At 38.9% G+C, this 144179-nt stretch overlaps 1 protein-coding gene across 7 annotated transcripts; it reads right to left on the reverse strand.

Annotated features, from left to right (window-relative positions):
• Positions 1-14029: 14029 nt before the first annotated feature.
• Positions 14030-111888, reverse strand: SAMSN1 (SAM domain, SH3 domain and nuclear localization signals 1). 7 transcript variants are annotated; one of them, XM_074901897.1, is made up of 18 exons: positions 111732-111888; positions 108921-109057; positions 94546-94683; positions 88173-88213; positions 85674-85711; positions 84114-84200; positions 79680-79747; positions 79527-79559; positions 74994-75062; positions 68715-68829; positions 67205-67581; positions 32486-32557; positions 31758-31913; positions 29483-29603; positions 27910-28061; positions 25359-25565; positions 24182-24332; positions 14031-15261 (listed from the first exon to the last, which is right to left on the reverse strand). In XM_074901897.1, the coding sequence occupies exons 2-18, from the start codon at positions 108942-108944 to the stop codon at positions 15056-15058; spliced, it is 2055 nt and encodes a 684-aa protein (XP_074757998.1). In that variant the 5' UTR covers positions 108945-109057; positions 111732-111888; the 3' UTR covers positions 14031-15055. The 7 variants fall into 7 exon arrangements, with proteins under 7 accessions (XP_074758044.1, XP_074757998.1, XP_074758006.1 ...); XM_074901905.1 differs by lacking the exon at positions 79527-79559 and having other exon boundaries at positions 111732-111883; XM_074901915.1 differs by lacking the exons at positions 88173-88213; positions 108921-109057; positions 111732-111888 and having other exon boundaries at positions 94546-94660.
• Between the last annotated feature and the right edge of the window lie 32291 nt (positions 111889-144179).

The following is a 144179-nucleotide window of genomic DNA, read 5'->3' on the forward strand; positions in this document are numbered from 1 at the left end:
TGAGAATAATTGGTCTACGTCCTCTCCATAACAGCCCTTTGCATATTTGTAGACAGTAATGCTTCCCCTCAGTCCTCTTTCCTCTAGACCGAGCAGGCCCTGCTCTCGTAACCTTTTCTCAGAGGTCTTATTTACTAACTCTTTAATCATTTTTGTTGCTCTCATCTGAACTCTCTCCAATTTCTCTGTCTGTTTTAAAATGCGGTGCCCCAAAATGAATGCTGTTCTTTAAACGAGGCCTAGCCGGTGCTAAGTAGAGCAGAATAATTACCTTGTTTGTTTAACATGAGGTATTCCTCAGCATGGCTCTCGCCTTGTCTGCCAGAGCTTGGCCCTCTGGCCTCTCCATCCATTTGCCATCCTTTATAACCCCACAGAAAACAAGAGCTTTCTAATGCAACGTTTTTAGGGCAAAGACAAATAAATTAAGTCCTGATGTCTTAATTATCCCCCTTTCCAAAGGAAAGACACTCCCTTTCCCATCTACTTACAACAGGGAGGAGCACCTGACAGCTGAGCTGTCAGGTCCTGGGAAAGTCCAGGAGGCTCTGAGGTCCCTCACCCCACCCCACAGCTGCTCCTCGTCATGAGCCGTCACACTATGGCCTTGTGCTCCCCTTCCCCACACCTGCCCAGAGGATGTGACCTCCCATGCCTTCCCCTCGCGTGTGCCCCACAGCGGGGACACTTTCCCCATGTGCCATTAATGGAAACTAGCGCTGCCGTGAGCTGGGGCTGTGAGAACCCCCAGCCCCCAGGGTGTTTTGCTTGGTGAGGTGGTTTTAGCTTGGCTGTCCTTCTCGTGCAGGCATGAGGCTGGCAGTTTCACCACTGTCTCCCCACATCGCCACGCAGTTCGATGTTACTTCTTAGGTAAAAGCAAGTACTGAGCCCAGCATGCCTGCTGTAAGCCCACCTCCCAAAGCGGTGTGTGGGCAGTGCTGCCAAGGGCCCACCTTCGGGTGAGTTGTGCCCCACCATTTTTAGTGAGGATTCACCATTGCCCTTTTGGCCTACTGGGAGTCAAGTCTTGTGACTTGGCCACTGGGTTTCCCTCATCCACTGCAGCTCTGAAGACCTGCCCAGGTACCCTTGCACGGGTGGGAAGGACAGGTCTGGGGAGGTGGGAATGGCTGCCACCACCACACTGGTGACAGAAATAGCAGGGTCAGAGAAAGAAGAGCACATTAAGTTTTTCAGTCACACCCAGATAGTGGAGGACATACTTATCTTAATTCAGAAACAGTTATCAAGACAAGGCGTTTTATTTTGGTTTTGCGCCCATACCATGAATGCAATTTCCCTGAGCATCATTCCTGGTACTTGTTTGGGCACTTGGTAAGGAAGATTTTGGGGGTGAGGCAGCTTTGCAAGGGCTGCCTGGCAGCATGGGAACTGCTCGTGCAGCATGGTCTCACAGCTGGTGGCTCACAGCCCATGGCAGGCAGGCGCTGGTTTGAAGCTCCCTCAGAGATGGTAGCTAAGAGGTTATTTCCAAATTTTGTGCCAGCTCACACCAGTGAGAGTGGAGGTGCTGATACCCTCAGGGGTATGTGATCCAGGGAGAACATAGAGAAACACAGGATATCACTTGTAATGGCAGGACCACCTTTTTACATAAAAGCCTTTAGCAAAAATTGCGTCTCTTTACATTACAGTTTATGCCCATAATAGAGGGTTGTCAGTACTTTCCAAGGAGTGCCATACTTGAAAAGTCTGACAGACTTTGGAGCTGAATCTAAAGCCATCTCTTTCAAACATCCCCTTTGACTGCAGAGCTTGGAGTCAGCCCTGGAGACCCTCCGACTGGAAGCACTGCTGAAGACGATTACTTCTTTCAGAGAGCAAGACAATACTTGCTGACACACTGTTTTGCCTGCAAAGAATTAAAAACTCAGCAAATGAATTCTGCATAAATGTTCCAGTCTCAGACTTTGAGGGAGAATGCAAGTGGTAAAAATACACCCTCATCCCAGGTTCCGTGTTCAGCAAAGGCACTGGGCCAGAGCTTCAGCTTTGCTGAGTCCACGTTTGTTGAAGCAGAGTGAGGAACTGGTTATGGCTTCCGAACTCCTTGCCTGGCTGCCAGCCCATAGCCAGGTTGGGGCAGCCAGGGAGCTGCTCTGACATGTAACATCTAGCAGCACCTCCATGGCCTTAAAGTCACAATGAATACAGATGGACAGTCATATAATCTGGGCGCATCCCCTGCACCCTTCTTTCTCATCTCTGCCTCCCCTGCTGACATGCCCCTTGGAGCAAAGGTGGCAAAGGAGCAGCAGTGCACTCTAAGGGAGTGTTTCAGTGCTGACAATCAATCATGCATGCAGGTAGCACAGCTTCTCTCTTTTATACCTCAGCACCTCTTAAGCGATGCAGAGAACGTGTCCACAATTTACGAGGCTCGTGCTGAATGCAGCCAGCATCATTGACTGCTACATTTTTCCAGATCGGTGCACCAGTATGCTGCTTAATAGACCTCTGGCATAATGTGCAACAGTACCGAGCTCTATACCTTAGAGCTAAAAATGAGGAGACAGGAAGAGATGAACAGCATAGCTGTTTTTCATGCCACACAAAGTGAAATTACACAGGAAGTAAGTCACGTCCTGAAAGGAGTAGACACAAGAGGAGTTATCTTTCTGAGTTAAATTAAAAAGAATGATTAAATGCCAGATAGTTAGAGCACGCGTGGCAGATACTGCACAAGCACCTTTTTTGCTAAGGAAGTGAACACATAAGTTACCAACTGACTTTAAAAAGATTGAGAAAGTGTAGTTGTAAAAATTGCTACTGCTTATTTACCTTCTGGCAGAAGTAGGAGAAACCAGCTTTGTCTGGGTGTATTACTTCATAAAGTATTAAAATACTGCAGCTTGTAAAGAGCACCTGAACATGTGAGGACATGGTGTCTGGGTTGTTCCATGCTTGATTGATGAACTTGCATGGCCCTCACAAAAGCTTCACATATTGAGAAAAGGACCGTGAAACGCAAACCCAGCTGACTGCATAGTCTGCTGTCTCTTTTGGCTTTGCACCTGTCAGAGGAAATCCTTTTTGCAGGGAATTTCTCTTGCTGTCCCAACACTAGCCCTGTTCTGCCCCAATTACAGTGGGTAAGCTAGACCAGAATGGTCCCTCCAAAGTGCTAGAGGGTTTTCAGCACAGCCTGCATAGCAAATATCTCTCTATCGGATCTTGTACTCAAGGAATTTTTCTCCACCTTTCCAATTTCTTCCCTTTCACTTCTCTACCATCTAGCACATTACTCATATTTAAAGGAAAAGTACAATTAATTTTAAAGACTGTCCCACTCTGTACCAAAACCTTTCCATTCATCTCATCAAATTTTGGCAAGTTGTAAACCTAACTACTAAAGAACAGTCCTACAGGGAGAAGGACTCATCCCATCTCTAAACACTCTGATTCTGGAGTTTAGCAATTTTGTCTTTGTGAAGATTTGCCTCCTCCAAGAAATAAGTGCATGAGTATTGTATTGTTTGGGTCTTAATTAAAATTGATCTACTGTACAAAACCTTCCCTCACAAGCCTAGGTTCTTCATTAAAAGGAAAGAATTACTGTATTACTGCAGAATAAAATTGCACAGAGATGTGGTGAGGTATTACTGCTCCACATGAACTACTTCATGCAATCAAGCCTTAAGTTAGGACCTGACACCTACGGGCCTTTCAGCTCCCCAGTCCGTGGGAAGTTTGGGGGAATTTCTTCATAGGCTCCTGCTCTTTCAAACTCCCAGCTTTACCACAAATTCTCTGACTCAGTGGAATAGTAGTTAAAAATAAAGTAGGGGGTGTGTGAACTCATCTTTTTGGTGTCCTAGGCCAGAGAGAGAAACAGAAAAACTGTTATTAAGATCAGCAGAGAATAAACTCAGTTCTTTCCTGCTTGTCTTTGGTTACTTCTCTGATTGCTGAGGGCAACAGGGGAAGGGGAACACCACAGCCTAACATTTTCAGTTCACATCAAAAGCTAGCCAAGCCATCTTAGCCTCTTTCTCCTCCACCCTTACAAATGATAGTGATAACTTTTATAGGGTAGGATAGGAAGGGATCAAACAGTTGTTATTATACTTTGCTCCTTTGAAACATACTCTTCCAGTTGGCCATGTCTGCTTTGCTACTCAGCAACTAACAATGTGATAGGCTATCTATAACCTTTCTTTAAAATAATCTTTAAAGGATGAGTGGGACATGAAGCCCCTATATCTTTTTGAGACCAACCCTAAAAGCAGATTCCTTCTAAATCCAGCTATTCCAATTAATAGGGCTTGGCACAGGCACTATGTCTGCTATTCCAGGCCTTAAAAGATAATTTATAACAGATCTTTGAATGTTTCCTGGCTCAATGCGTTTTTTAATATACTGGATCATTTGCATCAGTGTCTCTGTTCACCTTATATTTCATGAGTAAGTAAATTGTGGAAGGTTAACCTTTTCTATAAAAAAATAGGACTTTATGTGGAAGTCAATATTGGCACGGTGTGTAGAACTGAGTGTGGCTCAGCTGTCTGGGTGAATATTTTGTCTGGCCTTCCTTGCAATTCTTTTGGTTTTACTTGGTCTTTCTTTCTTCTTTCTCTCTCTTTTTTTTTTTTTTTTTTTTTTTCCCTTCCCCTAAAGCTAAAAAAATAAATTTCATAAACTAGCATTAGTTTAAAAGTCTTTAAATTGTCAAGTCATAATCTGCCTAGCTTTTCCCCCTCTATTGTGCTTTGGCCATGGTGAACATTTATGCATACAGCACATTCCTTCTTGGGTAATTTATAGCATTTAAAAGCTTAGATGATCTTGTGGCCTTCTTGGTTCCTTGGTGCTTAAGTGGAGTCTTGGCTCTGTAGCAGTGATTCCAGATCTAGCAAGCAGCAGTGTGCCACTGCAGTGCTTGATTGCTACTGTACTCATCCAAGGACATAACTAGCAGTATGAAAGATTTCTCCAAAGACTGATGCATGCAATTAACTGAATTACTTCAACAGGGTGTAGATAGGATAGATTTAAAGTGGAACCTGTTACTGTGCCAGTGGCTGGATGAGGATCCTGCTGTGCCAGTCGAGGGGGAAGAAAATCCTTCTCTGCCAGTTCTCAATGAAGAAGTTCTTGCTGTGACAGCAGATCTAGCTTGTACGCTTGATTTAATGCCCGCAATTACCATATCTTTGTAATTATCATCCATGTCTGATAAGTCTTGTGGAAACTATCAGGTCTTGAGTAGAGAATCTAGAAGTCTTATAAGAATATAATGTCTTGAATTGATCTCTCTGTTTAATGTTTCATCACTTTGCTACTGATTGATCATTCTTTGAATAAAATGATAGCATAGCTGTATGCCAACACTTGTGATTCATTTTCACTTAGCTAATCAAAATGTTGTTTCACAAGACCCTGATGATGTTCAGGATGCCTTTTAGGAGGTATTACCTTACTCCAAGCTGGCTGACTCAGATGGTCTATTTCTTATAACGCTACCAGACTAAACCCCATTATTTATGAGGCATGCTTTCCTCTAGCAAATAGTTCTTATGGGGGTACAGAACTTTCGCTGCAAAGTTTTTCAACTAGTGAGAAATCATAGTAAATATTTTTTTTTCAGTTGAAGGACCTCCAGCATCTCATCATATCCTGGATCAATAACTGCACATTTTCTTTTTTTACATGAAACTTAGGGATTAGCAGAGATTTCTAGCCTGGTTCATACAGATCAAACCATTCACTGTTAGGTAGCCAAGCCAAGCATCTTTTTTTTGCACTGTCTCATGCTGCAATCATAATGCTAAGATTCACACACTGTCTTGTTTTTAGGAGGGCTTCTTTTAGTGATGTGAACAAATTAAAGAAAGGTTTTCACTTCTTCTATAGTCATGAATCGTGTTTATGTTTGTAGCCGAATTTAGAAAGCACATACCCATCAGCCAGGGATGTGACTTATATTTTTTATGAATACTAGTTACAATTTTTACTCATGTAACTCTAGTAAGTTAAACAGTTTAATGGAGTTTGATGTTTGCAATAGCCATAAAGTGGTAAAGATCACCTTTAGGAAGACTTAAGCACTGAAGTAGAATGAAGCAGTGAGTCAGGATACTCTAATGCATTTAAGACACTCTAGTTCTCAGACTGCAATAGTAAGAAAGTGTTTCATAGGCCTTAGAGACACAGGTGAATTTTACCCAGAAAACTAAGCATTTTCCAACAGTTTTGTATGTGGTATAATTATGTTCTCAAGTTTTAGCATGTTTTTTTTATATTCCATGAGCCTCAGTAGTGGTAGCATTGGGAAAATTGCACTGTAGCACTGAACACTGTCTGCCTACAGCAAAGACAAAGATCATAAATGACACAGAGGCACAGAGCCCCTGTTAACCTTCGGTGAATTAAGGTTTGTCAGTACACTCTGTGAAAGCAAGCTTTTCTCCAGCTAGGTCTTTGTACAGCCATGTATGTTTTCTTTTCTACAGAGAGAAAATGACCACTGTAGTCATTTTATAACTATCATCAGCTTCAGAAAGACTCTAGAAGCATCTGGTAGGGCCAGAAATGTGATTCATGGTGTCAGCCACTACCTTTCACATTATTTTTCACTCAAGAAGTGAGTTTAAACAGCCTCACAAATACTAACAGTTTGGATATAAGCCTGACTTGGTGTGGTCAGCAGCTGCAATGGCCACTGGATGATGCCCTGAAAGGTGATCAATGATCCATATTGGTTTTTATGGTTTGGTTGGTTGGTTGATTTTAATTAGCAATATAATTATTAACATCTGAGAAAAGAAGCATTTCTCTAAGTTCAGTGATTCACCTGTATTTTCCTGATTTACAAATATTCTCATTTAAAGTGTCATGCATATGCCTCTTTCACAGACCACTATGTCAGACTTCTAACCACTTGCCTTTTCTTTCTACAACATTGATGGTCCTTTGAGTTAGTGATGCTTATGCAATTTCAGATGAGAGCTCCCAGTGCTCACGTGGTACCATTTCTTCCTGATTAAGCAGAACAAGTGAGCACCTGATTGACTTTTACCATAAATGCTGACATTCTGCAGCCAAAGGGGAGAAGGGAAAAAAAATCTTTGATAGTGTTTAAAGCACACAGGCCATTTTCAGCAAGGATTTCCATTTCAAGAGAGTTGTTAGTGTAGTCTTGGATTAGTGTATGCATCGAAAGCTTTACTTAGGAAGATTTTCATCCTTTGAGGCACACACATACTAAAACTCTTTGTTGTTCTGAATCTGTATGATTATATGCTGAATATTGAATATTTTTAAAAGCTTTATGCAGCCACACTGTGACATCTCACCAATTTTAGCCAACCTTACTCTTTCTTTTTTTTTTTTCTTTTCTATTTTTTTTTTTTTTTTACATTTTCTAAAATAAAACTTTTAGCAAAGACTTTTAGCAATTTAGAAGTTCTTTAGTGCCAGGCAACTGAATTGCTGAGATGCTGATTTAAAAAAACCCAACAGGTATCTTATGCTGATTTTGTTTTAGAACAAGCTGACTAGCTGCAATTGAGGTTAATTGACCTTTATAATGGATACACAGGACAGTACTAAAGCTGTATACATAAACTGCAAGTTTATTTGAAAGCAAATTGTGTTAATTGACATTCATTGTGCATCTTTCTGTTGTTTATTGCTAGTTGCTCATGTGAATAGTTTGTTGATATTATAGATAGGGCAAACATTTGTTTCAGATAAATAGGATTTTCAGTTGAATAGGTTTTAATTAAATGATCCCCTGTACTCTATTTTGAAACTGTGAAGTGCTTACCGTAGGTGGCTAATCCTGTTACCTAGAATCTTAAATTGTTGGATCACGTCTCACACAGATTTGTTTATTTTTGGCAAATAATGTCTAAATTCTCTGCCAGTTGTGCAAGATTTAGGTCTTTCTTCAGAGTAAAACATGAAATTATGATTCTGCACAGACTGAGTTTATGTGACAATTATAGGTCTGTCTCACAAAGCAAATCTGTGTTATAGTAAACACATATTCACTGCTGTATTAAAAGTATAAGTCAGACTATATGCAGCTTCTCTCGTATATGGGTCCTGTTCTGCTAGACACTCTGACATTGTTTTCCTTTCATAGATCTCACTAACCACCTGTAGAGCCTGGCCAATATAGCCGCAGTTTTAATGCTTTTTACAACATACTGTCTTTTTGATCCCTTAACTAAGTTCTACATATGTCCACAAATTCAGTCCAAGCCAGTCAGTGCTCCCATTTTTTTTCTTTAATGAAGGGAAGCCATAGCTGACAAAGTCACTGGTCACACAACCACTTCCAGTAACGAGGGCTTTCCCTTCACTCTGAAAGCAAAATGAGAAAGCAACCCCTCTAAAGCCCCAGATAGAAGCCTTTTCTAGGTTACAAAGCACATTTTGCTTAACCAAGTTAAAATGAGCTAAAATTGATAATATATTTTGTCTAAAAATAAAGCAGAACTAAGAAGACAGGTAGATGTCCTGTAGGCATATTCATAGCATTTACTGAGTGGTGCAGAGCTATCAGTTACTCTAACAATCTTCTACCTCCTTTTGATACTTCATCACTGTCTTTAAATAGTCATGTAGCTAGGCAGATAGGCAAGGAAATAAAATAAGTATTTACTGTGTATTTTTACCACAAAGGTATTTAAAGAGAAATAGCTGTTCTTCCAGTAAGTTATGTTTTATTTTAATATGTCAGTGTAAAGAATGGTACTAGTCATTCACCTCATGTTAAAGATGAGAGCAAACTTAGGAGGCAAAGTAGTTAGGTAATATACAGAGAGACTTCTCTGAAAGCATGCAAGTTCCTCAGTTATGCTGTATTCATTTTTCTCTAAAGCGTATTTTGCCCACATGAGTGGCTTTCTCTTTCCATTTGTTTTACATTTGCACTCTGTGAAGTGTAAGGTTATTGCTGACAGTATTTTAAGCAGCGCTTTCCCTGGAGGATGTTTTCTTGATAGCCAGCAAGGGACTGCTCTCTAACATGATGGTGAACATTTCAGAGAGATTTGTGATATAATGTGTGTCACAGGCACAACTTATAAGTACCTTGCTTTTTTTCACAGAAAAATGGTGAAAGGCTGAGACCTGATTTTCAGCTCTGACTGAGATAACCAGCTCCAGAAGCAGTCACTGAGACCTGCACTGAGTAGTGGGCATCCAAGCAAAGCACGTCAGTATTGTCCAGATGAGGGTCCTTCAAAAACTGAGAGAGTAGAAGCAGCAGAGGCTGTCTGTCATGGCAGTGGAGTATATAATGCTGTATTCAAACTCAATCCCAAATCACCAAGTACCTCTTAATGCTTGTATGTTGCTATGATTCACACAGTTTGCTCCTTCTGCAGGAAAGCTAAGGCTTAGGAATGATTCAAGTTGAAATCCTCCCATGTCTTCCCTTGGCCATGTGGACATGACTGGTAGCCAAAGAGTGTCAACCAGCTTGTCCACAGTCTGTCAAAACTGCCCTACGGCCCTGCACACTCGACCTGTCTCTGTGTCCCAGTGCTGAGTTGCACAACATGTCTGCACCTCTGATGTTCCACCCTAAAAAATCCATGTATGGCACACAACAGGAGGGCCCTTCCATATGTGGAGAGCACCTCCAGAAATCATGACTGAGGAAGGGAGACGGGTATGATGGAAAACCTGGTTTGATTGGCATCTATAATGGGGAAGTAATGGGACAGCAGTAAGGGTACATCTAACCCTTACTCACTGTGAGCACAGAGAAGCCATGGAGACTCACACTTTGAAATTTGAGATCTCTGAACATGGATCATTTGAGAAAGGCCAGGGTTTGCCACAGCCCCATGTCAGAGCACCAGTGAGTAGGGGGGCATTAATGTAGTTGGTTGGCATGGGGAATGGGCCTTAGGAGGTGAGGACATGTGGGCTCTGCCCAGGCAACACACACATTGTGGGACACTGGCCAGGTTTAAATTAAGCAGCCAAGGTATGAGAATTGTTAAGCAACACCACTTGCCCTCCAGCCCTCTTGTGCATGACTTCCCATTTGTGCCTGACTTCCTGACACAGGGAGATTTTCTATGCCTTTGCTGTCAGCAGACAGATCTTATGCCTAGCAAAGATTGCTAGGCAAGTCAGACCAAATTCTGCCTAGCCACAAAAAATGAAATTACTTTCTCAGATCCCCCTAGCCTAGCACGGACCTCTTCCCGCCTGTTTTTGTCCATCTAGGGAATACGTATTTCCCAAGAAATTCAGGTTCACTTCAGTTACTGCTGTTTATTATGTATACGTGATGTGACTGTAGATTTAACAGCTGTGTTTCACTGAATGTATTACTATCCCCCAGTCCCTTTTGTCATGTGCTTGTAGTGGCATTTCTTGGCCTTCTCTAGACAGGAGGAAATAGAAGATTTGACACCACTTTTGTTGCTCTTCCAGTGAACAGTCAAGCCCTTCTTCTAGGGCTAGGTAAAATATAGAGCTTGACAAAATCGATGGCTGGTTGTTAGTCTGTGGCAAGGCTGCTAGCTAGTGCCATCTCTCAGGACTTCAGAGGCAGCTGAGGAGCCACAGGCTGATGGGTTCATCAGGTAAGACAAACACTGTAGACATATAAACTGGATGCTCTACACAACCATATTATAGTCTCTTCCACATTCTCCTGAGCTGTAGAGAAAAATGTGCTCATTGCCTACCAAGAAGCAATAATCATGAATGCAAGTGACACCTCATGCAGGAACTCCTAGACGAAAAGAAGACACTTATACCATCCTACGTAACATATTCCGGGAACTGACCATAGAATGTCATTGCACAAAGCAGTAGTACAACATATGCAGCCAGCAGACATCAGAGCATGATGCAAATAACTTCTTCAGTGGCTAACATAACCCAAAACCCAGCTCTGAGCTGTGAAAAAGAAACAGAGGGTTTGCCATGCTGTTACTAGATGTGTTGGAACCACCCCTCTGACACAAAGGAAGTCTCAGCCATCAATGATGACATGTGACTAAGTTGCAAGGCTGCCACTGAGGCTGTCTTAGGACAACCACAAAGCTGCTAATGTGACCCAAGGCAATGAAAGAGTTTATAGAATGTTTTTCCTTAACTCTTGAAACCACAGATTTATGTGTGTACATATGTGTGTATCTGTGGGCAGAAAGAACTGTATTGACCTTGGCTTGATGGAACAGTTAATTTACAGGGAAAGGGGCTGGTTGTACTCATCCTGTGAACCTAATGACGTTTAGAAACTGGCCAATCTTGTTCACAACACCCAAGGTATCCTTTTTATTTGCAGTATTGCATTGTGCTCTCTGAATCATTCTTTTCTAATGGCTTCACCAGTGTGATGCAGATCACCTCACAATGCCAGAAATTTTTTTAATTGCCACTACCTGGGAGTAAGTGCTATGGTATAAAGGCCCCTCTTATATCATAACTAGTGGGCTGTGGGCTTCCTTGCATCACAGGAGACTGGCCACTCAGTGGTAGGATTGGTGAAGTATGGGACAGATAACGGGTCGATCAGGTGCAGGGAAAATTGTCTGGACTGCTGGCCTCAGAGGATTGTGCAAGTGCTGCAAAGCCCAGCTGGCAGCTGGTAATTAGTTGAGTCCCTTGGAGAGCAGTCTCCTTCAGAATTTCCACAGACATGCCCATGTTCTGCCTTATGCTTCATGTGCTCATTCACACCTCAGCAAAATGAATGCAAACCCCTCCTTGTTGCTAGACTCGTCACTGATGCATTTATGCCCTCTGACTTTCAGAAGTTTTGTTACAAAACCCAGAGAGAAGGATGCTGACTCCCGGGATCTGCAGGCTAGTCTGTGTGGATCACAGTGCTGTGATCTGGCACTCTGATACCCTCTTTTATGGTAGAGCAGCCCTCCTTTAACGTGATGCTAGCTGTTAATGGCAGTCAAACAGTGCTAAGCATGAGGCAGTGCCGCTAAAAGCAACATTAACTTTGACCAGAGGTGGTTCTTCCCTGGGGACAAGGGCCCCTGCCACCACCTGAATTTTTCTGTGGGTCACCTAAGTCTTTTCGAGTCCCCGGCTTTCTGCCGGGGCAGGTGGCAGCACACGTGCCAGCAGCCAGCCCAGCGCCACAGCCCTGGGGGGAAGTCTGCTGCACCTACACCAAGGAGGCCCTCTGCGTCAGGGGAAGTCCTCACCAGCTAAAGGTGAGTAGGGCTAGCCTTGTTAGCTTCTCCTCTACTATTACAGGCTGGTTTTGCATCTTTCTGTACGCTTTATAACTGCAGGAACACTGGACTCTCAGTTATCTCCAAACAAGAGACTTACAAACCTTATAGTCCTCCTTAATCGTAGAGGAAGGTTAAAAATAAAAAGAGACATGACACCATTGAGCAAGTGACAGAGAGGAACAAAACCTCTGCTGCTTGCTTCTGTTCCCTGTCTCTGGGACATTTTAAAGATTCCTCAAAAGTGGCTCAGATCTCCACCAGAATTTCTCCAAGAGTTCCTAGAGTTATCTTTTATTCAGAATACCCAGCACTAAAGCTGGTCGGAGAACTGTTTGTGCTATTACAGTTTAATTCATGATCAGTGTGATTAATGAGACCACTGAGAGATGAAAGAAGGTTGGTCATACTTCTTGTAGGAAACACACTTTTTTTTTTTCTTTGTGGTACAAAATTTCCGCATTTCTTTTCTCAGAATAGCTCAAGAGAACAGAAGCCTGCCAGTTTGAGATCTAATCTGCTCTGCCTTTGCAGGAAGTTACAAATGTCTTGAACAAGCTTTCAGTTGACACATTTCTCTAAACAAGAAGCCCTTTGGACAGAGCCTTGCTGATTGGAGACAGGAGTGGTTAAACTGCAGTTCATGCCCATGGTTACCAACTACTTAACCTTACCCCTTTATCCTCTTGCCATCAGCCCAAGTTAAGCAGGGTTTGATTTCTGTAAAATAATAGCAGCTGTTGGGTATTTTGCTCTGTTGAAAGCCTTGCCCATCTCACTGTAATTAGTTAGAGAGACCTATTTTTGTTTGCAAATCTATGCAAATAAACATTTCTCAGACTATTTATATCGCAATACACCTTTGGTCTCTGTGGTTGTTAGTACTTGCCCAGATAACTTAGCTGTTTCTTGACAGTCATATCCATATGTAAACTCACTTCAACATATGGTTATAAGTTCAGCAGTCTTGGTCTAGATAGAAGCAACCTGAAGATTAAGCTTCTCTGCTACAAAGGCCAAAAGGATAAGCTCCTCTTAGAGGAATTCAAGCTGACTTTAGTCCTTCTCTAGAATGAGGAGACAATAGAAGCCAATCCAAATACATTGTTTCAGAAGTTATTAAAGTCATATTAAATAAAGTCAGTACTGCATGTCATGACATACTACTGGTTAGAAAAGCATTAAGAAACAAATATAGCTGCTTGATACAAGTTCTCACATACTTCATCATGTCAAGGGATTCTGCATCCCCACCATACCTGGCAATACAGGGTCATTGCTGCTAAATAATGATGATTGTTGCCAGTGTAAAAAGTAAGTTAAAACCAGAAACAGCTCCCATTCCTATTTATTTTTTTTCTAAACAGAGTTTATTTACTTCAAATCTTTGAAATCTAGTTAATGCAATTTTCTAAAATTGCCATTTTTAAACTATAGCCTTCAAAGCAGATCTGTGTTTTAGGAGTGTGACAACAGTAGTCATTTGAGGGGTCATGAAAACTACAGAAAGCATTTCCATTGGAAAAAAGAAAAAGAAAGGGAGAAAAACTTTCCATTTGTTTATAGCTTCTTCAGAAATACTCTTCTTGGAACTTTCCATGTTTCATCTCTTCTAAAGCTCATTTTCTTTTAAGTTGTTAATAATATGTGGAAATTTTTTAACATAAATTTAAAATGCCTTAAATTATGAAAATTGTGTGACTAATTAGTGAGCAAAAAGTTTCTCTGTTGATTTGATACACAGATTATTATGCATGATAAAAATACTCAGTGGAGTTGCCATTTACTGTGTTAGTTTTAAAACAGATCAGTCTTTGAAATATAATGACCACATTAAAAATCAAGTAGTTTTTAAAGGGCTCAAACATGATTCTGTTTATTGTTGAAGGAAGTACTCTAAAAGAAGACAGGCAGTTAAAATGTGTATGCCAGTGCAAAATATATTGGAAAATGACAGTAAAATTTCATATGGAAGACAATAGTGCACAATAACCTTATTAGCTTCTGTTTTGTATACAAACAAATACTCTATTAACAAACCTCACAGCACGCACAAAAAACAAGACCTTCACAAAAAAATGATCATAAAAGCATACCACTGATACTGATTTTTTTTTCTCCAATCTTGCATTCTCTATATAGTGCTTGGGAAGAATGAGAACAGGTGTGAAAATAACAATAAAGAAATTGCCAGTGCTTAAGCCATTCAGATGGCTACATTCTCTCAAAGATAATGAACACAGAGAGCTTGATTCAGATTCACACTACAGTTCTTTCGTACCTCCAGGATAAAGTGTAGGAGATGATAGCCTACTTTAGAGCTCATTTTAGAGAAGAATGACATGAAACACCTTTAATATTAATGACAATTAGCTTGGTACTTTTCAAAGTAGGATGTGAATGTAACCACCTTTTCATTATGATGATATATCAGTGAAAATACTTTCTATACAAATATCAGCAAAACACACCTGAAAATAGAGACAGTGTGATTAATCCATATATATTTAAAATAATTATGTACAATATTTACATTTTGAACAGTTCCAGAAATTAACATGTCCAGATTATGTGCCACTACCTAAACCAATTCCCTAATATTATAGAAAATGCATTTGCTGTACAATTATTTATAAATAGTTATGTATAAACTTTTTCAGTGAAAAGAAAAGCATGAGATATTCTTATTATCAGCTAACATTTAGCTATCAAGTCTCCACATATTAAACAGTCTAGATCATCATACAGCACACAGAAGTAGATTTTTGATGTTGAGAATATTTTGTGTTCCGCTTCTGTGCCATGATCCTGGCAAATCTGATTGTTTTTTCTGAAAATCTACAGAAAGCAGCAAGACTGAATCAGTTTGGTTCAGTGATTGTTACTGACTGCACCATGTCAGACAGACTTTCTGGGTCTACTTCTTCTTTACCATTATCTGAATTTTCTGATGAGATGTAACAGCCAGAATCTCTTGGGCAGTCATTTAACTGTGATTTGTCAAGGCCGTGGTGGGGGCTTAAGCTCCGCATCTCCTGAGCACTTTCACTTTTCTGCTGTTGTTCAACTAGAAAGAACAGAAAAAAGAAAGAAAAATATTGTCAAAATAAGTATCCTGGGAAAGAGTTTGAGGTAGTAACATGATTGATCTTGAAGAGCTGGAGAAACAGAGCTGGTAATGTACACATGACTTGATCAATATCAGAAGCAGAAACCTCAGCATCAAAGAACTAAAAATACTATTACCTGAGTATAACAACTTCCAAGCTGATGTTGAGGTTGGCTTTGATCCTGCATTATGTTGCTCAGAGATGAATACTGGAGACTTTGGCCTCATCCTTTAGAGTGAGGTCCTTCAGGCTGTCCACAGGTGCAACAGTCCACCATGTGTGGTCATCATGCCCACAGGAGAGATGGCAGCTTTGCCCTTCCACATTTATGTATTCCAGACCCTGCTCATGCAACTAATCATGCAGCCTACTACATCTCGTTTGTAACACACTACATTATAGATGTTGGGTCTTTTGAATGTAAAACCCGTTTTACCTACTCTGTGTACTGTGTAATGATATATAATGCACTGTTCTTTAGAAGTGCTCAGCATAAAGATATGGCAATCAGGTTTTCTAAAGCACTGGACTTTTCAGTGGAAGTGGGTGGCTCATGGAAACTTCCTAAGCTTAGCTTGATATCCAAAAGGTTATTTTCTAAAATGCGCAGACCTCAGAGAAAGCTAAGATGCCTAACTCCTGCTGTATAGTCTTGAACACTGTTCCAAATTTAAGCAGAAAAAAATTATCTTGAAAATAATTTGTCCTTGTTTAGCTGCTGTATGACTAATCCATTGAAACTCAAGTTTGCACTCGGCGACGATACCGACAGACCTCTCAAAAAAAGCTCAGCAAGCTGGTGCCTTGCAGACAGGATATACCTGTACAACATGAATCTAATATATCTTGTGGTTGAAGTTTGTGTTCATATTTCCTGGTTGTGAAATACATGATGTTTACTCACAGTAAATTTCTTGAGAAAACAAGCTATAAAATACAAAATCTTTCCCTTTCTTACTTTATTTTTTTTGTTATCACCTCCTGTAATGGTATTTTTACTTCAAACTGTGGCTTGCTTTCCAAACAAAATATAAGGAACAAATCTCACAGGAAACAGATGGTTTTACCTCAGATTTTAGCCCTTCAGAAAAATAGTACCTTTTTGTTTTTGCAAAAAAAGTTTCCTTATTTCACTTGACTTGTTACTCCATGGTTAATTATCATAGAATCTTTAGTTAGATTTAAGCTGTCTCAGTTCAAGTCCAGGCAGAATGGAAATCCTAATACATGAAGGGTTTTATCCTTCTCCAAAATCTAAATCTGGTTTAGCTCCCAGAATTATAACATTTCTACAAGGCAAATTTGTACTGACATTTGTTTCAATTGTTCTAAGTTATAAGATCTGGTAAAATGGGAAACATGTCAAATTTAGATTATTAATTTTTTTAGTACTGTGTTGTATAACTAAGAATAAATTAAAAAAGAAAAATTGAAATGTTTCACTCTGAAAATATTGAAATCAAACAGCAGAAGGGTCAGTACCTTTCTTAATTGTGTGAGATTTCAATGAACTTATTTCCAAAGCATTTTGATACACTGAAAAACATTTTTAGGTGTTGAGGGAAGTCTAGATTTGTTTGGACAGATTAATACTATTTAATATTTTCTAACTTTCAATTGCCTAATTAAGTTAATAAATTAATCTGATTTTTGAAGACAAGAATCCAAAGTCTCAATTTAATAATTTTTGCTTTAAGCCTGAGGTTATAGGCATAACCTGATGTATTTAAAAAATAATAATAAAAATTACTTCAAATACTTTCCAAGGAATAGGAGTCCCACCTTGTTCCCAAATAAATAAATGGTTAATTGCACTTGTGTGAAAGAGTATAACTTTCAACAGATTTAATTGATATCTGTAACTGTTTGATCTCCTTCTCACCTTACAGAACATAGTTTGTCATGTCAAATGTTATCTCTCTTTGCAGGGAAAATATTTGATCACGTAGGGTCCAATTGATTTCTGATTTAAGTCAGGAAGGAATTACAAAAGGCATTACACCAGTGAAGGTGTTACTGCTGCTATTAGTAGCAACAGATGTAGTTTAGCACAAATAACAGCAGATGCCCCAGTAAAGCCTTATCTAAACTGTGTCCTTAGCTCCCTGCACCCATTCCACCAGCACCAAGATGACCCATGTCTTGGTCACTGTGGGCTGACAGAGCTCAGCCCGTGGATGGGTGAAATTGTCTTGTGTGGCTGCAGGCAGGGCTCCCCTGCCTTCTTCTGTAATCCTTCATCAGCCTAATGCTGCTTGCTGGTACTTTTATCAGCTTCTCTAGCATCATCTGCTGCCCTGGCAAGCAGTGACCTAAAAAAGTGTTAATCCTGTTTACATTTTCAAGGTCAGATAGGAACCTCCATCCACTTTGCTTTACAGTGGAAAGAAGACCAAGTATCTAGTGTATTAAATGGAAAATGCAGTTTCAGTCAGTGTATTAGTGCCCTGTAACTAGTTGTGCTAATCTGAGTATTTCCTATGTGAAAAACAGATCCTAAATTCTTTTGCAGTGATGTCTTTCTCTTGTACATTTCAGGGAAAAAGACAGAGACAAGCCTGGAACTGAGATTTTTTAAAAAAATCTGAATTTAGGTCAGTTAGGAGAATAAGAAATTTCTATTTAGAAAACAAACAGGAATGTAAAATTTCTGTCTCCTCCCATAACACTAGAAGACTTTTTTACATGAAAAACTGAAAACCAAAAATGTTCAGGTGTTTGAGACAGTAAAATTATTATATTTTCTACTTTTCATTCTGAGCATAAAAAGTTGAACCTCCTCCCTATTTATGATGAAAAGACTGAAAGCAAACTTTGGCACTTTCTTCTTTTCCTCTATTTAAAGCAGCTTTAAATATTATGCAGTAGCTACTAAACCGCTTGAAGGGGATATTGAGTATTATAAATATATGTAGCATACAACTTTAAACATTGCTTCACAAGAAAAGGAACTATGCTTCTTTTTTTTTTTTTTTTTTCCTTTTCCTTTTTCTATTTTAGCTTTTGTCTCTTACTTTCGGTTCTACTTCATTCCTTCCTCTAACATGTACATGTTCATGTTCCACATTAGTAAAGGTAAGTTTGCTGTCTTAATCTTTTAGACATCAGAAGATACAATGCACAGGAAACAGGAATTGATAAAATTAAGCTGCTGTTAGATGTTGCAGAATCATCAGAAATAACTATCTTATCAACAAATGGATATCCTTTCATATTTCTATAGTAAAGCAGTTTCATATAAGATAAATAGCTTTCAGTCACTGTTGTCTATGATATGGCCAGAAGAGTCCAAGATATGCATCATTTTGACACATATATTTTAATACTGCTTTAGAAGGTGGGATTATATTCAGACTTCTGAAAAAAATATGAGGCCTTTAGCTTTGGTAATAGATGTGTGATGCATACTTATCTTCCTTGATATTTAGATCTTTGAAATGAATATTTGTTATTCAGTGACATAGATGTGCATGACACATGCAGGGATAGATGCCTTTTTTCTTTCAACAGCTTTTTTTAAATGAGTTTGAAGTCCTGTTTAGGAAAGCACTTTAATCGTAGGTTTAAGAAAATTCAGCTCAAGAATGTACAGAGGTCACACTGACATAACTGTGTGGTTATGTCAGTTTAAACCAGATGAGGGGCAGGAAGATTGGATTTTGTCTTGGAAAGAAAGAAGGCCACCCAGCAGCAAGCCATAGTTCATAACTCTGAGAGTTTGCCTTCATGAGTTTTGTCCAGGAGAACTGGGGTAGGAGCATGATGCTTTAGGATGAGTCACTTGTGTGTCTTCCTGGAAGGTGCAGTGGTGACGTACTGAGCAGCACCATACAATAATTAAATACAAAAAAGTGTGTCTTCAAGGCTGAAGGTAGACCTCCTAAGTACGTATGAAGGCCATGTATCAACCTGTACTGTCTGTACCAGTTAGACCCTCTAAGTGTTAAAATGAAATGAAAACTCACAAAGCATCAAACTCAGAAAGGATCATTTTGAAGCACTAAATGGGGATACTTCTTGAAAAAGAAGCAGAGAAACCTGAAATGGTTCTGTACATACATGCAATACTCTGGGGACTCGAAGGAGTAAACTGTTGTGGATATTTACAGACATACAACTTAAAAAATTTCACTCACTGAAATCAGTGGCATAGCTTTTCAAGGAGGGATACTAAACTGATGTGAGAGGAGAGTCTATGGTGAAAACAGAAATGAGAAGCTTCTTTTTTCTCTAAAAATCTGGAAGCAAACAGATATGCTTAAAAAAAGGTGAAAAATACTAATAGTCATGCAACGATGTGTTTCCTTGTGAAATCTGGAAATATTATGTCCAGGTCAATGAGTTGTACCACAGTACAGAAGGGAAGATTGTCTTTGAGCACAATTTGACCTTGTCATGATATTGTGTAATCTCACGTATTTAAAGGGACTGCCTAGTGTAAAATCATACTCTTGATGAAAGGTCCTCATGTAAGGAATCCAACCAAGAAATGAAAGTTGGTGCCCTCAGCTATCTACTGTCTCACTGTCCAAGTACAATAAACCTGGAACAAACCTTATCTGGTACTGGCAGTAGGATTTAGACTATGATCTGGCATTTAAATATGAAAATTAAAATAAGGAAGTGGATTTGGGGAGATAAGTGCAAAATATTATCCCCCAAATTGCACATATGCAACTTTTTTTTTTTTTTTCTTTTCTATAAAACGAACTGTATGCACATATCCAGTGAAGTCTAATTCTTCTTTAACTCAGAATAGCTTTGGACTAATGTAACCCATTGGACATCAGGAATGAACCTCTTGACTTACATCATATAAGTGAGACAAGAATCAAGGCTATTATATACACACAAAAACATTTGTCTGGGAAGCGGTCAAGAAAAAAGTTCCAAACTTCTTGTATTACTTTATTCATTAACCATCCAGCAACTGTTTCACTTTAAAAATAGCATCCTACAAAAGCACAGACATCCATCTCCTGTCTAGAAGCCATCTGGGAGAAGAATGGATAGCTATTAAGAAATACGTTATGAAAAAGGGCTTTTTTTTTTTTTTCCTCCCCAGCCATGAATTCATGGAAACCAATCATTTTGTCCCAAATATATAGGTCTGATCAACTTATAGAAAATCTAAAAAGAGATCTGGGAAGGGAGGAGGATCATGAGGAGCTTACAAGACCTTGCAGTACTAGGATAGCCTTGCTACCTGAAGTATTTGAAAATGGTAAATTTGGGCCTGGACTCCCAGGAAATGCAGGAAGAAGATACTGCAGTACCAGAAAGCAAAATCTGCTTAAAGAACCACTATGTGGTAGCATTTGCTAAATAAAACTTACTTTTTAGTTCCTGGTATAAGAAGGATAATTTTTTTCCTTTCAAATTCATTCAGGTCTAAATCAAATGTAAGATGTAAAAATTCTCACTGCCAGAAATCCTACATTTTGGATGGCTTTAAGAAGCGTATAACATGGAAACTATTGCTGCTCATCTTTTGGTTAGAAAACTCAATAGCTGTTTATTCTGCAACATGAATTATATAGTCACAAATATGAGGCATGAAGAAATCACTTAGTATAACATACAATAAATGTAAAGAAAAAGCCAAGGAAAGAAAAAGAAATTAAAAGCCCTGTAAAAACATTTCACAATATCAGATATCACATTAAAGAAATAGTAAATCTTGTTTTACATCATTTGTAGTAGAATATAATAAATATAGCTATGTTCCAGTATGCTTGGCTGTTCTGAATAATAGCAGAGTCACAAGAACCCAGAAACCCTTGCGTTTCAGCTCTGGACCATACCTGAGGCTCCACCGTTAATCAAACATGTACTTCATGGAAGCACAAATGTAATGCAAAGACATGGAAGTCTTCCAAACTCTGTGAGAAAGATGGGCTTAGAACAGCAAATATGGTCTATGGCCTTAGTATATTTTCACATAAAGCTTATAAAATGAGTGAACTTTTACCTGGAAAAGTGCTGAACTTATATCTAGAATACTCTTGGCCAGTAAACAGATTACCTTGTAGCTGTGGGTAATTATGCTGCTCACTTCTAAGCAATGCAGAAAATCAATTTTAATTAAAAAATCATTTATGCTGGACTGAGTAATGCCCATTTAGGAAAAAAAATATTGACCTAGGAAAGTTGAGTTCAGATGCAGAATTCACTTTCACAGTAGCACCCAGCTCTTTCAACCTAATTTTCCAATCCGATTGACAGAAGGACAAAAAGGTCAAATGATTTGGATGAAGTCAGACTCATGCTGAGCTTATCCTCAAGATCATCTTGACTCCCCGTCTTTCGTTATAACGACTTAACAGATAGCTTCTATCAATTTTAGTCTTTAGTATCTTCCTTTTTAGAGCAGGTTGTTAAATTCTGTTCTGTCCCTACCAGTCACATGACAAATGCTATGAACCTTTGGCAACAAGACAAGGCAAATATTTGATTCAGTCCTGATTCAAGACAGTAACCCAAACCAGGAAAGTATTTATGCATGGCTCATCTTAAAATATACATGAGTCTTATGAAACATAACTAGACTTAAATGAACGCTTGCAGAAGATGTGGTATATAAAGATGTCTTGGTTCTGGTCCCTGTGAGTATTCATAAATTCTGGGAATATTATTCTATGTAATTTGAATACTAGAAAGATTGGTTATACCTGTCTATGTGGATGAGAGGAAATATTCATTTATTCTCTTGATCTAAGATTACAGTGTCATCACTGGTTTTGAAGCATAGGCCACTTTATAAGATTTAATAATATTATTTCCAGAACTATTACAAGAATTTAAACTATTAGACTACCATACAGATAACATCACTGTTTTGCCTGGAGAACTGACTTGATGCCATGCTGCCAGTTAAGAAGAATCCTATTTGGATAATTAAAGTAAATTTATTAATTTTCAGTGTATAGGATATGTAAGGGCCTTGTTAGATTTGGTCCTTGCACAGGTGTATATAGAATATTAGGTGTTTAGACACCTTCAGAAAAAGAAAAACTCAGTGTCATCTTCTAAAAAGGTTAGGTGTCTAAGGCTGCTTGCTATGCTTTTTGTTACACGAGAAATATAAATAGTAAACCTATCCTCACTACTCCAGAATAGTTTGATGCTCGTGTGGTCTCTTAAAAACCATTATGTTTTGGTTTTGTTTTTCACACTGATGCAAAGCTGAAAAATTACAATCTAGCATTTTTGTGTGTGTATGTGTGTTAAATTTTGTTATGGAAAAAGACACACAGTAAAAGGTGCAGAAAGGCTAGTTACCAAGAAGTATACACAAATATACCCATATTCAGTTTAAGGGCAAACAAGGGAAATAAATGTCTTTTCAGGTGATTTCCAGCTAGATCCTTGCAATGCAATTCTTGGAAGATATAACCCTTTATTTCCTGTACTCACTCTTTCAATCTACATAAGGCAGCCCTTCAAGAATCCTGTTCTAGCTTGTCATCTTACAAAACTATAGATCAGAAAGAACTACTGAACCTGGTGGGCAAAGAAAACCCTTTTAATACCTCTCCAACATGTTTGCAAGGACCTTACTTTTCACTGGAAGCTGACTAAGAAGAGGAAAGACCGCATGTAAAAATGGGCTCCTGAAAAAGCCCAGACATACAGTAAAAACCAAGGTCAGTAAAGACAGAAAGAGGGGGATTAGAAAAGATCTGCAGGGAAAGCAGAATGGATGAGGGTGCCAAAGACATGCATAGAAACCCGAAGAGATTTATGTACTGAAGCACATAGGGTATATATGTACATACAGATATGTGCATATGTATGTACATGTACTGGAGTGATAATTGGAGAGCTACCTACCTACTGAGGAGATAAAAGTAGACACCTGACCAGAACTGGTATTAAAATATGCCAGGAAGACATTGCTTTTACAGTTTTCCTTTTTTTTTCTTTCAGATGCTTCTCAAATGCAAGTGCACATTTGATGAAATGACTGCTCAGCATAGGGGTAAGTATGTGCAAATATTAATGAAGAAGAAAACGTGTTTTGGCTGAGTGTCTAATTAAGTACATGCTTATCTGTAGTTTCTAGGAATTTGACATAATTTATTTAAAATTAAAAGTCAGGCTGGAAATATCATTAAAATATCATGAGAACAGAATTTTCTGTTCTGTGTCCTAGCTTTTCCACTCCCAGCAAAAGGAACAAGTGAAGAAAATATAATGGTGATCCATACACATACATAGTCACACACCCTACGATCAGCTTTCAGAAGCTGACCAGAAACTTGAGTCAGATTCGTTTTGAGAAGAGTGCAAACCAGCTCTTAGTATATGTTTATTTAAAAAACAAAACAAAACAAAGCAAACTTCCTACAAAAGAAACTGTTTTGGATAAGGCTTTAAGTATGGAATAAAGTGAGAGAAAGAAAAACTGTGTTCTTCTGCAGAATGTTGTTTAAAAAAATTTAAAGAAAAATATTTACTGTAGCTATTTGAAATAAGCTATGTTTTGGTTAAGATACTAGTGCAGAGTTTGGGAGTTTTATTTTCTGCTTTTGCACAGACCTTGTGACTTTTGGGAAGTCACTTAACCTCTCTGGGGGTTGGGTCCTCAACCATAAATAGTGTTGTTCTTAACCAATAGTTGCTACCAATCTCTAGTGTAGGACCTGTAAATAAATAAATTTTAAATCATTCATGTGTTACTAGTATAGTAATCATATACATATCAGGAAGAGACGTACGGTTTGCTGTCTGAACAAATAAGTAAACCATCTGACTCCAGGTTTCATATTTAAAAGAAAAATAATTTAACACATCAGTGTGAGAATCACTATTTCTTTACATTTATGTCTTCAGTTAAAACTTGCACATGAATCTTTACAAAGCTTAAGCACTTACTGTCATAGTCCTGTAGATTTTCAATTGCTGATAACAATCTTGCCCTGTCTTCTGGGTTTGAAATATTTAATTCGATCAGGTGACTCTCCTGTAGATCCTTTAAGTCCTCTAGAGTTTCATAGCCATTTAGCAAGAGGGTTGAGGCATATTCCTACAGAAAGAAAAAAGAAAATCCTCTCATGTAAACAAGCACTATGTTTGGTAGAGTAATAGGCACAATTTCTCTTTTACTTTTTTGTCAGGGTTGAAATGTGCTCCATTCTCCAGTCTGGTTGACCTGCCTTTGTCATAAAATTAGAGCTGGAGAGTAAGAGAGGACAGAGGAGGATATGTTTGGGTGTCCTCCTGGCCATCCCAGCATCTGTGTTTGAGTTGTCTAAGAGTCCAGCAGCAAATTGGATCAGGACAGAGCTCTGGCAGAAATTATTTAATCTGCCGAGTGTCTGGACTTCTGTGGGTCACCTCATGAGTGCCTCCCGCTCTGGGTCCAGGAAGGCCTCTGAGGTGGGGTATGCTCTGCCTTTGCACAGAGGGAGCCCCTCAATATAAGTGAGGGTGAGAAGCTGAGGGAGCCCTCAGCCATGCTGTGTCACACATGGCTCCCCTTGAGCTGTGTGTTGATGCAGTATGAAACTCTGTGCGTACTCCAGGGAAAGGAGTGTTTGCATCAGCACCAAAGCAATAACCGTTATTAAAAATGTTACCTGTAAATCATGACCTAATTATGCTTTGACACTCAGTTGAGAACTAGGGTTGCAGAGAGGAAGAGGTGCAACATGAGCATAGTGCAAAAAGACTATTGCTCCCTAAAGATCACGAGAAATTAGAAGCCCAAATTTTAAATGTTGGCACTGGAGCCAGGCTGCAGTCCTGTCCCTGAGGTATCCACAGTCACACACCTCCTACGCTTAGGCACACAATCGCAATCAGGTTACAGTGACTTGACAAGTCCCCACTGTGCCTCTTTGCATGGAGACTCAGCCTAACCAAATGATGTCGTAAAATGCAGTTCTGTAAGACACTCACATCAGATAAAAGACAGACACAAAGCTGCTTTGCTTTGCTGACAACAAAACTGCTGAAACCTGCCTTTCTGCTTCTGCCTGTAAATGACATCCAAACCCGAGCACACAGAAATTAAATGTTTCAAATACAGCTGGGAAACATGTTGGCTGACCTGCAGGTGGACACAGTCCAGGAGCTCTTGCAGTGTTTTAGGCTTGGTCCTTTTGCTTCCTCTGTGTGGCTTTATCTTTCTGGGTGCAGCTTCCTCTTCCAAGATAATATCCACATAAATGAACTTGAAGTTTCCTACTTTGTTGTTCAGCATGCCTGTCCATATGCCCATGGGGGTTTTACAGATGATATCTATAATGTCTCCTTTCTAGAACAACAAAAAAAAAGAACACCAATGCTTACACATCTGGTTTGTTATACGTAGCTTTTCCTCTATGGACCAAAACCAACACAGACAGCACAGAATCTTAACTAGTCAGTGTGAAATAACTTTTAAAAATTACCTAGATTTAGCTCCTTTGCTTTTATAAAATCCCAGCAAAATAATTACAGAAAATTGAGTTAGTCCTTATCTCCAAATCTTTATGATGGGGAGGTGAGCATAAGCAGCCTCTCACCTTTTTTGTGCTCCACTTGGTGGGTGAAAAGGGAGAGGATTGCATCAGCAATCAACTTCTTCCATGGATAGTGGTCATAGCTTTGGCAAAATGCAAGGGAGCACTGTGAGGTTATTTTTCAAATATGTGCCAAATTATTTAGACAGTAATCTTATTATCCAGCATCTCAAGGGTCTTCAAAACCTGATAGCTGAGCTATGTGAATGGTGCTCTCATACCCATTTTACAGTAAAAACCACTGGCCAGATTTCTCAAAGGCAATAAAGAACATTTAACTGTCTTAATATTTTCCCGTCTGTCCTCCCCAAAGGACTGACAGATTTTCCCACTATTGTTAATACAATTGACTGAGAAAATAGTGAAAAGCACCTCAGTAGACAGATCTAAAGGCTTCAGCTCTCCACACTTGTGCATTCACTCACAAATGTGAGTGCAAAAAAGAGTGACAACACAGCTACTTCAAGAAGGCTTTTTTGGTAAAGGTGTTCACAGCCACAATGTGGGAACCAAGGTCTCAGCTCAGCAAAACAGTCCCTCTGAGTAATTTTTGTAGTAAAAAGGCTCCTTTGTAAGTCATACCCCCTACACAAATTGCTCTCCTGATGTCAGAAGTCAGTCCTCTCTTCTGGACACATACCACAGAAATGATAAACATGTTGAAAGTCTTTAAAGAGTTATCGAACAAATCCCCATGTGCACACTTTGGCATTCTGTTACAAAGTTAAAAATCAAACTCTGTTAAAATACCTGTTAATATCTCCAAGACTTCTGAACGATTTCTGGTCTGGTCAAGAAACTGTAAGTAAAACGGTCACCCTAGTTTTGGTACAAACCCAAGTATGAGATTGAATGTGTTCCAGTGACCTGGTTTTGTTAGAATATGAAGCTCAGAGCTATGAGCACGTTTGAAATGGAAACTAAACAAACATTTGTTTAAAGCTCTATAAGCACACACATTATTCTACATACTCATGGAGGCTCAGGAACTTCAGATACAGATGCAGATCAGGATTAGGCAGTGGCTCTAAGCCAAACTGCAGACACACTTTGAATTCAGATTCAGGGTACTGAAATTTTGTGAGATAAATTTAGGGGATTTCAAACTTAAGTATTAGTTTATGAGTCTAAAATACACTGCCCCAGTGACTAAAAAAGGAACCTACATGAGCCAGGAGGGATTTGCTGTTCTGTGATCAGTTAAGCTGTTTTGAAAGAAGTGCCCTAGGTATGGGTGGAAGTGGAGGGCAAGTGGTGAAGACTGCAAGTACTGACAGAACAATGACTGTAATCTAAGCCAGCGAGGAGGAAAAGGAGACTTCAATGAGATACAGATGAGGATTTTGACAAAAAGAAAAGGCTGCAAAGAAGAAGAAAAGATGCTGAAGTGTAAGTATAATCTGGATATGAAGGTGTTTACAAAGAGGGAAAAGAAAGAAGTCCAGATTACAGACATGAGTAGTCTGAAGTATGATGATATTGAATCTATCTGTGCATGGAAGGAGAAGAAAAGGGCTGGTCTTTTTTAGTAACGTTCAACTGGCCCACCTATGGAGCTTCTTTTTCTCACACAGCCTGGCCACCCCTGCCATGTTATCAGGGCAGAGAAAACTCATGGTTCAAAGGTATGCCTGGAGAAAAGCTGAATGGAAAGGCGAACTGTTTTCATTAAAGACAATGGGTCTTTTGATATACCCTAGCTGTAACTGAAAAAGCTGGGGAGGCAACTCTCACGGAGAGCATCCCGTGAGACTCAAGTTTTTCTTACTCCAGACCTAGTATGTGGGAAGCAGCATGTATTTTACTCTGAAGAAAGCTGTGGTATCCAGGTAGATACCACGATGAGGTACCTACCTGGAGTCTGTGCCTTAAAAAGCCTTTAGCAGCAGTTGGTTTTGAAGCACTGTGTGAACTAAGTCCTTATAAAAGCACTGCAAAACCAGATGGGTCTTCCTTTTAGAGTGTTACATGTGCTTAATAGTTAAAAATGCATTCGTAGCAGACATAGTAGACATGCAGTAGACATATTCTTCACATGTAAGAAATGCCCCCCTGGCATTCTTACTGGAGAAGAAGAAATCCTGGTGGTTGTCTTACCTTGATTTTCAGAGAGTCGGTGTCATAAGGACTTGGTGTGAAGTCAGTGTGAACTTTGGCTCGACCACAGAAGGGCCCATTGTAAGGGACCTCATCATCAAACCGGAGGCTGTCCCTGTTGCTTGTTCCATCTGAGCAGCTGGTCACTCCACCTTAAAGAGAGTCAGGTTGAGAGATCTGCTGCACCAAATGCCCAGACATGCAATTCTGCACAGCAACCAAGAGAAGAGTGTTCAAAAGCACAGAACTAGGGGAAGAGTGTACTCCGTGTGGTTTTGACACATTCCAGGAAAAATACATTTAATAAAAAGCATACTACAGAGACCAAAGAAAATAGATAGATCTTTCATTAACATCTTCCTTACAATAATCTTTTTCTGGTGATGATACTAACAGACTACATATTTTACTTACAGACTTTTTGAAATATTACCCCTGCAGATTAATAAAATGTACTCTAAAAGTGCAATTTAGGGAATTAATTCTGCTGAACTTCTCCTGTTTATTCAGAGAAATGGAAACAAGTACTATGGAAGTTATTTTATTTCATTACAGTGCTAGCTGAAACATCAAAGGAACCTGCATTGCAGAGGGAAATTTTAATCTTATCAACATTTCTGCCTGTCATTTTGTCCAAGTTGAGCAATAAAATATCAGCAGAGTAATTCAAGCAAATTTGAGCAAGCTCTGCAATATCCCATCCAAATATGTTTTTAGATAAGAGCAGCAGTGTATTGGAAGTAAACTCCCATATACAATTTTCACAAATCACATCATAGAAAATGATCATAAAAATGGTTTTGTTTGAAGTGATTGCTTAAGTGCACAGCTTCGTCTCAGGGCCAGATTAACTACTAAGTGCAAATGGTCAAAACAGTAGCTTGAGTCCCCACTTAGGGCTCACGTGGTGCCTGCAGTGATGGCCCACCAATGTCATCATGGACAGATGTGGCCTCCTGCTCAGCAAATGTTCACAGCAGAGCAACAGATAGAGAGGTGGAGTCAAACTCCTCATCAGAGATTTATCTGCCCTCCAACTGAGACTACCCTGTTGGGGGAAGGTTTTCAGTGGGTTTGTGGAGAAGCAGACTGTGGCTCTCTGCATCATAACCTGAAGCTGCCAGGTCAGGTCCCCATCACCCATCATCTCAGAGAGACTTTGTCTGCCTCACATCTGCAGGGCAAAGGATGAAGTCACAGCCACTACCTCCAGAGACTATGTTTGTGTGGCTGCACTCAGTGATGGCAACCCTATGGGTGCCAGCACCGTGGCAATGATAACCCCCAAAAAACATTTATGACATATACACCAGCAACATCCCCTATAATCCACGTTATTTTTCACTTCAGTTAGTATTTCCACTCTTGAAAACACTGTTTATTTCTGGAGAGAGGTATATCTGTGCTAGCTGCCACGCATTTAATCAAATTACACTTTCGTCTGCCAGACCGAAGAGGTCTGGCACATTTTTGTGCCATCATATTTTTGATCACCAGCTCTGATACCTCAGACTTAAACAATAACATTATTGATCCAGTGACTGAATAAGAACTATGGAGATCTTGTACTTACTAGATGAGCTCTGGCCACTGTTCAGACTATAGAGACTTTCCATAGAATCACTGGCTTTTAGGGAGACCTTCTCAGTGTGTATTCCACCACCAGGATCACTGTCATCTTTTCCTTCTTCACCCTTTAACACAAAAATCAGATGTTAATTACCAAGAGATGTAGTCTAGATAAATATTTGTTCTTTTCTTTTTAAATCATCATTGGAATTTAACTCATTGTTACACTTTATTAAGAACCACTCTATGAGAGAAAGCATTTTAGAGGTTGATACCCGGTACAAAGGATGCCCAGCACACCCCTAGCACCTTATGATCTTGGAGGAATGCCCTGTATCCTCTCTGCCCCACTCACTTCATACCACTCCTTCTCAAGCAGCTAAACTGATTTTTCCATCTCAGGAGACTGCGATATCCCACAGCAGTGACACAGGCTTGTAATGGGAAATTTGCAGGTAGACAGATAAGGTGGGTTTTTTGGTTGTCTCAGAGGAGGACATACAAAGTTTAATTCTGAAAGCACATGGTGTAGTGGCAGATGACACAGCTGTGTTTTGCATTGAACTTCTGAAAATTGTGGGTGCTTGGTGGCAGGCTGGCACCCGAGACAGGGTGTTCTGGAAACAGCTTGCACACACATACGGCATCGGTGTGTTCTAGCACCATGCTCACCACATTGCTGGACCTACACGTTGATCTCGAAATCCAGTGCATTTCAGAATTAACAGTTGTATGTTTCTCTCACAAAATCTAATGGTGTATGAAATTGGCCCCTTGAGTTTATAACATTAAATCACACCTCAGGAATCACAGCCTATTCAAAACAGTAAGATCCATATTTCAATCGCAGGTAAGTTAGGGACAATGTAGTAACTAAATGACATAATGATGAGCTTTCAAAGGAAGGAATTTCTTCAGCAGATTTCATCATATTGTCAATGTGCATGATATTCTGATGCAGCTGAAACATCCTGCAGTAATGAGGAAGTTACGTTATATTTGGGGAAATATTAATTATTCATCAGTTTGTTGATGAAGTTAAGCACAGATGACAGTGCATGTATGAAGCAGGGCCCTTACAGGTATGTTTAAGGCATAGCATTGTAATGAAAGACTATTTTTGTTTTCAACAAGGACAGTGCTTGTTATACCAGTCAGCATCATAACCTATAGATTAATCAGTGGGCCAGTATTGATTGTCATCATCTTCTGCAGGAATGAAGATTATGCTACATGTGTGTCCAATCAGATAATTCACTGCATTTCTGTCATATGAATTGCTGCTGTAAATGTACAGAAGGTAAATGTTGAAATTTTGATTTTTCTTTCTTATAATATAAAAATCGTGGATTGCAACCTCTCAAAATTTAGCAAAAATTGCAACATAAACTAATGAAATAAGAATCCTTGTCTTTGACCTCCAAAAACTGTCTAAAGGATTCCTGTGAAACACTATTTTCTACTTGTGAAGTTTCTTATTTATTTTCGCTACTTATTTGATATTGACAAGTGTGAGATAGGATGCAGACTGGTTTGATTTTTTAGGATGATTAAGTATGACAAGTCCTTTTTCCTTACATTTTTTAAAATTTGGAACTCACTGACACAACACATTGAGAAAACAAGGTTTGCAGGGTGTGAACCATTATAGGTTTTTTATGTTTAATAAAGATAAGTTCAATAAGATTAGATAAGGTAAAAGCAGATAAGGCATATGAGTTTTCATACTGTAGGATGCTGGCTGACCTCTACAAAACGGACTTTGGAAATAGTTCTTGTAATGAAAGATAAATTCTTCTAAGGAAGCATTTTGTACACGTTGAGTATCAGAATGCTGATGGGGTTCATCCAATACTTGCTTGTGTCCACATCAGAGAACCATAGAATCATATAATGGTTTGGTTCGGAGGGGGGCCTTGAAGATCATCTAAATAGATCCAACCACCCTGCCATGGGCAGGACCCAGTCAGGAGATTTTTTTGGTGATGCTTATACAAATGCTCCTTGATAACAAAGTAAAATTCAGTGATGTAAAACTCCTGTCTATCTTGGGCCCTTACTGTGTGATGCCTTGATTGTATACCTGCACGTGTGTGTACATTAGCATGTACATGAAGGAAAGTGTACATACGAAAAGCTGTCTTAATTCAGTATGCTCTACCATGTCTATATGGATTGTCATGACTGATGACAGTCGAAACATGAACAGGAAAAATGGACATAACATTTTTATATCACGTGTATTATCATCAAACATGAGATTCTTAAGCTGTATTTACCATCTCCTCAGAAAGTGCCTTGATGTACTTTTTACCCATCTTTTTCTTCATGGTAAGGGAAATGGCTCTCATCTTCTTACCCAAACTTCCTCCATTATTTGCTGCTTTAGTTTGTACTGCATCTCCAATGTCACTTATAGTCTCCAACTCAGATATCTGATTTGAAATAAAAAAGTAAGCAACAACTCACAATGAAAATGCAATTTGGTGTAGTGGAATAGGAATTACAGAAAAATATTAAGGACACCAATGCAGTTAGGATGACAAAAGTCAGTCATAGCCATTTGCCCGGGGAATAGTGTACCTAAATAGGTTTGCAGCAACTACTGTATGTGTGAATGACAGAAAGAAAATATATTTTATGCTAGAAAATGTTTCCTATTGTTTACTGTCCTTAATACAAACAAGAATTGAGGAGTTTTATGCAGGTTCTTGAAAACAAAAATGACACATCTGTCTGTTGCATACACATGCTGGTCATTTTGGGCATGCATCAACCTGAAGTTAGACTTCTGTCTATTTGAAAAACCGTTTCTATTCTTTCCTTCAAAGTACCAAAGCTCAGGTGTGATTCTCTTGTTCATTTTGGCAAGAGCTCAATGACCCAGACAGATCCATGTACGCAAGCAAAGTTCTCCAGTGTAAAATTTACATAAGAGTTTCCCAACATTTTTGTATAACTGTCTTGCAAAAGTGAACTGAAGAAAGTAAAACTGTGTTATACAGACCTCAGCTGAATCATCTGTCTTTGATACTGAGTGATGCCTGAAACGGTCAAAGCTTCCAAAGCTGCTTGTGCGCTGTAAAAAAAAGAGAAGACAAACCTTGACTCACTGATGGTGGTTTGTTCTGTTATTAAGACTTAAATACAACTGTCAAGTCACCTGTTTGTGTTAAAAATTCCTCCCATATCAGTGTACCATGAACTGCTACATCCAGCTAGAAACAAATTAGGAGGTGACTATACAAAAAATAAATGTGACTGTACAGCCAGAAGCATAAAAATGAACAAGAGAACCAATACTCCTTCAAATACTAACTAGATCATGGATATGATTGAGTTCTTCTACATCAGTTTCACATTAATTGCACACATATATCTACAAGTTACTTCTAGGTAAGATTGCTATCTCTGGACTTAGAAAAAAAGATGTTTCCATAAATACTATACGAGTTATAGAGTCGGCTATGGTGGTGTCAACTGTGGCAATTTATATAGTTATAACTATACTTTCACAGCTAGCGAGACTTTACAGTTCTTTGCCAGCAGGAATCAACAAGGACTGCTGACGATTACGAATACATTTTTTCAAAAATGTATATGTTGCGGAGGGAGTAAGTAACAGAATAATAAGGCATGCCCCGTGTTTTTCTTCCCAATCTCCCAGTTTGAAAATCTGATTTTTAAATGCACACAGGTACAGATTTTCTCTATGCCACAGCACATAAGAAAGGCTGCATCACCTGAGCTGTGCATTGAGACTGTGAACGGATTGCTTTTACTTCCTTCTAATTTTCAGCCTTTTTGTGTGTGGATAATTGACATGGTAAGGCAGGTAGTGGCACAGCAGGTTTTTGCAAGAGGCGACACAGAAATACCTGCCAGACATGACCAGGCAAAATTGTTTGACACTGCACTGCCCATGGTGGCAAACTGCATAAAATTGGCATTGATGACAAGTCAGAAGTCCCATTAAGTGTATCCCTAATAACAGCCAGAATTCAGACATTTATCAGCTCTACAGTGTATTTAAGACCTTGTTTTCATATCTTCACCAATACTCAATGCTAAGTCCCGAACAACTCCTTTTTAAATGTTCTTTACTCTTCCATACTAAATGAAACTCTTAATGGAGTGTCAGATTTCTCGAAGCAGTGTTTACTAGTATATACTATGCAACATAATCTCAGTATATTTCTGAGTATTCAAAATCCCCTCTGGAGGGAAAAAACACATAAGTGATAGGAGACTACCTGGTTAAGGTTCTCCTGTATTTATTCATCCATTTCCCATGCCCATATGATTTCAGCCAAACCAGTTCTTTGCTCCATTGCTTTCTTCCCCCCAAGCCACATGAGCCATCTTTTCATCTCCCCCCAGGTTTCTAAAGCACCCATCGTGCCCCCTTCCCCTGGCATCTCCAGCTACCTCCTTTTGCTCTCAATCCAGGAACACCACAAGCCTCAAAAGGACTTGCAAGCTCCTGGCTCTACCATTACAGCTTTCCAATCTTCCCTATCAGGGAAGAGTTTTCATTAAGTGGCCTCAGAGGTAACTGAGGTAGACTATCCTATGGGCACCAAAAGAGAAGGAGAAAAGGACTGGTTTAATAGCTGGTGCCTTTGTCTGCCTTTGCACTGCAGACACACTTAATGCCAGCATCAACCTGCTTCCAGAGAAACTAAGGAGAAATCTCTGGGTGATGGTAAGAGGAGCAAAACTTCCCAAACAGCCGTAACTGCAGGGAACACAGGTCTTGCTGCGCCCATCCTCCAGCCCCCCATGTAAGCAGCAGGATTAGTAACGCTGCAGGAGTGCTGTCCTCTGGGAAGCTGGAAAACCAAAGACCTGTTCGAGCTGAGACCTGAGTAACGATTTCAGCTGCTGGCAAGTTTCTGAGTGCTGGTATGGCCCCGTACATGTTCTGCCCACAGCCACTAAGCTGCTGTTTGCTGCTCTGTCTCCTTACACTCTCCTTTCCTTGCAGCAGCTAGTCCTCTGCAGGACTCGTCAGTAACAGCATCACGCTCCTGATGCTGCACAGGGTGGCGAGGTGGCATTCAGGCTTCACAGTGTGATCTGAAGGAAGAAGTTCATCAAATCTGTACCAGCTACGTGGAGCACACACATACCTCCCCTGGCTCTTTCCATCCAGGAAGGACCCCATCTTATTCTGTCCCTGTTCATAAATCACAGGGTTACTATTCATATTAGCTCCTTTATCTCTTACACACAGCCATTTTTAAACTAAAAATAGTTTGGAGAGGGAAGAAAAAATGACAAAGAAAAGCTACTGTAGACCATGTGAAAATACTTTGCCTTAAAGTCTCCATTTGAGAAGAAAATCAGCATCCCCTAGAGCACAACTGAAAATAAAAGCTCCTTGCTCTTTCATTTCCCTGTTTTCCCACACTTATTTATTAATCAGCTCCCCCCCCCCCAAAAAAAAAAAAAAAAAGAATGTGGATACAGCAGTGGAAGAGGCCTGAGCACAGTCAGATGAAAGAGCAAAGTGTAGCTGCATTTTGGGTCCATGTTCTAAACACTACAGCTTAAGAGAAAAATAAATTACATCATTTTTGTCACTATATTTCTGGGCACATCTAACCTGAAAATTATTTCCAGCCAAAGGTTATTTGAAGAAGCTGACCCAGATCTGTGAATATTTTTGGACAGGTAAAATGACATTTACTATTCACTGAGGGGGTAAAAAAAAAAAAAAAGGAAAGAAAAAATCACACAGCTCTCCTCTTAATTGATTGTAATCTCTCAGAAAATCTCTGTTGACTAAACATTGTGGCTTATTTGTTTGTTTTTACCTTGTGAAATTGAAAAGGACAATTTGGATTGCCCATATTAATTTTATCTAAAATTTCCGTAAAGAACTTTGCTATTAAGTAGATGAACAATATCCTGTGACAAGGGGTTAGCTCAATAGTATGATATAAAGACACAGCCCCAAGGATTATGCTTCTATTAGACAGGATTAACACCTTTCACTGGCTTGTCAACCCAGCCAAATGTGCCCTGCAGCATGGAGCGAGAGGGATAGAAAGAGGGAGGCTGGGATTCACAGCAATATTGGGAAAGTATAAAATAGTCTCACACAGCGATCTCTAAACATACATTGACCTTTCTGTTGCATTCAATCACTTCAAGATGTCTAGTAGGAATAACTGTATATTAAAGTGCAGATGTGCTGCAAATATTTTAAAAGGAACAAGAGGAAAACCATTGTTTATTATTGGTCTTACCTATAAACAGCTTGAGCACAGGGAAATCAGTTACTCTTTTTTGACCCTTAAAACAACCTTATATCCTACATGTGCAGAAGCCTTGGGCTATTTTGTAGTGTACTTCAATGTTGCTTCATCCCTATTAAATATTAATAAGGGTTACAGGATGATTTCCACTATTCTAGATAATGGTCTTGTTGCACTGGAGAGCACTAAATAGGGCTGCTTCAGCAATTCTCTATACTAACTTTTTCCATTAAGTAATCAATAGCTACCACCTTTTAAAAATGTATTCAACCCCATTATACTGATAACAAAAAGCAGATTTAGGAGCTCTGGGCTGCAAAGGGAACAGGACTATTACTTTCAGTAGTGTCAGTCACTGCATTAGTGTCAGGGAACACCTACTTTGTGAAGATATGGACAGGCCTTATTTCCAGATGAAGGGAAGCTTTTAAAGTAAATGCAAAGCTACTAGGAGAAAATCTGCTATTGACTTTTGATACCAGGATTCAGCATCCTATAAAGTTAAGTGATTTTTCTGGCTGGATTCAAGCAAGAGCTACCAATGGATATGTTAAGCAAATATGAATTTGCTCAGTAAAATCTAATGGAGACATGGCAGGGGAGAAACACTTTTCTTTTCCCAAGGACCGATCAAATAATTTCTACAAATCAATGCATTAACTTTCATCCTTTCCCCTTGGTATATCAAATTAGCATAATAGATAATCTAAAATATATTTTTTAGTATTTTAAATCCTTCTTCCATCTTTTCCTGTATCTTCAATCTCTGAAGTCCAGGAACTTTAAATAATCATTTTAAAGGGGTAAGTGCTATGTAATTGCTGCTTATTTAATTTGGACAGTCTGCAGTTGGTGATCTGGTTTGTCTGTAAATTGCCTATCATTTTCCCTGTGAAATGGTATGGTATACAAATAATAAAACAACAACAAGAAAAGGTTCTGCAATCTGTGTCTTTCCCTTGTAGGGCATATCATAGGAGAAATTGGTTAGTTCTTATTATAAAATACTCAGAGCTTCTCTATGTCTAAAGAACCTTTGAGCCAAAACTGAGAGCAGTTATCCTGCTAAATAATCATTATGGGTGATATTCGTGTCATATTTTCCATTTGACAATTCACACTGCTCAGAGATCTGGTTCCCTTCCGTGAGAAATTCTGGCCCGTTATGTTTTGCTTCAAGTCCTATTCAAAACAGCTTTTAAGTCCAGCACAACGCAATGACTTTGTACTGACCCTCTCGCACGAGTAAATCTCAAATTCTTGTATGCATTTTTTAGCTTCCATTCATCCTTAGACTACCCAGACCATGTAACTTGTGCAGGGACAAATGTGGTCACTGGGAGTAACAAAAATGGAGCTCAGCATGTTGCTTAATTTCCTCGCCTGCCACAGACACTTGTATTTTTCCCTCTCTTCTTGGAAGAAGCCACAGAGGATAAGTGTCCAAGTGGACAGTTTTTGCTTGCTGCTTTGATCAATGGAGATAAGTGGACCTCAGAATTTAGTTCACTTCTTCTATTCTCTGATGCTCCCAGTCCCTTCAGAAGGAGGAGGCTACTCTGTGAATGAAATTAAGAGTTACCGAAGTAGGGATGAATATTGCCACTCTGCTATTTTATCTTCTTGCATAAATAATCAGAGAAATTGTCTCCTACTTTCCCAGGAGGCAAGACTGCAATTTTTAGCTTTTGGGAAGTTGTGTGAAAAAATAACAAAACCAAAACACAATCACCACCCCCACCCCCACTTCTGTGTGAAGAATGAGAATTTGCATACAAGATGCAGTAACTCTCCAAAGAGTAATAGATAAGCAAAAAAAAGAGAAGGCATCATGACCTCTCTACTTCAGGGATTTTTTCCTATTTACACATTACTTACACATATAGAACTTCTGACCACTAACCAAGCTATTAATATAACTTTATAGCCCACACGAAACATGGCCTAAACCTTGTACTTCGCCAGTCAAAAGCAATAAAAAAGATACAGCTTGTTCTTGCTAACTCAAATAGGGCAATCTACTGAAATGGCATTTTTAACTGGCTTAAAAATGACTCTATAAAAGACTGGTTGTTATCGTGGTCTGGTATTCAGTAACTGCATGGAGGTGGGGAGAGAGTGGAGCAAAGTGGTCTTTGAACAAAGCTGCCACCATGAAGCCTCAGAGCAAACATCCTAATTTTTTTTAATGATGGAAAATGACTGGAGAAGAAAAGCTGTATAAAATAATGAGTTAATCATACTAAACACTCCTCCAGGTCAACAAACTTTGCTCTCTAAACACTGAGAGGCTGTTTATCAGTGCCTCTGTCTGGTACCAGCCTTGGTCCCCCAAGCCTGAACCAATGCTGACACAAAGCACATAGTTCCCGATAACCCAGTCCACATGTCAGGGTTTCCACTAAAACTCATTTCTTGAGTGCTTTCAAAGGGTATCTCGTGCAGGGCTGGCACTGACACAGCCAAGAGCAAGCGGGAAGCTACCGTTCATGAAGTTAAACAAGGGCAAGATGGTTTGCAAGGTCTGTAAGGGAAGAGGCAAACCATGTAGGAAGTCTGAGCGAAAAGGCAATTTCATCTGGCAAAAAATGTGCTGTGTTGATTAAATGGGTTTGTGAGGAACTAAATAAGGAAGCAATTTAAGAAACGCAGATCTTAACACTGAGAAAGGTTTCTGCAACTCTGTTGCAAAATGTGCAAGGGGGAAGGGATCTGACTCCTCTTCCTTTAAATGCACATTGACCCTGAATTTTGAGCAGTATCGTTCCTGCCCAGTTGCTGCAGAGCACTCTCAGTTCCCGGTGAGAAAAGTCACTCCAAGTGCTCTTCTGGCAGTCTGTCCAATTCTGGGAGTGTGCACACAGGTATTTGCAATAATTATGTAATTAAGACTTTATTATTTATATGACATTTAATTAAAAGTGACTTTCAGTGGCACACAAAACCATGAAAAGAAAATGACTTTAAAAGAAGGTTAAGGATGTGTGACAAACTCAGAGGAGCTATGAAAATGACAGATAAGGACTTAGCATGATGTGCACTTCTACCTCCCTGCTATCCTTTTTTTACCCTTTACTTACACATGGGCAGGAACATCGAGGGACAAGACTGGAAATCCACCCTGCACAGAAGTGACTGCAGTAAAGGGGAGTGCTGTCTGAGTAAAGACTGGTTAAACACTACATAAGCACTGCAGTCTTTGATCTTTAATCCCTTAAATACCAACATCTTTCTTCTGCTGAAACTTTCTCCTCTCCAAACCAGATGAATTCACAGACATATTCTCATATTTTAAAAACGAATCACCTTGCTTCAGTTAAAGTCCTTTCCCTGCTTACTTACACAGTACGATTTTCTTAATGCTGTGTGCTATCTAGGTCCTGACCTCGCAGGGTTCAGCTGAATTTCTCATGCAAGAGAAATTACACACATGCATGCTTGCAGAATGGTCTTTAAGTGAAGATGAAAATATATATGCCCAAAGATGAGCTGAGAAGCATTCAGCCCCATGCCTCTCCAGCTCCCATGGAGCAGGGTAGTTGGCAAAATTGCCCAGCAGAGGTGGGGATCTCCCCTACCATGAATGCTCCCACACCAGAGCAGAAGCGGCAATAAGGAGCCTACTGCCTCATCGTGCTATACACAGACTGCATAGAGAGTAGCGTGGGGAGACACAGTATGTCTGAGGGCTTTTCTGTTCCTTTCGGCAAGCCTAAGAAGCGGCCACAGGTGCTGATATAGTGCACTCGCCTGCCAACCCCGGAGCAGAGAAGCAGGGGATAAGGCAGAAAATACTCCCTCCCTGGTATGACAGTGCTTTGGTCAGAGCTTCTGTAACTCAACCACTATACCACAGCCATACAAGATCCTTTACAGCAGTTATTTTGATGGCAGTGAGAGCCTCCTTGCCTATCCTACACTTTGTTCATGCATGCACGTGGGAGCTGGTCCTGCTCCCAGGGAGTCACCGAGAATGAAAGCCACCTTCTTCAATCCTTGACAGGGAGAGGCATGTTTTCAGTGGAGGGTGTTCCCTCAAATGACCTTCCAGTGGGAAACAAGATTAAAAAATAACCTCTAAGTCATGGTTAAATCTGACCGTCCCAAAAGCTCATTTGTTTTTTCTGAAGAGTAAGCAAACTTTAGAAAACCCTTGCACAAGTTTTACTGCTGTCCTGCAGTCTTATCCTTGACAACAGGTAATGACCAACAATAAGCTAATTCTAAGAAACTTGGGGGGGGGGGGGGGGGGGGAAGAGACTTAGTTTTTATTACTTTTAAATGAGTGTTTGATACATCATGTTGGTTCCCCTGATTAATGTTCACAGCAAACTCAGCCATTGGAGTTGTAATGTTTCTCCAAGCTTCCCTACAGCAAAGCTTAGCCATTAATTCAGTGGCATATGTCAGCTCAGCAGAGCAAGGTCACTCTTCCCTTTCAAGGGGAACCTTTTTAGAAATAATAAAACTGACAGAAAGTTCTTTTTTGCATGCTTTATGTCACCTGAGGTTGAGTGCTGCAGTTAATATCACAGAGCTTATAAACATTCCCATCTTCAGCAGTCTCCAACACCACTGGGCTCTTGGAACCTCAATGTGAGGTGGTTTTTTTTTTTTTTTTTAAAGTAATATAGTGACAGCTTTATGTGGGGCAGATATACAGTATGTAATCCTAAATGAGTAAAAAATGAGTAAAAAATGAACAAATCTTTTCTTAGGATCTTTAGAGGAGAAATTTGGAAGGCACTAAGAGACTGCTGATACTGCAGTATGCATTTAGGATGTTAGTGTTTAGATAAAACAATGTAGGATTAAAGACTTTGTCTCCATGAATGCTTGCACCTTTGGCTAAGAGGGTGAAAATCTTAAAATCCTACTGATACACCTTGTTTCCATTTTACTGTTAACTAATACTGTGGGCTAGAAATCTGTATCGGCATGTGATGTAAAGAGAACACAAAGATAATTGATCTATTTATGGAATAATTTTGAATTTGTAAGTAGCTAAAGATATGTTAGTCATCTGTTACAATAACTAATTGTGACTGGAACTTATTTATCGGGATACAAATATTATGGAGCATGATAAACAAACTAATTAGCTGAAGAATAAGATCCAAACAATAAGCCAATTTTTTCCCCCTCATTATCTCCCTTCAGACATCCTGACTACACTTGATTAATGAATCCATAGTGAGATTAGCTGAAATTGCCTTAATGGAGATGCACTACAGTAGAGAAGCAAAATTCAGTGCAGTATCCATCATCAGTCACTGTGAATTTTAGTTTTTCATCAGATCTATATGTCCATTTATTTACATTATTTTTATCTGAGAAAATAAAAACAAAACAAACAAAACCCAGACAAACTACCCATACTATACTCATTACAGTGGGTTAACTTTTTACTCCTTTAAAATAATGACCAGTGGTACCATTTTTTTCTTCCTCATGTATCCTCCCTTTTCAGAAGACTGAGTTCCAGTGTTGGCTTATTGTCATCAAGGGGCCAAAGTTATCCTTATTGTCCAGTTGAACAAAGCACACATGACACTTCATTGCATCCCTTTAGGCTTCAAAACAGGCTTCAAAATGCAGGCTTGCACAACATATGCCTGGGAATCTAAAATATGCTCCTTGGAAATTTGAAGTCATAAAATAATTTCAATAAGCTTTTGGTTTTCACCAGTATGGAAGCTGAAAGAAGCTTTCCAGCAGAGGGTTTCCTAGTGATTTAGCACTGGTTAGGAACACCTCTTAGTGAAAAAGTTATGATGTGTTAAATTCTGGGTTTTCTTTGTAGCATAAGTTCTATAACTGCAGTCCCAGGAAAAAAATCTAGTCCTCTGAAGACAAGATAACATCCTGATTCTGTTCAGGTCACTCTTATACCAGAAAAGAATGAGTACAATCAACAGCTCACTGAGAGAGCCCGGTACAGCTAACGGTATTAGTCAGCATGGGCACACCAATTCCCCTCTCTCTGTTCATTTATATCTGTGGCAAGGAGTTACTGCGATCCCAGCTCAGTGGAAAACTACAGTTTCACCTCATGAAAAACAAATCTACAAGACATTTAAAGTATGTTTTCATTCTGATGGACAACAAAACAGAGACTAAGCTTTTCACCCCTCCCCTGCAACCTCCATGAAAATCATGCATAGTTGAGATATGCTCACCAATGATATGATGCTACTGAGGCATAGACAGCAATGAGGGCTTTGAGGTGTTATGTGAAGCCCAGAATCAAGGCCATACTCCAAATCCTACTCTAATCTGGCCTTTCATTGCAAAGGGGATCATGCCAGCTACAACATTTAAAGCTTTCATGAATGGGTAGGAACATGTCTACTCTTCCCATTCCCTCAGATACTAACCAAAATCCCAAACACATAGTTTTCAAACATTTTACCCATGTAGACACAATTACGAAGAGACATTAATCAAGCAAATATAATCTCCATTATAGACAGAAGGAATATCATGGAAACACCCCAATAGATGATATCAGAAGAGCCTTATCATCTACTTGTGACTAGAGCTGACTGCCTGCTCTACCATTATCAGTCATTTCATGCACCCTCTACACAGGCTCTGAGCTGCTCATCCATCAGTGAACCATGCCCCCTTTCCAGCTCTGTGAATAGGTTTTTGGATTTAACATCTGACCTTAAAAAAGAGGCAGACAGACAGAAGTATAGGAGAAAAACAGCACAGTTGTGGTAAATTAAAGCAATTTGTGAGTGGTAAAGCTCAGCATCCTCTTTGCACAGGTGAAGGCTGCAGAGTCAAGCTGCGTGAGCTCATTTAGCTGTCTCAGCTACTTTGTCATCTCATCTTCACACATCTACTTTTGGTTGTGCTGTTGCTAAGTGAAGCCGATTTCTTTATCTCACAGCTGCAGGCTGTCAGTGACAAATCTCCATCTCTATCTCCAACATAAAGGTAAAGGAAAGACATGAAACTGCACCATAGATTTTTCATACTTTCTGGTTGAACAGCACCCCTACACTGCTTCTCTTCTCCCTGAAGAAGTCATTAGAAACCCTGCAGAAAAACCTAAATCCAAGTACTCAAGTATTCCAGTAGACTCATATTTCACTCGCCTTTCAACATACCTGAAAGAACAATAAACTTACCACACCTTCTGAATGAGGTCAGCGTGATGAAGTAGAGGAACTTCAAGGAAGGGCTACTCAAGTAAGTAACCACTCAGCATCCCATGGAAATCAAGGTCAGGAGCATGAAGTTACTTGGTTGTTCTTATGAAGATAATAAAAGAGGAGAAGACATAGAAGGGTAGGAAAGGGACTAAAACTCCATCCAGAGGACATAATGGTGCAAAACATTGAGTGGATCACTAGATCTTTTTCCCAGAGAAAACTCCTTGTCATCCTCAATGCTGGGTGATGGTTAGAAATGACAGATCCTTTGTTGTTGACATTCAGCTTACCAAAAAGATGACAGTAGATGTTACAACTGGCAACAAAGCAGCCAGTGTGTACATCTGTGTACAGATTAAGCTGTTATCCAGCTTCCTGTGTATCCATGGAATAAACCAAAGAGGTATGGGGAAAAAAAGTGGCAATATGGCGTGTATAATATGTATAGTCAAAGAAGCAGCTTCCCTGAAGAAGTTAAAAATCTCCAGACTTTTCCCTAGACTGGAATTTCAGTCTCAAGTTTGGGAAGAAAAAAAAAAAAGAACATGCTCTTGGGTGCACTGTAAGTGGAATAAGATATAAAAAGATAGAAAGGTAAGAGCAAGCAGGTATACAAGAGAGATTTCACTTGGGGCAAAAGATAGGTGATCACTCATCTTCCTGTGGAATGTCAACACACGTGCACACGGATGCCTTCATCTGGTATATGAAATTAAGTTCTCCATTATGATGATTTAAAGAACATATGACTTGCTAAATATTCAGAGCATATATAATCTGTAGCCTGGTGCCGAGCAGCAAAATGTCTAGAGCAAAAACACTGACACTGCTAATTTGTGGAAGAGAGTATAACTGCTTCTAAGAACAGAAGTAACTCTGCTGTCTCTGTTTCAAGCTTTCAGAAGAAAAAGATTAAGGGATACTGTGATTACAGAGGCCCAGAAGTCCTTTGATTTTCCTTCTCTGTGGGGTATTGCTGTGGGTTTCTGCCCACACATTGTTGTGTGTGGGTTGAGTCTTCTAGCTAAAGTGTTTGTAGCCACCCACAAATTGCTTATACCAGCTGGCCAGTGATGGCTTTATAATGACTTCAGTCTGGATTTATGCTATGACACAGATTACTAAAAAAGCGTTGAAACCTACAGAAAACTGTAGGCCACATCCTCTGCCTGTGCTACCCATACACAGTTACTGTTTTTTTTGTTTTTTTTCCAGCAATGAATGACAGGTATCCTGGCCAATGTTTAATTCGGGGTATTTTGGGTTTCCTAGAAAAACAGTGTTGAAGTAAGTCAACTGCTCTATAAAGCTAATTAAAGAATTAGAGGGCAACTAATGCTGATTTATGTCACCTTGGTAGGTGTGCTACAGTATTTATCAGAGAGTAGTTATAAATGATGTGGTTGATAGTTCGGTTTCTAAAAATGGCCGGAGAACATGGTTCAAACATCTTGAAATGCTCTTGCTTTCTTAGGAAGACAAAGAAAGAACAAAACTGGGTTTGTTACTCTAAGCAAAATCGATATTAATGTGAAAATATTCCCTTACTATCCAGGCCTTAAGCCTTATTCCTGGATAGTGAAGGAAAACAAGGACAGGGAAGAAATAAGAAATTACCTCAATTTTGAGTAAAGTTGGTCAAAATTTAAAAGGTGCTGTAATGAAGGGAACACACAAAAGAGGTCAGGACTGGGACAGGCTAGGAGTGGACCATGTCATTTTTTCCTATGGTACATGAACTAGACTAGAGTTGTGTGAGCCCTCAGTGAGCCTGTGTCTGAGCATCAAAATGTGGAGTATGACATCTTAATCGATCTCCTGGCAAGGGGCATGACAGGGAGGGCTGTTCTTTTCCCACAAAGACCCTGGACGCTTACTTTCTGGTGAGAAAACAAAATTCCTCAAATTTCAAGACCTTACTGGAAGAGTTATGCTAACATATATGTTAAGACGCAAAGAAAACTTTCTGAAACTGCTGTTGAAAGAAAAAAGCCCTAAAAATTGGCTGATGATCAAGAAGCAAGATGATAATATAAATGAAGAAGAAAAATATCAGAGGTAAGAGGAGCACTAACATGACTGTAGAGCCTTCTACTCACACAAGAGAAATAACCCAAAGTTAACTCTAACCTTGTTCTAGCTTTTTATGAAGCCTGAGGGAGACAAGAAACACCTTCTGAAGTGTCACTTGCTATCCTTTTTTTCCCCATCTACACATACATGGTTATTACAAGTATCATTTTTTCTTTCTCTGAACCCTCCCTGGTAAAGGCCCACAGGTATTTGCACTGTAACCCAGGTTCTTAAAACTACTTCCCAGATGTTGTCATCTGTTTCTGCTTATTTAACAGAGTTCAAATGGATTTTGACGAACAGTCTTTCTTCAAGAGGCAACGCAGTAAAGACCTTTAATGACAAAACTATGTGTCATCTTTGCCTATAAGCATAAATTTGCGCAGCGGGCAGTACGGTGAAAACAGCTTATCATCAACTCATCACCTCTCATCATTGTTAGAATGAAATGCAAATAGAAGCGAACATCACTTCAGTCATGGTTGTGAAAATTAACATCTGTGACATTAGCAGTGGCTCATTTATTATGCACTCAAAATTTCCGGGGGAAAGAAAAGAATATAAAACTTGATGTTTTCAGAACTCTACCAGCCTTTACCTTTGAAATAAAATTAAAATCCTCAGCTTCTCCCACTCAAGGATAAATCCTAGTTAATATTCATTAACACCAAGCAATCTCTTCACTGCAGATCTTGTCCCACAGAAGATCTAATTATGTCTTGAATTATTTTTGGTGTTTAGGTTTGCTGTACCCATTTTCTATTTTCTTTTCTTTAATAAGTATTCCCCACTAAAGAGTCACAAGCCACTGTCTAAGAAAAAAGCATCACCAAAAAACTTGCTTATAGCATGCCTGCACTACAGTCTCCAAACACTTAGGCAAGTGATAAACTTTACTCAGATGACAAATCCCACTGAAATCAATGGGATCACAGCTAATTTATTCATTTAAGTGTTATCAGAATCAGGATCGTGCCTTCTGTGAGTAATACATAAAAAGGGGAAATCCTGGCCTCAAGTCTATGGCAAAAATGTGCATTGATTTCTGTGGATGCAGGGTTTCATTTAAAGCTTATAAAAAGGAAAATTATTGCTATAAAATAGTACTAGGGAACAAAGCTGCACATTAAAATATTTTCTCCCATTGGATTTTCTCATAACCCTGAAAATAAATAATAGTTTATCACCTAAATAAGTGACTATTGATTTAATTAGAAGCTTGGACATGTTTTTGCCTAAACAAAATGCACCGGCATTGACCCTGAATTGTCTTACAACCAGAAGTAAGCTGAGTTTCAAGCACCAAGCGCATTTGGAAGCAGAATAAGGAAACAAAAATGTCTCAAACCTTTAGCATAAACATAGATCAACTGTCATGTAGAATAATGACACAACTTTCTTCAGTCAAGCCAGAAAAAATGGCACAAAGTAGTCTTTGCTTCAGCTTGAAGTAAAGCCAAGAATCATCAGGCAGTTCTCAAGTTTGCTATATCTGTAGGAATTTGAGAGAAAGAAAGAAAGAAAGAAAATAGGCTCTACCCAGCACGTTACATCCCGTGAAGTGGCTAAGACAACGCAGGAACATTTTATAGATTATTTGCACCTTCCATTGTCATTTGCACCTGGTCAAATGTGTAAAACCGTGCAAAGTGGAATGCAGAGAAGCTGCAAAATGCTTTAATGGTGTTTTATTTGCATGGTGCCAGGATATGGTAGGATGATGATGCCAGGATATGTCTGAAGCATATGAGAAAGAGAAGACTAGATTCTGCGTAATTTCTTAGAATGTTTTTTCTTACCATCTTTTAAATCTACTTCATGCCACTCCCCAGACACACTGACATCTGTAATGTCATAACCCCAGTTAGGGGTCTTTGTTTCATCCTCTAAGGCAAGTAACCTCCTTCTCCCCAGCTCTCTAAGGGGTTCTGGGACAGACTGCACAAATTCGTAGCTGAAACACGTCTAGTAAAAGCATCCTGTCTCCACTTGCTACAGTACTTTCCTTCTCTGCCACTAAAACTCCAGCAATGCACGAGACACATGCTCTCCCTGAAGTGGAGCTGATGGAGCTGAGGCTGACTCCGGCCATCAGCATGACCATGAACCTCAGGATAAGGTGCAAGACCACAAATAACACTGCAGCTCAGAACAGCTATGCCATATAAATCAAGCTATGTCTCGTCTGACAGAAAAGAAAGAGTGACAGGTGAGGTCTGAAAGGAAGGGCTGAGAGAGAGCTGCCCCTTGGTGGATGCCCTGATGGGAGGCGCACAGGCTCTGTTGTTATAGAAAGTCATTTAAGGTCCTGGATAGACAGATAGGCTAGATTATACAGGCTTGAAATAGAGACCTTAGCCCTTCAATGTGTTGAATTTCTTCAATATTAAGGAGGGTATTTTTAAGCCTTAGGACTTTTCCTTTATAGTTCAACTACCTGGGTCCTCAACTGATGTACAAGGTATAAATGTACAGTTCCGTGGCAGTATGTACAGCTACAATGATAAACATTGGCAAAGGATCAGAATCCTTCCAGTATGTCTTTTGAAAACATTTCTCTCCCATCTCTCTCCGTTTTGTCTGGGATGACACCAGGTGTAGGTTTTTTTTGCCTAGCAATGAATGTTTATTTATTTAGTTTACACAGAAAGCATACAATAGTTATATGCATGTACATACATATGCAAAAGCTGCCAGATATGCAAAGAAGTTATTAGCATGACTGCAGCACTACAGAAATCCTGCTGTATAATGAAACATACTGCAACACTATTATTTCATGACAATGGACAAGTATCAACCCTTTCATAGCAGACACTGAGAGTTGTAAGAAGCTACTTTTTGTCAACATAGCACCTAATGCATCTGCAGAAGTCCCTTAAGCAGGACAGTAATCAATAAAGTAAAGTAAATGCATGGCACGCAGAGAACTGGCAGCAGACTCTGAAAATCTGTATTCATCCTGTGTTGGTCATTGACTTGCCCACCACTACTAGAGGCTTTTTACAGGAATAGCGAATTGCCTCAAGAAGGGTTTTAACACCAGCCTTGCATGGTATTCCTTCATCTTTATCAAAAGGCATGACTAGATGCTGATATTATTCACATTAGAAAACAATAAAAACAAAGGGATTACAAATAAAATCATGGTGAAACACTTGAATTAATGTACAGAAGTTCTTCCAGTTGTGATAAAGACAACTCGTTGCTATGGGTAAGATCCAGTTACCTAAAAAGATCTTTTTGGTGTTCTCTTTGAGGGCCTAAGCAAACCTGATTTTTACTTAACACTCCAGACTTTATGACTCTCCCATAGGTCTTGTGTCAGCCCAATGTGGATGTGTTGGAGACACTGGGACATTTAAGCTGCCTAAAGGCAAGGTGAAGTAGCCCAAGACCTCCACAGTGACAGGGTCATCTCACCCTGTGAGTACAAGGAGGTACCAAGTGTTGCCTGCACAGAGCAGGGGCAGCCAGGGGGTGATCTAGGGAAGTCACTTGTGAAATCCTGTAACTTCTGTTGGGAGGTAAGGACCTGTGCCTCATGTTACCCAATTCAGTATTAAGCAACCTAAGTATTTGCGTAGCTTCCTCAGGGCACGTTTTGAAACATGCTACAAGCTAAGATTTCTGTTCTGTGTGATGTGGGGCTGTCTCCTCCTATGCCTTTTTTGTGAATAGCACATTCAGCAGAAATATTCTTATAGTGGAAAGTTTACACAATTCTGTGCGAAAGTGGGACTACAGTAAGTGAAATGTTTCAAAGCACACTACTGAGGCAGTAAGACATCCTGAGCCACTTCACCAAGACCTTTCCATTTTTTTAAACATTTACAATAAGACAAAGTCAGCACAGCAAAATCATCAGGTTTGACACTCAGTCAAGTGGTTAGACTGTTTTTATCCCTGCTTTACACATACAGCGAATTAAATCCATGACCATTATATACATACATACATACATTATATATATATATATATATAGTGGTTTTGAGAAGCCACAATACCAGCATTTTAATAGCATGAAGTGAATTCATGAATAAATAACTAACGGTGTGGAAAAAAATTTAAAAAATAAAAATCAGACTGTTGTTAAGGGATGCATTACTCTAGAAGAAGAAAGTAATCAAAAATTGCTTCTGAAATTACTTAACAGACAAGAAAACAAAGCCCATCCACAAAGTCTCTTGTGGTCATTTCTTGCTTAACCTATAGTGTAGTTAGATATTATTCTTCTGCTCCATGTTTAAAAAACAGTATGATGATTGAACAGAAGAAAATACATACCATACCAACCAGTAAAATGCTTAAAAACCCATTCAAATCCATGAGAAAATGGATTCAGAATTGTTTCAAATCCATGGAAAAAATATTAATTTTAATTGCTAATGAGCCATAGTCTAAAACTGCAAGTGTAATACACAAAAGCCAGTGTTGACTGAAACCAGAAGACATTCCTGCTGAAATGGTGTGTGCTATAATATTTAGGACCCAGAAATCACAAAGTGAGGTGTATTTCCAAACAATGAGAAGATGGGTCTGTAAACAAGTACCAGAACTCTTTAGCACAGCTATAGAAGCTTCACAGTGATGATTCCTTGAACTGAATCATTACATTTATAAAGTGAGTATAGACAAATAGATTCCTGAGATTATACCACTGAGGCACTTGCTAGCACATCAGGAAATCATGAAGCTAAAATTTAAAAGGAAATCCTCCTTTTAAAAATTGTTAAGAATTCCTGTTATTATTTATTGACAATAAAAATTAAGCATTCTTACCTTCGGCTTTTGACTTTTTTCCTTATCAGACACGTTAGATGGTTTTCTCTTCAACATTTTTAATTCAGGTTTATCCAGCTGATGTGCAACTGCAACTAGCTTGTAACCAAACTAAGTACAACTAAGTGTACTGCACAAGCGTACATCAGTTATGCAGTTCCTTATTCTATCAGGATGTGACTTCACGCAGCTGCTTTGCAGCATGAGTGAGTGAGCTGAAATCTTTGTTTGGTGAGGGAGTGAGAAAGGAGGGGAGAAAGTGATGGGATAAAGAAAGAAGTGCACTAAGGAGCTGAGTTGAAAATAAAGAAAGGGTTCAGAATGAGAAATGCTTCAAGACTTATCTCCTTCTATGTCACCTTCAGGCCTCAGTAAGACTTTGGACAACCTCAAGAAAATCTTCCTCTTTTCCTCACTCAGCCTTGTGGCACTAACTGCACCCTTCATTTCTTCTGCTGGGACTCAGATGTGAAGAAGGTATGCTGCAGTCCAGAGGACCAAGAATTATTATCCCCTAGCATATTCACATTGCTCTGTGGAACATGGTCTAGCTGGTCCCTAATGCCTCCCTTTCTCTCTTAGCTCTACAGTAGTGCAATAAGAGCAATGGGATTGAAGGTCACTGTTTGGCAGAGAAGGGAAATTTTATAAAGCCATCTTTTTCTTTTCCATGGTGGAATAATTTTTTGCCATTCATCACAGAATTTGGACTCAGTGAAATAGTACTTTTCAGTCCTTCATTGTCCTTGATTTGCTGACAAAGTCACAGCGAGAAAAAGCAAGTCTAACAGAAGGCTTAGAACAAAGAGACGGAGGAGAATAACAAAGGTCCTTTATATCCTCTTGAAAAACAGTACAGAGGCTAAATGAAAGTGGAGGTATTAAGATAGCTTTGAATTTCTGCTTCATTTTTTTATAATATTATTTGCCAAAGTCAAAAAAACAACAGTCGTGAGTATCCTAAGTAAAACTTTCTTGTCATGAATCCCAGGCCACAAAATCTGAAATCATGAAAAAATCCCAACCTTTTGCTGAAAAATGGAGGCAAATTCTCAATTTCAACCCTCAAATTTTTGGGCCACCCACAGAGTTTCAAATAAATCTTAATTTAAAATTACTACAAGTGAAAAAGAGATCTATTTCTAAGTTGCAAGAGAAAGGTTCAAGAATGTCAAGAAAAAACTTTAGTAAAAATTAATTTTATTTTCAAAATTTTCATAACATTTTTTCAAACTTTTTTTCAAGCAAATTTATTCTAAGTGACTTTTACTCCTAAGTTTTGCATAGATAAAAGCTCTTTTTAAAAAGCAAGCCACTGCGGAAGGCTCTTGCACCAAATAAAAATTCAGATGTCCTTGTCAATCCAAATACTCAGCTGCACAGACCTTTCTTTCTCTATGTGATTCTTTTAATACGGTTGAACTCAAATTTCAAGGAATGCTAAAAAAAGAAGCTGTTCAAACTGAAAACAGAAAGAACTGATGGTTGAAAGCTGCTAAGAAAGGCACAGGTCTTATTTCTTAGAATCTGTACACAATTCTAATTTTTTGAAGCATCTATGAGAAGGCAATGCTAGATAGGCATGTAGTCTCTTGGCTGCATTGTTCTCTTCTTCCTCTGTCATGAATACTGCAGGGAGGGATAAGATTGCTCATCAGATGAATTCTCATTTCAGTTTGCTATTTAGACTTCTGTTTAAATGTTTAAGAAAAGTTCTGGAGGCCTTCTTGGATTCTCATGGATGGGCAACAGAATGGACTGAGACTGACTGATGAAAAAATTATTATACGCTAATGGTATAATGAGGTTTTCCTTTCTAGTCCTTCTGAGAACAAGGTTGGTGAGAAGAGGAGGAGGAAATGGGGTTAAGGTGCTGAAATTCTGCCAAATATAATGCAAGATTGTTCTCTAGGTTATTGGGTTGCAGTGAAGTCCAAGTTGAACCTCAATCCATTAACCAAGATGTTTCACTCCACATTTTAATCAAAACTACATTTATCTAGGACAGAGTTGAATTAGTTATTGTTATTATTAATAATATCATATCCATCAGAGTTCATAATAATTGTTATTGTTAATAACCAATAATTAGATAATATTAATAATGAACTCTGCAAGATATGTTTCTTTCACATATCTGATAACAACACCTGAAAAGTCCATTTAAGTTTCTAACTACAAGGAGGTTTTACCATTGATATTTAACCAGCTTTAGTAATTCAGGAGGGTCGTGTGTTTTTATAAAAGCTGTATGTATAATATTAATTAAACCTGATTATTTATCTACATAGATGTACATTGAAGTATATTGTTTTTCTTTCTAATCTGATTCAAACATGAGGATTAAATCAGACTCTGCTGATCACTACACTGTGATTTCCTGTCTCAGGCCACTGTTAAAATCTTCATGATTAATAAAATGGGAACTCATCTGAAGAGTAATATATGAGCTTCCTTTCTATAGAATATTTATTGTTAAACAGGAAGAAAGAGGTCATTTCAAGAGATATAGTACTCACCCATATCTATTTCCTTTCCTCATCCACATATCAGAAAAATTATAGCAGCTTGAAAGCTGACCTGATTATGTTCTTGCCCTTGGAAAGTTGACCCACAGTAGTTTTAAAAGTAACAAAGTGAAGAAAATCAAACATATATAACATTAAGTTCATTTCATTTAGTTATCTGATACATTTCAAAAGCAGCTTTTTTGAATTAAAAATTAATAATAAGATCGGTGCTTATATACTCTGTATTTGAGACTAATTTTTCAAAGAGGAATGATTATCTATGTAAAATTGAAAGAAAAATTATCATACTTTGTTTTCTCTTGGACATGACTGCAGGTAATTTACTCCATTTCCTTGCTGGTCTTTGAACCTGATCCAAACCCCAGTGAAACCAATAGAAGTTTTTCAGGTGAATTTTATGGGGGTTGAATTGACTCCTCCATCCTGAACTACCCAGGCAATGTCACTCTTCTCTCTGGGAAGTCCTATGGGGAAAAAGGCTATCTGCTTAAAAAATAATTAAGATGACCCCATGAGAATGATTCCCACTGTCATTATATTTATAAAAGGCAACATACCTTATAGCTTATTATTATCATTATTCAGTTTTAATGAATGGACCATGATGAATGGTCCTGGATATTCAAGTGTTTTATGTGCCTCCCTCCCACACGATATCAAGTGCCGCAACAGTGACATCAGTGGCTCCATCCAGTTACCTTGCCCAGAAAGGAGAGATCAGTTCCAGTCTAAACTGTAATTGTAAACTTATCCTTTCAATACTTAATTATTTTGATAAAGCTAAAAAGTAGAGTGCAAAGTAGACTGAAGGGTTTAACATACTGGTCACCTGTCAAAAAGCAAATGAAATGAGGCTTTTTTTGTATTAGCAACTCATTTTTTCATTGTCTGTCAGACAAATCTGGTCCAACTTTAACCCGAGTCTCAGAGATACCTTGGGGCTGTACATTGCTTTCCCTAATACTAAACAATCCCAGAATGTGTTATTCTGTTTATTTTAATTAAAATAAGACTTGTATTTTGTACAAGAAAAGGATCGTGCCTTCAGCCTCTGCTTTTATGACCATGCCTCTCCCTGTATGATCTAACTCCCGTAGATATTGCAGAAATCTCAAAATAGCAAGTGGAACTGAGTGAATAATTTGCAGTGAATAATTTACTTAACAAATTTAATCTTTATTTCCTCTAGGAATGTTCATGAGCAGAAAAAAATTTCCTCATATGTATTAATTATGGGCCAGAACATAGCTGGATACTTCCCTCTCCTGTTACAGTCACTGCCACTCCTCGGCAGAGCTGTCTCTGTAAACTACTCTGGCAAAGACTCTATGGAAACTAAAAAGAACAAGTGTGAAAAAGTAAAGTTAAGCCCTCCCTACCCTGCCAACAACCCATGAAAGAAGCCAGATGTTGCAGACTGGGCTGTCTTTATAACTATTTAAACTAAACAATCACTTTTAATTTTAACTCGAAAGACTGAGTCTGTGATTTTCCATTGGGATGCTGGGGAATGGAGCTGGATGCCTAAGGTTCCATCTTTGAAACTCCTACAGTCGCTGCAAATTCATCACTGCAAACATCCATAATTTAGTACTGAAAATTGGTCCAAAATGCTTAGGGGCTTCATGCAACAGGGTGTGCAATTTCCTATAGAATAGTCTCCTATGTGCTTTTCATCGGGAATTAAAAATGAAGAAGCTACAGAAACTCTGAGTCTTCAGTAGACAAGATGGGATTAAATAATATTTTAATCTTACACCCTTGGTTTGGCAGAGAGTTGACACTATATCAAGAAGACTCCTATCCCATACAAACTATAATTCTTATGAAGCCTGCAGAAACTGGTTATTCAGCAAAGCTAATAACTAACATTTGAAGTTAGCTTCAAAAACTTGATCTTTGCTGAATAATTTATGTTGGGGGGATTTTTAATGCCATACATCCACTGAAACAACATGAGGGAAAAACAACAGAGTGGAGTCTAAGCTTCTTTAAGCAACTGTCAGGGTGCAGAGTAGCAGGAATATCCTCATCATGCCAAGTCTCAGGAATTGTGAATTCTGCCTCTCTCAGACTATTGGGCTTCCTTCTCTTCCTGAAAAATATTTTTGTGATTCTTCCTTCTCTCATGCTAATCTTTTGTCACTAAGGTCAATGGAGTCACAAAGAAATGTGTCAGGGACAGGCTATGGTGCATCATTACCAGAGCTACTGAATTTAAAGGTGTGTGGTACAAAAAGCCGTTGCTGTTCTGTGAATAAGAAAAAGTGTCTTGTTGCCAGGCCTTCAGACTGTGTCCTTGGCATGCTCCCAACACCATCTGGCCTAAAGGGAAAATAAAGTACCAAGAACTTACCTCAAACTTTGATCCCAACACATTCTCTTGCATTAGCAGTAGATGAACAGATCAGTCATACCTACACCATGTCAGGTTAGCACTAACACTAATAAAAATCTATATTATTGTGACAGGAGGATTCTCAAGGAGATTTGCTTTCACCTATTGAACAAATCCCTTTCTTACTACTTTGAAGAGTAAGAGCCAGAGTTGTATCCATATCTTCTAGTTATTCCTGTTGGGGAAACTCAAAGTCAGCAAGGTTGGTGTCTTGTAAAACACAGCCACAGGCTTATCCAGCATCTGTGTAATAATTTCCAACAGAAATGTGTGCGTCACTAGTGGTTTTCCTGTACAATTGATCATAAGCAGAATACACTTTACTGTCTGTGATGAATAACAGAAAATAACTGGCAGAATGCTTCTGCTATGGGTTCAGGCATCTAAGTGAACATTCTCAGAGTGAATGTTAAAATGTAGCTCAAAGCTACATCACAATGCTCATGCCTAGAACACCTCAATGGATTCTGTTAGTGAACACTGCGATTACTAGTCAGCTACAAGGGCATTTTATCCCGCATAATTTGCAGGTTTATATAACCGTTGTTTTATAGTTATCCAGCTGAAGCTCAGCCTCCCAGAAATACATTTATAGATAAAGAGTGACAGTTTCCTTGCACATTATTCAGAAAGCTCAAATATGAGATTTTTGATAAAGTGAACTGATATAAAAATAAATATAGGCTCTCTGTTTTAATCTCATACACAAAACATGACATGTTTCATTCGGCATTTAGAAGACCAGCTTAATGCGCAAGCTCTGGCAGTGCAGCAGGGGATTTTTTTTCAAGGTATGTACATGATGTCTGCCAGCCTAAGTCTGATTAGTATCAAGATCAACAGAAGTAAATTCTGATTAACTCTAATGTGCAGCCTGCTGTCAGGAAACTCTTTGTAATGTGAACCATCTTTTAAGAGTAAACAGCTCCAGCAGAATTTCTTTACTGGTGTCAGAGTGTCAAGTCACTGTGCCATCACAGCATTAGGACTGCTGTGCAAATACTAACGTGAAAAGGAATAATGTGTGGTACACTGCATATTCACTTGCAAGGCTTTGATTTCATTTTGGTTCTAGAGGAAAATGTTATTCTTCCTTTCTCCTTGAGCATGGTTTCAAGTGGGTAAAAATCATAATTTGAAAGTGAGAGAGGGACAAGATGGCTTTATTTCTAATTGGTTTTAAAACTTTCTTTCTACCCATCTAACTGATGTGATACCTGATTGATAGCCAGCAGAAAAAGCCTTCATCATCAAGAATAGGGGATCAGTTTCAATCTTACACTCTATTCTTTTTCTTAAAACACTCTGTACCAGACCTGTGGGCTTATTTGTTGCAACACTTGATTCAGGCGCAAACATTAATGGCAATACCTTCAAAGCCAAGCAGGATGTCATTCAGAATAGCTCCATTACCAGACCTGCCAAATCACATATACTGGGAATGGGACTTGAGCAGTTGATTTGCCCTCATGCTCACTTCCAGGCCTGAACCTTGCTGCAGGGAGGTCTGGCTCCTGCTCTGTACATCTGTCTGGCAGGTGTAGGTGGTTTCCTAGATCCATTAGCCACTCGCTCATAAAGTAGAGGAGGCTTTTCCTGCCAGATTTCTGCACTAAGTTCTTCACTGAAGAGGACTGGCTGGGTGATTGCTGCACCTTGTGCTGGTCATGGTTGATGCCACGCTTGCCTGATTCAAGGCTTCATGGGACACTTCAGGCTGTGGCTGAATGGTCACATTGAGTAAGTTGCTCCAGGTCAGCTGAACCTCATTAATGGGGTGGGAACTTGCTCTTAGCCCATCAACAAGATGAAGTGAAGCACAGTCACTAAAAATTATTAAGGATTTAAGATAATATGCTTTATCTTAGGCTGTGGGCTAAAAGCACTCACAGGGACAGTCATGGTAGGCATTAGGTAATTACATATGTGTCAGTAACTTGTCTTTGGGGAGACAAGGGAATGGAAAGGGGAGGCTGTCTCTGAAACTGTGCTCTGTGGAAAGAAAGATGGATGTTTTGCTTCTTCACAAACCCCTCACTGTTTTTCTGGATTCCCTCCACCAGTCTTGATCTTATTTCATTGTATTATCGAACTCTTCCCCTCTCACTTCCCCACAAAGTGTATGAGCCTTTGACTCACAGCTTGCATACCATTCTCCAGAGAATCCTTTTTTTACTCCCTACTCTCACCTATCTTATATTTTTACTTCTTTCTCACATATTATCTTGTGGGTTTTCTGTCTCCCTTGTCTTGCTGCTGCCACAGAAAACAGAGGTTGATGAAAAGGCAACAAAACTTTCCCCTCCAACAGTGGGATCTCTGTGATCTGTTAAAACATCTACTGAGCTTCAGACAGCAAACTGGAGAGGAGTCTCGTGTCAGAAGTAGCAAAACTCTGAAAGCTAGATATAGGCCTGTTAGTTTACATGAAGTAATTTTTGTTAATATATGTACAAACTAGTGAAGATTTTTATTAATATTATGCTCCTCTAGTTTGGGAGGTGAAAGTTCATAAAAATCTACGAAACATCTTTGAGTTCAAACACCCTATAAACCTAAATAATAATGCCTAAAATCCTAAAAAATAGCACCCTCATGTACCGTATACACACACAAATTTATTAGATTAAGAAAAGAAACTTAAAACCAAGGGAAGGCAGAATTAATGCTATCTGTGATACCTGAATCTCGCCCCTATGTGTATATATTTTATGATGCAGTTTTAATTATGCCGCTTTAATATTTACTACATTTTCTTTACTGAATTTCTCTCTCATTTAGTGCAAAGGATTAATCTGAATAAAGGTGTCAGAGCCTGCAAATAAACTGTTTGAACTCCTGCCCTTCTGGTGCACAAGTTGGTATGTGTATTCTTTGCTTGTGCAACAACCATCTGATGTGTAAAATAACATACTACCCTCATTTTGCAAATGAAGCCTGGGGCAGACAAGTGATTTGTCTAATAGCACACAAAAGGTCTGTACAAGTACAGGGAACTGAATCTGCATTATCTACATCCTTAATCATTGGAACATGATTCCCAGAGTTACGGAAGCGATGCTGCTACAAAGAACTGGAATAAGGATTTATTTTGTCATCATAGTTCAGTGAAATGCTAAGAAATTGTGTTGAAACTTATTTACTTGGTAGTTGATCACTTACTGCATGTAATCCTCAGTTTTTGACCTTGTGGTTAGATGTGCAGAAAATCTGAGCAAATATAGCTGCAAGCTGCAAGTTTGGGAGTTTGACTTCAAGGCTTTCAGACTAAAAAATCTGAATAATATCCTGCCCATCTTAAAATGGCCACCAGAATTAAATTATTTTTCTCTTTTCCACCTGTACACATCTTGCTGTAGGATGTGAGCTGTCATGTGTATTTATCTGGGAACAAGAACTGTCTTGTGAGCTAGCATGACAGCTAACACACTAGTCGCCTGACATAACTGAGGCCACATGTACTTCTTTATTTCTATGCCGATTAATTTTTAGGGGAGTTACGTGGAAGCAAGGATGATCTGTGAGGAAGGAAATCTAGGTATGAAAACACCTACACGATACAGAACTAAATATAGAAACCCTCAAAATATCTGCAAAAGTTTCTGTCTCATGATCTTACACCCTCTGAACTCCTGATTTTCCTACTTCCCACGCACTGTTTGTTGTCACTTCTTGTGGCATGCTATCAAACCTAAGTTGTAAGTAGAAGTGAACAAGAAGTTTCATGTCATTTAACCTAATCAGTTTGGTCCTTTCATGAAAAATATTCAGCCAGATTTCTTCAAATGGATTGGAGTGCAAGCACTTCCAGCAAGAATTATACTGTATTCAAGATTTCAATTTGATTTGCTTATGTATTAGGGAAGGTGAACTTCTTCAATCAATTAAATGTCTACAGAAAGTCAGTCCAGAAATTTCATCACCATAGCTGAATTCCTTTCAAAATAAAAGTGAATACTCAGATACGAATCACTGTCCAGTTCTTTCTGAAAAGCCCTGATCTTTGTCTTCTAATGATCTGTTCATATACCTGGAAGTATTTAAATAGCAGAATTAGAGGTGTGTCCACTGCGTGTCCACTCTTTCACTTCCAGTCTTATTTTTCAGACCCTATTCATTTTACTCACAATTATTTTTTCAAAGCTGGATGAAAACCCAGGATCCAGATTAAATGTTCAGTTTCTAAAACCAAGTTTGAAATTATGCAAGACACACCCTGCTTTTGGAGAATGTCACAGCAGAAGTACTTCTTTTACTGGACTTTAAAACAAATTCATTATAATAATGCTGCAGCCCTGGAAATCTTAATGCCTTTCTGGCACTGAGAACCCTCACTCTTCCATTTATGCCATTGCTGAGCACTGATATCCTGTGACTTTTCTTACATTGCTGTGTGAGGGAGATGAAAACAGAACTAATTTCTTCTGATTTATGAAAGACTTATTTGACAAATAGGCTTTACAGGAACACTTTAAAGCATACAAAAATGACTTACCAAAGAGAATAACTAGCTCAATCTACACTCACAAGCATAATTAGCTCCTGAGCCAACTCAGAACTTCCAGAAAATTAATGTTCCCTAAAAGAAATGTCATTTGAATTAGCTAGGGAAAAAGACAAGGAATATCAGGCATTATTGTATGCACTGCTACCTACCACCTACGTATTCTTGTAACTTAAGGGTGGTATAAGGATTCTTGAGTCACCTTAAGTTGTGGCTTCTTTACAGAAGCCTTAGCCTCAAAATCCTTACTGAATTAGTCATGTGGGTAGCACTTTAATTTCAACTTCATCAGGGACACTGAAGAAATCTGAAGCTAAGTTTGCTTGTTCTCCTGAATAAAGATGAGCACACAGTAAAGGTATAGTGAGCTAATGCAAGCATGGTGAAGATTAAACATTTTGACTGCAAATGGGAAGCTTGTCATCAACTCAATAAGCACAAGATCAGGCCAAAGTTTAAGTTTCAAAAGTGAATCTATGCAGAAGTAAAAGTGCATTACTTTGTATAAGACAATAAATTGCAGTTAAAAAGTTGCAGTCTTGGATAGGCAGATCCCAAAGCACCGGACAGCTTTATTAGTCAAAATGTTTTTGCCAGCATCAGGAGCTAATGCATTAGAACAACACAGGATGAAAACACAGCCTGTATTAGCTGATTCATTCGGCAAGAGCACGTTCGGCAAGTTCAAGCAGAGTAATGCATACTTTTTTTTTGCTTTGTGTGGTGTATGGGAAGAAATTATAGCTGCTCTTTTTTAATATAAAAAACCAAGAAGAAAAATGTAAATTATAAAATACTGGACAGACAGCAGATCCACAGAAGGATAATATTGTCACAGTGTAGGTATGTAAAGCATCAGACAGACAATACAATCTATTTATTTCAGTATGCAAAGTGCATCATTATGGCAATTCCAAAGGATGCTAACAGGAAGTCATCCTTTCATCAGACAGTTTTTTATCAACAACTGCACTTAGTTTAATTATATTTTGACTCTTAATCATGTTTCATGAAGCAGGTAGCATTCCTTTTTACTATTAAGAATTTGTATGCCATTTACAAAGAATAAGTATATGAAATGCACCATTTTCCATGCACTTTCAACAATTATATTCCCCTTCATACCACATTCGTGCCAGTAATCCAAAATAACCTTTTATTTCTCTCTCTAGCTGTAGCACTGCAGTACCTAACAGTTATGTCAGAAACAAACTCATGAAATCTGCTGAGTTGAATTGAAATGTTCTTCTGCAGTTATCTGTAACCATATTAAAGATGTTATGGTATTTTAAAATATCTTTCACTGCAAATAAATTCTCTTAATTATCATTCTGTCTCATATACACTAGGAAGTACTAGCAACCCAACTTTACAGAATAGTCCAGCACCATTTGGAGGGAAAAGTTTGGAATTGTTAAACTTTTTAGTAGACTTAGGTATACGTGCCACTAAAATTATTGGAAAATGTGACATAATTCACTATATAGCTATGAAAATTCCAGTAAGGTATTACAAATCTAAAATAGGACGAGTTACCATAGGGAAGAACAATGGCATCAGATTTTTCATATTTTTTAAAATCTGTTTTGAGACTGCATGGTCAAAGTCACCACAGATGAAGACACTAGATTTCTAAATTTTTCACATTACTACGTAGGAAGGAGCAAAAATCACTGTAGGATACAGAATGGACGTGGCAGATATTTGCTATCAGCATGGTGCAACGGTGCAGCTACAGCAAGGCTGGATACCCTCCCAGCCTCCTCTTGTCCAAGCACAGCATTTGAGGGATGAAGCCTTGTGCTCTAAGTGGTGATTTTCTCCCACTTTTTGAATTTAACTGGAGCAAGCCATAGAATATTTACCAACGTCCTGATGTAAGTTTCTTAAATAAAGGTCCCTCTGACAGGAGACAAAGTAAGACTCTACAGACAGTGAAGCATCAGGAAAATGAGTGCTCTTAAGTTCACCGGGATTTGTATCTTTTTTGGCTGAGTCCAGATTTTGCCTGGTGTTTCTAGGAGAAGTAAACACTGACAATACAGTCATGGATCCTCACTTTTCCCCAGTTTTAAAATCAAAGCCATTCAAATTTCACCAACATTGGAATACAACAGACATGCCTAAACATATCTCAATTCACACCCCCACACAAGGCTTAAAATTCAAAATGATCTTTCACAAGGTTCTGGGACAGGGTTTGAACTGGGAAATAGTGCCTTTGACTTTAATCATGTGCTAGATTTAGCTGTAGCACTGTTCCTTTTTGTCTATCAGTTCATATATCTTTGAAGACTCTGCAGTCTGGAGAGCACAGAAGGGTTTCTAGCTATCTTTTTACCCTGCAAAAGATGTGCTGAGTACACGGGGTGAAGGGCTGAGCTGGTGAACTGATAGCCAGAGCAGAGTAACATGTGAAATTAGCTAGAATGTTATAAAAAGCAACAGGAAACATGTTGGGGTGCTTTTAAATGAAGATATGATAAGACGAAAGAGAAGCAGCTGGGGACAGTTTTGTATCTTAGAAAACAATTCTGGTATTCATGTCTTAGCCACACCTGAACATCCATCTTCATGGTCTTGACTGCTTTGTTTACTGTCATCCTTGCAGCTGCTCTTCATCTCTTCACTGGGCAAAGACTTTGGGCCTCAGCTTGGGTAAGCTTAGCAGGACTTCTAAACACCAGTAGAAAAAACATTTGTACTTGGTGAGGATCTGGCTTGCTACCTTGTCACTGAAATAGGAACAAGTGAGAGCTACGCTTTTAAAAGGACCACTTAATACTGATACTGAAGAAACTAGAGTGACGGGAACAATTGAAACTTGGTGTCTCAGAAAAGCAATTTGGGGATTTCCAAACATTCTTTTTAGTGCTATAGTTGTGCCAAATAAGGATTCATACTGTAATTGAGAAAGCTCTTTTAAGGCATGTTCAGGTGTCTCCCAAGAGACATTAGCTGAAGAAAGAAAAAATGCAGAAAACAGTCAAATTGCTTAAGAAAATTGAGTAGCCAGGAAGTCCATTAGAGCCCACAGTGTTCTAGTGCGCAGAAGAAACTGCTGCTGAAATGAAGTAGAAATCTTCCTGTAGCCATTCTCCCGGCTGTGCAAATGGTCAAATGTAGCATTCAGCTTTGAAGCACATTTTGCTAGAGACAAGCATTCTCTGTCCTGTTTGTTCATTACTAGCTGTCCGTACTCTTCCTCCCCACTCCACTAACCTAGAGCACAATGGTCAGTCACTGGTATCACAAGAGATCCAATAACTTGTGTAAACCTCGAGGCAATATACAGCATCTCTTTGAGAGCCAATATGATCAGGAGCAGGGTAAGAGAAATCATAGCAAGCAAGCAAGGTTGTTACGGGGAACCAGGAAACAGAACCTATTAAGTAGAATACATCAGGAAAAGTTAGGACAAGAAAATTACTAAAAATAGGGCTGAGAAGATGACTGTTTCTTCAATAAACAGATGAATGTTAAACTAGACATGTCTCCTTGGGGTCAAAGGGAGATGCTGAGAAATGGCTTGTCTGGCAAGAAAGCAAGCTAGACCAGGAGGAAAGCAAAAAGCCACAGGGTCACTGAAATGGCAGAAAACCATGGCCATAATAACAGGACTGATGTAACCCTAAGACCATAACACATTTCTGAGAGAAATATAGATAGAATGAACACAGGTGTTGGCATAAAGCCACTTGCAGTTTTCCCACACTTATTGTTCATTCCACCACAATGTAATGCATTCATATTGGATAGAAACCAATCTTTTGAAGCTTTCTACTCTCCTCTTAACCCAGAAATGGGAGATAAAAGGTATTTTGCTCTGCAGCACCCTTAGATTTTTTAATTTGTCCTCACCAAAATTCCAGGTCTTCTCTAGTCTTGGGAAATGACCCTTGTCTTTTCATTCTCACTGAATACCAAACACACATGGCAACAGATAAATATTCTTATGGTATCAGTAACTAAATCCTTCTTCTGTTAAACCTAACCATGTTTCTAAGATGCTGCAAGAAGAGAAAACCACTTCCAGTAACTCTCTGCTGATTTTTCTCCAACAGGAGATGTTATGTCCTCTCCCTTTCCTGTAATGGATGGCTGCGTCATCCTACAAACACAGCTCCTATACTGCACAGTTTCTGGGCAAGTGGATGGGTCAGTCACTGAAGTAGCATGTTAAACTATTGAGGGAGAGGAGAGAGGGACTCATCAGCTTTTCTCTCTCTACCTCAAGCTGCCCAAGACAGTCTGGGAACCCTTTTGCTAAGAGGACTCCTCAGTTGTAACCCCATTATGTGCTCCACTCTGTGCCTGTTTCAGAGCCAGTCAAACCCATCAAGCTCCTGTACTTTCCAAGCTTCTGACTCTAGATTTTGCATGCCTTGCATGAGGTTGCAAAAGTCTTATGAAATTGCACAGATTGAGAAAAACTAACAGAAGGCTAAAATGACTTGTATAAAAGTCATATAAATATGGCACTTCTAAATATACTACTTTGTTAGCATAGTGAAGATCTTAGAATATGAATAACAGGACATCTTCTAGTAACCACATTAAAAAAAAAAAAAAAAAAAAAAAAGGAGGAAAAAAAGCCTGAGACAGGCAGATGATCTGTTTTCTGCAGTGTTAACCTTGAGGAATAAAAAGAAGTATAAAGATCAATAACCTTTCACATTAAGGTCAAGTGGTTGTTAAAGTGGTGTCTGGACAATCTTTTCTTCCATCCTCTGCCTGATTTTCAGCTGATTCATAACATTACAAACACTGGCCTAGATCACTCATTTCTCTTACCAATATACTTTGTGATAGTACGAAAATGTGCAGCATAGTCATTTCTTTATCCAGGCGTACTTTTTCTTTTTTGCTGAAGTAGTCAGTATATTCTTAAATATATTCTTCCACTTTCTAAGGAAGAACTATTTACAAATTACATCTCCTTAGGTAATAATTTCACATGGCAATCCTGACACACCAAAAAAAGCAATGCTCTGTGTTGCCCCTGGCAAGATTTTGACCAACCACTAATTATATTGTAAACAGCTGAACAATGCAGAAAAAAATTACCTATGTCTAAGTTAACTTTGCACAAAGTTGCTAACGGTGTCACCGTGGCTGTAAAATGGTAACGTAGCACACTCAGTTCTGTATTTAATTAAAGGGCAGAAATACTGACTTCTAAAATGTTTTCATAATACATGAAGGTGGGAAGGCTGGGTGAGATTTGAGATGTCTCCAATGTCCCTGTGCCAGAGGCAGTCAGCTAACACAGGTGTTTATTGTGGGCTTAGCTGGGGGAGGCTGGAGGAAGAGTAAGTAGCTGGAGGAGTTTGGTGAGCCTGTTGTAGCTGAAGATGGATGTCACTTTTGCAGTCTATTCTCCCCCTTCTTGTTTAGGTCACCAACTTGGGTGATCTCTGTCAGCTTTTTCATTGTTTTAGGTGAAACAAACAATGGCAATATGAAACACCGTAAGAGAGGCTGTGTAAAGTGCTGAGGAGGAAGAAAGGAAGAGGAAGAAAATAGACAGGGGAAGAAACTAGAGGAAGGGAATTAGGATCACTCGTATTTTGTCTCTCTAAGCAGTCTATTATGAAGACATCCAGGTCTTTTTCCTCATGATTATGGGAGAGCACTACTTAATTTACTATCTGCAATTCAAACTTTAATTAAGGCTAGGCTCAATCAGTTTTGTGTATTTTGCTGAGCTGAGTCTGGATAAGGTGTCCAACCTAGATATCTGTCTGTCTCCCAGACCAGATCAGCCACAGTTTGCTGATGGAATAACAGAGTCTTGGATCTTAGTCTTGCATCTACCAGTTTTGTCTGTTTGCCTCAATTCAGGACACACCAACTAGCATTTCAGGCTATCTCGGGCTATTTCCTCCACATCACGCTGCAGCAAAGACAGTAGAGTAGTAGCCAAGCCAAGATCAGCCAAGAAAATGAAAGGATGCTTTACTCATAGAATCAGAAATAATATTATGGAATATACTGGGTTTATTCTAGTAAGTAAATCAACACAAGAAAGAACATCTGCATTATCCCCAATGTATGATTCCTTCATAGCAAAACTACCAGTGTTGGCTTGTTTGATTCTTAAAAAGCAAAACTGAAAATCCAGTCTTTGTAATCTTCAGCTGAGTCAGTTGGTAGAATGCAAATTCAAAGAATGAGATATCTTGCCATTGCCTGTAATCTAAAGACACTAAGCCCACAGAGATGCATTAAAGTCAGGGAGCCCGTCAGGAAAGCAGATGGCAAAATAAACAATAATGCAGAAAAAAAAAGCACTAAACCTCTTGCTAGCACTTAATAGTAACATGGGTAGGACAAATCTCACCAGGGTAGAGAACGTTAACAGCCTGTTTGTGACAAAATGAAATAAAATTATTTGAATTGACACTTATGCTCTCATAAATCTGACCGACACATCTATTATTACTATTTTGCCCTGGGACTTCAGCCTTAGCTTGGGATGCAGAAAGTTGCTTTTATTAGGATCAGGCTTATGACAGAGCCCAGCATCCCTGAGACAATTCGGTTTCTGCAGAGAGTCCTATTTACTGTCAGAAGGAGGACTCACCTGACAGCACAGTCTTTGTTCACAGCTGCCAGTCTATTTCTGCCAATCCTCTGCCCCAAAGGTCTGTCTCCAGAGGCTCTCCCTGGGAGTCTGTGGTGCTGAGGCTGTTCACGGTTTCACTGCTGCACCTTTCTCAGCTTTTTTTAGGGGTGGTTTGCTTTCTCTCTCTTATGATTACAGTTCCATCAATCAAAGCTTTAGCCTTTCTGTTTTCTATGTCAAATCCCAGGAAAATCTTCTGGGCTACATTCAGCTAGATAAATCCCATGTTTCAGGTACTGCCTTGCTGTTATGTCAGCTACTGTGTCATTGAAAAGAAACTGAATGACTACCTCTATGTATGCAGAAAGAGGGTTGCTATGTTGACCACCACATCTATGTGCGTGTACCTTTCCTTAATGATATATGAGCACACATCAGAAAAAATGCTGTTTCAAGCAGGAGACTCTGATCTAAGGTTATGGTTGCTCAGGTCTCCATTTGAACACTCAGCTGGCAAGTTTCAGCAGGTATCTTGCCTCCTGGGGTTTAGATGAACTTTCCTGGGAGCTGGCCTTATTTCATGGTGAGAACCAGCCCTGTCCCTGGAGCACTGTAGAGGGAACAAGCATAAAGGGAAGAGAGGTTACTCTTTACTTCTTCCTTGATATATTTCAGTCAACCAGTAATCCTCCATGTGATTACCAGTATGTGGAGTGCAAGAAGACCTGATGTGCCTGGTGAGAAGACAGAGAAAAGCCTCATTGCACTGTCCATACTTCATATATCTCACCAACAAAAGTTTTTCTTGGCTTTGTTTTTCTAGTTTTACATAGCCAATTGATGGCTTTAAAAAAAGCCATCAATTAAAATAGAAAATCCTCTTCCAGATAGCTATCCAGAAGGATAATTTCAGACCAAGATTAAAGTCTATTCCTTTGTATCTGGCCCTAAAAGGTAATTGCAAAAATAGGCTCCACCAGCTGAGGTCACCCAAGGCGGAAGAAACACTGATACCTCTTCAACTTCTGACATTTGTCTAAATAACTCTAGCGTTCTTTACTAGTTTTGCAGTGACCTCTAGGGGCTTCATTGTCCCATCACGATTTACTCCAGACTTCCAGAAAGTTTTCTAAGCCTGGATGGATGAGTATTTAATGTAACAGATGAAAAAACCCCAGTGTGTCTGACGAGAAACAGAATAGCCTAAAGCCTTCCACTTCAATGCTGCTGATGTCTGCATGGTTAAAAATGAACTACCTAGGGCCGTATGAACCCCTGGTGTATGCCTTAACAATGCATTCAAATCCATTTACCTGAAATCTAAATTTGGTTTATTGCATTTCATAACCACATGGAAGATGACAACATCTCTTCAATGCTGAATCAGAGCGAAAAGTTTCCACTTTTTATGCATATCAGCACAAAAGAAACCACTTCCACTTACCCAGGAGCAGTGTAGATCCATATCAGTTAGGGAATATGTAAGATGTGGGTGATGAGAGGAGCAAGTACAGTTTTCCCATTCTCCTATTTTTGAAATCAAGAAGTCACAAGGACAGAGCTGGTTATCAGGAAACGGCTTCCAGTCACTCCATAAGTGAAATTCAGTTTCCGAATGGATTGAAATAGTCCCTAAATTATTAAGTCTGGAAGTGTATGAGCGGCCCAGAGATGCAGAAACAAAATCTGTTCTCATCTCAGTCTCTTCTTTTCTTCTCACATTGTCTTTCCAGGTCTTCTTTTCCTGAGGTTTTGTCAGTTTCATGCAAGAAGTTAGTGCTTCGTCATCCTCTTCAGAGGCATAAGCGTCTTCTAATGTATCTTTAAAAATTCAAATACTTCTGTTATAATATGCTGCAATTCATAGAAAAAATAGCTAACATTTTTTCTTAAACGCTGTCTGTTGCATTCTATATAATGAGAAAGACAAGGACTCCATAATAAACAAATAATAATGTTAATTAGGGAGATGGAAAGGACTTGTACTAGGTCAGACATCTGAGCCCAAAGTAAGATTTATTCTCCATTTGGTAAATTTGTCTTGTTCCCTCAAAACCCTGGAAAATTTTACTGGTTCTGCACTGAACATGAACATTTGCTAATTGAATATCATATTGCTGCATAGTTGCAGAAAGCATGAGTTTAGCTTAAATACTGGAAAAGTTCGGAAAGCTTTTCTGGATAATTCCTCTCCCACCCCTTTCCTGTATGTATGCTGCAGTTACAAAATAGTGTTGAAATCTAAATTTACTCCTGTTTCAGCTCAAGCAATGATTTGGCTGGAGCAGTAGTTCATCAGTTAGTTTAAACTCATTTTGCTAGTATTTGTTTAAAAACAATCAGATACACAAATGTGTTGTACAACAAGTGCATATACTGTTAAATAAATGTTGTCAAAACAAGTTCAGATGAACTGTGGCACAGTCAGATCAGTGATCTATAGGAAAATCCAGAAAATAACCTGAGCTCTGCATCAGTTTAGAATTCCTGTGTCTTACGTCTCTAGGCAATCAGGTATGATGAGAGGCTTGACAGGCTTATCATACTGCAGACCTTCTTGCGCTCCTGGCTGCTACTGACTCATGGATTAACACTGAAAGTTATCTTTGAATTTGTGAGTTTTGCCTTTCTGATCTGAAATGTGATACAAAACTAAGAACTACTCTAAAAACAAATTTTCTTCAGCATGGAAGCCCCACTGTTATACAATCCTATTTAGCTAAAATCCCCACTTGCAAGATATACTGTTACAAAACTCATGCTAGTGTGACAGGAAACAGGTTTTCACACTATGAGGAAGTCAGCACTAAAGTGGTATCACAGTAACATCTCAGTTGGGGTTTGAAAATCGTGGGTGGTGAATGACAGACCAGGACAGGATTGTTTACAGTTATGTTCAATACAGTGTCATTTGCCAAATGTTGGAAAGAATGCTGATATGATGCTTTACTTACTGAGGGGGAGCAAAACATGCTCTGAGCCTTGTGTATTTGTTTTTTTGGTTCGGACTAATTTCTGCAGTCGTTTTAATGTTCCCATGGACTCTCCTTTATCATCTGGTTCTGTACCCTGGCAAAAGACCAAAGACATTAAAAGTATTCAAACCCTACAAATAAAAACTAAGTGTAACATGGTACTTTTTTTGAGAATGGCAAAGTCTCAGATTCAAAGAATTGATCGCCTACATAATGCTTTAAAAGTTAGGCAGTTCCTTGCTTGGGACCAATAGACATAAAAAAGCAAAAAGGCAAGTCACAAGAGTCATCACACTTAGATCAGTGTTCATATTGCGGTTTACATGTTACTTTTCTTTAATACCCCAGTATTACTTAGTACTTACTTCCAGATTAGTTCCAGTAAACATTTTAATATACACATCCACTATATTATCCAGAAGCATTTTAGGTATGCCCAGAAATCACAGATCTGGCAAGCTACTGCATTTAAATGTGTATGGGAGTGTGTTCTGAAATCTTCCTTTATTCAAGGTCTTATTTCCTTTCCTAGATTAAATGACAATAGCGTAAATGACAATTCAAATCTGTTATTGTACATTCCAACAACATCCTACTTTAGAAACTCAAGGTTTGGGTACTACAGGCTCCTAGAGCAGGAACTTTGTGAACATGCAGCCATCTCACATGCTTTCACTTATGTTAAACAAGCTGCTATCTTCCAAATCAGTCCAGAAACACTCGAATTCTCTTCCAATATGACTGAACTTCTCTGTGAGGTTCAGAGAGACATTTCATACTCGGACATGAAATAACCTTTCTTCCATCGTCATATGCCATGTTTCACATAGAATATCTGCTTTTCATTAAAAAGCAAAGAAAGTAAATATATTAGAAATGAGTAAAAACGTAATTCACTGATGGCTATGTTTTAGAAAAATGCCATCTGGCTTCTATGGATGTTCACCTGTTTACACCAATAACAAATTTGGCCTATTGTGGCAATGCATCTTTGGTGATATTACAAGTGTTAGTGCGGATGTTATCAGAAGGTAGAAAAGCAGAGACCTTCATTGCACTCTTTCCAACAATTAGGTCACACATCATAGATCCTTTCTGCTTTCTGATATGGATAATCCTTTGAGACAAAGTTATCACAGAGTTTGCCAGCACAGTCTAATGTGTAGAGGGCAGGCTGCTTAGGGATGGGTCTCAAGAGATCCTGAACTTCTCAGCTTTCATTTGGGTTAAAGGTTTTTTGCAAAGTTTTAGCATGAAGCGCATCTGAAGCCCCAGCATTCACTTATTACAAATTATCTCCATACCTTGTAGCAATAAGGCAGAGGGTGTATGTTAATTTCAGATTTTAAAAAAGACCATCATTCACTTGACAGATAACTGCTTATAAAGATGGCTGTGTTTCAGGTGCCAAAGGTTCAGATATTTTTCTATCAAGACATGAGGTTCTGGAAGCAGAAATAGAAGTCCAAGACTTCTATGCCCAGGCAAAGTACATTTTTATGTATATTTAGTTAGTTTAGTGTCACTAGACAATTGTGTTGAAATTTTAAAACTGATCTACCTGGGATTGTGCAAAGCTTTTGACATTGTCCCACACAACAACCTTGTCTCTAAATTGTAGAGACATGGATTTGACGGATGGACCACTCAGTGAATAAGGAATTGTCTGGATGGTCACCCTAGAAGAGTTGCAGTCAATGGCTCAATGTCCAAGTGGAAACCAGAGATGGGTGGCATTCCTCAGGTGTTGGTCTTGGGACCAGTGCTGTTTAACATCTTTGTTGGCAACATGAGCAGTGGGATTGAGTGCACCCTCAGCAAGTTTGCTGATGACACCAAGCTGTGTGGTGTGTGCAACACACTGGAGGGAAGGGATGCCATTCAGAGGGGCCTGGACAGGCTGGAGAGGTGGGCCTGTGCAAACCTCATGAAGTGCAACATGACCAAGTGCAAGGTCCTGCACACGGGTCAGGGCAATCCCAAGCACAAATACAGGCTGGGTGAAGAACATCTTGAGAGCAGCCCTGAGGAGAAGGACTTGGGGTAGTAGTTGATGGAAAACTGACTATGAGCCAGCAATGTGCACTCACAGCCCAGAAAGCCAACTGTATCTTGGGATGCATCAAGAGAAGTGTGACCAGAAGGTTGAGAGAGGGGTTTCTCCCCTTCTCCTCTGACCTTGTGAGACCCCACCTGCAGTGCTGTGTCCAGCTCTGGGGCCCCAACATAAGAAGGACATGGACCTGTTGGAGCAAGTCCACAGGAGGGCCACGAAGATGACTGGGGGGCTGGAGCACCTCCCTTATGAGGACAAAATGAGAGAATTGGAGTTGTTCAGCCTGGAGAAGACTCCTGGGACACTTTATAGTGGCCTTCCAGTACTTAAAGGGGGCTACAGGAAAGACGCAGAGGGACTGGTTATCAGGGAGTGTAGTGATAGGATGAGGGTTAACAGTTTTCAACTGAAAGAGGGTAGATTTAGATTAGATGTGAGGAAGAAATCCTTTACTGCGAGGGTGATGAGGCACTGGAACAGGTTGCTCAAAGTTGTGACTTCTCCCTCCCTGGAAGTGCTCAAGGCCAGGATGGACGGGGCTTTGAGCAACCTGGGCTAGTGGAAGATGTCCCTGCCCATGGCAGAGGGGCTGGAACGAGATGATCTTTAAGGTCCCTTACAACCCAAACCATTCTGTGATTCTATAATAAGTTGAAAATAATAAGATAATAAGTTGAAGCAGAGTTAGTGAAAGTGAATTGAGAATAGATGAGATGTTCCCCTATATATTCAGATTTTTGAGCTCAAACCTCGAAAGCGTTTATATCAAACAATTTGCGCCACCAATTCATCTTAGTCCAGCTATAAATTGGCATGGGGATTTAATAGCCTACAGACTCTTCTATATCCTCCTCACGTAAGACCAATGGACTAACAAAATATTAGAAATTATCTTGAACCAAGCATGACCTAGTGCAATAAATGTATACCCACCTGTGTTAAATTACACACAGAATTCTGAAACTATTTTATTCTTTCAGGCACTGTTCTTACTTAGCTATGTAAAACCTTATATTAGTCTATCTCTAAATACATCTTCAATGGCTTTCTTCATGAATGATATAAATTAGCGTGATTCCATTCATGCTGATGGAGCTATGTTAACTTCTTTCCTTAAGGATGGGACCTTAGGAGTCCTCTTCTTGCTGAACACAGTGAGTAATGCAGAAATTCCCATGGTGGATAGCACCTGGGTTTAGATTCCCCTCTTCTCAGCAGCATGTTAAATTCCTTGAAGTCTGCAGACGGGTAGTCTGGGGGGTTCAACAACAGGAACACAGTGGGAAGCCACAGAGTTTACTGTAAACACCTTTTCGTGTCTCCAGCATCTTTTGTAAGTTATGGCTACATTAGTATTTTAGTTTTGATCATGGTATGTATTTTGATCAGAGTATGTATTTGAAGTGAATTTCAGAGCTATCCTGGTAAGCTGCATTTTTGTCTCAAAGTGCCACAAACTAAATTCATAGTATATGAACATCAGATGAAAGATGTTTTCCAGAACTTCATCTGATGAAGTCCAGCTACTATTGGATGTCCAACAGAGACGATCAGAACACAGATAGATCTTCCATAATGCACATAATGTGGACATCAGCTCAACAGCACCAGCTCTTCTGCTGTGCTGATACTCACATATTACTCTGTGTTAGTTACTAATATAGACAAATCTAGGTGCTTTCAGTTCCTTTGGTTTGAAGAATTAATTATTTTATGTTGTAGACTAATAAAACCTAGCATTTTTGAGTTTAAAACCCTTTAGGTCTTCTTGAGGATCTTCACTGTAGTATAAGGTTTCAGCAGATCCGCCTTAAAACTGGTCAGCTTAGGGCCATTCTACAGCTTGTACCTGAGTATTCATCATTCACTGTGGGCCAAATCCAGGCATCCTTAGATTAGTCCTGTTCTGATTTGTATTTCAAGCTCCTCTCCCCTATTCCAAATTCAAGATAGCAGGACTGCAGTTTTAGCTTAGCTAAAGAGAGACATTGAAATGTAATTTTTCGGTCTCTCATTGAGATGTCTTTGAAAAATAAATCACAGAAGGTTTAAAATGCTAATATTTGCTTTAATATATCTTGTAGTAATAATAATTTGTTCACTTGTAAGTAATGATACAAAAGCAACATGATGACTCTGAATTACGATCTGGGATTTCCATCATGGAGACATCAAGATAAATGGAAAATAATCTATTCAGATAATTTTATTAATGGCAAACTATAATCCTCTTTACATTAAAAGCACTCATTTGGTAGAGTCTCTTGTTAGTGAAATATCATAAGTGCTTAAATAATAAATACAGTAACCCCCCTTTATGGAGAAAAAAGATCATACAGTATCAGTTAGTGATGGGATGGGTTTTAAATTTACAGTATTTGATTTTGATTTACCTAAGCATTCAAATCCAGAAGTTTAGCTGCCTATCCAAACAGAGGTAAAACATTCTTTGATATAGAACCAGACAGACTATGAGGCAAACTGACCATCGTGGTCTAACAGTTTTGGTTTATTGTCCTGGCAACCCCCAGCCACAGCTTAGTGAAAGCATGCGTAAAAGTGAGAAAAACCCATTAAGTGTTATGTTCTGGTTTCAGACAATTTTCTTCTTGCTGTTTGTGTTATCTGGAATCTGATAGCTCTAGTTGCCTCTATCCAGGATGTGAGAGAAGGAAGTACAGTGATAGATTGTGCAGTGCTAGTGGTTGGACCAGTAACATATACTAATTCAAAGTATGCTACTTCCCAGTACCTTCCTTCTCTGTGGAAGGGGAAGGATGTTCCAAAACGAACTATGGAGGAATATTGAAGACCATTGTACAGAGCTGTAAATCTCCATTCCTAAAAAGCTGTTCACATAAATCACATTTTAAAACTTTTAAATTACTCCTAGGGTAAGGAATATTTGCTCACTTGAATATTATAACTGTGCTTTTTGTTTTGCCCAGTCTATAAGCAAAGATATCTATAAGGAAAGAATTCCCTCATGAACAAGAATATTCTTTATTTCCCTGCTTAACAGGTTTTGGTAATGGAAAATCATGTCACACCACAAATAAAAATGAATTATGTAAAAAAATAATTCACAGGCTGCCCTTTAGCTGCAAATAATTTGCATGAAGTGTGTGTGACTACTTATGGACAAAAAATATACATTTTAAAAATGCACTTATAAAAAATGTATTACAGAAAAAAAGACCTAAATTGTGTCTGATGATAAACTGTTTCCAGATTATCCTAAGATATTCTAAATAACTTAGAAATCTTTGCTCACTGAGATGTTATGAGGATTAACCTGGTGACAGAAATACAGCAATTTTGAAGCCAAGTGTAAAACACTGTTGGTCAGCTTCCAGCAATCTCAGTCCTGTTGAGCACTCTCTTTCCTGGGTGTAAGTGCATTAATTTCAATAAAAGTACTTGCACAGCATGTCACTTCTCAGCATAAAGAATTTAGTCCTGGCAGAGTCTAATCTCTGTAATTTTTCTTCAACTGGTTTGCCTTTCCCAAAGAACTTCAGTGATTTAGTCATGATTACCTATGCACTTAAATTCAGAGTACAGTGTAATAGTGAGAAGACAAAAATTACTGTATGTTTACTGTGTCAATGGTGCTATCATTATTGTACCACAGAAATTTTTTGAAAATTTCGGTAATACCCTTGCTGCACCTAGTAAGTATTAAAATAGTACATGATGATAGAGAACTTTCTGCTCTATACAAAGAGTTCTGTAAAATGCACTGAATTTGGATAAATTTTATGTTAAAAAATGTCAGTAAAGCCACGGTCAACTAATACATAGACAAATACTGTACAAACTTCTTTCATGTGCTCCTGCCCATACATATCTGACCTTTAAATATCCCCATCAATTTAGTCTGGTACTCCAGCTACTCAAAAATGACTGCAGAGTCAAACTAAGCAGGCTAGGATTATAGGCAGATTTTCTCCTGGGAATCACAGAGCAATAACAAGATACTCTATAAAAGATAAAGAAATATCATGATTAATAGCAGAGCAATAATAAGGTATTCTATAAAAGATAAAGACACATCATGATTAATAACATGGATATGGATGAAGATCTTTCAACTTTGGGGGAAGCAACATACAGTAAAAGAAACACTATAAAAAACCGATGTTCTTCCAGACTGCTAGCTGTTGATGAAAAAAAAAAGAACAATTTTCATGGCAACTCACCATTTCACTGTTACCAGCCACACTTGGATTGTGAACTCGTGGTGGAATCCACTGCTCATAGTTTATCACCTACATGGTAAGAAAAGTAAAATTAAAAAAAAAAAAAAAAGCAACATAAATAAGATGAATAAACGAAATTAGCATCGTGTCATTGAATACAGATTGAGAGCTCAGCAGACTTTCAACACAGTATTGTGTGCATATAAAAGCAATGGCCAACATACACCAGATGACACCCACTGAAATCAGTGTGATATTGTTCTGCTTAATTTCCATAGTTATCTGGGACTCAGTAACATCTTGAAGACATCACAGTGTATGTGGTACAGTGGCAGAGCCATGCATTATATTATGCTTGGGGCTCATCCTAGATCTTGGCTCTCCTTTCCCAACGAGCAGAAAAGGCACAGAAGGCTTTCCTCAGCAGCAATCCCCCAGCTGAGGAGCAAGTGTCACTGATGCATTTCTAAAGAGGGCCTTGTTCAGTCTGCCTCATTTTGCCTGGGTTGTTGAGCCCCAGGAGAGTGAGTTTGAATTGGATTAACAATGCAGAGAAAATGGGAGGATCCTCAGAACTAAGCAGTCAAGACTTTCATCATCTGCCCATAATCCATTTCTTGGTCACAATGTCCCCATGATAGGAACACCGTGAGAATACACTTTCCCTGGGGCACTGATGCAGTCCCCAGTGGGCAAGCCTGACAGTGCTTATACCTTATCAGTGAAAGTAATGAACACTAGCCTTCTTTCTTCATGAATATGAATGACATTTTGAAGGCTGAATGCAACCTAAGAATTTACGTGAGAAATGAGGCATGAAACATTTTTGAAAATGTATTAGCCCAAAGACTGTATTACTTCATATTTTATGTCCTTCCCAATATGCTACAAAGCGTTTGAGCCATCAAGGGAGCCCTGCTAGACATGAACAAACAAGAACCAAGATATTAAAAGTAAATGCAGAAAGTAAAGATGTTTTTTATGGTAAGATGCAATTATAAGAGTGTTGCTCATGCTGTGCCCCTCAACCTGTACTTCTGCTCCAAGCCCCTGTTTTCCAGCACTTGCAAAATGAATGGAATGAAACGAGCATCTATTTAGGAAATGGAAAGGGATTAAAGTTTTTATGAAGCAGTCAGGAAAGATGATTTGCTTTCTTTTTTTCTTTTTACTTTTCTTTCTTTTTCTTCTTTTATTTTTTTAGAGTGAGCGGGAAAGAAAGCTAAAATGTTCATCTATTCTATTTCCTCTTGCTTCTAAATCTGGCTCTTCCATGTCTCAAAGAATCACAGGCCCACACAGACCAGCTGAGGCAGGAATGCACCTCTGCGGACTGTCTAGTTTAACTCCCTGCTCAGAGCAGGTCACCAGAGTAAGTTTCATGGATCTGTGTCCTGACAGGTTTTGAGTATCTCCAAAGATGGACTTTACACAGCCTCTCTGGGATGCCTCTTCTGGTGTTTGACCTCCCCTCACAGTAGAAAAGCACTTTATGTTAAATACATTTCTTGTATTTTAGTTTGTGCCCATTTCCTCTTGTCCTGTCCCTGGGCACCACTGGTCTGACTGTCTTCTTTACTCCCCCCATCAGGTGTTCATACACATGGATCAGATTCCCCCAGATTTCTCTGCTCCAGGCTGAACAGTCCCAGTTCTCTCAGCATCTCCCCATATGACAGATGCTCCAGTCCCTTAATCATCTTCATGTCCCTTCATTGGATTTATTCCAGCATTTTCCCTGTTTTTCTTGTACTGGAGACACAATAACTGGACCCAGCACCCATATGTGGTGGGTCAGCTCACCACTGCTGAGCAGAAGGGAAGGATCACCTCTCTCAATCTGCTGGCAACGCTCTGCCTAATGCAGCCTAAGAGGTTGTTGACCTTTTCTGCTCCAGAACACAACGCTGGTTAATGGTCAACTTGGTGTCCACCAGGACCTTTTCTGCAAAGCTGATTTCCAGCCAGTTGTCCCCCAGACTGTTATTGGCAGAAGGGGTTATTACTCCCCAGGTTCAGGACTTTGCACTTCCCTTTCTTGAACTTTATGAGGTTCCTGCTTGCCCATTTCTCCAGTCTGTTGAAGGCCTTCTGATGGTCAAGCACAACTTTATGGTGCATCAGCCACTTGTCCCAGTTTTGCACTGACTGCAAATTTGCTGAAGGTGCACTCTGTCCAATCGTCCAGGTGATTAATGAAGATGATAAACAGTACTGGAGCCAGGATCAACCCCTAGGGTATATCACTAAGGACTGGTCTCCAGAGGAACTTTGAGCCATTAATCACATTCCTTTGATCCAATATTTCAACCCGTTTTCAGTCCATCTCATTGTCTACTTTTCTTGTCCCTATTTCATTAGTTTGTCCATGAGAACATTATGGGGGACTGAAAGTCTTAGAAATGTCATGATAAACAACATTCACTGCTTTGCCCTCTTCCACCAAGCTAGGCATTTCACTGCAAAAAGGCCTCAGCCTGGTCAGGCATGATTTCCATTTCATAAATTCATAGTGACTACCCTCAATCACCTTCTTGTCCTTCATATGTTTGGGAATACTTTCCAGAAGTGTTTGCTCTATCACGTTCCTAGGGACTGAGATAAAACTGATTGGCCTGTAGTTCCCTGGATCTTCTTTCTGGCCCTCTGGAAGATCAGAGTGACATCCATGGCATCTTACACTCCAGTTGTGTGAGCTATTCCACCACATTTCTGTGATCCTAATGAGACTGTAGTCTTGCAACTGCATGCAGACCTCTAATTCCTCCTGTTTGTTCCCCGTACTGCATGCATCAGCATACAGGCATGCCCTTTATAAGGGCACTCATTTGTGATGATTTTGCAGAAAAAGTGTGAGAACTTCCCCCATAATGCTCTTCTCTCAGCATTTCCTTATTTGTGTGCATAATGCTGTACAGCAAATGAAAACAGACATAATCACACTATTTTGTTAATGCATTATATCAGTGTTATCTTGATGATAATGAAGGCCAGAGGTAATAATCACTAAAACTCAAAATAATGTCACAAAAATTGAAATTTAAAAAAAAAAAAAGTTCAATAGGTCTTAAGTTGGTACTAAAGCTTGGAGGCCTCCAAGTACCTACAGTTCATTAGTCACATTCCCCAAAAAGTGTCTTCAAAAAAATTAGAGAAGTCAAAAACAGAACTTTGCTTTTAAAAGGGGATGAATATTCATGGGGAGATGCTTTAATGGATTTTAAGGAAATTTATACTCAAAGCAAACATAGGTCTTATTCCCTGTTAATTCTTCTTCCCTTTTCCCCTCTATGTTCTATCATGTCTGGGGAATGTCCTCCAGGATCTTAACCAGCAATCAGCTCAGAAGCTGTCATGGCAGGATAGAGGCACAGCCAGAGATCCCTCACGCTAAGGGAAGAACTGCTGTGGGAAATCAAAGAATAATGTCTTCTTAACACTTAGGAAGTAAGAGGAAGAAAACAAAGAAAGAGATTGAAAGATGTAGAAGAGAAAAGAGCGCTTTTCCCCTTTCCTTCCCCCTCACCTACATTTGACAGTGGGGAGAGGAGATAATCATGGGAACAAACTAACAATACAGAGAGAGATAAAACCCAAGGGAAAGCAGGACAAAACCGGTACATACTGACTTTCAAGTCACCAGTTTCTGACATGGTCATCTGTTCCCCAATACACAGATCATTTGATTTTTTAAGCCAGATTTTGTCTCTGGCCTACACTGGAGCTGAGCACTCCCTAAAGTCTAGGTCTTCACAGCTCCCTGTCTTATCTCAGATGCCTTCAGGGTGATGCATGTACAGTTTTTTCTTGCTTTTAACCTAAACATCCAAAAGAACTCCTGACATTGTATAGGAACAGCAGAGGAAACTCAGCTTGGAGCCTTTTATAAAGTTTAATGATAACCTTCAATGCAATACTCTTCTGTAAAGGAAAATTTACCAGATTTTCAGCTTTTAAATAATTTATTGTATTAATTCCTTATTTAGACACACACACATATAGGCATATGTTACACACTTTTGGTCAGATTCTCAAACTGGGTAAATTGTTATGTCACGTGAAATCAGCAGAGATAATCTGATTTGCAACAGATATGAACTGGCCCTTTAAGTAACATATCAGGGCAAACTTGGACTGGAAGTGAAATAAATGCCAGTCATTCAAATTCCAGAGACAGAAGTCTTTCTCCTCACCTCTCTGCTACTAGCCAGCTGATGGGTTGTTACCTACTTTTATGTTATTATTAGTATGCAAACCCAAGTGTCAGAATTCCTTAATTGCTCATGCTGATAGGATAACTAATGTAGTATTATAAAGGGGAGATATGTTATATATTCACAGAAATTCAGAAAGCATTAGGATATATATGTCAATATGGAGCATACGAGACCAATCCAAACACTTAGTACAGATCTTGCTAGACACAATTCCAGCATATCAACTTAACAGAAATGTATTAATTCAGGGAAAGAAAAAGTTTTCTAAGTATTAAACCCCATATGGTCTACATAATGAAAATGGTGCACAACTTACGTAGTTACCAGAGTCTTCCTTTAAAGTCAGCTTCTAAAACACACAAGTATACTGAGTATGAAGTTTAGGCTAGGCAAATACTGAATGAAGCAAGAAATATGCATTTTATTTGAATGACATTTTAGATTCTGAAAAAAAGAGCAGTTCTTTCACCTGGCATGTTGTTTCTTCTGTCTTCTTTCCTTGCAGCAAATGTATCCCATCACCAGTAATACTATCTTCTGTGAATTATGTAAAAAAAAAATCATGCTTTAAAATGTCCTGTTTTAAGTTTTTCTGAAGAATATAATTTGAATTGCACTTGATGTTTTGAGCTGACATTTTGACTCTCTGAAGTTAATCTTATATAATTTAAGCATGCATTTTATCTCAAACTGCTTTGAAGTAAGACTACATAAAAAATTAGCAAACTGACTGACATAAATAAAACTAATTCACGTTTACGTCTTCATCTGTACTTAGTACTCAGCTTACTAACCCAGAACCCCACCAAGCACTGCTTCTTGCCCTGCTAATTTACAGCAGAAAAGCGTAGAATACTCATATAAAAACTGAAGGGCAAAAATGATCTTTGCAATTGAATTCAATTAGCTTAGATTAGAAATTGCTTTCAAAGAATGAACGTCCTTCCATCTCTTCCAAGAAACTGATGCTTTGCATGGGAAGGGTATTTACCTTCATTACAACAATAAGCAATAATAGGTCAAACAACTCTTTAAAAAGTTTACTCTTAGTAAATCTACTTTGAGAGATCTACACTTAGTCCCACTCTTAAGGCAAACCATCCACCATTATACTACTGTAGTAAGGCCTTAGCAATTAGATTCCATCAACACAGATATCAGAGGGACTCAGTTATTTTGCAGGAAAAATACAGAAGAAAAATTATCTGCGAATCACAGCACAAATGGCTATCCTATTTTCCCAAAGTTACTAGAAACCAGCAGGAATGTGTTAGTTTTTTCTCATGAATCCTAACTTGGCATCCTTATTGCTACTGAGGAATACTTTACAACATGAGTAATTCTCCTGTTTGCAGAAAGACGGCTAACTTAACATATAGATTCACAAAAGCTAACTGTAGGCAGGTGAGACTGATTGCATTGTTTTCTCTAAAATCAACAGGAAAAGGGTTAATTCAGTGAATAATTCCAAGTGCCTGAGATTCTTTGGTTATCACATGAAAAGAAGTGTTTGAATATGATCACGAAATTTGTATTCAAAGAGGTAAGTAAGATCCCAGTCCTCAAAATGCCTATGCTTATGTTAGAATTAAATGAGACTACAATGTGCATGAAGCTAGACAAAAAGAAACATAAACTTATGTGAGTGAAACAATTAAAAAGCCACTGTACAGGTAACAGCACATATATTTTGATATGTTATTTTTAAAGCAAATTCTGAATCAAGAGACATTTTTAGGATTGTTTTTTTTTGCCTAGAAGAAAATCCTCTGAAAACAAAAATTGTAATATGATAACAAATAATCTTCCTCATAGTTTTGCAACCTGGATGTTTTTGAGACTGGGTTAAAACTCACAAATTTCACTCTGGGCATTGGACAAAAAAGAGCAACAGTCTTTTCACATCCTAGTTCCACCTTGAAACCATAAATCAGTTGCATCGAAAACCGCATCAAACAATTTCCTTCATTTGCTATGTGCGTCAACAGGAAGAGGAAAAATGAGTCACAGAAAATTTTATTGCACAAGTTTGCCTTTAGAGGCTTCTGTAAGAACTTCTATTATAATAGGACAGTCTCTTTCCCCTACATACCTGATGGTTACAATAAACCCAAAAGCTTTTCCAAAAAGTATGTTACATTCTGAAATCTAACTTGACTGAACAGATTTTTAGTTTTGTCAAGCACCTACAAATCTCCTTGAAGTCACTGAAGGCCAGGTGTATGACCATCCAGTTTATTTAAATATAGATCTAGGTGGACTACTAGAAGCAGCATAACTCATGTCAAGCAGTGCTTATGCAACACCAGATTAACATAAGTGGGTTGTTTCTGGTCCTCAGGCTAATTTGTTTTCATCTCCTGCAGGCATCGCTGCACACTGTAGCCCTGTGTTCTGTCAGCTTACTCTAAAAGTTAAGTCTAGCAGTGTTCAGTCCTGTGCCCACAAGTCCTCTTACAGTTTAGTCCAAAAGAGTATTATTTGGTATCTGTTTGCAACTGAATCATAAAGAAATGCAAGGCAACATATAATGACTTTAGCCTGAAAGACTACATGGAGTGACACTGTTGTTAATGTAATTTCGTTCAAAACCAAATGAACTGCAAGTTATTAAAGTAAAACTTAGTGGTCCCCCTCAACCACAATGCCCTTTGCCAGCCATAATGACCTGCATCCACAGTACTCTTAAATCTTGCTTAAATCAACTCTTAACTCCATGGAAATATGTAATAGGGTATTTGGGTAAAAAAAAAAAAAAACCAACAAGCAAAAGATATATGTAAACTGCAGTGTTGTCCTCCTCATCTGGTGATGGATACCAGTCGCTTTAGTGTGAAGAATTACGTGCATTGACTCTGAGAGGTGTCAATTATTTTCTGTTTGTCTCTGTAATACTCTCATGGAAGCCCAATGTCTGTGACTTGCATAGTCAACTTTTTCAACAACAATGCTTCTAGACTGGAAAATCTGGTACTGATCATTAGGGTTTGGGCTTGTGAGAAAAGACAGGCATTCCCACTATTGTGTCTGTGGGATGTATACGTTTTTACTGCCTTATCAGTCTGGAAAACTGATTTTTGTAGACGTAATACACACAACAGCATTAATGACATAATCCAAAGGCTTCCAGCATCAGTGGATGTCTTTTCATGGATTTCAGTGAGATTTGGGTCAGGTCTGTGGATACATCTCTGAAGTAAGCACAGAAGTCTATACCGGCCACCACGCATGGTTTATTACATCTAATAGAAATTCATATTATGCAATAGACTTGCAGACCTTGAAGCATTATCTCTGTTAAGAGAAAGGTTTGATCAATAGTGATAAATTATTCTGATCAATAGTGATACACTGTAAATCTCCTTGCAGTGGTTTTCACCACTGTGTGAAGGGGACTTCCTCTGAAATAATTTTACTGCAGTAGGGGAAAGGGAGATTTTTATTTAGCTGCCAGCTTTGTTTCCTGTTCCCTCTGGGCCCCTGCCCTTCGATTACAACACTTGTCAGCTTTTAGAATGTGCAATGCTTCTTTTGCATACTTTGGATATTTAAAAGAGTAAAAAAGTCTTAAGTAGAAAAGACTCCGGAGAAAGGTCAAAAAGTTCTGATTTCTCATTGAGCCTTTTTCCGCCTCCAAACTGACAGCATTTGGAGTAGTTTGAGGAAACATTCCAAAATGTTTTTGGTTAAAATTAGGACTTGTCTGGAGAGAAATGCCTAGTATTTCTTTCACCTGTCATTAGAGCCTTTTCCTTTGCAAGCCAATGAGACCCACTTGGAAGTCCCTTTTCACCTCATCAGTTCATCACAAGAGTAGAGTTCCTCTAAATTTTCCAGTCATCTCTTCTTTCTAATTCCAGTTCCACGAAACCAAATTTGCCCAAGCATGGGAAAATAAAATAGGTATTGCAATTTCAGATCTATTGTCCAAGCAATTAAGAGTTTATCCTCAAGTGGTGAAGGGAATGAAATCCAGGGGGAAAGCTGGTGCCCTGTCCTCTGCTTTCTTTGGCATATCTAGGTAACGGTGGAATCTCCTAACAGTGAATGATATCTAGACCATTTGTACAGGTGATATTAAAAGCTAAGGCAATGGCCATCTTCCCATTTTGCTGGCTTAAGAAGAGAACAAAACGCACATCCACTTTAATCTTACATATCTTGGTTTCTGTTTCTGCTGAACCTTGTCTGGTTTGGTCTCATTAGGCAACTATAATGGATCTACCTTGACTTTAAAAGTAGAAATAAGAATTCTATTCCTGGAAGCAACATTAAGAAGATTATCAAAGCATTTTGATTTTTAAAAGTCCAGTTTGTGTTTAAATAGACAAGGTGACTGCTCACTTGTTATTTCTCGTAGTTATTTTAATGAGTTTGTACTGGTCAACTCTTAAACAGTCTCACTAGCAGCTTCTTATACATTAGTTGGGAGGTTGTTTCAATAAAGTTGATCAAAACAGGTTTAGAAAGAGAATTGGACAAAACAGTTGCCTACAAAGTTTTACCAGCTCTCTTTTGGACCTTTTTTTCCAGGAAAAGTTACACTGTTTCCCTGTTGGATACCTGGAGCAGTGTAAAGTATATAGGGAACATGGATTCCTACTATAGGCTCATATTACAGTTGGCAAGCCCTATACAACATGACTATGGCAATTTACTGTAGTGAAAGTCTTCTTTGGCCCATGGACTACAAAGTGAATTGATCACAGAGTGTGTTCTTAGCTTCCCAGTTTTAAGGTAAGCTTTATTTTAACTACTGTTTTTTTTCCCCTTGAACAAGACAAATCTCAAAAGGACAAATTATTTAGCTAGATTATTGGTGGAAAATGTGACATTTTCCTACGTTCCCTTTTAAATACTTTATGAAAAATGCAAAATCAGCTAAAATATGTTTAGCGATTACCTTCAAGCTGACAGTGCCTTCTGATGTACGAATCATTCTCCGGCTTCTTGGAACCCTGCCAAAGTGTGCCATTCACATTTTTCCTGTCTAAAGTAAAAGCACAGAGAGCAGTCACCTGAATTCATTGCAAACTTGTGAAATAACAGGGAAGACTATAAAAATAGAATCAGAATGAAAATCAAACAAGCTTACAGAATACTGTAGCATCTGCTCAAACACAGAAACAAACTAATGATTTTGCAATACAGGAAATTTGATGGACGGATGGTATTTACTGTGGGCAGACTTCAAGTTTTATCATCTTTTGCTGCTGTCTAATACCTCATTTAACACTGTTAAAACACGATCAGAATGATTATTATCTTAACCCTGGTTTTAAGACCTAAGAGCCCACAGAACATCTGTGCCTTCATTTTGCTTCCAGGAATTGTATAAATATTATTTAATTTTACAGTGAATGAGTTAGTGTTAGCAAGAAATAGCATCAAAGATACCCACATCTATGTCACACATGCTCCAAGGCCAGTACTCTCTCAGCTTGAATGGGAGAAACTAGGTTGGGTTTGAGAACAAGATGGCCATTCTCCTGTTCTCTCAGTGAACTTCAAAGTGGTCTGCTTCAAGCAATATTGATAACTATTAAGTTTTTGTGCTTTCTGGTTTTGTTTTTCCGTTCTGAAGTTTTTTTCAATGCTGGTTTCACTCTGACTATGTCAGAAAATTTTCTTTATGAAAGCACTTGTTGATTCTGTCAAGCGCTGGGAATTCATTAGAGCCTGGATGCTGTAGACCAAATGATACTGTTCTACATGAAAGTCTTCTGAGTACAGGGCTACAGAATGAAGTCTTAACATAAGGGAACTTTCATCTATATCTGAGACCCATTGTTATGAAGTATAGCTGCATTGTTACAGGCAGAGATAACAACCTTTTTACACAGTAAGGACTAGATACAACAACTAAACCCAAACTCCAAAGAATAAATAATAGAATGTTAACGGGAAGATTTCACTGAATAAAAATAGGAATTTTTGCTTTTTAAGAAACTGATGTTTATTTCCTACAGAGGATTTACAAAATAGAACCCATTGAATCACAACTATGGATAATTATATGCAGCGTCAATTTCAGGTTGGAAAAAAACCCCAAAAAAACAAACCCCTGAATTTCTTCTTTGGTGAATTTGTTTGGGAAAGCTGAAAGAAATAATTTTAATGTGGGAAAGGGCAGGGACCTGAGTTTGATTAGATCAGAGATATTTCAATTTTTAATTGAAATTACTAAAAGAAATGCTGGAAATGCTGAGTATTTCTTATGCTGTCCCATAACAGGTTCTTTAAATTGTAATTTGCCTTCTATGTTTATTAGCTTGCTTTCAATATCTACCTACAAATGTGTCTGTGGAAAGCAGGGAGGGTGGGGGGAATATAGATAGATTAATTGTATTTTTTCTTTTCCTTTGCATTTGCTACAACAGCTGTAAAGCAAATCAGACCCTTAATTAAAGTTGGCTCTGTGAGATTAGCAAGTATACAGTAAATGATTTAAGCAGTTACTAACCAAATGCTTCATTTTCAGACATGGACTTCTGGATGGATCTAAAAGAATTAAAAGAATTTACCATTAGCTGAAAGTCAGAATAAAAAACGAAAGTACATTTAATCAAATATGGATATTTTCAAACTAATTCTTCGAAGTAGTGCACAGGGATTTAGTGGTGCAATTTCCACCGGCTTTAATTGGAGTTACTTGTCTTTTCTCATTCACCCAATCATCTACTCCCACATGCCACACAATGCTCTGCGAGCTTCTGAGTTTTCATTCTGTAAAAATGTTATTTAAGTTTCTTTTTGGAATGAAGAATTCATGACTGAATCAGGGACCCCATCAGGAAGAAAATAAGGGATCTTTTTCTTTAGACAGGATCTGAAGTGCCCTACAACTTTTAGAAAATAGTGTCTGAAGTTTGATGACATAATAATGGATTGAACCAAAGAGCTACACTTGTACATACCACCCCCACGACCTTGAATTACATTTTATTGCCCAAATAAACCTTGAGCTTTTTGCACATTTACATCAAGGAATAGCCCTAACTCATGCATCTATCTGTGGTCAGTGGTTTATAGATGATGACTTAAGGAATATAGTAGCTTAACAGCAGAAAAATAAATCTTTGAATTAACAGAGATTTACCCTGTGAATTTATTTGTTTCTCTTAATCCATAAAAAGTCCAGTGAAGAGCAGTTTATGAGCTAGAGGATGAAGTCAGAAGATTATACTAGATGAGACCTGAGACTCTCTAATATATGACAATGATCAGTAGAAGAGAAAAAGCAGAAAAATTGAGATCCATCTCCCAACTTCAGACATGTAGGTGCTGAAGGGCTTCCTGAGCAAGAGGGTACAACTGAACTATTGATATTTTTAAAGGAACTGGTCCATAAACACTAGTTCCTTTTGAAACCACTTGAATTTTTTTTTTTTTCTTCCAGAGTTCCACAATTTAATTCTTAATGTCTAAATTAAACATATTTCTGTTTATTTCTGTTACTCTGTTTCATTTGGTGCTTCCTTGTTGCCCCATTGTAAGAAAAAGAGAATGATAATTCCTTAGTCACTTTCTCCATATCTACAGAAAAGGCCAATGTGAAAATTTCTGCATTATCAGTGGGCTTATCATGCTAGGATAGTGATGGTTGGACACTCACAATGAAATAATTATCACTACAAAGTCTTCTAATGTCGAATGAAATTACTTTCCTTGACCTTACTCATTTTTTATATTGATTAGCCAAATGATCCAGACAACCCTTCTAAATTCTGATAATTCATTTAGATTAGGATTAGTTTTAGAATAGAATAGTTTTATTTGAATTGTAACATTTGACACTGTAGCTATGGACTACTATTTCTACTCCTGGGGTTCTTAGTTCTGGTCTAAGCAGGAGACTCTTAGGCAATTAGGTGATTGCATCATATTTGGTAGAGCTTGGTAGGGTGAACCTTGGATAAGCCCTACAAAGTAGTTCGACTTCCTTAGAAGTGTTAAAAATTGATGAGAAAACCATGAATAGTAGAGTTATGTCCATACTTTAATTAATGCAATTTTGGGACCATTTTCACAAAGCCCTGTCTCGTCACAGATAACAGATCTCACAGCTCTGAGTACATATATGTCTGTGTTTGCAGTTGATAAGTTACTAGTTTTTTTATCAGTTGACCAGAAATAGATTAAAACTGTTACTTAAGACAAAGGAGCTCTTGATTTTATTTGAAATCCTTATTTGTTTTGAAATTTCTCAGCAATAGACATAGATAATATTGATGTTCACAATTTAGTGGAGCCCCACCTACCAAAAAAAAAAAAAAAAAAAAAATTCCAGGGATTTTCATGTCTGTCACAACCAGACAAATAAGATCTGTCTCTATCATTCCATCAGGCAGGATTTCAGATTTCATCTGAAGGGGACCACTTCAGTAATGCAATAGCCTTCAACCTGAAGCCAAAAAAGAATTTTCAAAATGAATTCCTCTGCTTACAAATATATATTAATCATTAGCCAAACCATAGCATTGTGTCTTGATGAATGGATGCAAAGCATGCTGCTGTCACAAATATACTTTGATAAAATACAGTCTGACCTGCTTTATCTGAATCATTTTGCAAACTAATTTTTTACTTGGATTAAAAACACAAACAAAAAACTCTTCAGGAGATTATCAGGTCAATGGTGCAAATATGCTATAAAATAGGTTACCACTTCAATCTCTCTGAAAAGTAGACATATGGTTAAACCAAGCTCAGATTAACTGCTTTTGATTTTAGCTGTCCTGGCTCTGATGTTTTGAAAGAAAGCTTTATGTGTATGAAAAATCATGGCAAAAGAGATTTTGTAATGCATTACAAGCTTGTTACTTGCTTTCCAGCTGCAACATTAATACAAGTACTCTATAAGAATTAATGCAACATTGGCAAACATTAGTAAAACAACAAGGATGAAAGGTACAGACAAGTATAGTGACACTGTGTAGACCTCGAACTGGTCTCAACTTACTTTCTTTTTTTGGTCACTGTGTTTTCAAAGTCAGGAAATTCCTTTTGAAAGATAAAACAAAAAAAAAAGTCTATGAAAATCAAAATATGTTTAAACCAAATATAATATTTTCCACACTGGAAAGACACTGATTGAGGTACTTTGTACTTTTGATTAGTGTTTTTAATATCCACTGACATTGCCAGTCTTTCTTTTTCTAACAGATGAAGCTGTGGAGGACATAGTGCAGCAGAGAATACATGTAGTTATGAGTCCTAATTTTAAGTGGTTTCCATATCCATGGCTCTCAAGGAGTTGATAACAGTAATAGCCTTGAAAAAACAGAATGATGTGCTTACCCCAAGAATGATATAATAATTATTCCATAGTAATATTATTTTATTACAATAAAATACCCACGTTACATGTTCTGGGAAAGCTACATGGGATGTAGCTTTCTGAAGTACACAGAGGGATGCAGACTCTGTAACCCCATTACTGCAGAGGAATGTGGAAGAGAGCAGGAAGCTGCAAGTAAAATTGAAAATTGTGCAAGTTGGCCTGGCAAAGCTTTCAGAGGCACCAAATCAGAACCCAGCACTGGCCTGGAGGCAACATCATACAATCCCCAGGGTCCAGATGATATGTACCTTGACAAGAGGTGGGAAGAAAGAGAAGAGTTATGTGGGTGTTGAAAGAATGAACAAAAGGGTGCCTCACTCTGCAAATAATGCCAAAACATCTTGCTGCATCTTTGCTGTCACAGTTACCCTAGGACTTGAAGTTAATTTTAAGAAAACCTGAGGACGTCATGCTAGGACAGAACAGATCTCTGATCGCTATGCTATTTTGATATCTCTTGAGACAGAATATCAAAGCACTGTATCACTTTCATATCTATTTCTTCCAGCCTAGAAAGCAGAAACTGGGATAAAAATGTCCATGATGAATGTCACTTCAATCTGCTGTGCAACTAGAGAAATTAAAAAAAAAAAAAAAAAAAAAAAAAACCAAAAAAACAACCCACGTTCATTATTTTATAAATATGAAAACTTCAGTGTATGGACCTATTTCTCATATTCTTATGTTTAATTTATTTCTTTTGTGTAATACTATCTTCATCTGCATGGCTTTGACCACAGCAATTTCAAAATGTCATTCAGGTTGCATGATGAAAAACAAAAATATGTACTACATAAAACAGTGTAAGTGCATAATTGAGCATTTTATATTTTTCCTCTCTTCTCAGTAAAATCCATCATAGATTTTTTTAAGTTTCTTCAGGAGAGTGCATTAAGAAAAGGCTGTTTACTGCACCGAATTTATTTTAGCTGAGTGTAGGAGGTCCTGTTAGCACCTGGACATTTTTGAATGTTAATAATTGTATGCAGTTTCCACATAATTTTTTTCTGCATGTGTAGATTTGTTCACAGATGTTGTGTGCAGATCAAAGGGGTATACAAAATCTACTTTGAAATACTGCAAGCAATGTAAGATAAACTTCTTGCTGGAAAAAAAAAAAAATCAGCATTTTAGTCTTGGGACAAATCTTTTCAATAGCTCTAAAGAAATTACTAGATGAGGTGCATAGGCAAACAGAAGTTGCAAAATGTTGCAAAAGTTATTTTATGGCACTTTTAAAAGGGTAGTGTCAACATTTCATTTAAAAATATCAAGTAATTGATTTCAAAGAGGCTTGTTAAAAGAAGCATTATACGTGGAGGTCAGAAACCAAAGGATATTGTAAGTTAGAAACCGTATATGATCCAGGGAAAAAATTGGAGACAGGGCACTCTCTAAACCTCAACGTAGCCATATACCTGGAAAGACTATTAATTCATGTCTTCACATGCCAAACATCTTGTGTGAAACATGAAACATAGACTTGTAGGTTTGATCTTTTGCTCCATGATTTGAAAACAGTACTTCATCGTCATTTCTTGAAATCCAGCAAAAGATGCATGTATGGCATTACATCTTACATTGAGGTGATACTGTTGTGAGTTCACTGGATATCATGGGATGCAATGCCTCAATGGAATATGACAGTGGGTTTAAATGATCATTTTAAAATGGCACCTTTTATTTGACACGTCTCTTCCTGCTATGTCTTAATCAGCTGGCTAAATTGGAGTACAAGAATAAATTAAACGTTTGGACTTTCTTGTTTTAAGTATCTTTTCAGTATTTGACCACACTTAAAATATTATGTAAATTTAATCTGAAACTAGAAATTAAGCTGTTCTTAAAACATCTTTTATCTTAGAATGCAAATTAAGATTCATCTAGACTCTACTCTCCACATTCTCCAAAATGCATAATTACCTTGTTTATGGGAGCAATTCTTTCTTTCCCTATCCCAAATACAAATGATCTGCTTCCTAGAAACAAACTGCACATGTGGAAACTCAGCATTATAAGAATATTAGTAAAGTCCTCTCCTGTTTTTATCAGATAACTCTGAATTAAGGAATTGAATGAGTCCCTCTGGTGTTTACAAGCTGGCTGAGAAAGCTACAGGTTCTGTGTCTGTTAAGACTTGCAAACAGGGAAATTATCATTTCAGATAACTAGCCCTCTTCTTTCTCTCGCTGGAATCAAATGCCAGTTATAACACTGCAGATTAAAGCAGGTATCATGACTGATTGTGATTTTCCTGGCAATAACTTAGAAAGACTGATAAATTATTTGGCATTTTTCTGACATATAGGGTAGTCGATCATATCATGGTCAGCAGTAGAAAAATATGTGGATCTCATGACGTTTGATGATTGCAATCTGACAGAAAATATATTAAATTAGTTTTAATACTGAAGACTCTTTTCTTGAGAAGCTTAAGACAGCTCATGAAGTAGAAGTCTGTAACACCAAGCTGTAAGAGGCAGAAATTCAGTTTCCCAGTTAAGAATGTAGTTACAGGCAAAGAGTACCTGTATTATTCATTACATACTGTTGGCTACCAACTGTTTCTGAGGAAGGTCCAATTCAGCTTTGCTGTGCATAAGGTTCACAAATAACTCCATAAATCTATTTTTTTCCTTTCTGTCTGAGAATATTACTGAAGCTGAGCAACAGGCAAATTGACCAAAAATTTAACAGGCCAGTTCCCTGAGGATTAAAATCAAAAGGCAGGTGTGTATAACAGGCACAAGACAGTACCACAGGAACCTGGCGTGGGAATATAACAGGCAAAACATTTATTATACTAAACAGGTCTTCTGAATTATGTGAAGGAGAAGACTGTATACAAAAGAGAGATTATTCTTCATCCAGGATGTGTCATTTGGGCAGATGTTTTGTGAGGAACAAAAATAACCACGATTCAAAAAGTGCCCAAAGAGTATGTTCACTGAATTTTGTCCTGCACAGCTTCAGCAACTGGAGTACCAAACATTTCCCACGTCTTCAGAAGAATGTCACAGCCCAGCTATGATTAGGACAAATCACAACAGACGAGATAACTGCAAGAAAATAACTACCTTGTTGCAGTATAAGGAAAAGTTCCTCCAGCCCTAGTCTCCCTTTTTTTAAGTTGACGGAAGCAGACTTCAAATGCCTGCCTTGTTGATTTCTGAAGTTGTATAGAAAAAAGGAAAGCAGCAAAGCCTCCTAAGGAGAAAAAGTGTTGTGCCAGGCTGCTCCACCCTCAGGAGATTTAACAGCTCTGTGGAACCTGCATGGCCATGGTTCAGCCAACCATTTAAACCATACACTTGAGCCCATACCTACTTAGCAGTGCACTTAAGTATGTGCATTACTGAATAATGATAGATGGCTAAATCAAGTCCTGAGGGAGCCAATAATGTTCTGAATTTATCATGCTGTGGGGGCCACCCTGCAGCCTGGAACCAAGTAACGGAATTAAAAATGGGAGAGAAGTACAAATGGGCTCAGTTAATAAGCTTAACAGCTTCATCCAAGGTGTAGGTCTAATAACTCACATGCTAGAAATAGCAGATAAGATTACACAGAGTCCTTTGGCCTTAGTGACATTTTTCCATAGGTCTTACTGCTGACACGTCATCACTAATCTTGTTTTCCATTTCTAGAGAGTATTTTATAAATAATCATGTTGATTCTACAGCCAGCACAGTGACACAGCATCCAGCTGTTATTTTTAGTTAAGTGCTGAGCTGAATACTCTCTCAAAACAGAAAAAAGTAAAGCCCACAACCAGTCTTAGGAAGCTTTTTGTTAATATCTAGTGAGCCAATAGTTTGCTTAGTCATTTAGTGTTGTTTTTATCGATGATGAAATTTAAATTTAGTGATGAATAATTGTGCCATTAGGAAAGCAGAAATCTATGATGAGAGCTAGCAGAAACCAAAGTGCTGGATTCTTCTATTCGCTGCTGTCATGTATCTTCATGGACTGTGCGGTGCCATCCCACAAAATCAGCGCTGAGCAATGTGAAAAATGTCTTCCTACAATTTGTTCAGATTAACATACAGGATTTTCTAATCCTACACTAGCAGCAAATCTGATTATTTCGACTGACTCAATGAAAACAAAGTTTGGTATTGGATAGACTGATTATTTTTATTTAGCCAAAAAAAATTATGAAGCCTAAATCTATACTAATATAATGAAGAGTCTGAAGTAATGCTGCCAAATCAGAAAACAGAACAAAACAAGAAAAAGAAACAGAAAGCCTGACATAAACAAACACTGTAGTTTTAATTCTTAGCCTTACACATTGTGAAAACCATAGCAGACTACAGTGCTATAGATGTGTCTTTACCATACCTTGACAAGATAAAGGCTATTTTCTAGTAGTTATCGATTGCAAAGTATATTAGGACATCATATGTCACATGCTGGGTAGCAAAAAATGAATCTGATTTTAACTTTAATTTTATTTTGTCTAAATACTCTTCCTAGCAGATAAACATCTATTGGACAAGGAAATATTAGTGTAGTTGTCATAAACTGTTAAGTTGGTTTGTAGTCACAGCAAAGGGGAAAAAGGCTGAATGGATGAAGGAGCTGAACTCTAATGTCCACCTTTGTTAGTAGAATGTCATGCTTCAATACAGTTGTGTAGCACAGCCCTGGCCAAATAGCTAGACCTTCACACAACTGAAATACTATAAGCATGCTAGGATCAGGTTAGAGCCATATTTCACAACCATGATTAAACACACTTAGCTGGAACAGCGCCGAGGTGGCTCATTCTTACAGTAACAAGGTCACAACCTGATAATGGGGAGAGACCTGTCACACAGGGGAATATCTCACACCTACTGTAGTAAAATGATAATGTAGGCACATTTCAGAACCCAGCTCATAGATCTATGCTGATGTTATGAGGAATCATCTTGAGATCTATGCGTTGCTATGCTCTCAAAACCAGGACCATTATATAAAGCACCAAGGTGATTATCTGGAAGAGAGAGACATGCACAGAGACATGGTTGCAGCAGAAGGATGTGAGAAGAAGTTATTTCTATTCCTTTAGGAACTCAGCAAGTGCATGCCACAACTCCCCAGCCATTCTCCTTTCCCACAGCTCCAGCACTTTCTCCATGCAAGTCCTGTGTGCAATCCTGCTTTTGACACTGCAACACCATAGGCCCAGAGTCTCATAGGTACACAGTACACACCCTAGAGTCCACATGGGTAAAGTTTGGCATAATTTCTGAAGGAAGGACAGTCTCTCTTCTTTGAATAATGAACATCCTGTTTTTTCTTTATTCCTTCACCAGACTGCATCATATGTTGCTACAGATAGAGATAGTAATTATAAATGAAGGAGCATTGTAAAGCAGAGAGCAGAGATTATGAAATGAAAAGGATTATGAAATTTCATATACTATGCTAAAGTATTTGTCAAAGCCTCGATGATATATTATACCAATAACATACAAATAATAAAGGATTAAGTAGGGTAACATTATTTAAGAAGAAAGAAACCAGAAGACAAACTCCTTCACATGTTTGCCTAATGAGGTCTTGTAAAATGTAAAGGTTATTCCAGAGGCCACCAGTTACAAAATTCATACAACTTACACTTTAGAAAGGCATTTTTTTTGTTAATTTAAAAGGACAGCTGAAGACACCAGTAGTATATCCTGTAGACACAAACTCTACTAATATCTGTGCCCAGCATTTTCACATGCTATTGCTTGCAAAGAGAAATTCCCTTGTACAGTGAAGCTGCACTAATCTCACTTTGCTGCTAGCTATATAGAAACTCATGACCTGTTTTTAAGTGTGCTTTTTAAGACTGGACAGAAATCAGGTCATTGGCCACAGAGATGAGGTTTCAGCAGTGGCTCTAAAGAGCCTAAATAGTTCAAACAGGCAGTTAAGCCATCTGAACACACAAACTGGCATACAGTGTAATATTTTTTTGCAAAACACATTGCATACATTGCAATTAAATTTTACTTACCAGAGACATAGATCTATCAGGTGGTCCACAGTTTACATGCCTGTTCTCTGGAGTGCTAGCCCAGCTGTCAATAGTAGTTGTATCCTTGGGCTCTTGACGTTCTGGGACAGGCTCATACAAGCTGTCCATTGAGCCCTCCTAAAATACATTTAAACAGATTTTCAAAGATGAACACTTGTAAACACATGAAAATAATATTAATTAAAAAAAAGCAAGCAGTAATTTACAAACTAGAGAGTGATTTTTCTCCCATCTTTTGAAATCGTTTATTTACTTCTTTCTCTAAAAAGACATATAGAAATTGATTATAGTAAGTACCCAAATGCTAGACTTCACACTATCATGGCTTAAATTCCACAGATTGGCAGGAGTAAAGCTGGGGGTACAGCAAAAATTAACATTATCTGCTCAGAAGGAGTAAAATCAGGTGTAGATCTCCACCTGAATAATACATGAAAATTCCTGTGAAAACTATAACCCATGACAATTTTTACATAAACTGTAAAAACATTTTATAGTTAGTACTTCTTTATGGAAAAAAAAGGTAACTCTATTCCTTAGAAATAAAAGGAAAAAGTGCTGCCAACTCCCAGAATTTGAGAGTCATGATTCAGGCCCTCCAAATAATGAGAATGGCTAGAATTAAAAATAAATTCCATTTGCCTTCTTCAAATTTTTGAATTCTGTGTTATAATGCACATGTAAAGGTTCTTTCGCTCCAACCACCAAGAATAAAAACATTTTAAACAGAAACTAAAACTTATCCTACAACTCCAAGAACCAACATTACATGCACACACCACCATTCCATAATTCAAGAGCTAAATGAAAGCAGATGGCAAAACTAAAGACACTCTAACTAATGAACCTAGATTTTAGATGTTGCCACTTTGATCTGCACTGAATATTTTCCCAATGAATTTTGATTACTGATTTTTAACTGCATTAATTAAAGAATAAATCAAATTTATAGCAGTGTGACTTACAGCAGAGCAACACCATTGAAATTAACATGGTTATATTATTATTTAAAAGCATTTGTTCCTCTAGTACAGAATATAAACACAGATGCATATTTGAAGTTATACTGTTAATATGTAAAGCTTTACAGGCAATATTATTGACTGGTGAAACAGTAGTTCAAAGACATGACTAATTTTTGAAACCACAATGTTTATCTATGGATCTTTATTTGCTTCAGTCTACTGGAGTCTTTATAAGCTAAGATAAATGTTGTGGGAGAAATATTGCAAGTTGAACTTCTTGAAAATACTCAAGTTGTGTACTGGAGTTTATTCTACAGACTAATGAGTTAATGTTTTGTGGGAAAGTGGCACATGGCTTATGAAGCACACTACACATGGCATGGCTTGTGCTCCTAACAGTCAGCTGAGCCTGCGTTTTGACAGCAACTGCATTTATTCATAAGAACAGTATTTTTTCTTACTGTAACTGTGTTGCCATGTAGCAATGATGGTTCAGGCTCCTAGTCTGAAACTGTGGACTGAGCATTTCTAGACAAAAACGATGAGTCTAAAACCTCGTTACACACTTCCAGGATTCTGCAACATAAAATGTAATCATATACTTCTTCCTCAATAGGGAGTACAGGACTTTGGTGAAGAGAGTATTTAATTAAGAGATGAAAGCATAAAAAAGAGCTCGTGTGAAAGAAAGAGCATGAGAGACAGAAAAAGAGAGGGAAAAGAGAGGGTGAGGAAGAATGAAAGGAGATAGGGGAGAGGAAGAGGGTAAGGAAAGAGATTACAAAAAGGCAAAAAGAGAGAAAGAAAATTATGTAAAGGGGACAAAGGAGGAAAAGGGCAAGGATAAAAGAGTGAAAAGAAATGGGAGAGAGAAGAGGGGAGAGACAATGGGCAAGAAGGAGAAGAGCATAAGGAGAAGCATTTGAGAATGAGTGCTCAAGAAAGGAAAGGAGGGAGAGCATGTAAAAGACCTCAAACAAGAAAGAGAAAGCTCATGTGAGAAAGATGGAGCACAAAGCTGTGAGAAAGGGCAGGTGTGTAAGAAAAAGCAAGTATGTGGAAAAAAAGCAAATGCATGTCAAAGAGGGCATGAGGAGTAGGAAATGCATGAAAAATAATTAGGGCATGAGAAAGAGGATGCATGCAAGAAGTGAAGCACATGAGAAAGCACAAGTGCACATGAGAAAGAACACAAGAAGTGAGTGCACAAGGAAGAGCAAACATACAAGAGAGAGAGCAGGTGAAGAACAGAAAGAAAGAGATGACATAGGAAGGGAGAGGGGATGTGTGAGAGTAAGTAAAAGAGCGTGAATGCAGGTGAGAGAGGGCAAAAGAGAGAGCATGATCGAGAGATATCAGCTGAGGAATAGAAAGCTCGCCTGAGGAAGAGTGAGCGTAAGGACACAGAAAAGTGTGTAAGTGCCTGAGGAAACATGTGAGTGTGTGAGATGGAGACTAAGTGCATGGACAAAATGCATGTGAGGAAGAGCCAGGAAAAGAGAAAGAGTGAAAGCACAAGAAAGAAGAAGGGCACCAATAAGAGCAAGGACAAGGAAAGGAGCAAGGGTGTGAGAAAGAGAGGGCACTCAAGAAAGGGAATGCACAGAAAGAATGTGAGCATGGACAAGAAAGTGAGCAAGAAAGCAAAAGCATGAGAAAGGGTGAGTGCATGCACGCGCCACACAAGAAAGAGGGAAATAGTGCCTAAGAAGGAGAATGTGTGGAAAGCTGTGAGAAAGAGATGGCGTGAGGAAGAAACTGAGCATGAGGGTGTGGGAAAGGGCAAGTGCACGGTTACAGGAAAGTCCAGAAATTCACAAGAAAGAGTGTAAGGTTGTGAGAAGGAGAGTGAAGGTGCAACAAAGAGACTGGGAAAAAGAAAGAGAGTAAGAAAATGAGTGGGCATGAGAAAGAGCATACCGATATCCAGAAAGAGCAAGTGTGCAAGGGAAAGTCAGAATGAATGAGAAGATAGTGTGAACATGACAGAGAGGGAAGGAGAGAGGGGGAGAGAGGAGCAATTAAAAAAGAAAGATCAAAAGCTAAATAAAGCAAGAAAGAGTGAAAAAGAAAGAGGGAAGGCATGATCAAGAGAGAGAAAGAGCATGCGACGAAGAGTGCTAAAGGACAGGGGAGAGAAAGAGTGCATGAGAAAGAAAGCCCACGTGAGAAACATTGAGTGTGAGGGCATGGAAAGGGGTGGTGTGGGGATACAGAAAGGGGAGGCACAAAGTAGGATAAAGAACATAAGCATGTGAGAATGTGATTGCATGAGAAACAGCAAGCATATGCAAGGGATAATGAGGATGTTAGAAAGAGGGAGAGCACAAAAGAAGCAAAGCCACAAGAAAGCAGGAGTACTCCAGAAAGGGAATGCACAAGAAATAGAGTGAGACAGCACAAGAGGGTATGGGGTGGGGGCAGAGAGATGGAGTGAGAAAGCAAGCATGAGGAGGTGAAAAAGATCAAGTACAAGGTTGTGAGGAAGGGTGTGAGGGCACAAGAAAGTGAGGGTGTGAGAAAAATCAAGGGCATGAGGAAAGGAGAGAACATGAGAAAGTATGACTGCATGCAAGAAAAAGTGAGCATGTGAGAAAGTCCATGAGAGAGAGAATGAGAAAGCAAATGCGAGTGAAGAAGAGCGTAACCACACATGACAGGGTAGGCTCATAAAAAAGAACGCTCATGTGAGAAAGAGCAAGCATGAGGGCACACAAAAGGGTGAGTGCCATAAAGGGTGGGGTTGAGGGAAAGACCATGACAGCACAAGAAAGCAAGCACACAGGCAAGAGCAAGAACACAAGAAAGGCAAGAGCATGAGAAAGGAAGTGCACAAAAAAAGTGCAAGCATATGTGAGCAAGGGTGCAAGAAAGTACACATGTGAGAGAAAAACAAGAGAGTGCAAGAAAGAGGGAGGAAGAGAGAGAATGTGAGAGTGCTGTGAAAAGATGGCATGCAAAAGAAAAAGCAGGCACAAGGAAGCAAGCATGAGGGCGTGAGAAAAACAGTGCAAGGGTGCAAGAAAGGGTGTGAGGTCACAAGAAAGAGCACACAGAGTTAGAAAGGAAAAACTGGCACAAGAAAGGATATGCTGGCCTGAGAAAAAGAGCAGGAACAACAGCATAAGTGTAGTTGGGAGAGTGCCCACGAGAGAAAAATAGGAGAAATAGAGAGTAGAAGAGCAAGAGAGAGGGAGAGGAAGAATGAGGAAGAGGAAGAGGGAAATAGTGGGAGAGATCATAAGACAGTTTAGAAAGGGGGAGAGATCATGTGAATAGTGCAGAGACAGTGCGTGTGAGAAATGACACGTGAAAGAGAGATTGTGCAAGAAAGCTTGTGCAAAAAAGTGTGCTTGCAGGCGAGAAATGGTGAGAGTGAGGTTGTGAGAAAGGGCATGAGAGAATGGGGGAGATGGTGCAAGAGAGGGTGCAAAACCTCAAGACAGAAGGTGACTATGGAAGTGAGCACGAGAAAGAGCAGGACTGTTTGTGAGAGAGAGTACACATGTGAGAAATGGTGAGTGTGCAAGGTAGAAAAGGAACGCTTGTGAGAAAGAGCTCTCAAGAAAGAAGAGAAAGTGCAAGAAAGTGAGCATGAGGTCATGAGAATGAGTGACTGTGAATTCTCAAGAAAGAGAGCGAAGGTATGAGAAAGGGCACGAGGGTGCAACAAAGAGTGAGGTCATAAAAAGAGGAGCAAATAGTGAAAGAGCAGGATATACAAGAAAGAGCAGGCAAACCAAGATGTATGTGTGAGGGCACAGGGAAGAGATCTAACATGAGAAAGAGCAAGTGTGCAGGAAAGTTTGAGTGTGTGAGAGAGATGACAAGAAAGAGATTGTGTCTGAAACAGAGCAAGAATGAGAAAGAATGAGGGGTAAGAGGAAGAAAGAGGGAGAGATGGGGCTGGAGTGAGTGGTGGGGAGACAAAGCTCAAAAAGAGATTGGGAAAGGGACTGCACCAGAAACCAAGAGAGCGAGCATGGCAGGACAGAAAGCACACATGAGAAAATGAGTGTGAGAGCATGAGAAAGAACAAGGACAAAAGCTCTGAGGAAACAAGAAAGGTGGTGAGGTCATGGCAATGGGGGTTGTCAGAAAGAGAGTAAGGACACAAGAAAGAGAACAGGTTGAGAGCATGCATGTGAGAGAAAAAGAGCTAGATAGAGTGGAGGGAGACACAGAGAGAGGTGAGGATCCCTCAAGAAAAGTGTGGATGTGAGAAATAGAGTGGCCACAAGAATTAATATGATCTCTTGCAAGATAAAGCAAGGGTGCACAAAGAAGAAAGTTAAAGAGATGGAGGGAGGGATAGTTGGAGAGAACATCCAAGAAGAAGGGGGGAGAGGAGCAAGAAACAAAGAGAACATGGGAAACAGATGGCACAAGAGAGGAAGTGCATGTGAGAAAGCTAGTGTGAGTGGGTAACAAAGAACAAGCATGAGTTTGCAAGAAAGGGCACAATAGTTTGCACCAGAAATAATGTGACTAGCAGGAATAGGGAAGTGATCATCCCCCTGTACTCAGCACTGGTGAGGTCATACCTCAAATACTGTGTTCAGTTTTGGGCCCCTCACTACAGGAAAGACCTTGAGGTGCTGGAGAATGTCCAAAGAAGAGTAATGAAGCTGGTGAAGGGTCTGGAGCTCAAGTCTTACGAGGAGTGGCTGAGGGAACTGGGGTTGTTTAGTCTGGAGAAGAGGAGGCTGAGGGGAGACCTCATCGCCCTCTACAGCTACCTGAAAGGAGGTTGTAGTGAGGTGGGTGTCGGTCTCTTTTCCCAAGTAACAAGCAATAGGGCAAGAGGAAATGGCCTTGAGTTGCACCAGGGGAAGTTTAGGTTGGATATTAGGAAAAATTTCTTCACTAAAAGAGCTATCAAGCATTGGAACAGGCTGCCCAGGGAAGTGATTGAGTCACCATCCCTGGAGGTACTTAAAAGACTGTGTAGGGACATGGTTTAGTGGTGGAGTTGATAGTCTTAGGTTTATGGTTGGACTCGATGGTCTTAGAGGTCTTTTCCAACCTAAATGATTCTATGATTCTATGAAATAGCACAAAGTCGAGAGAAAGGGCATGAGGGCATGAGAACAAACTCACATGAGAAGTGATAATGCACAGGAGAGTGCACAACGGAAAGAGGGAGAAGGAGAGAGATGAGACAGGAGGAGAGAGAGAAAACAGGAGGGAGAAATGGAGAGAGAGATCTATAGACTGAGCGTGAGGGTGGGGAAAAGGCAGACACAAGAGAAAGTGGGGGCAAGGGTGCAATGTGTGTGAATATGTGAGAAAATGCAAGTGAGAAAAAAAAGTGACCACTTGAGAAAGTGAGACCTTGAGAAAGTGAGCGCTTGACAAAGGGAGTGCACAAGAAAGCATGAGCATATAGAAAAAAAGGCAGCACAGAAGAAAGATAATAAGGGTGTGAGCAAGCAAGAAAAGGAAGGAGGGAGAGAACAATAAACAGAGAGAGTGAGAACACGCATGAGAGAGGTGGAAAGTGAAAGAAAAGCACAGAGCAAGAAATAGCATGTGCCTGAGAAAACAAGCATGAGATTGTGAGGAAGACTGAATGTGAGGTTGAAAGAAAGGATTGTGAGCTTGTTAGGGTGTGAGGTTGTGAGAAATTACATAAGGTTGCAAGAAAAGACACAGTGTTGTGATAAGCTGCAGGAGAAGGTGTCAAAATGTGAGAAAAGAAGCATGTACAAGAGGGTGAGCATAAGAGACAGAGAAAGGGGAAGAGAGAAGAGAAAAGAGATAAAGAGTGAGTGAGGAAGTAAGTGCTCAAGAAAGGGGGAGAGAGAGCATATGAATAAAGAGAGTGTGGTGGAAAGACTGTATGAGGAGAGAGGTGGCATGAGTAATTGCAAGCAAGGGCATGAGAAAACACAAGAGCAGGGTCACAAGAAAGGTCACAAGGTTGCAAGAAATGGGGTGGGGGCATGAGAAAGGGCATAAGGAAGGGAGTAAGGGTGCAAGAAAGGGAGGGGATGCAAGAGTGAGAGATTGCATGTGAGAATGAGAAACTGAGAGAGCAAGAGTAAGAAAAAGAAAGAACTAGATAGAGAAAGAGTGAAGAGGGGGAGAGAGAGCTTTCAAGGAAAAAAAGCGCTCAAGAAGCGGACAGTGTGTGAGAAAAAGAGATGACACAAAGGAAGTGAGAGAGCACAAGAAAAAGCTCATGAAAGAATCCCAGCATGGATATGTGAGAAAGAGCACAAGGTCACAAGAAAGGACATGAAATTGTGATGACAGCAAGGGCATGAGACATGGAGCAGGTGCACCAGCATGTGAGAAAAAGTGAGCATGTTCATGCAAGAACGGATGTTTGAAAGAGAGATAGAAGGTGGGACCAGAGGAGGAGAGAAAGAAGAGGAGAGAGCAGAAGGTGAAGAGAGAGAAAAGGAGAGAAAGGGAAAGAAATCATGTGCATACGTGTGCAGGAAAGAAAGATGTGTCAGGAGAAAAAGAAAGCATGTGTAGTAAAGTGAGGGTGTGATAAAGACTGAGAACAAAATCACAAGAAAGGGTGCAAAGCAACAAGAAAGAGGAGTGAAAAAGCTCATACAGACATGAGACCAGTGAAAGAAGGGGACTGAGAAAGAGAGACTGGTCATGAGAAGGAGCAGTGGGCATTAGAAACAGTGGGCATTAGAAAGATTGTGACCATGTGCAAGAAAGAGCAAGTATGGGAGAAAGAGCAAGTTCATGTGAGAGATAAAGAGAATGAGAATGGGAATGAGAGGGCAAGAGAGAAAGAGTGAGCATGAAAGGGAGAGAGATAAAGCTCATGTGAGAAAGAATGAGTGTGAAGGTGTGAGAAACATTGTGCAGGAGAAAGGGAGCGGGCACATGAAGGCATGAGCATGTGCAAGAGAGCAAGTGTGTGCAACAATGTGAGAAAGAACTAAAGCATGAGCAAGGCAGAGTGTATGTGAGAAAGGGAAAGAAAGAGAGATAGAAAGTGAGAGTGCAACTCAGAAGGGTCATGAGAAACAGCATGAGAGAAAGAGAGCACCAACAAAAAGAGAGCATGAGAATGAGAGAGCTTGAGCAATAGAAAGAGCAAGCACAAGGGAAAAAGAAAGGGTGGGCTCAAGAAAGGGCAAAGGTCTGGGGAAGAGTGAGGGAACAAAAATGAGCAAGTGTGCATGAGAGACTAGGCTCGAGTAAGCACAGGCATAAGAAAGAGTGAGCACATGCTCAAGAGAGAGTGGGTGCAACAGATGACCATCCAGAAAATGAATTCAGGAAAGAAAACATGCACAAGAAAGCACAAAAGAGTGAGAAAGAGAGCACCCAAGAAAGAGAAAGTGCACCTTCAGTTTACAAAAGAGTTTTCTTTGCTGACTGGTTTTATACCTTGTTGGAATATATTTTCCTTGTAGGTGGGAAATATTGAAAAAAATAATTATTTCAGGGCAACCTGAAGTATTTAACTAAAATTGAATTTTTCTTGCTTTCTTTTTAATTTTTTTTTTAAAGTTAGGTCTACATCTATACCAAAAAACACAATGTCAGTAAAGTTTTCCATTTCATATGTCAAGTCTTTTAGTAGTCCTGAGCACACTAAACATCACAGAGCAATATGAGAGATAACAGAAAAATACATTAACTTAATTCTGGAGTAGTTAGTACATCTCTTTTCTCCTACATGGGATGAGAAAGCCTTTTGTAGCCCTTCGCATCAGGAGTTTTATGGGAGAAAAGATCCAATTCAGATCTAGAAGAACATAATTGTCTGTAGCTCTTTTCTTTGCCTGATATTATCATGGCATGGAGAGACTAGATCGATCATAAGACAAAAAGAGGAGCGTTTAGAAATGCAGTCAGGCCATTCTCCAGCTCAGTGTTTGAAAGTGAACTCCTGTGTATTGTGGGGTGATAACAATCTAGCTAAAATGACAAGTATATGAAGGTGATTACATGGGAAGCACAACAAAGCCCAGGCACTAAGATCTCTTAGAGCCACACTACACTTTAGAGGATGGTCTTTCTACATGTGCTGGATTTGTGTGGCAGGGGTTTTTGGTAGCAGGGGAGGGAGCTACAGTGATGTCCCCTTGTGAGAAGCTTCTTGAAAGCTCCCCCAGCTTCAAGTTGGACCTACCTCTGGCCAAGCCTGTGCCAATTAGCGATGGTGGCCGTGCCTCTGCGGTAATGTATTTAAGAAGGGGAATCCGTGAGGGGATTGGGACTTGTGAGGAGGGGTTACAAGAAGGACACCTGTGTGAACACTGAGGTCAGTGGAAGGAAGGAGGAGGAAGGGGGGAGGTGCACTGAAGCAGAGAACCCCCTTGTATCTCATGGTGAGGTGGCAGAGCCACCCCCCTGCCATCCATGGAGGTCACTGGTGGAGCAGAGTTTCGCCTGTGGCCTGTGAAGTACCCCACACTGGAACTGGCAGCTGTGCCCGAATAAGGGTGGTTCTCTATGGGAAGAAGAAACCCCCGCTGTTGTAGTTCAGTGCTGGGAGGGCTGCAATATGTGGGACTGACCTACACCACAGCATCTTGGAAAGAGCTGCAGCCCATGGGGAGGACTCACAATGGAGAAATTTTGTGGAGGACTGTCTCCCATGAGAGGGAAACGATGTGGAGCAGGGGGAAGAATGCAGAAGACTGCTTCCCTCTCCACTTTGAGGAAGAAGTGGTCCACTGTCTGCACCCCCCATTCCCTCACCCTAGACTGCTGGGAAAGGAGGTAGAGATACTGGGAACAAAACTGAGCCCAGGAAAAAGGGAGAGGTAGGTGGAAACATGTTTTTAAGATGTGGTAAGGCTTCTCAATGTCCTACTCTGTCTGTTAAGTGTTGGTTTTGTTAGTGCTTGAATTAAATTGATATTCTTTTTCTGTCCCCTAATGACTCTGACTTTTGCCCGCAACTGTAATGTGTGAGTCACCCTGTCTTGTCCTTATCTTGATTCCTGAGTCTTTTCTTTCATTTTCTCCTTCCCAGCACTGGGGGTGGAAGGGTGAGTAAGTGACTGCATGGTGCTCAGTTTCCCTCTGGGCTCAAACCATGACACCACATTCAGGTAATCCTTCCTTGTTAAAATATTTTTGAGTTAAATCCATTTCTAAGTAACATCATGTCCCAATAGCCGTAGCAGCATTAGCATCTTTCTATTTACTCTGTGGTTTCTTTCCCATATAGAGGCTCCATCTAATAATTTATCTATTACACCACTTTTATTAATACTTATTTTCTCTGCATCTTGCACCACAGAAACATTAGTTTTTAGTGCCAAGTGCTGCTTCATTTTATAACACTAGATGTAACAGATTTTACATTGTGCTGTCAGCACATCTTTAAACCAACTATCAAGATAAAATACACAACTAGTTCAATGCTACTGCAAATCACTAAGATGATTAGACTTTCACTCGGTACTTAACTTTACGTTTTACTAGCAAAAGTGGTGGTTAGCAAGCTATGATATGGAAAAGAAATAGACAAATGCAAGGGATCTTTTTTGGCTTAAACCCTAAGATCAGTACTCGAATAACTGATCTGAGCAATCCTGCCGTTAGGAGTATTGTATCCTTTCTCTACTGCCTTTCTTACACAGGTTTCTGATACACAAGATGTCGGCACCTTGTGCCAAAGCCAAAATTTTTCACTGTCTTCATTATTTCCATTACTAATGCCATCATCACTGCCAAATAAGGTAGGATTTAGGCTTTAAGTATTGGCTTGTGTAAGGAAGTCTTTCATGTCCCTCACATCCACTTTCTTATGGAGACTGCACTGAAGTTCAGTTTTTCTTTGAAACAGAAATACATCTGCCTGCATCTCTCTTAGTAAATGAAATGATGGACGAGAATGAACCAGGGTGCCGCAATGTCATCATCTGCACTGGTGTCCCCTGCCCGAACAGTCCCTGGGCCCTACTTGTCTTATGTTAACTAACACACATCCAAATGACTCCTTGGCACAGTTGTTAAAACACCATCAAAACTACACTTAACAGGCAGGTTGCTTGCAGCTGCCTTGTTTTGGAGGGTTTGCTAGAACAGACACAGGAGCTTGTGTGCCAAGGAGGCTCAACTCCTGGACATGTTCCTGAAGGTGTGAACTTCATGAAAAGAAGCCTCTGTAGAGAAATATCTGAAAAGCCTGTAATTTGGGCTAAGGGTACATTTGTGTTCAAAGATGACCCCATCTAAGGAAACACTTATGCTGTTTCCAGGAGTAAATGCTACCAAACCAGTAAAAGTATACCCTCTCGGAAAAGACAATACCTCAGGACAGGATTAACTGGTAGTGTTCCAGGTGAATTGGTGCTAATCCCAATGTGTATGTCCTCAATATTGGAGAATTGATTTAGGAAAATAATGTAAGAATAATATTCTACCTTAACTAAAAGATTGATGATTCAATAATATCTTTTATTTCTCAGATTTTTAGGATACTGCCATTTATTAGGCAGGGTATTAAAATAGATTGTTTGGAGACATAATTTCTTGCAATTCATTTCTTGCAGTGCTTGATTTGGGCACTTCTCTGTATATTGTCCATAATACAAACAGTATTGTTCTGATTTAATTGTCTGACATGTAAAGGACCATAAAATGAAAAAGGCACTGCAAATTCAGGGTCTAAGACTGACCTTTTAAAAGGTCTACAAAAGAAGGGACATTTATCTTTTTGATCAGTTTGCAAATGAAGAAGGGACACAAGGTTTTGAAGGCAAACCTAATTTGCCTGCAAATCCCTTGAGATCATGGCAGTGAGTCTGATGCAAAATTAATCTCAGTTGAGAAACCAAATAATTCTGAAGTTAGCTCAGGATGCAAATGTACTGCTGGGGAAGCACTCCCCACTGGAACACTCATATTAGGAGATCAGAGGGCTCCCAGGTGGCAACAGATTGGAGTAATTTCTATCTGCTTCCCTGGGAAGGGCAGAGTGCAGTCTCCAAAGCCTTTACAACCATCTTGTGAATCTTGAGTGTCTTCAACCTCCATGTCACCATTTGCTAGACCGGCCCATAACACTGTGTTTCTTAGGCTAAATATATGTATCAGGTTTATGTATGAAAGCAAACCCACAGAGAATCAACTCTGACAGCATAGACTGATGTCCCTTTAACTACTGTAGGGTTCCACCACCTTGGATAAGCCAGAAGTCAAGTTCTACTCTGTTTTTAAACAGAATATTCTTGTCATTCCCTCCAGCTGTAGCTTACTTCATCCAGTATACTCCATAGGGTAGAAAACTATTGTCTGAGCTATAAAGCAATGTAGTTTAAAAATATATGCATATGTTCACACACATGTACAAACAGGCAAGCATTCATTGCAGACTGAAATCTTGTCAGTCACTCTACATGAGGAAAATAAAACAGCTCTTTTCATTCTGTCTGCCGATAGTCTAAACTTCTTTTCCATAGTTTCAGGTTTAGCAGTTACTCCAGATGTTCACTTGATGTAAATCAGCAGTGATTTCTAGTCATCAGTGGCTATTTGCCTCTACTAAGGAACTGGCTCCTCTGGTGTCTTTAAAAGTTGTCTTAAAAACCCAGTGGTTTGTTGCTGTGCATTATTTCTGACCTGACTCTCTCAAAGAGAAAAATACCCTTATATTGATACTTCAACCACCTTGTTGCCAGCCTTTTCACAATCACAGGCCAACAGAGTAGAAGTAGCTAGTGTACGTATTTGGATACTAGCTCGTTTCCAGGCTAGACAATCTGATTACAGAAAGCAACTGCAGTGTGTCACATGTATAGGGAGGACTGCACAGGGTTCTGAGTTTTGTGAAATATATTAGTGACATATGAATTCTCTTTAGATATTGGTAACTTGTGAGGTGTTTTGCTAGGTGTTTGAAAGATTAGCAAAGCAGACAGAATTGGCTCCATTGGAAAGCTTGTAAAGAACAGAGGTTATCTTCTTAGCTGCAATCTTTAACCAGAACTAATTATTTCATTACAGAAACTATCACGGCACTAGCTTTCACTTGTCTAAACCATTCATTTTCACTTCAGTCATTATCTTTCTCACAGAAACTCCAGCTGCTGCATACCCAGTGTAGCAGAGAAACTGCAGCTTGACCTACTCTCACACATAACCTAGCTCACATTTTGTCTAAATGCTGATTTCTCAACTGATACAAAGCTCAATGCTTTTTTAAAAAGTTAACCAGATAGAAAGTAAGAAGCTGCCCCAATGGAACAATAAAATATTGATAGAACAGTTCTGTCCCAAAGAACTTCAGAAATTAGTATTTTCAAGCTGTTACAGAATGTACCACAAAGCCATTGTTAACTTTGAACAAATACATAGGTATTCACATTAAACTACGATCAAAAGTGTCACTGAATTCCCAGGCAATTATTTTTTATGAGTGACTCTTGTCACAGAATCCTAAAATACCACTGCATTTTACTTTAAGTACTCCAAAACAGCCTTTAATTGTTATGATCTGGAAAATACCAGTACTCTGCACTAAGACAGCATTAGCAATCAGGAACAACAGTTTACACAAAGCAGCTCCCCTATTTGAATTCATGTCAGTGCAGTTTGAATATTGATTTTTATTGTTCTTTCTAAACATATGGGGAAGATACACTTAACATCTGGACAAAAGATGAAAAATGGGCAAATGGATCTACTGTGCTGTGTAAATACAACAAATATACTCATCTAATTACCATTACTAATACTGAGCATTGGTATTGGCAGATGGTTAAGCTTTGAAAACAGAAACAGTTTCCATGGATTTCCTATCCTGATTTACCTGTTCATTCTGACCAGTTGTCTTGGGGAAAGAGGAAAAAGCAAACAAAAAGAAAAGAGAAGATTAAAAAAAAAAAACAAAAAAAAAAAACAAACAACAACTGAAGTGGGTCTTAAATCAACTCCTCTGACTGTGAGTAAATATTGCCATATGACTGGATTAGTCTTGATGACTATGTCTTGGCTATTAGAAAACTAATGCTTGAAAAGTTCTAGCAGTTATCCCAAACTACTTAAGAAGTAAATCAGATACTATTACCTCAAAAAAAAAAAAAAAGTTTAAAGCAATTTATAGCATACATATATTTAGTGGTTTTAACATGCATATGAGGCGTTTCACTGTGTTGGGGTCAAATGCCGCACGTTTAAATCTGCATGTTTTTGTAATAGTTACAGATAGTGCACAGTACATTTGTTATATGCTTTTTGCTTAATCTTAGTTTTACTGAATCATATTTTGCTATGTGCAACTTCTCATACACAAATTCTCCTTTGTCTATGCTAGAGAGACTCACTGTTGTTACACAACCCTTGCACAGTTTATGATATAACACCTTGATTTTCTTCCATCCAAACACACCCACCAGTTCAGTTTATCAACTCAGCAACCCACTAAACGAAAACATGTGTGTGTACACTTACCAGAGAAAAACAGAAAAGATTCATGTTGGTATTGAGATCCACTCCAGCACCCCAAAATTCTGCTCCACAAACTCCCGCTGCACAATGCAGCTCCTCCTTGCTCTCCCAGCTGTTTGTACATTTCTCCCTGGAGATTACTGCAAGATAAAATCCCTGCTATAATCCACTGGATTCAGAGCCCATTATCAAATGAGACAGGCTTCCCCAGGCCAGTACAAACTGTTTTCTGAATTAAAAAACAATGTTTACCAACAAAACAAAATGATTTGTTTATGAATGATTATGATAGACGGGAAATGCTCTCTTGCAGGCTATTGTTTCCATTTAGTTTATCATCTAATAGAAATAGAAATCTTTCTGCCTAAAACCACTGGAACATACAGCTAACTTCAAGGCAAATCCTCTCAGTTCACTCAGATTATCAAAAGACACACAGAAATTCTTCAAAAATGATGATTTTCTATACAGATTAATTAATTTAGAAAATTCAGTAACTATTGTTGACTACATTTTAAATGGAAGGAAGGAAGGAACCTTGGAAAATAAATTTGTGAGGCACAATAAGAAGGAAGGAAGGAAGGAAGGAAGGAAGGAAGGAAGGAAGGAAGGAAGGAAGGAAGGAAGGAAGGAAGGAAGGAAGGAAGGAAGGAAGGAAGGAAGGAAGGAAGGAAGGAAGGAAAGAAAGAAAAGAAAGAAAGAAAGAAAGAAAGAAAGAAAGAAAGAAAGAAAGAAAGAAAGAAAGAAAGAAAGAAAGAAAGAAAGAAAGAAAGAAAGAAAGAAAGAAAGAAAGAAAGAGAAAGAAAGAAAGAAAGAAAGAAAGAAAGAGAAAGAAAGAAAGAAAGAAAGAAAGAAAGAAAGAAAGAAAGAAAGAAAGAAAGAAAGAAAGAAAGAAAGAAAGAAAGAAAGAAAGAAAGAAAGAAAGAAAGAAAGAAAGAAAGAAAGAAAGAAAGAAAGAAAAAACTAAACCCTCACACCCTGGGTCTGTACACTAATGAATAATTACCAAACTGGTATCTTTTATCTGACATACTGGCTGCTTCATGATGCAGATTTAGCTATTAGAAAACATGGCAAATTTGGAAATTAAAAAATGGGGATTCATGGGTTATAATAAGAGGTATTATAGTGTATAGAGACAGGCAGATGAGGGATAAGCAATTGTAAAGGAAAACAGTAGCCTATATCACTAACTGGTATAAATCAGCAAAATTCCATCACCCATAGTGGAGTAGAACAGTCTGAAGAAGAAATAATGTTGAAAGCACTGTGAGTCTTGAATTGTTTCTGATTCTGAAATACCTGAAATTAGACTGGGTTTGGAATAATATTGCCTCCCAACCCACAATAAATGTCCCATAGCTCTTATGTGAATGCTATGATATTTGGTTACATGAACAAGCAGCAGTTGGTACCAATGACATAACATGAAATTCACCACAAATGGAGATGTAGTGTCATTTCATGACCAAGATCTTGATTTCCTTTCTTTGGCCTCAGAGCTTCATATTTGTTAAGCAACAATTTCACTGCTCATACTTCTGAGTATTTCAGTTCATTCTAGTAATTTTGCAGTTTGAGCCTGCACCCCAGTGAATTTGAAATGTCCGTATTTTGGCAGGTTAAATACATTTTAACATAACTTAGTTTCTACCCTAAACAAAACCCAAAGAAGCTTCACACAAAAGCATGCTGACAAACACCAGAGGACAGATAAGATTTAAGATTTTAAAAGGAAAAGATCTTTAGCTTGCACTTTTCCTATTTACTATAAAGTATACAAAATTATTTTTTGAAGAGTTTTCCCAGGCCCCCTTTTCAGTTATAATTTTAAGCTGGTTTCATATTAGAAAAGTAGGGTTGCGTATGAAGAGTGTCATGAAAAATGTTACTGTTTAGAAGCCAATTAACAAGAGACTTCTCATTTACTCCTCCTACAAACTTGAGGAACACTAACAGATTTTGTCAATTACCACCTAGTGACACTTTCCTAATATGATTATAAAAAATAGACGTCTGAGAGGCCTAGCTTACCACAGATGGGTTTGCATTTGCTTTGTGGCTCACTTGCTAGTTTCCTCCTGAGGGAGTAAGTTCTTATCCTTCCTGTGCCTCAGGTTCTCCAGCTGGAAAAACTGAAATAACAGCACAAACCTCATGTGCAAAGTACTATGAAAGTAATGATCAAATGCACCCTGTCCCAGCTATGGAGAATTACTTTATTTTTATTTTTTTTAAATGTTTATTTATAGTAACAGCTATCCAAAAACTCCAGAAAGACTGAAGAGCTAGTAAAATGACAAGATATAATAAAGAACCAGCACCTAAGTAACTCAGGGAGATAGGTTTTTCATTTGGACTGATTTTGGGTTGTGGCTTTTGAGGGGGTTAGCTAAGAGTAGCTAAGAAAGCACAAATCTTCTACTGAGCTATTCGGTTTTCATTTTGTTTATATTTGTAGACATGCAGAAAAATAATAATTTAAGAAGAAAAACAAATTAAAAGATAAAAAGCAGCCTGTATCTACAGTTACAGACATATGCATATATAGCAAACAACTGTAGGAAAGCAAAAATACAGAGCTGTACAAGACAACCTTTTGTAAAGAGAGATAAATGCCCATGTGGAAACTTTCTAGGGCATTGGGCCAACTCTTGTTTCAGTTGTTCTTTCTTCACCGTTTGGACAGGTGCAATCCATTACATTGGGCTTGAAATCTCATGAGTTAGGCACTATTCCATTGAAGTAAAATGTGAAAACCGGAGGCAGGCTTTTCGCAAATACAGAGCTGGAGATTGAAACTGGGAGTCATACCGGTTTAGACTGTAGACGTGCCTCCTGATTGTGTGCCCCAGGTGGCTTGTTTGACTTCCTTCATTCTCCAAAAGGCAGCCCTCCAACATTCAACTGCTCTTATTTCATATCCTGGTGTATTCATCCTTTTGTTTCCAGCTGTATCAGCTCTCCGCATGTATCTATACCGAAGGCATTATGGTGACAGTACTGAGTGAAAGTTGTTCAAGTCAGGTTTAAGATATTCAGTTCAAATATCCGGCTTGAGAAACAGAGAAATTTAACCCATTCTGATTTCCATTCTGCTAATGGCTAATAGCTTTACAAGAAATAGCCTTCAGTGAAGACTTCAAGTGGGATCCCAAAGCACTGCTGCAAATATTCTGGATGCCAGCCACTAAAACCCTAAGACTAAAGCCTGAAAATTTATTACACGTTTTTGAGTATTTACAGTGTTAAGACTCCTCTAATGAACATTTTAGACCTCTGGTAATTCACTGATGTAGCCATCTGTAAGGGTCAAGTCTGTTGATAGGTCTAAACTATAGATGAGATTACCCATCAGGTTCTAATTTATAACTGGTTGATCAGGGTGAATAATATAAATAAAATACTCATCAAGAGTTCTTAATGCCACTTGATATCACAGCTGTCTGTATAAACAATTTGAGCTTAATAATTTAAAAACCAGTAAACAAGTAGAACAAATTTGAAGGTAACATCAGTGTTGTGACATCTATGTACATTTTATCTGGTATAAATAGAGCAATTTGCAGCATCAGTAGCATACCAGAACAGCAAACCCACACTATAACAAGGGTACAGAAATCAGTTTTACCAAACAGGAAACACTTGAACCCTCATTTCCTAGCTCTAATCTTACACTACTGTTAGCATTTAATTATTTTTCTTCACTGCTACATGGTTTCTACATGCTTAGACTCTACATCCTTGCAAGTAGTTCAAACACACACACACACAAAAGCCCACAAATCAAGGCTTTCATATATTGAGGTTTCTATTCCTGCAGAATGAATAGACTTCATAGCTGAGATCTCTAGTCATCCTTGGCCTTTTCAGGAGGCTGTATTTCAGCTCTGTTTTCACAGTAAGTGGCAACCCCTAATCTAGCGTGGCATAAATGATTCAGGTACTCACAATTCAGCCTTGGCTCCAGGCTCCCAGTCCTATGATAACCATTCTACTGGTGCAGCTTCATCTGTCACTGGGACAAGTCACCAGCAGAGTTGTGCAATTCACAGATTTCTTTGGTTTGCTGGACAGAGAAAAATAATTATTAGTTGCTAACCTGGGCACATTTCAGTAAATCTGGAACTAATACTTAACCCTATTGTCTTCTCCCTTCTTTTCTTCCTCCCACAGCATATCTATCCTTAATGAAAATGTACATCTACTCCTCTGATCATCATCTATTTCTCATCTGAGCATCTTCATACAAATTTAAAACTAAGAGCAACAATGCTACTGTCTGATACTGTATGACTGTTAAATATATAACTAATCATATGCCAAGTGATCACATTTCTCTATTCACTCCACATAAAAGGCTAAATTATTGCTTTATCATGCTTTTCTACTATGGTCCACAAGCTGCCCTGGTAGAAAATGGGAGGTTCAGAAATTAAGTCAGATAGATGCTTTCTCTTGGCTTTCCCATTTCTTTGGAAAGAGAATGTGTGTCTACTTTCATCAAGTACCTACACAATACACCACATATTCTCTAACATGTCAAGGCAACCATGTAGGTGGCACACTGGATAAAACCCCTGCCTTATTTCACCTCCTTCTGTTCACTTACCATAGGCAGATGACAAACCAGTTCTGTGCAGAATGCTTTCCTTGTTGACCCACAACCCACAACCAAGTGCTCTATGAGAAGCCACTATCTGAACCTAGAAAACTGCTACTATAAAACAAGTTTAACATTTTCTATCATGAACATCCCCTGAAGATACTCAAAATGGTAGAAAGCTCTGTTTCAGACCACAAACACAATAGTGTCTCTAAGACAGAGCTACTAACATTTGATATTCCTGAATCAAATGTTCCAGTGACTGGCTCTAAATTACATCTACTTAACAGTTTGGAAAGGACCCATGAAGTACTAACTAAAAATCTGATTCTTTAAACGTTATTGATTTTTTTTTTCTTTTAGAATCTCCTTCAATTTAGAGACAGCTTCTTCATTTCCTCCTTTTATATTCAGCAGCTAATTAAAAATTGTTAAGGAAAAAGCCTCACAACCCCCTCACCTCTGCCAAATTGCAATGTTCCATTCCTCCTTTTGAAAAGACAGTTTTACAGATGCAATGATCAATTCAACACAGCGGCTTTTACACCTTTGCAACAAGGATTTGCAACAGAGTTTAGCTCAGTTAAAGATTATTTTCAGCTCACTTAGTATAAATAGCCATAACATGTACATCAGCCCAGAAAATCAAGCAAATGAAGACACAAAGAGCCAATATTCTATAACTCAAAAGCAAACAGGCAAGTAAAATGCTTTCACAGTTTTGGAATCCCAGGAAAGGTCTGTGCCTATTAAAGTCACTGGCAAAACTCCCATCAAATTCAGTGCAATCAGAATTTCATGCACCTTCTCCTTCTAACTGATCACATTTAAACACAACATCACAAAAGCACATGGCATTTCCCATACAATTCATTGTAACATACAGCCATTCTTTGAAGCTAAGATTCCTTCTAGGATAAATAATCACATTGTTCTTTCCCTTGTTCCAGATTTACATTTTTTTTCAGAGCAGCTATATTTTAATCAAAGGAAAAACTGCCTCTCTGTTCTAAAGAGGAAATGTGTATTTCCTAAATGGGAGGGCCAAATCCTCTGCTCTATAGTTTTCCTGAAACTCTGTGAATCTGGCCCACACATTTTTTATTGCTATCTAGCACTATACTGCAATTTAGAGTGAAAACTGCTAACTTCTATCGTCAGGCCAATTTATGTATTATCAGACAAAACTGATGTCTACAGTGAATTATGGGTATAGGAGTCATTATCTTCCAGGAGCACCTTGAAAACGAGATGTCTAATCTCAATAATGTAAGTTTCCTGGTTAAATAAATCCCCTGTGCTTAGTAATTCTATGCATTTATAGAAAAGATGTCACCCCCACACACACCTCTTTAGACTTTAAAAAACATTTTAAAGCCTCAAGGGGATTTGAATCCTCACTAAACAGAATTGATTTCTGTACTTACTACTTAGTATTCTTAATCACACAGTTCATGCATTTTTGTTATGTAATGGATTGGGAAATTCAAAGAACCAGCCTGTTTTGCAAACATTTGGCTTCCCATCTCCCCAATTCCCTTTTACTTTGATGGCTTTTTTTTAATATCAAGATGACAGTCTTATTAAGCACACCCTGCTTGAAACAGGTCCAGACAATCAATGCTGCCCTCTAAGCCTGTAGCCACCCAGGCCTTGTGTGAGCATTTAAGAACAGAACTTTGAAAGGCCAGCAGAGGTTTTCCAATCCACTCTGCAAGAAAGATTGCCTCTCCACTTGTGCCTATGAGAATTCAGGTTAAGGACTTTAGTCATCTATTTCTTCCTTGAAAGCCTGATCCAAAGCTAACTGAAGCCAAAAGGAATCCATCTATCGATCTGAGAACTGCTGGCAACTTAATTCAGGGTTTCTCTACCAATTTATACGCTAAGTTGGATACAGACTGAGGACAGTCTTTCTAACGTAACTTGCACCCGCTGGCCACAGGCAGCCACTCCTGTTTTCCCGCACAGCCTTACCTCCAGGAGATACCCACAGATGGCTGCTGACAGCACCAAGCTCCGCGCAAAACAGAAAGAGCCAGCTGGCTCATACAGCCCCCTGCACCTAGATGAGTAGCCTCTGAGCAGAAAGTATTATTTTGCCGATACCACCATCTTTTCTGCAGTTTTCTGGACTGGAGCTGGTTCCCAGCCAGACAGTTGCATCCATCTATATTTGTAGATGCAATGTTAGATTAAAAAATATTCTTCTGTCCTTCGTGAGTCTACACTGAGAATCTTGAGTCCTGTCTCTGCTCTCAGTCTCATACAGATCAGGAGTAATTCACTGGAAGACAGTGAAGCCACAGTAGCATCTAGAATACAAAAACTAAAGCCTAACAATTTCATTGTTGAGTTCATGGCATATGTTTTGACTTTCTTATCAGGTCTGTGCAAGTCTCACCTTTTTGGACATCAAAATTAGGGACTTGGAAATTCCCCATTCAGTTTTCAAATATCTCATGAGTCCTTAGCTGATTTAGATATGTACCTGCTGCCCATAGCTTGTTCTTTTACAAATCATTCCAAATTCTACTGTACAAGCACCATATTTTGACCAGCAATTCTAAGTTAGACTCAGTAGCTTTTTAAAACCATATTCCTGATTAAAAAAGCAATTCTTTTATCCCACCAGAGAAGACCAGTAATCCATATCAGTCATACATTAAAGGCTGTACAGTTGCTGTTGTGTCAAATAAGGCTTTTCTCTAACACTCTGCAACTTAGGTTTCAATCTGTACTTAGTAAAATACAGTGATAAAGCCTAATGTTCTAGATCAGTTCTGAAGTGTGAGTATCAACGCATCCAGAAGTACAGAATTTGCTTAAAAGAGAATGGTCTAAACATCTTAGGACTGCAAATATAGTCATGAACTGGAATAAGCCACATAAAACAGTCCATGTTGAAGCAAGAAATACATGCTTCTACACAGCACACTTCTCCCCACCTTACTGTTTTACATAGCTTAACAGCTCCACATTGCTTGGACAGACCCTTTATATTCTTTGGAAGTTACTCTGGATAGACCCTTAGTTGGTAGGTATTAACAAAGCTATATTTTCCATCTGAGCTATGCCAGCTCATCCAGTGTCACCAAACAGTTACACCCATGTAGCTAATTTTTGCGACAGGGCTATTTTTTAGAGGCAAGGATACATCAACTGACGCAGTAGCAATTTGAGCTGTTTACATCCCTGTGCATGTGATTGCAGAGCCTCCAGCTTGGAGTGTCCTTGTTTTTGACTATCCATGACCCTGCTATACTGTCTTACTGCCTCCCCATGTGTTATAGCACTTTCCTTCACTTCTACAAACACACCATGCCACGTGAGAGACAAACTGTATTTGCCTCTTTAGGGCCCCTTTTAAACAGTGGCAGTCCTCATGCCCTATTGCAACTCATGCTGTTATGTACCTGCAAAATATGCCATGTCTGTACCCACTATTACTGGCTTTTATTAAGGTAATCCGATATGCACAAGAGGCTGATGTTAAGGGGAAGAAGTCTGTACGCTGCTGTCAGGACATGTTGCAGGAACACATAGCATATCAGTGTCTTCTAAAATATTTAGGGAAAACAAAACTTAAATTTGATTATCACATGCCAGTAAAAAACTGCATCAGCTACACACTGTCTGTACCAGTCGCATTAAACCCAGGCTTATACAGTGGGAACTGTAGATGCCATCTGCAGCCCTAGAATAACCTTGGCAGCATACCAGCACATATTCTTTTCAGTGGAGAACAGCCTTGCTTGCTGTAGCTGAGTCCTCATGGTGCCTCAGACTGCCAAATTGTCTCTGAGTTAGTAACTGGATATTATCACTCATTTAAATCCATCCTAGTTAAACAAGATGCTTGGACTTGGCAGTTCCTGAAACTTTATTAAAGGTTGAGTAGGTAACCTTTCTCACCACCACCCCCACCCCGATTTAGCAGAACATGATTACTCAGGCAACATGATTACATGATTACTCATGTAATCTAAGGCAACTTACCAAAAGCCTATGATGGATAACTTGAAAACTGGAACATACATGAAAAAACCAGCAGAGGAAAAAACCCACCACTATTGAGTAAATTTCAGTGTTGTTCTGCTCTAGGTAGAACAGAGTCTTTCAACAGGAAAATTAGTATGATCCTAATAAATCACAGATGGATCGAGAGGGTAGACATCAGGGAAACTGCACAGCAGTATTTCTATATTTGCATAGAACTTCTACCTAGATAGCCTATCTTCTTTTTACTTATGAGAAAAAGGAACAATCAGGACAGTTCTTGAAGAGGACTGGCATCCAGAAATCTGTAAAAAGGGTACAGACAACAGATACAGTTACAGTTCAAAGACTTGTACATCAAAGAGTGACCCGTCCCCCTGTGACTCCTCCTGCTCTCATTTCACTCAAATTCTTCGAAGTAGGTTTCAATGGAATAGATTACATTTTTACCCTGGATAACCATGGAACAGCCAAGATTTACTCTAACTCTATCGAATCCAGATGTGGTTCAACAACCTGTTACCCTAATAACACACAAAAGAAAACACTGAGGTATGCAGACAGTAATGTCCATGAATAAGTTCCAAATGTCCATCAGGAACAGCTTAGTGAATCACACACATATTGGTTTAGTGCTACAAACTGCTAGAAGCAGTTTTATCCAGAATAATGTGTAAGTAGGACTTCAAAGATGGCTCTGCTAGACATACCTTCCCACCTTCATTGTAGGCACTCACATGGTACCTTTATTATCAAATCTAAAATTTAACAATCTTTAGCACAGTTATCCTTTGAATATCCCTATGACAGGGAATGTGGTACTATTCCCATGTTATCATACAGTTGAGCTTACTGTCTGTATCACTAAAAAACATAATCATATACATGTCATCTAGCAGTCACTGATGATGGGATGTCTGAATCCAAACCACTGATTTTCAAATCTGTCGTTTAACTTGCTTCCTTACTCTTAAGATGCTTAAAGATACTTAGAAATATAAAGCCTGCCTGTGAAGAAATCCAGATACTGTAGAATTCTTGACAATATTGAGCAGCTATACAGCTACCCTACATTTAAGTCAAATCAGGATATATAATTTATTCATTCACGTTCCTATATTACCTCTGTGATTAATCTTGTTGCTTTCCTCAAGAACAAACTTACCCAAAGAAACTTTGTGGAGAGTGAGAGTAAAGGAGTGGATAGGACTTGCCCCTCCTGCTGCTTCTTATCTGGCAGCCCACCAATTGCAGCCCAGCAATCAATCGCAGCATCCTTTCTCACTATGGGGATTAGAGTTCAAATTGTCTTCTTGGTTCCTGTTCTCCTCTTTTCTGTGATTTCTCCAGCCACCAGGTGAGAGACTTTCTGCTTCTCCAGAACCTTGAATTAACCGTTCTACTTTATACAGACTAATTATATACCAGATGAGGTAAGGAGTAGGGTGTGTGTGCGTGTGCATATGTTTTCACATGACTTTGGCCTAGTTGCTAGAGCAGTCACTTGACAGGGGATATGATTGGATTACCCAGCCCCAGCTCAAGTACACATTAATTATTAATTTAGTTCACTGGAGCAGAAATGAAAATTGTTGGCTGTAGGTACTTAGGCAAGAAGTCTGTAGAAGACAGAAATCTGAACCACACACCAGAGTTGTATACTTGTGTCCTAAGCATCCAGCCAAGATACTTGCTTGTCCTCAGAATGAAACTGGAAATAGTTTAGTTCTCTGGTTAGTTTGTAAAATGTGTAGTATAAGTAGTACAATTGCCAGTCTCTAATTTTCTTTATTAGCTCTAATGTGTGACTATGGAGGGACAAAGGATGGTGTGCAGCTTCTTACTCTGTCAGCTCCCTCTGCTCACTGCTTACCTCCTTCCTCTAATCTCTGAGAATTTACAGGCAAGAAACTGTCAGGGTGAGGAAGGAGCCATTTCTTAAGTTCAGTGGGAAAGCCAGATGCAATGAGCTGATTACTAGTAGTTTGCTGCTGTGTGTAGCATTAACCACAGGGAAGGCAGACCATTTTGTCAACAGCACCTTGCTGTAAAAATCCACTCAGATTGAGTGAATACAGGGAATCTTATTTAAGATAAAATGATGATACTACGTGAAAATTGAACAGCAGAAGATAAACAGGTACGCATATGTCCTAGCCCAGAACTGGAAACCCTTACTGTTACAATGAGTACTGTTAGACACAGTCATAGCTTTGCTGGGTGTCAGTTTACACTTAAAGACATATTATTTATCTTACATACAGCAACTGAGGCATAATATATTATTAAGGGATTAGATAGTCAAAAAGCAAAAACACAATATGAGGGCTGGAATTATTTCTCTGAATATGACTAATAACAATTTCAGTCACCACTGGAGATGGCATGTTCAACTGTTCTTGTCCAAACATCTCAGTATACTGAGCAGTATGTCTGCTCATGTGGTCTTAAGTGCTCCAGAGATGTTTTCCCATTTTCAAAAGGTATCCTACACTCGCACGTTACCTGCTGATTTTATATTAATCCTAGTAGCTAAAGATAGAGACTAGCCTACAAAAAAACAGTGGGAGCAAAGATTACTAGAAGAAAAGCCAGATGAGAAACAGATCCGTAGCAATCTTTTGCTGCAGAAACTAAGACAAAAATTCCATGTAACAGAGATTCAGCGTAGCTGTCTATGAGAGGTCCAGGCTTTCATGCAGAAGTCCGACTGAATTTGACAGAGAAATCTTATGGAAAATTTTTAAATCAACATACCACTTCCAGGATGAAATGTAGACTCTTAAGGGAGAGAATGTATATATAAATACTGGATTCTATAAACTGGTTTAAAATAATGTCTGGAAAACCTGCAAGTATAGATCTACTGCTGTCTTATTAAAATCCATGTTATATTAACAGGTTTATTTACAAACTGAACAAGAACTCTGTGATGTCATCTGTTTTACAGAAAATCACAGTAAACCTGCCACTTACTATACCTTTGTATTTGTAGAAACTCAGAAATCATTTAAAAACTAATGCAGTCATAAAGCTCTGCTAAATCTAAGTGCATATCAAAAAAATATTAAAGCATACAAATGAAAACAAACATGAGGGGGATATAATTATAAGGGATAACCAGACTTTGGTTGTAATCTCTTGCATGCATTGGTATTATCAGCTGAATCTTTGGATAGGCCTGATCCAAAGTCTGCTAAATGTTAATGAGGGTATTTCTTTTGATTTTAATAGGTTCTGAACTTAATCCTAAAAGAAACATTTTGGTTTTGTGATGTGAAGCACAGTGTATGAACACACACCTTGTATGACATAAAGTATCACAAATAGTGTCTCATTCTTTATTTGTACTGCAGAAAAACCAGCCTCTTTAGAAATAAAGACTCAGGAAAATAAATTTTTCAGCAATGCATTTCTTGGGTCCATGCACTTAGATTTTGGCTTAGATGTACTATGATCAATATTTCCAGGTGAAGCAATTAATTTCCTCTGTTTGGCATGTGAATAAAACTCTTGCAATGCAACTTTGACTTTCATTTTAGTTGCAGTCTGTTATTGCTAATGAAAAAAATTACTTCCTAGCTTTTCTAATGTATCAGCTAGATAAATTGTTAACACTTAAGAACTCCCCAGGCAGTAATGAATGACACAGTTTTCTGTGTTATCCCTGATAAAGTTTAGGATATGGAAAGCAGTTTAATCCTCTTTCTATACTCTCCCATCTGTGCTTTAGAACTACCATAGTAAATTACTACACACTGAAGCACTGCTTCAGATGCAATTTCATATTTTCAAAGCTGAGATAATTTTACTCCCCAGTGTATGTTTTAATCTTTGTAAAATAAGTAAAATGTTTAAGGAAGCCAGGTCAGATAAAACTGTTGAATTTAAGAGGTGGATGGTAGTTTTCAGTGAAGTAGAACTTTCATAAAGGTTGCTTGGAATACAGAGTTAAGCCAAACTAATCACTTTGTTTACAGAAAATCTTCGGTGCAATAAGATTTAACTCAACGGTAATCTTTTGTTAATTATAAGACACTCTTTATACAGGAGTAGTTGCTGACAAACATAGCTTGAGGCACTCCTTTTATTGTACCTTAAATATGCTATTTCCTATGCTTAATGTCTTTGATTCTGCTTTCATATTACAGCATGAATTTACTTGGTACAGTTTTGCCATTAACCTGTTCAGTCAGGGTTAGAGCTCATTTCTTTCTCTGTGAGGGAAGCTGAAATTTTGTGTTGGATTTCTCCACATTTTATCAGATGTGCATTTTGCTGCTGTCTAATCATAATGGATAAAGGGACTGATTTAGTATCTATTGGAGTAAAGTGACTGACTCAGTTCAGAGTCTGAGCATAAGCAGCTGCTCCAAGAGTAGCAGTGAATACAGAGAGAGACTGATTTAATAAACTTCTCTATCTTGCATTTTTCTGCATCCACATAAAAACCTACATTCGATAACACCACAGAAATCCAGTCAGTCCAGTGTCTTGCTCAGGTCACCATATGGTTGTGGAACAGATGGTTAATGTTAAACCTTCACAAAATTGAGATTATATTTACAGGAAGCAGCAGATACTTTGAAGAATCTGCAGCCATAGTACAGCATCTAAGACAGACAGCCACAAATCATCAAAACACTGCCAGAGAAAGAGTTCCTCTGTAACCCTTTGTTACTCTGAATTTCAGAACAACACCTTACTACCTACTTTATGTCCTGGGACTAACATGAAGAATATAGCCTATCCCACCTGATGACCTAAACCCAGCTAAACAAATGTCTGTCACCTCACAACCAGATTAAGGCAATGCAACACTTTCTCTGAGACTTGACAATTACTTCTAAGGCTACTGAATTGTCAAACCTGAGTTGAATCTCCTGAATTCAGGGTGGACAAAAAAGGTCTGTGGATTTTTCTCTTGGGACACGTAACCCAGCTCTGCAGAGAGTAGCCTGCTGACATCGAAACAGAGCTGTTTCATGCTGCATATACCAGTAAGAAACTAATCCAGTTCATTTAATTTTCTCTAGGTCTTCCTCGTCACACACCAGCTGCTGGAATTGCTAAGGAACGGGCTCTCATCTTCACTGCCCTACCCACACACATCTGCTCCTCCAGCGCAGTGTGCAAACCCGGGTTTGTGTTCACCAGTGGGAGAAGTGACACATGGAGTAGAAGACAGCTCGGTAGCAATGGAAAACTAGCCATTGTGGCTAAATTATAGTTGCATATTGTTGAAAGAAGAGTAAAATGGCACAGCTATGCTGCTGTAAAGATGTTTCAGAAAGCTCTTGAGAAAATAGAAATACCTGAAAGTAAGGCGTTCATGTGGTCTAAAGTTTGCCCCTTTGGGTACCTAATATGATGTTATCAATAGTGACAGTAATACAAGGGATCATGTAGGAGTGGGAGGGAGGAGGTCTAAAGCCTGCCTCCGGGAGAGAAGGAAAGCTCACTTCAAAGCTGGTGCCTCAAGAGGCAAGAGAATGAGTTACCTTGAGCCCTAGAAGGTCAGAGAATAAGGGGTACAGCTGGCAAGAGCCTGCTTCCCCCCTCCTTCCCTCCTCACCCCCATCCCAACACCCTCCCCAGGAACTGAAATGGCACCCTCAGGGTTCTGCCTCCTGCACAGGCCTGCTCCCCAGAGACAGCGTTTGGCTCCCCGTGCACCCTTGAGGACTCTGAAGAACAGGAGCGGGAAACAAAGAGGAGGAGGAGGAGGAGCACCTGGCTACTCTTCTGCAATTTAACCTGAACATCATTTCATAAAATTAAACAACAGATGCTTCTCAAGGGCATGACACATTGTAGAGGCCTCCTTGAAGTAGGGGAAATGCTAAAGCTTCCAGCTAAGGTTGACAGATTTTCTGATAACAGAAAATGAAGCAATCTAAAAATATGCTCTTCCAGCTACCCCTACAATCAGTTACAGGTAGATCATAGCATGTTTCATAAATGCCAAGGCAAGCTGTCCTGACATCATTAGTCCTTTATTTAAGACACCGTCAGAAGAAGACAAACTAACTATTTATGAATATTCAAAGTACTATTAGGACAAACAAAGCATGTAAGCAGATTGATATGAACACTCTTAATAACCTGATCCAAAGATAATTCATGGTTTCTTGTCCTGACATTTTAAAAAAAAATTTGTGTCTATGATAATACTCGACTGTGTGTTGTTTATTGTACTGCTGTGTTCTATAACAATTTAGAAGTAAACAAACAGAAAGCAAGCAGGCTTTTGAAATGGCTAGCTAAAAATTAGCTAGGATGCTAATACAAGCATCCTGGCTTGTATCAGGAATAGTGTGGCCAGCATTTCTAGAGAAGTGATCGTCCACCTGTACTTGGCACTAATGAGGCCGCACCTCAAGTACTGTGTTCAGTTTTAGGCCCCTCACTACAGGAAAGACCTTGAGGTGCTGGAGCATGTCCAAAGAGCAAAAAAGCTGGTGAAGAAGGGTCTAGAGAACAAGTCTCATGAGGAGCGGCTGAGGGAACTGGTGTTGTTTAGCCTAGACAAAAAGAGGCTGAGGGGAGACCTATTCACTCTCCACAACTACCTGAAAGGAGGTTGTAGTGAGGTGGGTGTCGGTCTCTTTTCCCAAGTAACAAGCAATAGGGCAAGAGGAAATGGCCTTGAGTTGCACCAGGGGAAGTTTAGGTTGGATATTAGGAAAAATTTCTTCACCGAAAGGGTTATCAAGCATTGGAACAGGCTGCCCAGGGAAGCGATTGAGTCACTATCCCTGGAGGTATTTAAAAGACTGTGTAGATATGATACTTAGGGATGTGGTTTAGTGGTGGAGTTGGCAGTGTTAGGTTTATGGTTGGACTCAATGATCTTAGAGGTCTTTTCTAAATGATTCTATGATTCTGTAGTTTTTATAACTTGTCAATAAAAGAATAGAAATACTATACTTGGTATAGTTGAAATGAAATTTAGGCTTTGGATACAAATATATAGCAGGACACATGGTTTTCTTAATGGAACAATAAGATTAGTTAGCCTTTTACTGAATTTGTGTGTTAGGTTGGAAATCTTTGTAAACAAGGTAACAGATATTTTGGAACTGATCATTGATATAAACTGCTAATGAAATAATGCTGGGATTTCTGAGACATGCAAAGTTACTGCTTGAATAACACTCTGACTCTGCAAACATCATAACTTAGGAGGAATGTAAATAAAATACTAAGTATATCTAAAATATTAAGTATTTAAAATATATTCAGAGTACATTGTGGAGGACCAAGCCAATGAACAGAACACAAGTAAATTGCGAGATTTATGCATTAAAAGCAGAAGAGGTTTTAGTCACAGGAGGATCTGTTTCTATAGGACATCTTTGTCAAGTGCTGTGGAGCTACAGAAACCCTAACAGGGATGTAAAGGTCTTCTTAATAGTAAAGAAGATTAATAAACAGTAATAGTAAATGGTAATTAAATAGTAAATAGTAATAGTAAAGAACATTGATAAACATTAACAATGTTTATCTTATATGACACTATGTCTATTATGCAAGTGTGCCATATTTCCTACTAATTTTTTAATAACATTCATAGAACTGTTTGGAAGAGCTGCATTCAATAGCCATCAGAGAGATTTACCTGGCCTGCCATTATCTGTCAATCAACACCTCTTCTCCAGAGCTTGGGGTACAGACAACCAGAGTCTCACAGTAAAACCAAAATGTATAACATGAATATGAATGTCAGAGGGGAGAATGTTTAACAGTAAAGTGACAGGTAAGAAGATTTTGATAAAACTATGAAAAGAATTCTTTGTTCTTTTTTTAAAGGAAAAATTGTGCTTTCCAAAAATGCTTTCCAGGAAATACTTATTTCTTAATCAGCTCTAATCCTAAGTTGTTATTATTAAGGGCACTAGTCTTCTTTTCTCCCTCTCACAAGAAAAAAAGAAACCCAAACAACTAAATGACACAGATGTCACTTGTTCTCATGAATGTGTTCAACTGTGCCAAAATAGTATTACCTGTAAAAGACAGTAAACAGCATTTGAAAATATTAGTGTAACCAGCCAGGAACAGATTACACTTGGGCTCATAAAGAACAAAAGCAACCAGAAGGAAGGGGAGGGTGGGGCTTTAGAACAAAGAGGGACAAAGGAGGATACAAGAGAGCTCCATTCATTCCTTGCCTTGAGTTCACTTGCAGACACAAGACCCAGTCTGGTTTTTGCAGCTTTGTGGAAATGTCAACAGTGTTGAAAGCAGCATCCATCATTTCACCAAAGGGGACAGGGATTTGACCCTATTCAGTCATGCACTGGCCCACAGAGCTGGCTGTGTATGTACCCTGTATATGTGTATGCACTCTGTTTAGAAGGCTGTCAGAGGCTACCAGAGGGCTTTCAGAACTGTGTAATGTTCTCTGAGTGACTCCCTCTTCTTTTTGGAGATGAGGAGTCAAAGGGGTAGCTAGCCCAGGCAAGCCCAAGAACCTTTGAACACCTTCATGGCTGGTTAATGCTGTACTTTTCACATAGCGTGTATAGCTAGTCTATACACTGAGTTAAATAATTGTGGTTAATCGGTGGCGGCCTTAATTAAACTTTTGCCGAGCAAATTTAGTTAATCGTTCAAAACACATTTGTGAGATTCTGCAAAATGAGCAGCTTACCCTCCACCTTTGTGAAATTATGGTTAATCATTCACTAATGTCTGCATCATCCTATTTAAACCTTCCCCCTGTGGTTTTAGACTTCTTTCTGCTTGCTAATCCACCACAGGGGAGTGATATGTAAACATGCAAATACATTTTTATAGGCTTTTCCTATTTGTGGTGGTAGGTTCTATCAAGCCATATTTATAGCCTCACCAAGAATTATTTATAATTCATTCGTCTCACATTCAATTGAATTAATTTAAAGGTATAATTCAATTTAACAAACATGCAGCTCAGTGTACTGAGCAGTGAGACATACTGCAGCCGTTTCAGGCATGCTGCACTTGACCCCATCTTTTTGTTTTCAGCCAGCCTCCTGGCTCAGTGGTATTCTTATATATCAAACCAAGTACCACACCAGAACAACAATGGACTGTAACAAGACAACAAGAGCTTTTAAAACTCCAAGCTGTGTAACTATTACCTGGCTGTCCCAAATTTCTCTAAATTCTCCTTCTCCATGAAGAGCATGTCCTTTGTTGTGCAGCTCTCTATTATAAAATCCTGTTGATATGAACTACTGCACTTTTGCTCCTACCTCTGCAGAAGTCCATTATAGAAAACTCTGTCCTATGATTTATGCCTCATTATAAAAATCAAATTTCTTGGTTGTCAAAAGTAAATTGACTGCAGTAAGCTGAAAGAACTAACTCCCTGACATACAGAGACATCACACCAGTCTAAGGGTGTAACTTCAAATGTGATGGAAGGATATCCTATAAATACAGAGCTCTCTTAGAAAGGAAAATGAAAAACTGATTATCACGTTAAGTGAAAAAAGTGCAAACTGTCTCTCTCCTAACCTTAACCCTAGCCACCAGGATGGGCTGAGACTTGCCCCACACTCAGAAGCTATCACCCAGATAAAAAAGCTGTCAGGAGAGAGAATGTTCTGCAGGGTGCCACTCCTCTTGCCAGCCCTTTTAAATCCTCACTGAAGCTGGAGATCTAGGCAGTCTCTCTTCTAACACTAAACCTAATACTCACTGTACTTTTAACCATAAGCCTAAAATGTGTTGTGCTCTGAGCCATAGCCTGGGACCTCAAGCCATGGTTGAGAAGAAAAAGTTATTACAGAAGAAAACATTTTGTAGCCTACCCCTTCCCTTGGCAGCCTCCATGCAGCCTCATTCCACCCAGAGCCCCAAGATTTGTCTCTCTCCTAACCTTTTGCCTAATCATAATGCTAATCCTAATGGTGGGTATGGACTAAGCTTCAGCTAAAGATGAACAGCAATGGCCTGGAAAATAAATATTTTGGCAACCTATCCCTTCCCTTAGCAACTTCTCTGCGGCCATACTCCAGTGGGGGATATAGGCTCTGTCTCTCTCCTACCTCTAACCCTAACTAAAGTGAAGGATGAGCTGAGCCTTAACCCAGGATACCAGCCATGGCCCAGATGAAAACAGTGCCAAGAGAGAAATATTTAGCAGATTAATCCTACCCTCATCATTCTCTTTGCAGTCACACTCCAATTAAAACTTAATGCTTTGTCACTCTCCTAACCCTAAATCAAAAGCTAGCCAGCATCGTGGTGTTCATCCACCACTGCTCTTGACACCTCCTTTCCAGCCACTTAGCAACGGGAGAACAAGATTCTGCCTCTCTCTAAAACTGAACATAAACTGTGACCTTAGCTCAGCACTAGCCCAAGACCTCCAGACATGGTACAAATTAAAAAGTAGTCACGGTAGAAATCTTTTTGCACATTCCCTGATATAGCTTTTGCACATTCACTCCAAGTGCTCTAGGTTTTGTCTCTAAACCCTAACCTAACCTTAAATCCAACCTTAACCTCAGCCTTACTGACTGGCCTTTGCTGAACCTTAGTTAAGAGTCTCCTGTGCATGGCTAGACAAAAAAGTCAGGGGATTAATACTCTCCTAGCCCACCATCTCCTTTGGTAGCCCCTTTTCTGTTTGACTCCAATAAGAGTCCTAGGCTTTGTCTCTATTCTAATGCTAACCCTAACCCCAACCCTAAGGGATGACCTTTGCTCAGCACTGATCTGGCAACTCTGGACATGGACAGAACTAAAATGTCAGAGGAGTAAGGTTTTTGTAGCAACCACATCCCTTGACAGCTACTTTGCAAGACCAGTAGCCCTTGTCTCTCTACCAGCACCAAAGGCAAACCATTTCAGAAAGTTCAAGCTTGCCTCACAGCCCCTTGGCAAACACCCAAATTAAAAAAAAAAAAAAAAGTTAAGTGAAGTAATATTTTTCTAACCCCCCACTTTTATTGGCAGACCATTTCCAACCCCACTCTATCTGGAGCTCCAGGCTTTGTCTCTCTCTTGACAATTACCCTGACAATAACTATGACAGAGAGTTCAGCTTTACCCAAAGACCTTCAGGCATGGTCCAGATGAAAAAGTTGTCAGATGAGTATAATTTCTGTATCTCACAACTTCTCTTGACAGTCACTTTCCAGCCAACTCCAACAAGAGCTTTGTACTTTATCTTTCATAAGCCTAACCCTGATTCTAAGCATCACAGAGAGTTTGACCTTACATCAGGATTCCCCAACATGTCCTGGATGATAAAGTTGTCAGGGTAACAAACTTTTCATAACCTATCACTTCCCTTGGAAGCTCCGTTGCAGACACTATTCAAAACAAAACCTAGGCTTTGTATCTCTGCTAACTCTAAAACTATCTCCAAGACTAAGGGTCAGTGGGTGGTGAGCAATTGCATTGTGCATCACTTCTCTATTCTTGGGTTTTGTTTCTCTCTCTCTTTGTTATATTCCTTTTCACTACAATTACTATTATAGTATATTATTATTAAAGTTGGTTTTATTGTTATTATTATAGTCTATTTTAGTTATTAAAATGTTCTTATCTCAACCCATGAGTTTTACTTTTTTTTTTTTTTAATTCTCTTACTCATCCCACTGGGAATGGGGAGGAGTGAGCAGGAAGCTGCATGGTGCTTAGTTGCCAGCTGGGGTTAAACCATAACAATGTGTAACTACTGTAATTGCCGAGACTGCATTTTTGTTTCACATGTAAATCGTTTATTTTTATAGCTAATTATTTGCTGAATTAAAATAAGAAGCACAGTACATGTTCAACAGATCTAATCAACCATTCCTCATCAGCACTGAAACCCTACTTATATTCCAAACTTCCTTCCAAACACTGTCAATTCTAGCAAAAGAAAAATTTTTAAATTGACAACAATATAGTGTATGAGCCATACATTTAAAATGAAACAAAGGATCCAGGTTTATGTTTTTCCTTAAAAAAAAAAAAAAAAAAAAAAGAAAGATGTAATCATAAATTGTTTCTATTCAAAATTTTTCCATTAAAATTAACGACACTATTTGATTAAAGACACATAGTCTTTTTTACACACATACAGAAATCTTACAGACTCTAGCCACCAGCACATTGCCTCAGATTTTCTTAATTTTCCTCAGCTATTTGCAAACTTTTTTTGATTTTTATTTATTTTATCTTAATTTCCTGTATATTGTCAGTTTTAAAACATTATTTTCTTCTATTTACTTTGAAGGCATGCAAGTTAACTGTTCGAATGTACCAGTACTATTAGATGTCCATATGCTACATCATGTATCCTGGATCCTTTGTTTCCAGAAAAGTAAAATTACACCAGCTTCTTCAGAGAATAGCACTGAAGGTATCATAAACACAAGCTGCATTTCTGACTGATTTCCCCATGCACATGACCAAGAAGCTGTTGTCAGTAAGGTTAGCAATGGACAGCTTTGGGGCTGAATCTGGAACAAGATATGAACTCACATGTCTAGCTCTGCAATGAAACAGCTTAGTTACCTCATCAAAAGGCCACAGTTAAATTAACTTCACTTAGTATTTTAAAAAGTATATCCTTGTGCTGCGTATATTAAATGATAGTAGATGACATGTAGAAATTTAGAAATTAAATTATTCCTACTATCTTTTTGTAAATAGGAACTCAGCATATTTACATTACCCACATCATTCTCCTGTACTTCCTTTCTCTCTGTTCATGCACATATGTATGAAATCCCTTACTATAATAGTTGTAGCATCTTTCGTTTCTGTTATTCTTTGTCATTACCAATCTACCTTAAACTTGGAAAAAGGCCTGTATTACAGTTACTGCTCTGTGCAGCCCATACCAACAGAACAATCGACATCATCGAGACAAAAAAGATGAGTACGTCCAATGCATCACATGAACAAACTGAAAAAGAAGAAGAAATTTTCTCTACATTCTTCTGTTCTGATACTTCTAGACTTATTTACCACAACAGAAGGGACCAGATTTATACCCTGATAGGTGATTCTTGAGTTGACGTGTCCCTTCAAGCTTTAAAGGCAACCATCCTCTCAGCACAGATTCTGACTTCAGTAAAACCTGAAATTAGCAACTACAGCAGGCTTTGGACCAGAATGGTTTATTAGTGGTCCATCCCCCACCCCCATCATATCTGAAGAATGTCACCGCCTTACAATAGCACACTTTTTGAACCCTTTCCAATTTCAGATATTTCCTTTCTCTTTTAATACCTCATTGCTTTTGCATCAATTACAGCCTGACCTAAAGCCACACTGGCAGTGAATGTGATATATAGTAGAACCCATTTAAATGAATTTCTGATGAAAGAATAAAACTGTTAAAAGAATAAATTTACTGCACAGATTTATACAAATCCTGTATATGCACTGAAATCCTCTTAAAGGAAAAACTGATGGAAGATTAAAATGTTAAATGAATTAAACCCCAGCATCCTAGTGAAATATAATGATTATTTGACCTATTAAATGAATAGCTCCACTGACCATACAATGGTAAGTATTCAAACGTATGTCAATTTTAAATATGTAGTGAAAAAATGTAAAGCAAACAGTGATCAATGAGAATATCTATTAGGACAATAAACTTACACAATAGCAGTGAAATGTTCTTGAAAGGTCTTTGTTCACCTAGGCATGAAGCTAACAAGTCCTTCATTTCTGTTGAGAAGAGAGACTTTTAATGATTCTTAAAACTTATTAATTGCACAGCATAAATGTAATTTTTGCTTTGCTCAATTTCAGCATATTAAAATGTCTGAGATACAGCCATTCTCTCCCCTTCCACCTGGACTCACTACTTGTGGCAAATTTTCACGGATCTGTTTTAAAAAATGTATTGACCAACATCTGTCATTAGGGCTGTCTGTATTCCATTTTATGGAAAGTATCTTCTAAAACTGTGACAAATTTGTCATCACCAGTGAAATATATAAAAATGTAAATGACTGGAGCACTGTAACATTTATTTAGCTTTCGTAATATTAATGTATAGTCAAGACCATAACATATAGACATATTTCTGATAAATATTACATCCGTGTATTCCAATGCTAAAAGAAAAATTAAGCATTTTATCTTTTCCCATCCAAAGCACTGTTCTGGTAACACTAAAATCCTGTGAAACGATCGCATTTTGAAAAAATGTATGCTTTGTATGTATATCTTGGTTTTGGCCAGCTCTTCAAGTAACTGGTTTCAGGTTTAAATCCCAGATTGAACCACTGAAAACAAGCACTCTAAATCCCCTGGCAATGAGTTGGAAATAACATTATACATCAGTTTCCTACCTGAGAAGAGTTGAGTTCATATTCAGTTTAGGTCATAGGTGAAATGAGTTTGTCAGTCGCAATCTAGTCTGTAATGAATTTATATCTTGATCACAATATTACTGTACTACCCAATTAAATATTGCCTGAAGATACTGTTCATTAGAGATGAAGACCCAACAATGGATATTAGAGACTGAAGTGCATTTTCAGTGTATGAAGAACTGTAAATCCCTAGATAGTCCTGTCTTGATAGCAAGATGCTATGTGTGGAAATAGCATCCCTTCTTTTGTCAGGTCTTACATTTGCACCGTTTTGTGTCTATATGACCTTACACATTTCAAAAATTTCATATCAAGAAATACTATACATCTTGAGTCACAGCCTTCTCTGCAGAAAATGCTTTGCAGAAATTCAAGGGTTTTTTTTTTACTTATGCAACTGTGATTATCCTTTTGCCATTTAGCTCAAAACCTATATATTTAAAGGATCTATGGATAAGGCAAAGCCTTTATTGGAGATTTGTAGTTGGCAGTGAAGCATGCTGAAAGCTACAACTTCCCTATACTGAAGGAACAAAGGGTATGTGTGAATTGCAGACCACCGGAAGAATGCACATGTAAGGGTATAAATGTATTAGACATTTCTTACAAGAGAAGATGTCTTCTGCCTCTATCCTTCCTGAAAGCAAAACCAGATGGATATGAAAGGCCAGGAGGGACACTTAAGCCCCCTAGGTGAGGTTAAGTCCTTTGAGTTTCCTGTGACTGTCCCATGAGCTTCAGACAAATGTGGGGATGGGAAAATTTGACTGCAAGGAAAATTTGTCTTGGGAGATTTGATAGTGGAAACCTTTCAAGAGATAATTTCTCCTGGAATTTCCCTTGTTACAAGGGCGATATCCCCCTTGTCCTCTACTCACACTAACTGAGTCTACAGAGCAATTTTTAATTTACCAAAACTCCATCCACCATTATGTTCTGATAATCAACACAAAATAATAGCCATAAATATGAAAGCTGGAAATAACCATGCAAACACACCAGTCATCCCTAAAATTGTGTTCTACTGTATTTTAGAGAGCAAAAATATACACCAAAAATTCAAATAGATGATAATAGGGAGACAGAAGATTAATGCCACGAATACAAACATATTGAGTCAGGGTTTTGCAAATTAGAAGTTTGATGAAGAGATGATCACATTTGAACCTTGACGCTCATATTAAGGTAGCCTGTGAGACTACCTTGCTGAGAAATGCAGACTAGTTGAGAACTGGGAAATAAACATCTCCTGTTGACAAGCTGCTAGAGACATCAACTGCTGAAAAGAACAGGAGATGGCCACATAAGAAACAGGGGGTATCCAAAACCAATTAGGAGTCAGCAAGGCTCAGGTAAGAATCTGCATGAGAAATCTAGTTACAGAACCCTGTTTTGGTAATGGTTTTACTGGGCCAGACAGAAAGAGCTTTTTCTTAATGATGTAGTGACAAACTAGATGAAGTGTGGAGAACATTAGAAGAAGCCCTTCAAAGCAAGGATGGAGAGGATGCTGCACATATACATGCAAGACTTAAATACCTTTTGAGATATACAGGTGTTATTAGCTTTATGGAACAGCAGAAAAATGTTAATGTAAGGGAGGTCTTGATTGTTCTGCTGCCACACATAAAAAACAGCTTTCATAATCCAATATTCACAGTAAAATCTTTGGCCACACACCAGAGAAACCCACATTTCCATCCTCATCTCTTGGAAGTCCTCTTCTGAAAGACTCCTCCTTTTTAACAGTTCAGCCCACATCCTTTCTGTTAGTATAAAAAGGAGTCAGCTCACCACAGCTGATTGTCCTTCTGATTGAACACTCAGATCAGGTTGCTACAACATGTCCCCTAACCCCTTCTTTGCCAAACTCTTCTCTTAAATGCTTGTTTGTCACAGTGGTAAAAGGCTGAATCAACACAAGGACTTAAACATCTTTTAGCTTCAGAAAAAGAAATAACCGAATCAGGATCTGAAGCTACAAATGATGTTTAGTGAGTTAATCTGATTTAATCCAAGAAAATCACTCAAACCATGCTCATTAAGAGGACTTTAATTTTGGTTTTTGTTTTTTAATCAACTTACGAAACATCTGACCTCCCTGCCAATAATTTCTCTGTACTATTTATAAGCATTTTTGATGGTGCTGATTACAGTGCTGAATGTCAATAGGATTCTATCTACTACAAATGTTTTTACTATTGCTGTAGTACTCAAAGTAGCAATTAGGTAGCAAGGCCTGACTGGACTGTGGGCTGCACAGATCCGGAGTAAAAGACAGTCACAAGAACAATATGAAAAACATTAATAGTTAACATGGATCTACACAACCCAAAATGTGAAACAGTGTGGGCCAGCAGGACAGAGGAGAGTTGGATCACCAATGCCTTCACTGATAAGGAGAATTTTAAGGAAGATTTGAAGCATGATAAGATAATAAATGCAATATTTTTTCAGATATTTATTGGGATCATTGTCCAAGAATGAGGGCCATCATGAGAGAGGTTTGATATGTTTGATACTTGATATGAATGTAATTGATGTGTCAAGAAGAATTAACCCTGAGCAACACTCCTGGACCCTCCTGAGAGAAAAGCTTTTACTAAGTTCAGTGGTTGAGGTCTGATGGAGCAAGAGGGGAAGAAAAGTGAGGATGTAATTGGAAAAGTGGACCTTCAGAGTTCTAAATAGCCCTTTCAATTACACAGAAATGAAAAGGAGAAAGAAAATGGAGAACTTGTAAAGGCACACATGAAGCTAAGGGCACATATGCAATTTAGATTAAGATACGAAAGACTGCTGTATGAATGTACCGTGAAGAGGAAAGTTCAAGCATAGCAAGAGAATGTACAGGGTAAATGAGGGAAAATATACAGATAAGAGGCAGATTGAGGACAAAATACGATGGTACTGAGACAATTGGAGGTGATTAGAGAAGGAGTGTGACTCAGGAACTTGAGCCTGAATCAGGGGAGAAGATGACACTTGCAGTACCATTACAAAGCCTGTAAGGCAATCTGGGATGGGGCAGGAAGGTCAAATGGTCATTTCCTGAGAGAAAAGTATATACAGTTTTCACTGGAATAAATTGCTGTCAACATGTGCAGAGAAGTCAAGAGTAGGGGTGTAGAAAGTTTCAAAAGTGGATGCAAGGTGGCAAAAGTGACTGAGGTTGTAGGCATGGGGTTCAGCTAAACTGGAAAAGAAAAGCTGTTTAGTCAGAAAGCCTCTAGAATGGAAATAGGAGAGAAATTCTTTTGTGAGACAGGTGTGGAGAAGTAGCTTTCACTGAAACACTGCAGCCTATGTATTCAAATGCGGGAAGTTGAATGCTAAAAGTGATTCTGAGTTGCAGCTTGGTGGGGCAGACCACACAATTAGAGAACACATTGAGAGAACTAATGGCAAAAGAGAATGGAAAGAAAACAAAGCATCAAAGTATAAGTTTAAAAAAAATAACCAACCACCCAGACCCACCCCTCCCTCAGAAAAAGCAAAAAAAATACCCACTTTAAACCAGAAAAAAAGCCTGAGAGTGGGTGAAAAGTTATCTGCTATTGCCTATAAGAAATGATGGGGAAAAAGATGAACCTAGAAGGTCTATGGGTGTACACTGACCTCAGTATCTTCAGAATAAATACTTTCTTGAATGTGTTCTCCAAGGTGGAGAAATTCCACACTTCAGATCAATTGTATTGATGCAGAACAAGAATGTGTAATGATTAAATGATTTGTGTGAGGTGACACAGAAATTGGAGCCAAACATCGACCCCAAGACCCCTGAGTCCCATGTCAGACAGCTCGTGAGCTAATAACTGTCTGCTGGCCGGTACAGACAGAAGTTTGATATCCCCCTACTCTCTGCAGAGTCTTGCTTTTCTCAGTATAGGTCTATTAATGGAAAGACATCTTAATTAAGCTGCTTCTCAAGCTAAAAAGCAGATTATGTCTTAAAATATTTTGCCTTTCTCAGTTTTCTGCAATGACTATGAATTGAAATTGTAGAAACAAAGGCACACCCAGAAATGGTTCATTTTTTTATCTGCTGATAGGTGGGCAGAGAGGAAAGCAAACTATGCCCCATCACATCATAGAGTTTAATGTTTCCCATAGCACAGAGAAACAAAAGGTAAAAATTCACTACTCATGAAGTATCTACCTATGCTGACAGCTAATTTAGGCCCAATATACATGCTATGCAGAGAGAATAAATTCTTATGACACATCAAGTCTGGAATCCAGGGCAGCCTGCTAGTGATATTGAAGCAACACACTGTTTGCATACTGATTTCTGTGGTACTGCTCTTTGTTTTGAAAAAACATATTTATGCAGTTTCACTGGGAGCACAGTTATCATATCCAAATAAATTAGGAGATCCAGCCAGAGTGACTGTTTGTTAACAGCTCATTCTGGGGAGAGATGCCTTCGAGGATTTTAGGGTTTGGAATCTGTTTGTAAAATAGAAGTTAGGAATATGCTTCTTGTTCTCCTTTCAGATTTTTGAGATTTAAAATATCTCCTGGTCTTGTGTATTTTTATAGATTCTGCGCATCCTGTGGAGTCATTTAAAGTATAATTTTGATCTACTGATAGTTCACTGAACATTTAGGAACAACATAATTCGCTAGCGTCTTTCTTTTTATTTGAAGGATCTTTGAGACTTTATCTCTTTCCTAGCTAAGTACTTCTTTATCCCCATGTGTTCAGAATTTTGAGAGTTTCTTTTAATAGATCTGATCTTACTTCATCTGCAAAACTCCTCCTCAAGAAATCTACAGCACAATAAACAAATAAAAGAACTTCACCTCAGTGTATATCCTCAGTGGTTTTGCATGACTTTTACTTCACCTCTTGAACCTCTTCAACACACTGTCAAACTGACTGTGCTCTCTGCTTATCTGAGATTACTTTCTCTCCACCGAAATGCAGTTCATTACTTTCTTCAATGGAACTCTAAATCTGTTCTCTAATAGATTTCTAATCCTTAGCAAGCCCATGCATTACGAAGCAACCACTGTGCTTGCCATATGGTTAACCTGATTTTCAGTGACCCTGCCACATAATTTTTATTAAGAGCATGTGATTAGGAAAATACTGCACCAATAAGAATGTGGTTCCCCTCTCTGGTTTTTCCTTATTATTCTGAGGAGATTCTGATTATCACACACTCTCCAGTCTCTACAGAGAACTGTGATTACTTTCCCTCAGAAATCTCTTGTTCTTACTTTTAAGTATATTCAGGAACATTGTAAGACCTTAGTTATCAAGCTCTGTTTTCTGGACACTTGTAGTTCACTTGCTTGCAGAAGAATCAATAGATCAATAGACTTTTGGTGTATTCCAATAAGGGTGGCACTATAATACAAAGCATGTTGCCATACTAGCACACCGTTAAAATAAAAATGTGTGTTATTTTTATCCTATTTCTGACTACACAGAACATTCTGACCACTTGTGATCATTAATAATCTTGTGCAGCTTTTAAAAACAATAACAGAGTAATCAAAATGTCCTTGGAGAATTCCTGCTCATGTAACTGTATATTACCTCACTATATCCTTATTTCACCAACAGTGCATATCTCATGTCCTGGTCCAAGCTGTCCTGAGATTATGCTGAGTAGCAACTGTTAACCTCCAAAACACAGGAATGTCTGTGTTGGAAGGAGAAAAAAATGTATGTACCCTTCAGAGGACAGTGATGCTTAAGAATCTGTTGAAATATGAACACAGTAGTGAGTCTGAACAATCTGTCTACTTAGTATTCAAAGAAAGTTAAGCTTCTAAAATACAAATAAAGGATGTTTAGAATTACCACATTTAGCAAGGGTTTTGAGATCTTTGGGTGGAAGATATAATATAAATGTTGAAGTTTTCATGTTCTGCGTTATGTTTTCTTTGCGGATTTTTTATGGTGAGGAGTTTTTTTCAAGTAATTATTTTATTATTAATTTTGGAGATACTTCTCAATGTCAGGCTATACCAGGCATCTTGGGAATGAGTCCTGCTGAAGAAAGACATTTAGAAAGTAATTATTAAGTACTCAGGTGTGTGAACATATTGTTCATTTTACAGTTAAAACATACAGAACTTATTGTTTTCAGTCAATATTCTGTTACCATGACACAACAACTCCCCCTTATCTTGTATATACACTGGAGTCAGGGTTAACAGCCACAAAGTAACAGTGGTAAGAATCAGTCATGGGCAGTGTGCAGGCAGCTGAGAAGAGGTGTGACAACAGTTCCAAAGCAATGGTACGAACATGTGATGATGCAGTGCTTGAATAAACTTCTCAGCTTTTCTTGCATCATCAGCTATTTATTTCAATATTCTGTACGATATTAACACTTTGGCAGACAGCCCATTTTATTCATTTTAATGCATAATACATTAATACAGCACATATAAAAGCTCAAGTTTGGAATAGCTCATTAATCTTCCATTGTTAAAGGCTGGTTTATCAAAACATACTTGGTAACTGCATGATTTGCATTATGACGTCATCCCAATTTGTGATGGCAAAAGCCATAAGAATTTAAATAAAGGTGTTAAACTTACATCTGTATGTTTGACCAATAATTTCTCAGTGGAAAAATATCTGGGTCATCACCTTCCAGAGGCACAAGCATCTGTGTTTCTATTCTTGGTCAACATTAGAACGTGTTCCAGTGCCTGCTCACATGGTGTTTTCCCTGCTGATGTAGCTAGCTAGACAGGACAGAACGTTAACTGTGGTAACGAGACAGAGTGATTTCCACGTGGGAGTAAGGCTGATAAGCATACACTACAAATTTTAGACAGTTTTAAACTACCCTCTTTTGTCTCAAAGAAACCTCCAGTGTTTTTATTACACCCTCTTGACTTAGCTGTTTTTGTTGAAAGGACAGGCTCTGACCTGCTACAACCAGAGGCTTCAGTGGTATAAATGAGATGCATACAGGCTTTTAAGGATGTTCTCAGTTTGGGAACATGTACCGAATCTATGTCAGCATCTTGGTTTACCTGTAACTTCAGTGGGTGAAAACCAGCCCCAGACCGTTTGAAGTGGCTCAGTTCCATATATTAAGGTGAGATTGAAAACTATCAATGGCACAATTCTTTCTGTGCCTTTGAATTGACTATTGATCTCAGCAAATAGCACTGAGTGTAGTGAAGGAGGTTCTGGCACTAAAACCTGGTTATTGAAAACCACCTCTCTTCGAGAGACAGGAACATTCTTCTGTCCCTCCCTGCTTCATTAACACTTCACTGAACCCAGTCAGGACAAAGGCTTGCAGAGTCCTCTTGGAAAAATTTTGCCTTTCAGAATCTGACATTTCCCAGCTGGAACAGTATCTGTTTCCATGAAAATCAAAAAGCAGGTGCATCTCATGGCTATTAAATCCCAATTTTTTTGATGTGCATCCGTTATTCATGCTGGTGACCTAATCCCTGTGAAATTAATGTGAGAGAAGGCAAGACAATTCACAGACTACAGAAGACCCACACACCCATTCGGAAGTCTTCCACTATGCTCCTTGCAGATGAGTTAAAATGTGAATTATTTGCTGGAAAAAAATGACAAATAATTTAAAGTAAGGAACAGTTGAGAAAACTGTGACCTCTTCCATGGACAGTTTGTGAAGAAATGAACAGAAAAAGAAACATTCATAATTTACATTATTCACGAGTATCTATCTCTGGACAGCTGATAAATACATGTAAGTCAGTCATAGCATCAGTGCTCCTTGCAGGACTTTCTTTTACTTCCCAGGGAGCATGGCACACACAACATTCCAACAAATGGATGTCCGTTTCCCATCATGCCTACTGACACCATATCTGGCAGCATATATCATCCAGACCCATTGCCACCTGACCTTTGAAGAGCACAGAGCAGCCTGGGTTCAAAACTACAAAATGCTGCCAGCCACAGTCAGTTGAGCTCAGGATGTATTTAATCTGCAACATTTGACGTTGTTCCTCCTCATTTAAGATGCATAAAACCTCCTAATAAACATCACTCTGAGAGATGGGACTTTTATCTAACTCTCTTGGAAGAATTATCCATCACTTAGAGTCTCTGAAAACAGCCCGTCCTATGAACCTGTAGGCACAAAGAAGCCACAGGTACCAGAGGACTTGACCTTCATGTTTGTAAATGGTAGGCCAGAAAGAGCCGTTACACTAAGTAGGGATACCCCTATTTAGGTCAGGTAAATATCCATGGTCATTAAGCTACCCATGTATTGAGCCCACCATCAACATATTCACATAACTGCCAGAAAGGCACTAAAACATCAAGAGATGGTGAACCCACTGTCCATAGGTCTTGCAGCAGTGAAACTCACTTCTCAAAGTAGTCCCTTGGTTTCTTTCCCTCCAGCATTACCTTTGGTGATATTTTTCAGGGAAGAGGATCACTGGATTAACAGGTTCTACAACTAGGAGCTGCTTGAAGAAACTGATTTACAAAGCTGAGCTCCAGACCCTGAGTTACAGGTGACGACTCCTCATTGAGCTAGGGCAGTTTTAGGATCCCTTGAAGCTATGTTGCGTTTTTTTTCATGTCAGTGTATCTTAGAGCTATTTTTAAATTGGAGTCTGTCAAAACCTCCAAAGGGCCATTATGACAGTTAGAGATTACCAGTGAATAAAGATTTCTAGTATGTCCCCTTTGAAATATTTGCTGCAGGGTTGTAGGATGAAAATTAAGGACACTATATCCTTAAAGCTCTCCCACATTTTCTGACTTTTCAGATAATCTTTCTCTTCTCCAATCTCTTTATCGTTTTATCTCATTTCCTCTGGCTCTCTCCATTGGCCTCACCCCTGGTTTGTTCTATAATCTGCATCCTTGCCTTCTCATCCTGCCCTCAGCAGCTCCACTTCTCTCTGAAAGCCCTCTCCAGCACTAGCTTTCAGCTTTGCCAGGTATGCTTTAGGCCACTGTCATCTTTCCTCATACTCAAGGCTCATCTTTCTCCCTGATCCCTATGTCTTCCCCTCTCCCCATCAAGTACCATGAGCTGCTATAAATTTTCATATGTATTTTCTTCCTTCACGAGCTTCTTCAACATATGAACCGCAGTTTCTTTCACTTTATCTGTATTTTCAACAACCTCTATTATCTCTTCCCAGATGGTTTGCACCCAGCAGATTCTCTTCACCCATCTAGAACTATTTCTCCTCTAAATTACTCCATCTTTTTTCTTCTTTAGTGATCTTTGAAATTGTCAGTTCTCTTGAAATACTCCTTTATAGCCCTGCTGACTTCTGCAATTCCAGTTTTATTTAATGAATGGGATGGTGTTGGTATAAACCGTTAATTTGGCTGTAACATTCATGTTTCAATGACCTCAGTTCTATTCAACAACACCACTTCCAATGAAAAGTAATATTCTGAAGCATACACTGTATCTACATTTTTCTTCAAATGTATTATCTCAACACTAGAGCCAAGCATGTTTTCACATTCCTTTGACATTAGAGAAGTTTTCACTCCCATTCCTTGTCCTATGATCTAAAAGCACTCTCTCTTTTCCTCAATTTTTTAAACTTTTTTCTTTGACTATAGCTGTCCTTGAAGAAAGTTGTCCCAGAACCAAATTAAACACGTCACACCAGCAAAAGTACAAAAATAAAGCAGACAGATCCCTTATAATTTTATTAAAACAAAACAAACCCCAAAAAAACCCAACAAAACCCAAACAACCCACAATAAAAAATAAAACCAAAGCACACAAAAATCTAAGCGACAAAAATACACAAAGAATTCTCTGTGCCTCGTATCTTAGTTCCTTCTGAAGCCCTCTCTCATTTGCCGTGGCAAAATACCTTACAGTAGTTTCCCCAAAGGTTAACATAATGCTGCAGTAATATTTTCTTTCCTTCCTTCAGTGGATTTATTTTGTCAATGACTGTTGTCTGCCTCAGCAAAACAGCTTCATCTCTCTTCTCTATTTAGCTCATATGGGGATGAATCCTGCAGCACTAGTCCCAGTGAAGTTGGTGGGAGTGCTGACTCTGTAAGAACTGTATGTGTCCCATTGAATAATTATCCAGGGCTGAATGAACTCCCAGAAGTTGTGTGTTCAGACAAGCATTTCCATCTAAAGGTTGTTAACCAAAGCAGGAGGTCCACTAAACAACCTTCCCCACCACCTCCCAGTAATGCCCTCACTGACCTATTCGAATAAATATTTTCACTAAAAAAACCCCAAAACATAGAGATAAGATCTCAACAAAGAGAAATGATCCAGTATTATTCAACAAAAGATTGGAGCAATAAACCTTTCCCAGTTGTAAGTCAATTTGTTTTTTAAACAGAGGTCAGGTGGTTTTTTCCGCTGTAGCAATACATGCAAAAATTTCTAGTAGAAACTCACTTTCTGAAATTTTATAAACCAAAGCATATTAAAGGCACAGGAAGATGGAGCTCTAATTAAAGTTGAAGAGTAAATAGTAACCACAGCATTTAGCAATTCAGCTATTAGAGTAGTATATAATCGCTGCCTAGTTGCTGCCTTATTGACACCTAGTTTCTAACTTATTATCCACATTACTTTTTCCAGACAGTGCAGACTGTGAGAAAACAAGGGAGAAAATTTGTTCTCCTGGTGAAATCACTGAAGACTTAGCGTCTTATTTTAGTAAGTATTTAAAATTTGCAATCAAATTGGGTGTTAAAGTCAAAAGCAGTCTTCAAATTTTAAAATGTCCTTTCTAGTAAAAAGTATCATGAACTATGCAAAACCTGAAACATATAGAAAATATTTCAAAGATACTTTGACTAACATCTTAGTGATGATGCAAGGGTTGATAAGGGTGCTATTAACTTTTTTTTTTTTTCTTGTTCTTATATCCAACAACCGAGCAGAAGAACACAAGAACCTTATGCTGCTGGTGGGTTAGGGGAGAATATGGAGAGAGGTGGTCTAAAATTCTGGAGATACATCCAAGGAACAAAATCCTTTTTGTAGTCTTTCTGGACAGGATCCACTGTTTCCGGGAACACATGACAGAGGGCTAGTCATTTGAGACTGAACATTGATGCAATACACTCTTGCTCAGGGAAGAGGAACTTTAAACCTGAGAAAGCCTTTTTCCAAGTGAGAAAGAGAAACATGGCAAAAATATAGTGTTCATTAAAAGACTCCCTCTGGGGCTGTTTCCTAAAGGAGTCTGTTTCTAAATTTACATCTTTTGGCTCTGACTTGCCACCTTGAGCCCAACTGGACATTGTGCTGCAAAGCAGACATTCCTTCAAATGCCACAGCTGTAGATAAGCTGACACCTGAGTACCAATATCAAAGAAACATGATACAGGACAACAAATCCATGTTGTCAGAAGCTCTGCATGTCAAGGGAATAAAGAAGTATTATTTTTTCTTTGCGCTCAAGTTTTTTGTTCATTACTGTCTTTCCTGATAAGCTCATAAGGTGTGTGGGTCTGGGCCTGCCACAGGTTCTGACTTGGCTTTGGGCAGGTACATTGGATTTGCTAAACCCAAATATTTAAGTCCATAGAAAACCTGGGAGAGCCCAAACTTATGAATTATAGAATCATAGAATGGTTTGGGATGGAAGGGACTTAAAGATCATCTAGTTCCAACCCCCTGCCATGGGCAGGGACACCTTTCACTAGACCAGGTTATTCAAAGCCTCGTCCAACCTGGCCTGGAACACTGCCAGGGAGGGGGCAGCCACAGCTTCTCTGGGCAACTGTGCCAGTGTTAGTGAACTGCCAAAGCAGGCTGCATTCTTTATGTCTATCACTCTGACTTTTAAAGTGTTGGTAACACAAGGACCAGGGATAGCTCTTACCTTGGCACCAGTGATGTCCATCCCTACCAGGACTCAGTAAAACGTTCCTGAGTCCCATGTCCCTCTTGCACCAAGCATGGCAGCACACATGCCAGCACAGGGCTCCCTCTCCACAGCCTGAGGTGGGGGACACCCACTGGCTAAAAGTCATTAGAGCTGCCACCAACAAAGACAGTTTCAGAAAGACAGTTGGACATTTTGCTCCATCGATAACCCTGACAGCCCTCTTCTGAGCAGTCACTTCAGTCAGTTCAGACTGGCAGTCTGTAATTGCACTTGGATTAAAATTTACAGAAGCTCTTTGATTTTATTTTTTTTCCAAAAATCTCCATAAGGAAGCTAAAGAGGTAAAAAACAGAAGAAATTCTGCAGGGAGACTCAAATATGTTCTGCTGACAAACCTGTGCTTATTACTCCCAACACTGTCAGATGCTGCAGTGGGAGGGAGCAGGAGGTAGTCCTCACATCATTAACAACACACCCCAGTGCAATTCATTTTGGGACAGGTGAGATCTTGGGTTTCAGATGAGA

This window comes from Athene noctua, chromosome 1 (genome assembly GCF_965140245.1).
Source record: "Athene noctua chromosome 1, bAthNoc1.hap1.1, whole genome shotgun sequence".
NCBI lineage: Eukaryota > Metazoa > Chordata > Aves > Strigiformes > Strigidae > Athene > Athene noctua.

Bases quoted from the DNA above. Each gene is read 5' to 3' on its own strand.
- SAMSN1 (XM_074901897.1), bottom strand. From the start codon at position 108,944: ATGAATCTTTTCTGTTTTTCTCTG. The intron at 84,201-85,673 runs GTTAGTAACTGC...CTTTTACTTTAG, and splicing joins GTCTGAAAATGAAGCATTTG to ACAGGAAAAATGTGAATGGC. The intron at 25,566-27,909 runs GTAAGACAACCA...TTGTTGTTCTAG, and splicing joins CCGACTCTCTGAAAATCAAG to AAAGGAGACATTATAGATAT.